Source organism: Monodelphis domestica, chromosome 3, assembly GCF_027887165.1.
Source record: "Monodelphis domestica isolate mMonDom1 chromosome 3, mMonDom1.pri, whole genome shotgun sequence".
Lineage (NCBI taxonomy): Eukaryota > Metazoa > Chordata > Mammalia > Didelphimorphia > Didelphidae > Monodelphis > Monodelphis domestica.
The window spans coordinates 522,023,754-522,167,932 of NC_077229.1; positions in this window are offsets into that span (position 1 = coordinate 522,023,754).

Consider the following 144,179-nt stretch of genomic DNA (forward strand, 5'->3'; position numbering starts at 1 on the left):
GTTCTGCTTATTTTACTCCACATCAGTTCTTATAGGACTTTCCAGTTCTTATAGAAATCAAATCAAGTAGTTCCATATTCCTTATAACACAATAGTATTCCATCATTATCATATACCACAATTTGTTTGGCCATTCCCCAACTGAGGGACATCCCCTAATTTTCTAAATTTTTCCACCAGAAAAAGTGTAACTAAATATTTTTGTTCAAACAGAACTTTCCCATTTTTTTTTATCTCTTTGCCATACACAACTAGTAGTGGTATTGCTGGATCAAAGGACTTCCATTCTTTTAAAGCCCTTTGGGCATAACTCCAAATTACCTTCCAGAATGGTTGGATCAATTCACAACTTTACCAGCAATACATTAGTGCCCCAATTTTGGCATATTCCCTCCAATATTTATTATTTCCTTTAGTGAATAATTTTGATATCTTCATCTGAAAATTGCCTATTCATATCCTTTGACCATTTGTCAATTGGTGAATGATTTGATTCCATATAAATTTGACTTTTTTGTCAGAAATAAGACTTTTGTCAGAAAATTTCATTATGAATTTTTTTTCCCACTTGGTTGTTACCTTCTAATTTTGCTTGCATTGGTTTTGTTAATTCAAATATTTTTTAAATTTAATATAGTCAAAATTATTCATTTTATGTCCTGCTTGGACTTAAATTCTTTCCTTTCCCATAGATTTGATAGGTATACTATTTCTTGTTCCAATAGTGATACTTTAGAAGAGATTATATGAACAAAAATATTCATACCAACTTTTTTTTGTAATGATGGAAATTAAAGTAATGTCCATAAGTTGGGAGGAATGGACAAACAAATTGTGATAGAATAATATTTTTCTGTAATGAATGACAAAAGGGGTGGTTTTAGAAAATACCTGGAAAGATCTATGTGATGCATAGTGAAGTGATGCAAAGTGAAGTGAGCCAAACCAGCAGACTGTACATAGTAACAGCAATATTAAAATAATGATTAACTGTGAAAGACTTAGCTACTCTAATCAACACAATGATCAAAGACAGTCCTGAAGGACACATAATGAAAAATTCTATCTACATCCAGAAATGAAAATGATGAATTATGGGTACAATCCAAAGTATAATTTTCTCACTTTATTTTTCTTGCTTTTTGTGACATGGTTAATTTGGAAATGTTTTGCATGATTTCATACACAACATTGATATTATATTGCTTGCCTTCTCAGTGAGTAGGAAGGGCTAAAGGGAAGGAGAGTATCTGGAACTGTCATTTAAAAATATAAGGTCAGAACTTCTGGGTAAACATGATGGCAGTCTAGATGCAGGACTCTTCCTCTCCTCACCACCTACCAATATAGACTACCTCAAAAAAACAACAAAACTCAAATTCATATGAACAAAGGGACTCTACAGTAGGGTTCAGCATTGAAGGTACATGGGATTTGGGAATTTCCATATCATAAGGGGGTGCAAAAGCTTCCACCAAAATGTGAGCTGATCTACCCTCCCCCACTACACCTACGGAGCCAGAGTCAGAGCCAGCGCGCACTAGAATCAGTGAGCGATTGAGGGGCACCCATAGAATGAGTGAGGCGCACCTATAGATCTGTGGCCACTGATTAAGACCACCAAAGACCTACCCCTAAGAGCAGCTAAACCTGAACCCCCAGCAGGCTGAAGAGCACAGACCATGGGCACCCATGGGGAGATAGCACAGAGAAGGGCAGCAAATAGCAGAAGCTACAGATACTGGAGGGCTGACCTCAGGCAAAATCCTTGCTCCTTAGCTCCATACACAGAGAGCCCGCAGTTCTCACTCAGATTTCTGACTGGAAAGGGAAGGAAAAACAACCATACTGATGGCAAAGTGTGCTCAGGAAAAACTTCCCAACACCAAGAAAAACAAGAAGGTATGACCCTGGATAATCTTTACAGAGGAAAAATCCAACTATAGAGGAAATAGCAGAAGAGGAAATCCAAATAAATGCACCAAAATCTTCCAAAAATTGGAAATTGGCCACAAGCTCATGATTAATTTAAATTGGAGCTTACCAAAAAGATGGAAGCTTATTGGCAAGAAAAGTGTGAAACAGTTCAAAAAGAAAATAACATTTTAAAGGAAAAGAACTCCCAATTAGAGAAACAATTGGAAGCCATGAAAAGCAAGATAGACCAAACCAAAAAGAAAAATCAAAAGATTATAGCAGAAAATCAAAAGATTAAAGCATAAAATCAAAAGATTATAGCAGAAAACCAGGTCTTAAAAACCATAATTGGGCAATTGGAAACCAATGATCTTGCAAAACAGAAAGAATTGATAAAGCAAAGTCAAAAGACTGACAAAATAAAATAAAACAAATTCAAGAGGTTTCAAGCTAAGGAGAAAATTTTACAAGAAGCCAAAAAGAGACAATTTAGATATTAAGGAGCACCAATCAGGATAACACAAGATCTTGCAGTTTCCACATTAAAGGACCTCAAGGCTTGGAATATGATATTCAGAAAGGCAAGAGAATTGGGTCTTCAACCAAGGATCACCTACCCATCAAAACTGATTCTATAATTCCAGGGGAAAGTATGGGTATTCAACAAAATAGAAGATTTCCAAGTATTTGTAAAGAAAATACCAGAAGAACTAAGTGGAAAGTTTGATATCCAAACACAAAAATCAAGGGAAATGTTAAAAGGTAAATAAGAAAGAGAGGGGAAAGGGGGAAAATGTTGTTTATTCAAACTTCTTCTTTAAGGGCTTTAATAAGATCAAATTGTTTACATCAATATATGGGGAAAATGTTATTTGTAACTCAAAATTATTTTCATTATTAGAGTAATTAGAAGAATCATTCACAGGAACAGATTGGGATAATAAGTAGTATAAAATTATTTGCAAAAAAATGAAAAAGGAAGGGGGGAATCAAAGAAAAACTTGAAGAAATAAGATAAACAGGATAATCTATACAACACAAAGAGGCACATGGGAAAAGGAGGGGAAGAATACTATTATGAGAAGGAGAGGAAGACAGTGCTAATAGTTAATACCTAAACCTTAATCTCAGTGAAACCAATTCTGAGAGGAAAGTGCATCTAGATCCTTTGGTGTATTGAATTCTATTTTACCCTACAAGGAAAGTGAGAAGGAAAAACTAAGGGGGGAGAAGGAGGACAGAGTAGGAAAAGGGAGGAAAAGAGAGGGGGGAAGGAACTTAACAGACCCTCAAAAACAATAAGAAAGGAACAAAAAAGGAGGGAACATAAAGGGAAACATATTACAGGTGGAGCTTAGGGGGACTGAATAAAAGCAAACCACTGGTTTAAAAGGATATAGCAAAAGAAGAAAGGACAGAACTAGTAGAGGATATCAAAATGCTGGAGAATATACAAGTGTCGATCATAACTTTGAATTTGAAAGGGAAGAACTCACCTGTAAAATGAAAACAAATAGTAGAGTGGATTAGAAATCAAAATCCTACCATTTGTTCTCTACAAGAAACAAACATAAGGCAAGTAGACACTCACAAAGTTAGAATTAAAGGCTGGAGTAAAATCTATTGAGTCTCAACTGATAGGAAGAAGACAGGAGTTGCAATCATGATATTTGACAATGTTAAAATAAAAATAGATTTGATTAAAAGGGATAGGGATATCATCCTGATAAAGGGCAGTATAAACAATGAGGAAACATCAGTAATAAACACCAAATAGGATAGCATCCAAGTCTCTAAAAGAGAAATTAGTGAAGTAGAAGGAGGAAATAGAGAGTAAAACTATACTAGTGGGAGATCTGAACCTACCACTATCAAATCTAGATAAATCAAATAAAAAAATAAATAAAAAAGAGGTAAGAGATGTGAATGAAGTCTTAGAAAAATTAGAGTTAATAGATATATGGAGAAAAATAAATAGGTATGAAAAGGAATACACCTTCTTTTCAGCAGTACATGATACATTCACAAAGACTGATCATGTACCAGGGCATAAATACATGGCAAACAAATGCAGAAAAGCAGAAATAATAAATGCACCCTTTTCAGATCATAATGCAATAAAAATATTAATCAGTAAGGGTACATGGAGAGTCATTTCAAAAATTAATTAGAAATTAAATAATATGATTCTCCAAAACTGGTTAAAGAACAAATCATAAAAACAATTAATAATTTCATTGAAGAAAATGACAATGAAGAGACATCCTTTCAAAATTGATGTGATACATCCAAAACAGTACTCAGGGGGAAATTTATATCCTTGAGTTCATATATTAACCAATTAGGGAGAGCAGAGGTCAATGAATCGGACATGCAAGTCAAAAAACTTGAAAGCAAACAAATTTTAAAAACCCAGGTGAAAAGTAAATTAGAGATCCTAAAAATTAAAGTAGAAATTAATAAAATCGAAAGTGAAAGAACTATTGACTTAATAAATAGGACTAGAAGATGGTATTTTGAAAAAAACAAAATGACAAAGTACTGGTCAATCTAATAAAAAAAGAAAGAAGAAAACCAAAATAACAGTATCATAGATGAGAAGGGAGACCTCATCTGTAATGAAGAGGAAATTAAGGCAATCATTAAAAACTATTTTGCCCAATTACATGCCAACAAACATGATAATCTATGTGATATGGATGAATATTTACAAAAATAGAAATTGTCTACATTAACAGAAAAAGAAATAGAATTCTTAAATAAGCACAGATCAGAAAAAGAATTTGAAGAAGCCATCAAAGAACTCACTAAGAAAAAATCCCCAGGTCCAGATGGATTCACAAGTGAATTCTTTCAAACATTTGAAGAACATCTAATCCCAAAACTATACAAACTATTTGACATAATAAGCAAAGAAGGAGTTCTACCAAATTCCTTTTATGACACAAATATTACTGAGATCTTTTCTAGCTGGAAACATTCTATTGTTCAAACATTACAAGATTATTTCTTGTTTACCAACAAACATTCTCCCCATCAAAGTATTTAATTAATTTTATTCAGTAGCAAAATTGAAATCTTAAAGATCCTCCTCCAGCTAATTTTCTTCTATACTTCTGTTTAAAATGTAATAAATCCTTGATAGAAACAGATTACTTTATTCAGTTCTCTACTGATTATCATATAGTAGGAAAATAAATGGTTATTTTTTATTAAAACCCTTACCTTCTGTCTTAGAGTCAATAGTGTGTATTAACTTCAAGACAGAAGAGTGTAAGGGCTAGGCAATGGGGGTTAAGTGACTTGCCCAAGGTCACACAGCTGGGAAGTGTCTGAGGCCAGATTTGAACCTAGCACCTCCCATCTCTAGGTCTGGCTCTAAATCCACTGAGTCACCCAGAAGCCCTCTAAATGGTTGATTTGAAACACATCATTGGAGTAATTATCTACATGTATAACATCACTTCTCATTCATTAGAAACAAAATTAGAATATGCTAGAATAGAGTAGTATAGAATAGAACACATGAATAAGAGGTCTTTTATAAGACTTAGAGAGTAAGGTCAGTAAATATCTCAACAAAGTTGGAATATTTTAGGTACATAGGCAGGGTTTGTAACTACATATTGAAAATATAGACAAAGAGGTTAGAGATAAGCATGGTAATTGCTGGGGGAAATTATAGAACTTCTAGCCCCAAGGTTCCAATTAGGATGCTGATGTGATGGAGTAGTCCTCTGCAAACTTTTGATCTAGGTCCTGATTGATAGCAAGTCCCTGAAATTTTGGGGATAAATGTATGGGAAGGAGTGAGTCAGTGTAGATCAATGATTCTGTTCATGCTCATACTTGGCTATATGTTAGTGACTATGCATCAGTAATCTCCTCTTAAAAATCACTGCATGAAAGGAGACAATTTGATTTACTATGTGCATTTGATATTCAGCTGCCAAGGCAGACTCCTAATATTAACTAAATATGGAAACATCTTTTTAAGGAATATTGATCTGTGTGACATGGGATCTGTCTACACCAAAAGAAAAAAATTATTTGAAGGAAATAAAATAGTAGATATTATTCCAGTGGCATAAACTTTATTATATGATGAAATAATTTGTCAAACTACTGTAAAAATCACTTTGTTCTGTCATGTGAAGGGTGGGGTAGGTTTTCAACAGCCAAGCTAATTGATCAGTGTTTGTTAAAAGAAAACTACTGAAACTACCTGCCTGTCTAAACAAGTTAAATGGTTGGGTGTTTGTATCTGCTTTCTCCATATTGTCCTCAATTGCTGAATTTTCCTTTTCTTCTTGGCCACCTTTTCCCTAGACCCACTGCTTCATTAGTCTCCTACCTACAATTACTATTTGATTTTAATTTCCCAAGCCATTGTTTCCTTTCTGATTGCTAAACTGATTAGTCAAGTTTCAGTAGTCCAGTCTCCCGACATGGGCACATGGGTACACACACACACACACACACACACACACACACACACACACACACACACACACTATTGTCGCCAGAATTACCAAAAGAATAGTTGGACAAATTTTTATACAAAGTAGAAAGATTGCCAATAAATGTGGTTTGTGGAAGGAGAAAGAAATTTAATAATTAGCAGGCGGTCTGTGAGGGGAAACATTCATAAGGTACATAAAAGCAGTTGCTCCCTAGAGATAGCAAGGATAAGACTAGTCAAATCAGCATGTATTCATTGAGCATCTACTATCTAAAAACTGCACTATACAAGGATGACAAACATCCTGCTGAAAAGGAGTTCAGATTCTAAGGGGAAAAACAACAGGGAAACACAATCTATGCGTGAATAAGCTATATAATAATCTCAGATGAAAGACACTAGGTTTAAGAAGGTCAAGGAGAGACTTCTTGGAGAATGTGGGGCATTAGCTGAGGTTTGAAGGAAGCCAAGAGGCAGAGATAAAGAATGAGAGAGAACTAGGCACTAGGGACAGTTAGCTGAAAATGAACTTAGTCAAGAGATGGAGTATTTTGTATGAGGAACAGGGAGGAAATGTTACTGGATCCTAAAATATATGAAAGGGAGGAGAGTGTGAAAAGATTTGAAATTTGGAAAGGAGTCGGGTTATGAAATGTTTTAAAAACCAGAGGAATTTATTCTTGAACCTCAAAGTATTGAGGAGCCACTTGGGGTTGCTAAATGGAAGACAAGAGGGATGTAGAATTGCACTTTGGGGAGACAGGCATGACAATGAGAAAATTATTTAAATAGTGGAAAGGTCAGATGAAGAGGAGAAGCAACAAAGTCGTGATAGTGCTAGAGATGAGAAAGAGGCATCTATGAGAGTTATTATGATGGTATATATGGTTGAGGTTAAAAAAAACCTGAAACATGATCTAGAGTTTTAAGCAGACTGTCTTGTCCTTGCCAATAATAATGAAGTTAGGAAGAGGGGAAAGGTTTGTTTTTGTTTGTTTATTTATGTTTCTTAGAGGGGTTATATAATTAGTTTAATTTTGGACATACTGAGTTTAAGATATTTATGTGACATCCAGCTTGAGATGTTCAATTGACAATGATAGGAGACTAGAAGTGAAGAAAGAGGTTCGGATTGAACACATAAATCAGTTAAATATCTGCACAGAGATAATTGAATCCATTGAAGCTTATAAACTTATCAAACAAAATAGAACAGAGAAAGAAAATAAAAGGGTCAATAACAAGACCTTGGGGGATATCCATAGTTAATGGCCCTGAGCTGGATGAAGATCCAGAAAAGGAGGCTGAGAAAGAGCAACAACATAGGTAGGAAGATCATCCAGAGAAAATCTTGTCACAAAAGCCTAAAGAAAGCAGAACATCAAGAATGATAGACAGTGGCAAAGGCTATAGGGAGGTCAAGAAGGATGTGGGTAGAGAAAAGGTCATTATATTGGGGAATTAAGAGATCATTGGTCACTTTGGAAGCATAATTTTCATTGAATTATCACGGCAGGAACCATAGAGTCCAAAATTAAGAAGAGTACTAGAGGAAAGAAATGGAAGCACCTTTTATAGATGAACTTCTCAAGGAAGATGTGTATATGTGTGTGTAGTTTTATGGTTCTCAGATCTCACTAGTCATGAATTCATTGGGTTGGTCTGTATTATGTTATACGAGAATACTTTTGTCACTCTTATGACAGATGTTCATGACAATAGGCCTAGGTTTTTCTGTTTTTGGCTTAAGTATTCACACAGAGAATCTGAAAAGGCACAACCTGATACATCCCCTTTGTAAGCACACGTTTCATGATAGGAAAGAGGAATATTAGTTTTATTGAAATAAAAAAATAAAACAAATTCCTTGAAACCAGAAGAAGAACCTTGAAATGAGCACTAGGTGCCTTTGAAAGTTCAAATTACTTAAAGCCCTGTTTTGGCAAATAGTGGGAGATATACAAATGCTTATCCTTTCCCCTCTTCCCCAATAAGTCTGTAGGTTATCTTTGCAGTTGTCCACAGATGGATGCTCATTTTCAGCTACTTTCTGCTTTCTGCCTTTTGCTCCCTGTGGAGAGAGGGTCTCCAAGGCCATAATTTCCTCCTTCTAAAAATGTCTGCTACATATAACATGTTTTTGAATACTAAGAGAGATGTATGTCCAAAAAACATGTGCTCACACCATATATTGTTGGGAGAAAGGCATAACTGATGGATACTCCATTGGTATACATACAACATCAAGTGAACTGATGGAAAGCATAAGGTAGGTTGGGTTTACCCCCATGAAGGATATACAAGGAGACAAGAACAACACTCATACATGATTGTGCTATGGTATTCAACTCTATTGAAGGATCCATATCAGAGAGATTACAAATACACTAAAATATTAAAGTTTATCCTGTAAAATGTGAGTAGAAATCACTTCCAAATGAGGTTTCTGTGTAGTCAGCCTATCAACTTCTTAGAAAAAAAATTTAAAAACTATATAGAATTAAAATAATTTTTGATAGAAAAAAACATTCAAGTATAGCATCTGCAATCAAATTTCAATATTTCAATAATCAACTCTCAAAGATTGGAAATAGTTTAAAAAGGAAATGATATTAGCAATATTAACACCATGCCTCAGAGAAACTTAAGCAATATAATATATAGTTACTACAAAAAGGAAGCCAAAATCATCTGAAACTTGCTTAGACATAAAATATTTAATGTTATTTCTAAATGGAGATGAGAGCTAATAGCAATAACCGGTTAGAGAAAACAAATTCATTTGATGAACACCACATTAAGGAAAATAATTTCTTGATAGTCAACAAAGATCTTTCTTCCTCTCCCTCTCAGTCTCCATCAATCTTTCTCCCTTTTATGATTTTGTTTTGTTCACTTAACACTTCAGTGTTTGACATTCCTTTTAGATTCTCTCCAAATATAGCATATCTATCCTTCAGGCAGTAGGCAAAGGTAGGCACTTTTATGCATGTAAAATGCAAATTTATGACTTTCCACTATTCTGCAAGTGGTCTCCCATACTGGATAGGCTTTTTCTCTTCATTTTTTCTTACAATTCTTAGCTCCTTTTAACATTCAGTTAATTTTCTTTCACCTTCAAGAGGCTTTTCTTGATTATCTCAGTTCTTAGTGCTCTGCTTCTCTAAAACTACTTTTATTTGTTTTTTATCTGTAATGGGTTTTGGCCAACTTAGATGTAGCAAATCCCTTTACAAATGAAAGATACAGGGAGCAGGTCTATATTTAAGATATACTCAAACATTAATATAATAAAGCCATTGTCTAGCCTGCTAATTGATTCCTTACCTTATCTTTTTTTAACCAACTTCTACAATTGAATTTATATGAATGTGAATTACTTCAGAAAATGCTTAAAATATAAAATATCTCTACTAAGTGATTATCTATAAGATTTCTACTCTTCCCATTTCCTTACTCTCCTTTCTGCATCAAACCCCAAATACAAAAGTTTATGTATAGTTTTACTGTACATATAATTTATAAACAGGAAAAGACAAGCTCACACATATATCAAAACATATTTACAAACTATATCAGCTATGAAAATAAGTTAAAGCCTCTGTATTCCTGAGAAGCAGGGGGAAAGGAGTTTTCAACAATAATTCTCTCACAAAGAGCTATAACTTCTGACTCCTCTAAAAGTACTGAACCAGGAACACAACCCAACAATTCAATTCTCTCAGGAAGAGAGTTAAAGTTTTTCATTTTCTTTAGAAATTCTCCTTATAATGACTTTGCTATAGAATGACTTCTCCTGAAAGTAGTTAGTTCAGTTTAACTCTCTTCAGAAATAAAATATAATTCAGTTCATTTAGTTTCCCCTATAGAATACTAATTAAACTTAATTCTCTCAAACTATCTTTTCAAGTACTTCCCAAGATAATAGTTAACTCTCCAAATGAATCAGACACATTATCTCATAACTCTAGTGTCTCACATACTCTTTATCCATGACCGTAAACTTTTTATGTCTCTCTAGAAAAGACATATTTTAGTTCTTTCTCAATCATCATTCAGTCTTTTAAAGTGAAAATTAACCATTATTAGATGTATATATATATGAGATGTATAACATATTAGAATATGTATTATATATAAATGTATATATTGAGATAAGATCCACCTCAGGGGGGATATATTAGATGTATAGATATTAGATGTATATAATGTGTGTATAAGGTTCCTGTTTATTTTATTTTTTGTATGTATAGTAATTGTAAGGTATATTTGAATTGATATCTTTAGGTTCTTATTTCTGTAAAGTATAATAAGAATAGGCTTATATATGTATAGTATGAATTTTATGGTTATTATTTCTATAACTATAAATATTTATACTTATATATTATTTGAGACTTGACTATTGTAAGAATTGTTTTGCTTTTTTACTTTCTCTCTATACAGATTATCCTTGTTTATAATATACAGTATAAGATAGTTTTATTTGAAAGATCCATTGAGGAGACTGATCTCCCCAATGGATCTCAGAAGGGATATGTTAAGAGAGTTTTTTATTAATTTCTCTTGTTTGTCACTCTCTGCTGTCACTCTGTACTCTGCTCTTTTTCTCCATAGAAGTTATCCAGGGTCAAAAGCTTTTTCTGTTGGATTTTATTTCTTTTGGTACTTCTGGTTTGGGGTTGCTTTGTGTTGGTAGCCATTGCTGTGCTCGTTTTTTTTTTTCCTCTGTATCACTTTGGCTTTTCAGCCAGAAATATGAATAAGGCAGGCAGCAGTTCTTGGTGTAGTGGGCTTTAAAGGGTTTTGCCCTAATATTATTTTTCCAGTCTCCTTTGCTTCTGTCTCAGCCATCATGGGTCTGTCCTGTCTATGCGCCCTCACTCTGCACTCCTAGCTCTGAGTTCCCAGCTTGGCGCTCCTTGCTTCCCATTCTCAGGTCCCAAGTCTCACTGCCAAGACCCTATGTTGCACTTAGGGATAAGTCTCTGGTGCCCTCAGCCAGCCCCAGGAATTTAGAGATTACCCTGTTCCTTGCTCTGACTCTGGAGCAGTAGATGATGCTTTGGTAGGCTTAGTTTTACCCCCTTATGATATGGAAATGCCCACAAACTGCCTACCTTCAAGGTTGTGCCCCATGGCTGAGTCCCTTCACTAGTCTGATTTTGATTTTTGTCCTTTTGTGATGCTTTGTATTGGTCAGTTGTGAGGAGAGTATGGCCCTTCCCTCTAATCTGCCATCATCTTAGCCCAGAAGTCTTCCACAGTCTCTATTAAAGGAGTTATTGAAACTTGTCCTACATTTATGTTTATTTATTATTTGAATATACCTTAAATAGAATGTAAACTGCTTGAGAGCAGGGACTGAAATAAAAACTGACCCATTAGGTATTCAGAATAGTATGGGTTAGGCTAACGAGTTATTGAAATATGATATGTCAGAAGACAAAAGAGCTAAGACTCCAACCAAGAATAACTTCAGAAAAACAGTGTATAATTCTTCATATGAAAAATATCTAATGAAATCAAGGGCTTTTAAACTTTCATGAAGATTCTAAGGTACTCATGACAAAAAAGGATATCCATCACCACAAAAGGCTCAGATAAATGCAGATTTAAATATGCCATTCTTCACATTATTTACTCTATAAATTTTTCTCTTGTGAAAGCATTAGGTGTCTTGTTTCACATAATGAATATGGAAATATATGTTATGTGATAATATATGCTCAATCTATATTATATTACCTGCCTTCTTGGGGAAGGATGAGGTATGGGAGGGAAAGGGTAAAAAGAATAGAATGTAGATTTTTGGGGGGAAAAAGCAAAATAAAATATATTTGTTACTTTTTGATAATATTTATCATAATTTATGACAAATCATATGTATCATATTTTATTTTGTATATTATATTATGTGTAAAAATAAATAGTAAAAAAAGATCCTCTAAACCTGAAAAAAGTAGGGTGGAGATATCATGACCTCAAATGAGATAGCATGACTTCAAATGAGATATCATAACAAAACAAAAGCAAAAATTCACCTAATTAAAAGAGGTAATTAGGTAAACAACCTTATGCTAAGAGCTATCAGGTATATTTATGACAATTTTTATCTATAAAAGCTTCATTTCTCAAATATTTACTGTGTTTATGGCTCAGTCAAATTTATAAAAATGAAAGCCATTCCCCACTTGATAAATGTTCAAAGGACATAAACAGTATTCAGCAGAAGAAATCAAAGTTATCTATATTCATATGAAAAAATGATTAGAGAAAAGCAAATTAAAGTACTCTGAGATATAACCTCATATCTATCAGAAATGATAAATGCCAGAGGCAATGAGGGGAAATTAGGTATACTAACAAACTGCTAGTAGCTCAGTGAATTGGTCTAACAATTCTGGAGAACAATTTGGAATTAGGACCAAAGGGCTATAATATTGTACATACCCTCTGACCCAGAAATACCACTCCTATTTCCATTTCCACAAAGACATCAAAGAAAAAAAGTAAAAGAAATATATATGAAATAATTCATAGCAATTCTTTTTGTGGTGGTAAAGAACTAGAATTTGAAGGGATGAATATGAACTTGGAAATGGGTGAACAAACTATGGTTTATGATTGTGATAGAGTATTGTTGTGCTTTAAAAAATATTGTTTTCCCAGATTACACATAGACACAATTTTAGTGATCCTTTTTCTGATAATTTTATGTCATATTCTGTCCCTTCTTCACATCTATATCACATCCCTAGATATCAAATGATCTGATATAGGTGTTTTCAAGTGATACACAGTTCCATATTATTCATTTTGCAAGATTAAAACATATCACATCTACTCTAGATAAATTCATGAACGAAATAAATCGAAGAACTGTATGCTTCATATGCCATTCAGATTGTATCAGTTCATTCTATGCTGGTAGAGAGCTTTTTTCATTACAAGTCCCTTAGAATTGCCTTAGATCCTTGCATTATGGATAATAGATAAGTTATTCACTTGTTCGTCATATATTGCTGCTATTACTCTGTACAAAATTCTCCTGCTTCAGCTCACTTGATTTTGTATCATTTCATATGTCTTTCCATATTGTTTTATGATTGTGCTGTTCTTCATTCCTTATGGCACAATATTATTCCATTTCATATACTACAATATATTCAGCCATTTTCCAATGTATGGACATTCCTTAATTTTCTAATTTGTTGCCACTGCAAAAAGAGCTGCTATAAATACCAGTAAGTCATTCCCCCCCCCATCTTTGAAGTCTTTGGGTTGCAGATCTTGTTGTGTTGTGACTGACTCAAAAGATATGCACACTTTTATAGCCTATTAGACATGGTTCTAAATTCCTCTCCTCTAAATTCCTTCAAATTTCAATTCCATTATTGTTTTACTTTATAAGTATAGCAACAGTGTATTAATATCACAGTTTTCCCATATTCCTTTTTATCATAATTAGCCTGTCTGATAGGTGTGAGATGGTATTTAAGAATTACTTTAATTTTCATTTTTCTAATGTAAATTAAAACAATTATAAGATATCATCTCACACCTATCAGACTGACCAATAGGACAGTAAAGGAAAATGATAAATTTTGGAGGGGATATGGCAAAATTGGGATACTCATGCATTTCTAGTAGAGTTGTAAACTGATTCTGGAGGATAATTTGGAATTATGCCTAAAGTATACCTTTTGACCCAGTAATACCACTACTGGGTCTGTATCCCAAAGAGATTTTAAAAAATGGAAAAGGACTTGATTATATAAAAATATAGCTGCACTTCTTGTGGTGGCAAATATTTGGAAACTAAAGGGATGTCCCTCAATTGGGGAATGACTGAACAAATGGTGCCATATGGTGATGAAGGAATACTATTGTGCTGTAAGGAATAATGAACAGGATGATTTCAGAAAAAGCTGGAAAGACCTACATGAAGTGATGCGGAGTGAAATAAGCAGAATCAGGAGATCAATATACATAGTAATTGGGAAATATGGAATAATCTAATGTGAAAGACTTTGCTACTAACAGCAATAAGAACATTCAGGACTATTCTGAGGCCTCAAGAAAAAGAATGCTGTTCACTCCAGAGAAACAACTGTAGGAGTAGATGCAGATGAAAACATGTGATTTATCACTTATTCATTTGGGTATGTGTTTGGGGGTTTTGATTTTATAAGACTATTTGCTTACAAAAATGAATAATATGGAAATATGCTTTATGCCATCAGTTCCAGGAAGGGGGAGGGAAGAAAGAAGAGAGACAGTATGGATTATATATGACTTTGGAAAACCTATGTGGAAATTTCTTATTAAATTTATAAAAATTTAAATAATTTGCCCTTCTCTAATTATTAATTATTTGTGGCATTTTTGATATCACTAAAGATACTTTTAATTTATCTTAGAACTGTCATGCCACTTATGCTAGAGGAAAAAAGAAAAGAAAGTGAAGAATGACATGCTTCAATCTGCATTCATACTCCTTCAGTTGTTTCTATGGAGGTTGACAGACCTTTCTGTTATGAGTTTCTTTGAGTTGTCCTGGATCTTCTTATTTGTGATGATAGTTTTATTAATAGTTATTTTAAATTCACAATTTGTGAACATCTTTTCCAGTTCTTTGCCACCACAAACACAACTGCTATAAAAATTTTAGAACATATAGCTTCTTTTCCTTTTTTCTTGATAATGTTTTACTTGATGAACCTAATAATGATATTGTTATTAGGTATACACAGTTTTATAATCCTTTGAGTATAATTCTGGATCAGTCCCCCAAAATGGTTGAATCAGTTAACATTTCCACCAGCTATGTATTAATGTCAACTTTTTTTCCACCTTTCTTCCAACATTTATTATTTTGCCCATTTATCATATTAGTCAGGCTGTTGGTGTGAGATATCTTGGAGTTGTTTTACAATTCTCTCATCAATAATATTTAAAGAACCAGATTGTTCTATTGGTTGTTGCTTTATGCTATAGTTTAGGACCTAGCATAGCTAATCCACCTTCCTTTATATTTTTCTCATTAATTCTCTTGATATTCTTAGTTTGTTATCCTAGTTGAATTTCATTATTTTTGTGTCTATTCAATCATTTGGGGGTAGTTTGATTTGTATGAAATTGAATAGGTAAATTTATTTGGGTATAAATGACATTTTTATTATTTTGGTTTGGCCTACCCATGAACAAATAATGTTTTTTCAATTTTTCCAATCCAAAGATCTCACTTTATTTGTGTAGAAAGTGTTTTGTAGTCTTGTTAGTTTTCAGTTCAGGTAAAGGGTCTGTAGTTATTTTTAAATGGGAATTTTTTCCTCTTGCTTTTGGACTTCATTGACAGTGAAAGGAAATTCTAATGATTTATGTGGATTTATTTTATATTTTGCATCTTTACTAAAATTGTTCCCTGTTTCGGTTAATTTTTTGGTTGATTCTCTTGGATTCTCTTAGTATGCCATAGCATTTACAAAGAGTAAAAGCATTATTTACTTATAAAGACTATTCTAATTCCTTCAATTTCTTCTCTTCTTATTGCTATAGTTAACATTTCTAGCACAACATTGACTAGTAGTAGTAGTGATAATGGATATCCTTGGCACACTCCTGTTCTTATTAGGAAGGCTTCTAGTTTATTGTCATTATAGATAATGCTTGCCACTAGATTTAGATAGATGACATTGATCATCTCAGGGAATGTTCCATTTATTATAATGTTCTCTAGCGTTTTTAGTAGGATTGGGTGTTTTATTTTGTCAGAAAGCATATTGATGATGAGAATACAGAAGAGTTGAATTATTGAAATATTTAAATAATTAGGAACTGATGAAAACATGTTAATTTTAGTTTTTATTTTTATATGAATTTTAATAAAGTAACTTGTTTTTAACTTTTAGATGCTTATTTTTATTATGCAAAACTGATAAAAATGGATGTTTATGATTGTTATGTCAAGTTTAACTACAACTACAACAACAGAAAACCCTCCCTCCCAACATAGAAAATCTCTGATGTTTGGAGAAATTATAAAGTAGATTTGTATAGATTATCCAATATTTGATTACTTTTTTGAAAAATATATTTCATTTTACTGATTCAGAGAAATAGAAAATTGTCTTGACATTTCTGATTATTTGGGTTTAGCCTCAGATAACAGCAAATTCATGAACTATATTCTATGTTTCCCATCTATTACCATAGCTATTCTTTGTTTAAATAATCTATTCTACTTGAATTATCCATTTAGAATCATTAGATAATTAAACTTTTGTTTTCCACAAATAAACTTAGGAAAGTATCTTGAACAATTGAGAAAAATTTAGTCATTGGCTATAATATATACTTTATGCTCACATAATTTTTGTTTCAATGATTTTAGTACTTACTTGTTTAAAAATAAGCATATTCTTTCAAAATTTTTTTATTCTGTAATTTAGATAAATAGTAAGGTAGAGCTAAAATAGTTTGCCTTGTAATATGGCATACTTGGAAATGTTTGCTATTAACTAGATGTTTACATTATACAACCATACTGTATTCTTGGTTTCAGAACAAGTATAAGAGTGGCTGGGACATTTTCCTCTGCCTATTCTGAAAATGAATGATTTTTCCTTATGAAAGCAAGAAGCACCACTCCAAACTTAAGGCAAAGAGGAAGAATGGATAAGAAACAGTGACAGCTGATGGACAGTTTTGGGTGATTTGAAAAAATCTGATCTAATGTTTTAAGAGAACAAAATGAGTGTTCAGTAGAAAGTGCTTGTCAGTTCTTGAACAATTAGAAATATCCACTTTGGTGGCAAATGTCTATACCACACATCAGATACAGAAAGGATGTCTGTATTTGTTGTCCCTATATCTCAACTAAAGTTGCTGACTGGGAAATTTTTAGAGCTGTAAATGATCTCTTTTTCTAAACAAGTATGTTAGCTAGAGTGGCAGTAATAATGATAGCAACTACAATAGTCTCTGAAAGTGTAAATCTCGAGCAATATTACAGGAAAAGCTTACAAACAGAAAGAACTCTAACACTTCAAAGATAATTATTACTCTGTTTCAATAGCGAAGAATTTTGGTGTTTGAATGGCTGAAAGAGAAAGCCAGGGTCCCTCTGGGAATAAAGTGATCTTCAGAAGGAGATAACAATATGACTTGGAAGGGAAGAACAAATAAAACCTGGTTATGATTTTTGGAAGAAACAGAAGGCTAATTTTCCTTACAAAATTTTTCCTGTGCAATTCTGTTGTGGTGACATGTTGCATACAAGTCCCATCCACCATTCACAATTCCAGTGTTCTTTGAATTAACTGGCACTTTTAGTCTTTGGACTATGTAGCATGATGTGTAGCAGTACAGCCTTTCTGTAAGAATATAGTTATGAGAAAACTACAAAACACTGGTGATGTAATTAAAATTGGATCTAAGTAATTGGAAAAACATTAATTGCTCATGTGTAGGATGAACTAATATAATAAAAATGACAATCCTACCCAAATTAATTTACTTATTCAGTGCCATACCTATCAAGCTACCAAAAAACCTTTATAATAGAATTAGAAAAAATTATAACAAAGTTAATCTGGAAGAACAAAAGATCAAGAATATCAAGTAAAAAAATGTGAAGGATGGGGGCCTTGTAGTCCCAGATCTCAAACTTTACTATAAAGCAGTGGTCATCAAAACAATATGGTACTGGCTCAGAGACAGAAGGGTGGATCATTGGAATAGACATGGTAAATGACCTCAGCAAGTTAGTGTTTGGTAAACCAAAAGATCCCAGCTTTTGAGAAGAGAACTCACTACTTGACAAAAACTGCTGGAAAAAAGTGAACAATGTTATGGGAAAAATCAGGTCTAGATCAACATCTCACATCCTATACCAAGATAAATTCAAAATGGGTAAATGACAAATATAAAGAGGAAAATTATAAGTAAATTAGTGGAACATAGAATAGTATAGCTGTCAGATCTGTGGGAAAGGAAGGAATTTAAGACCAAAAAAGAGATAGAGAATGTTACAAAATGTAAAATGAATTATTTTGATTACATAAAATCAAAAGTTTTGTACAAACGAAATAAATTTAACGAAAATTAGAGGGAAAGCAACAAACTGGTAAAAAAAAATATTCATAATGAAACTCTCTGACAAAGATTGAATTTCCAAAATATATGAGGAACTGTCAAATTTACAAAAAATCAAGACATTTCCTAGTCGACAAATAGTCAAGGGATACGATTAGGCAGTTGTAAAATGAAGAAATCAAAACTATGAATAAGCACATGAAAGTGTTCTAAATCCCTCCTGATTAGAGAAATACAAATACAAACAACTCTGAGGGATCACCTCACACTGAGCAGGTTGTCTAATATGACAACAAAGGAAAGTAATAAATATTGGCCAGGATGTGGCAAAATTGTGACACTAATTTACTGCTGATGCAGTTGTGAATTAATCCAAGTATTCTGAAGGGCAATTTGGAATTGTATCTAAAGGGCTTTCAAATATTGCCTGCTCTTTGATCCAGATATACCACTGTTGGGTTTGTACCCCAAAGAGATAATAAGGAAAAATACTTTTACAAAAATATTTATTGCTGTGCTCTTTGTGGTGGCAAAAAAACCTGAAAAATGAGGGGCTGTCCATGGATTGGGGAATGACTGAACAAATTGTGGTATTTGATGGTGATAGAATACTATTAAGGAATGATGAACTGAAGGAATATCATGTGAACTGGAAAGGTCTCCAGGATTTGATACAGGGTGAAAGGAACAAAACCATTGTACAAAAAGGAGAACATCGTACACAGAAACTGATACACTATGACACAATCAAATATAATAGACTTTTCTAGTAGCAAGAGTGCAATGACCCAGAACAATCCAGAGGAACTTATGAGAAAGAACACCATCCACATCCAGAGAAAGAACTGTGGGAGTAGACATGCAGAATAAAAATATGTGATTGATCACATGGTTCAATGGGGATATGATTAGGATATTGGCCTATATTCTTGCAAATATGAATAACATGGAAATAACTTTTGAACAATGATACATGTATAACGGAGTGGAATTGCTTGTCGAATCTAGGAGGGGGGAGGAAAGAGGAATGATAAAAATCATGAATCATGTCACCATGGAAAAATATTCTAAATAAATAAATAAATTATAAGAAAATTAAAATAAAAGAATATAAATGTGTTTAAGATAGAGCTGTGTTCCTGGGAGAAAGCTGGTGTAATTAAAAGTGCTGTGCAATTTCTCAAAGAAAATCAAGGTGATTCCTCTCTTCCTATTTAATTCTTTGACTACTTGCAATGTCTGTTCAAGGTGTGAGTACTAAAGCACCATCTCTAAGGTACACTAAAATGTCACAATCTGAAATTCAGAATGTTCATCCAGTTGTTTTTTCCTGTGAAGATAGTTAGGCCAAATTCTTTTGAGCAATTATGGATGCTATGTAGAGGTTCCACAATGTTGTAAGACACAACTAGCATAATATCATCTGCAAATAATTGTATCTAGACTTCTTGAACAATTACAGTCCTTCTATTTGAGCTCTGTGATGGATAATATCCTCTTTAAACAAGTGTTCATCCCTGTTTTATGACTCATTTGAAATGGGAGATGTTTCTGGAAAAGAACTGTTAAGACTGCATTTTGCTTTTCTGAATCAAATACTTTCATATAGTAAACAATAAATGAAGCGGGTTCTTGTATTCTCGGTACTTTTTAAGTTGTTTTACTATAAATATGATATAGCCTTTTATAGAATTATATTTTGCAAAATCCTGTCTGTTCTTCTATCATACCTTCTCGGTACTTTTTAAGTTGTTTTACTATAAATATGATATAGCCTTTTATAGAATTATATTTTGCAAAATCCTGTCTGTTCTTCTATCATACCTTCATCAAGGATTTCCTTAATGCATGGACATATTACGATCCTTTTTTTGCAGTTTGAAAAGTAGATATTTGGTCAATAGTTATTGATATTTTCTTGCTCTCTTTTTTGGGGGTAGTAAAGGCCATGATTTCTGTCATTTTGTATACACTTCCTTATTTCAGATATAATGAGGATTGATGCCATAACAATTTTGTCATATCCAGCACAGACTTCCTCTTTGTAGACATGATTTAATCCAGATACTCTCCCTAAATTGTTTCTTTAGGTTTATTTTGACTTCACGTAGCACATTCCTGTGATATTAGTCAAAATTTGATGACTCTTCTTACGTTGATTGAGAAAATAATTTGAAAAATAAATCCTTACAAGCTTTGTCATTTTTTTCTATGCATTTTTCTTCCATTTTCATTTATAAATGATGTCAGGATGATTTTTTGGGGGGGGTCCTTTCCTTCACATTTCCCTATGAGATTATTTTTCTTCTTTAATATTTCTAGCTATTTTATGAAATTGTTCAACATTTTACATCAAATTCTTCTGTAACATAACCAGTTTTTCCACTGGATGTCTTATTTCTATTCTTTGGCAAGGAGATCAAGGGTCTGTTGGCTAAGGTGATTTCTAGACCCTTTTGATTCTTCATTGTGATGATTCATTTAAGTGGGTTTTGATTTTTTTAAGGAAGGGAAATAAATCCTTTTTTACTTCAAAAGAGTGTATAAATACATCAATTTGGAACTGGAACAATTATTCATCTTATTTCCTTATATTTATTTTCTCATGTATAAACTTTGATCTTTAATGAACAAGGAATCTATATAAAGAAAACTGATTTACCTGTAGTTTTTCCAACAGTAATCTTTTTTAAATAGAATTTAATTTTATGATATTATAAAATGCTTTCCACATAGTGATTCTTAGAGCTTTCCATATAGTGACTCTTAATTCCTTTATCATAATGATATCCTGTGTATATATGTTTATGACTGTTTTCTGTTTCTGTGTGTGTGTGTAAACATATGTGCTCATAATACATAGAATTTAGGTTTCTGCATAGTTAGTATCTCAATCTCTTAATATACCAAATTTCCTTCATTTAATGCCTTTACTCCATCTTATGAATTAGATAGAATGATATTCTTTCAATTAGTTATGATGATATTGTGTCCTATAATTTTAGATAAGCAAATATCAAGTGTCTCAATTCCATTTTATAGATAGAACATAGAATAATAGAAGTTGATTCTATAAACTTTTAAAATTAACTTCTACACTGAGCACCTGTGAGTCATATTTTCATTAGTTGAAACTTATGTTTTCTGGTTTCATTTATACATATAATGATTATAAATGTATTTATTTATAGTTACACTGAATACAAGTATAGTCCTTAGTAGCATATCAATTTGTTGATATTTTTAAAAAGCTTTCACAGACTTTTAAATTTGTTATTTCTGGTTAAATACATATTTCTGATTATTTTTTTCTGTTTTAGTCTTTTAATTTAATTTAATTTAATTTTTAAAATCGATTAATTAAGAAAATGTTTCCATGGTTACAAGATTCATATTCTTTCCCTTCCCACCTACCCCCCTTCCCATAGCCAACACACAATTCCACTGAGTTTTACATGTGTCATTGATCAAGACCTATTTTCATATTATTGATATTTACACTAGGGTGATCATTTAGAGTCTACATCCCAAATTATATCTCCATTGATCCATGTCAACAAGCAGTTGTTTTTCTTCTCTGTTTTAACTCCCACAGTTCTTTCTCTAGATGTGGATAGCATCCTTTCTCATAAGTCCCTCTCTGATTAATTAAAATTTTTTTCTTTTTTTAAAAAAATACTTACTTTCCATCTTAGAATCAGTATTGTGTGTTGCTTCCAAAGCAGAAGAGCAGTAAGGGCTAGGCAATATGGGTTAAGTGACTTGCCCAGGGTCACACAGCTAGGAAGTGTCTGAGACCATATTTAAATCTAGGACCTCCCATCTCTAGTCCTGGTAATCAATCCACTGAGCCATTTAGCTGCCTCAAAACATTTTCTTTGTACTCTCTTCTGTCTATTCTGACACAGTCTCTATTAGTTTAGAAGCAGGGGAGTCATTTTGTAATTTTTTTGTTCTTTATTTCCTTGCTATCACCAGTTTTCCAAACTGATGGTGATTACATTTCTATTTAGATAGGAAATATTTGTAAATAGTCACTCTCTCCAAATCCACCATTGCACAATAATTATATGTCTTTCCCAAATCCTGAGTTTGGTATTTTAAACATTTCTTATATCAATATACAAATCCTGAAACTATGACTCTAATATTCTGTACATTCTATATTTTATCACTATAATTCATCCTCTTTTAAAAGAATAATACTTAAAATTCCCATAGTACCAAGTCAGCAAATTTGTTCAAATGATACCTACTCAGGCATAGTTCTTATAAGTTTTTTGTTTTCTACATATTTGATATAACTTTAATATTTTATTATCTTCGTTTAGGTAAATTTATTGTCTGTTTTCTCTGTGTGTTTCATCTAAAAATAAATAAAAATTCAGTATTAAACAATTTTTCATACACCTGTACTTTTTCAACAGAGTAAGCTTATATATAGGTATATTTGTTTTACAAAACAATATCTTCATATTTATTTGACATCTCCTCTTAAACACTCATTAAATCATATTCCAAATGATATATCTCACTGTTACACTGAGATGACCCAGAATTTTGAAGAATACAAGCTGGGATACAAGCTCTGGCTGGACTTGCCAAATTGGAAACTCTTTCAATATGAGCTCAATGGGGGATTCTAGGTTTCTTATTTGATAACAATACCAGCTAAGTTAAAGACCTTCACCATTAGTTTGACTGATCTACACTGATGAAATTACAGACTTGGAATTTGAAATGTAACTTTAAAATAGCTTTAAAAAGTTAAATATCTTGAGGATGTACACTGAGCTTTCACATGATTTCTACAAAGTGTATTAATATATATATATATATTTAAGTGTTATTTTAGACAGAGATAGAGACTGACTTCAAAAAACAATTATGTGTCACAGTGATAGAGTTTTTATTTGAATTCAAATTCCATCTCAGACTTTCACTAGCTACATGAAACAGGGCAAATCACTTAACCTCTCTGTGACTCAAATTTCTCCATTTATAAAATAGGTGGGTTATTGTGAGAATCAAATTATGTAATGTGTAAAGCACTCAACAAACCTTAAAACATAAAATAGACTAGGTATTATTATTATTATCATTATCATTATTATTATCCTCATGTAAAAGCAAGGTAGATCTCTAACAAAACAGGAACCTGTGAAAGATCTATGAACTCTTCAATCACTATTGGAAATATTCTCACAGGGCATTAATTGTCCTGTTGCTATCTGTTCAATTGTAATGGTGGGATTTCCAGAGGGGACCTCAAAGTGCTAGAAACAGGAAACCAGCAGCTAGAGGGGGCCACTTCCTCCTTCCCCACTGAGCTTAATGGAGTCTGGACCTGACCAAGAGTGAGTCAACCTCCCCCAACTTTCTTCTTTATGAATTTTGACAATCTTCCCTCCTATTACAAACTTCAGAAACAGTCTTTTGTATACTAAATGGCTAATTTGTTCTTGGGAAAGAAAGGTAAAAAGGGGAAAGGATAGGACAGAGGGACTGGGGAGACCCTACCCCTATCTTTTCTATAGCTATATTTGAGGGGAGATCAACTGTCTTTGAAGGGTAAAAATGATGATTCAGGATGATCTTCAACAACAAAGCAGAAAGCCTTCTTCAGCAACAGCCAGGTAGGAAAAGGTATATGGAAAACCAACTCTGCTCCCTAGCTCTGGTCAGAGTCTCTGGTGAGAGACTGAGTCAATCAGAGAAGTGAGAAGAGTGACCAGACTGAGTTCTGGCCAATAGTTTTTCCTCTTTTGGAATTGCATGGAATTCTTCCCCTGCTGGCGCATGACTGTTCCATCTGCTTCTCTTGGGTCCATTTTCATTGCCTTTCAGGCTTTACTCTGCTTTTTAACCATTTCTCTTGACCACACAATAAAACTGGATTTTAATTATGAGATAGCAAATAATCTACCCAAATAATGGTTTCAAAGAGATGGAGAAAATTTATCATAGAAGAATTTAAGAAATTTTCAAGATGATCTTGTTTAGAGGGTTGAACAGAATTTGGGAAGCAGCAGGACCTCTGGCTCTGCTCTCTCTATATTTGGCCCCTGTGCATGTGTATTTAGCAAAAGTATTTGCTTTTTCAAACTTATGTTTCCTTTTGTTTTTGTTTTGTTTTTCCTTTTCAATAATTATTTCTCTATTTTCTAGAAGTAATCAATAGGGATTCTATTCTAACTGGGTGAAAAAGCTAATCCTTATTCCAATAATGCTTTATCTACTTAGCCTGGGCTTTCTGGGGGCACATATGTTAAATGCACAGCTCCTCCATAATTGATTCTCAGTTTTGCAAACCTTGAAGCTCTGAGCTCTTTGTAGAGAAGCATCTCACAAATACGAAATACTATTGATAATTAAAAAATCGAATATCATTATGTTTTTATTGTTAGAGGAATCTAAAGGTGATTCATTAAAACCACATAGACCCTCATGGATCACTGAAGTAAATTAATCTTCTTTTGTTATAGAAATATTAAAATAGTAGAGATAGATTTCATTATTATCTTCTTTTACACATGGGAAACTGAGTATGAGACAACTTATATAACTTGTCCAAGATCACACCTCTAATAAGTGCCTGAGACTGGATTTGAGCTTAGATTTTCAGACTCAGCACTTTACCCATTGGACCATTCACCTGTCTCACAAACACAATTAATAGGCATAGCGTGGATAACAAAATAGCAAAGGAGAGAGAGGCGTGGATGGACAGATAGGAGAACCGTGGGGCAGAATCAGGGAAAACGAGGTGTGGGGAGATGAACTAGAAGGAGAAGGTCAAAAGATTCAAAGAATGTGAAGGAGGATGAGAACTGAGGAAAGACTGTATTAGGTCACTTGGCATCAAAAAAGCTGTTTCTATTGAATGAAGAACTCAGAAGCCACATTGCAGATGGCTTAAAGCCCGATAGAATTGAGGTGTAACCTGGAGGTGCATCTCTCTGTCCATCTTAAATCTAAAGGAGGATCAAAGGAGGACAATCATGTCAGGGTCCTATAGGGGCCATTGGATGTTTTAGGCTGGGAGTCATGAGGATGTAAGGGAGCAAAGGAATCTCCCTGATAATAGTTTGCCTGAGCTTCTGGGGGTACAGTGCCCATGTCAGTATCCTTCCGGAACCCCAGGGGTACACATCCGAACCCTATAACAGAAGGATTTCAGGAAGATTTCCAATAAGAGGTGGGATTTTAGTTGGGACTTAAAGGAAGCTAGAGAGGTAAGTAGTTGGAGTGGAGAGGGAGAAAATCCCAGGCATAAAAACAGCTGGAGAGAATTCGTGGAGCCAAGAGATGGAGTATTTTACTGGTAGGATAGTCTGTAGACCTGCGGCAATGGATCAAAGAAAACATATTGAAGAACAGTGTAAGAAGACTAAAGGTAGAAGAGGGCTAAGTTATGAAGGACATTAAATGCAAAACAGTATTTTGTATTCACAATAGGAAGCCACTGGAGTTTACTGAGTAGGGAATATGTGTCCAGAATGGGACTAGGCAAGTACTAGAAATAATGACTTTCATCTATTTCAATTTATCTCTGCGCCTTCCCTCTTCTTTTCCCTCTTCCATTTATCTACATGCAAAGACTGAGGGGATTTAATTGGAAAACTGGTAAACCCTGCTTGCAGGAGTTAGTAGGACAAATATCCCTTCACTCCTATTTCTCAGCAGAAAGAGCTAGCAAATGCTTTCAGTTGAACCCGAATTTGAAAAGCAGAAAAGGCATGCCAGGATTGCAACAGTAGACGAAATACCACACAGAACAAAATCCTAGAACAAGAACCTATTGGAAACTCTGTGTTCACCAGAACCATGTTCAGCAAAAAACATGCACTGGGTGGAAGCAATAGCTAGGGGATATCAGCACTAGTGACCCCTAGCACTGGAGATAAGAGTTTCCCCTCCTCCTGTGCACTGGAAGGAGATGTTCCCTCTATGCTTGCCTCTCCATATGTTTGCCTTACCTATCTCTACTCTTTCTATTGAGGTGCTTATGTCTGGGAGAGTGTACCCTAAGTCTATGGAGGGGATGTACTGTTACAGTTTTTGTTACAATACTATTTCTTTGAAATAACCTACTTTGGAACTAATAGAATCTACTGGCTGACTATTAAACATTAATATCAGATGGGATTCAGGTGCTATCTTTTAAGTGATTGTGTAACCACAGCGTACCTTGAATTTGAATTTGGGGTAATGTTTTTGGGGGAATCTTCTCCATGTGAAAATGGAATAAACAATACTAATTATTTGGTTGAGCTCCCTTTCTATCCAAGGACTGATGAAATCACATTGAAAACAGAGATGACCATACCAAACCCAGAAGAGGCCCCAACTCAGGCTTTTGGTGCTGGTGATGCCTAGAGCCACCCAGTGTAGCAACTCCTGGGACTCCCTGATAAAAGCTACTTCTACGAACTTGCCCAGATTCTGTAGCCCCAAGCCCGCAATGGCCCTTTCCCACTCTTTGATTCCCACCAGTTTGTTCAAATGACTCATCCCTTACTTGCTGCTATTCAGATGGTCCAATTCCCAATTGGGACTCCAGTCCCTACCTTCTGTCACTGCCCCTTTCATGGAAATACCATTTTCAAGAACCACATAAAAGGCCACTTTGAGCTCCCCTTAGAGAGCTAGTAAAGCAACAGGCTTCCTGCTCTGCTTGCCAGCTTCTTTACTCAATAAAGGATTGATGACTGATTCCTGTTGCCTGCCCCCAACCACCTTATTTTATCCTTATCACCCATTGACAGAGTTGGGTTGGGAGAAGAGAGAAAAGACGTGACAAAAGGCACTAGTAACTGAATTGAATTCTGATCCTATTTTATTTATTAGATCCAGTCTATCATTCTAACTCATGAAGACCTTTTTGGATTCAAATTTTGCCATCTCACTTATACATTGCCTCTACTAGGTTCATATCATCTTTAAATGAACATAAATTGAACATAACAGGACCAATGATTTTATCAAATGTTTTGCTGAAATAAAAATACCATAGAATGTTCTACACAGTGCAGAACAATTTATGCACTTACATAAGCAAAATGTCCAAAAAAAAAAGGAAATGAGGTTAGTTGGTATGATCTGTTCTTACCAAATGCGATATTTAATCTTGATCATTTTCAATTTTGGAGTGCTCAGAAACCATCTGTTTAGGAAGCTGTTTTATTTTTATAATTTAATTTATATTATTACTCTGATCAAATAACACAATTTCTGAGCTTATTGGTCTGTCATTATGACTCCATCTCAGCACATCTTAAAGTGATTATTTCCTAAATTCTAAATTATTCTTTTCTTGTTCTTTTAGTATTATGTGAATTTCTTTATCTGCCTATATTAGGGATCTAATTGTTGATATATAATCTTAAAATTGTCTCCAGATATTTCAATCCAGTTAATTTTTCTCTAATATCTGAACTGAATAACTGAGCAATCTATAACAAATCCTTTTGAATAGAGAGCCTACATTGAATAGGCCCTAGGTTACCTGGATGGGACATTCCAAGTTTTCACTTAGATCTACAAGTAGTCTAAGGAAAAGGAGATCCTATATGATAAAAAAAAAAGTAATGATTACAACTTACAAACTTCCTCTACAACCTTGATTTCCTTCTGAGGACTGAGCCTGTACATTTACTGAGAAGAAAATAAAATATCTCTGCTTTCATTTCAACAGCCCTTTACAATTTGCACCAAGAGTGGGAATTTTTGTTAAATTTTGGGGTTCTAGTTATCCTTTATGGAATATAAACAAAAAGAAGTAACTGAATCATTACCTAGGAGCTTGGGAAAGAGGTGATAGCCCAAGGTACCCTAGTACCTAGGAGAAACCTGATATAATAAGAAAAACTAAGAAAACAAAAAGTGTACTAAACACTTGCCTACATCCACTACTCCTATTCAGAGTATTTCAGTAAGTGCCTGATGGCTTATTGTTAGGTCTGGAACCAGGGTTTATCAGAGAAGTTTCTTGAAGGCAAGTTCCCAAGGGTTTCATAAAACAATTTTGTCACATAATAATTTCAGATTTCAGAACTTTAAAATCTCTTAATCCAAATCCATCAGTTTACAAATATAAAGATGTCAAGAAAGTTTAAATGACTTTCCTAGGTGCAAACACATTCATGAGGACCTGGATTATATCCAAGGTCCCTTCTAGCCATGTGTATACTGGTGTCAGCAGTGTTTATGGAAGCCCCAAGTTTGCCCCTGTCCCTTGGGAACTTGCCTTAAGGGAAGTCCCAGATTTACCTTGTCACAGACTGATCAATAAACCTGAAAGTACACAATCATCTCAGTTTAGAATTAGTAGATGTAATCAAATCTTAAGTACCCTTTTTTGTCCTGAGAGTTTCTCCCATGGTATCAGAGACCTCTCCCACTTAGTCCAGCCCTAGGCTAGAATCATTCTTTTCTTATATTCACCATAAAGCATCTACCTCTTCCAGGCAGTCCAGCATCTTCCTTCCCTTGTGTCTGTTGTAAAGCCAATCAATTGAACTTTCCTGTCCTTTATTCCCCAAAATACATATAAGACCCCAAGTTCTTTAGCTCATCAGAAAGTCTCCTTTGGCAGGGCTTTTTTTCTGGAGACATTGTTCCCAGTGTCAGAGCTTTGACTCTGTGAAATATCTAGCCCTTGACTTTGTAATGGCCCATCTGAGCATTGTCTTCCTTGTCCTGGCTGTTCCTCCTAACTATTTTGGTGGTTCTGTGTTTTTCAAGGCTGACACTGGTAAATATTTAGCAAGCAACTTTGGGGGCTAGAAAGGAAGTATGTATTTTTAAGATCAACATGAATGATTAGCATTTTCTTCATCTCTTTTTTAAGACTAGACAATAAAAGAAAATAATCCTGATTAATAGCACTTGCTGATTTCTCATATATAAATGTTCACACTGAAATTTTAATACTTGGCTCTAGTGAGCTGGTTTAAGCTATGATCATGATATTTTAAAAATCTCTTCCTTTTGTTATCTAATATTTTCTGACTGGTACAAACAAACAAACAAAGAATTGGTTTCTCTAAGCCTGGAGTTTACTCTAGGAAGCTCAGAGACAGAATATAGAAATTGACAATCTGTTTTTGGGAACCCCCAAATTTACCTTTGTCCCTCTGGAAGTTGCCTCCCAAACTGACCCTTTTGTCTCACACTGAACAATAAGTCATCAAGCATCCATTAAATATCCTGAATAGGAGAGATAGAGATAAATCAAATATTAAGTACCCCTTTGTCTTAAAAGTTTCTCCTATTGTATCTAGACCTCCCCAGGATAGCCCAGACCTAGGCTAGAATTCTCCTTCCCTACCCTCCCTGTAGGCCAATCAATTGTCCTTCCTTCCCTTTATTCCCCAAAGTGCATATAAAACCCTAAGTTTTTAATTCCTTGGAAATTCCAATTCTTGGTGCATTTTCCTGGAGACATTGTTCCCAGAATCCCAGAGCTTGTCTCTCTGTGAGTACACATTTATGGCTCTGTGTGGTGGCCATATGATCTCTGTCTCCCTTGTTCTGATTAAAGAATTGTTCTTTGCAACTAATCCCAATGCAATACATTTAAATGTATTACAACAAAATACAAATTTGACAATTGCATATTGTCAAATATATAAATTATTTGACAAAATAAGCAAAGAAGGAGTCTTATCAAATTATTTTTATGACACAAATATGGTATTGATTCCAAAGCCAGACAGACCAAAAACAGAAAGAAAACTACAGACCAATTTACTTAATGAACATAGATGCAAAAATCTTAAATAGAATATTAGCAAAAAGACTCCAGGAAATGATCATGAGAGTTATCCACTATTACCAGATGGGACTTATATCAGGAATGCAAGGATGGTTCAATATTAGGAAAACCATCCACATAGTTGACCATATCAATAATCAAACCAACAGAAATCACATGATTATTTCAATAGATGCAGAAAAAGGCATTTTACAAAACCCAATACCCATTCATAATGAAAACACTAGAAAGTATAGGAATAGAAGAGCTTTTCCTCAAAATAATGGACAGTATGAAGTGAGGTAAACTAAGTTATTGAACAGAAGAATCTCTTTTTCCCTGGGAAAGTAGAAATCAGAACGAGCTTTCCTATGAAGGTCAATCAGCTTAGAATAGTTAGAATCCATGAGAAAATAATTCCCTTAATGCCGGCTGCTGGGATGAGATATGTAGGGAATGAACTGCACCCCACGCCACTGACCAATATAGCTTCTACATGATAAGGCTGCTCGTTCCATTAAGGTTATGTCTCATAAGGAACATTGTTTGCTTTGTATCTTACACCCTATAAAAGCTGCATTGTAATTTCAGTCCAGTGCAACTCTCACTAGGAAGGTTGCCCTGGCCAGTTAGGTATGTATTACTAATAAATAATATCGGTTCCATTAATTGGACTTCTGGGTGTCCAGACTTGCTTTATGAAGTGCCCCACTTCAAGTATATATTTAAAAACCATCAACAAGTATCATCTGCAAAGGGAACAAGTCAGAAGCCTTCCCAATAATATCAAGAGTGAAGCAAGGATGCCCATTATCACCTCTATTCTTTAATATTGTACTAGAAATGCTAGCAGTAGGACTTAGAGAAGAAAAGGAAATTGAAGGGATTAAAGTAGGCAATGAGAAAACTAAACTATCATTCTTTATGGATGATATGATGGTTCACTTAAAGAATCCTAGAAAACCAACTAAAAGGCTAGTGGAAATAAGTAACAGCTTTAGCAAAATTGCAGGGTATAAGATAAACCCAAACAAATCATCAGCATTTCTATATATTTCCAACAAAATTCAGCAGCAAGAGTTAGAAAGAAAACTCCATTTAAAATAACTGGACAATATAAATTAGGAATCTATCTGCCAAGAGAAACTCAGGAATTGTATGAACACAAGTACAAAATACATTTTACCCAATTAAAACTAGATCTAAATAACTGGAAAAACATTAATTTATGGGTAGGATGAGTTAATAAAAATAACAACCCTACCCAAATTAATCTTAATTCAGTGTCATACCTATCAAACTACCAAAAAACTTTTTTTTATAGAATTAAAAATATATATAATTAAGTTCATCTCAAAGAACAAGAGATGAAGAGTATCAAGGGAAATAATAACAAAAAAAAATGTGAAGGATGGAGGCCTAGCAGTACCAGATCTTAAATTAAATTAAATAGTGATCATCAAAACAATATGGTATTGTTAGACAGACAATAAGGGACAAAAGTTTATTTGGAAACTTGGTGACTCATGAAGATATAATCAAACTTGGGAATTAGTTTATGATAGATGTCTAAGAGGGAAAAAAAATTAAGATAATTTAGATTGGATTTTTACATTTTTTAAAAAGTGATCATTTATCTAACATGCTTTATTTGGTAATTATGAACAAAAATGTATAAATTTTAACTACAGAATTAATTTGATATAAGAAAATTGAATAAATTCTAAATATATATGGAAGTTAGTAAAGCCAAAACAGCAGGACTTATAGCTTCATTTGCAAATGAGTTTTAATTCAATATTATCTACTTAATTGATGGTGGTCCATTGATTATTTGTATTTTAAAGATATATTTTTAAGGATTTTTTAATTCTTAAAAAAAGAAAATTCCTTTTGCCATTCAACCTATTTTCTTTCTACTTCTCTTTGTCTCCTTTCTCTAGTGTCTTTTTCTCCATTGAAGGGGCAGAAATAAATATAGTACTTGAGAAAAATCTATTCTTTGATATTTTTTTTTACTAAAATGCATAAACTTCAACTTCTTTCTTCTAGCTGCTTTGAAACCTCTTTGAGCAAGTAAACAAAGCTGATTTACATTCCACTTGCTCTCAATGGTTTATAATATGGGATAATGATATTGTGTCCACTTTCTATTATTTTTCATTATACAAAGGAGCTATTGTCTTTTCACAATAGGAAACATAATAATGGATACTTTTTTTCTTTTGAAAGCTATTGGGATATAAATTTTATCATCTTGTCATTAAAAGGATTGTCTTAAGGAATTTTCCCCCCCGCATTTTCTCTGTCAATAACAACAAAAATCAATGCTGTTGCAACCATGAAGTATAATTTCCCTTTTTACTTTGGTCACTTGTCTGTGAGAATAAAGATAGCAGTTCTGCACAGGCTTTGGTTTTGTTTTCTGATCTTGAATGCTTACAAAGGTACATCTTAATTTTCCCCACTGGTCTTTTGTGTAGCCAAACAAGCAAATATACTGCAGGCATTTAGCCTTTGGGCAAAAAACACAACACTTAAAAACAGAGATATAGGGAAGATCATTTTTATTTTTAAAAGATGCAGAATAGCTTTATGGATAGTGAACTTGGTCTCAGTACCCAGCCTTGGTTTAAGTATTCCCTCTGACACATAAAATATTTCCTGTGTGATCAGAGCCAAGCCATTCAAGATTTTGGTGCCCCAGGCAATTCTCTAAGATTCTTTAAGTTTTTGGATACCTTTTGCTTTGGTAGAGTAAGTTTCGATAAAAGGAACTCCAGACACTGATGAAATAACAATTTAGAACTAAAAAAATCACCATGCCCTTCCTAATTAGACCACAGTGTATAACATCAGAGCAGGTTCTAAAAAGACAGATTATTCTTTGTCATGGCATTCACTATCTAGAGTAGCGATTTCCAAAGAGGGAGCCAAGGATTGTCTCCTATTCTCTGAGATGTAGCTAATTGTGGGGCTTATCTCCAAAAAAAGAACATCTAAATGTGTGTCCCAACTCCCCCTCACTCTTCCCCCTTCCCTTGTGGTGAAAAATTCTCAGCTTCCCTTCCTCCTTTTCTGAGATAGATTTTGGTCTTTTAGGGAGTTGTTTCCTAAAACTGTCTGGACATCCAGAACACCTGCATACCCTCATCCAAACCATCATATTACCTCAAGAAATTATATCTTGAAGATCAAAAATCTGATTCCAGCCAGAATCTTGCTTGCCCTCTCTTCATTTTGGGCAGACTAATGAGTGGCACAGAATGAGCAGACATGATTGGTCCATGACAGATTTGTCAACTTGGAACCTAGAAATCCCAATCTTGAGATCTTAAGAACCCCAAGTTTGTAGCAGCGTGAGGTCTGAAGACCTCAAGTTTTGTTAGGGTCCGAGTTGCAGACCACCCAAGGAGCGCACAAAGACAATGCAATTCAAGCAAGGGAAAGCCTTTATTACTAGCTATCACTTAGCATGCTAGGGGAAAGCTCAGCAAAGGAGTTCCGTCCTCCCAGAGTTGGGACCCTACATATATACCTTACAATATTACTTAACCTGGATGATCGCTTAAACCTTAGAGCACTTTATGGCTAGTTATTTCGCTGAAATGTTGCAACAGTCCTGAAACACCCTACGGTCAGCTATCTGCTGAAATGTTTGACTGGGCAGCATAGCTGGAGGATGTGTTTATCAGATGGGTTGGAGGTCCTGGGCCCTTTTTCCTTTACTTCATTCCTCACTTCTTTTCAGGGACCACCATGAGGAATCATCCTCATGTGAAAGCCTCATCGCATGGGGAACCCTCTTCTGTAGCCGTGGGTAGATATCACTGTACTGAACCAAGTGGCTAAGGATACAGGGCCCAAAGGTTAAGAGGAGGAGAAGTACTAGGAGGGGGCCTACAAGTGTTGAGATCAAAGAGGTGAGCCAGGGGGATGTCTGAAAAACTTGCTGGTACCACGCCTGAGATTTGGACGGAGCCAGGTCGCAGGAACTTAGGCTCTTCTGAAGTTCTGCAAGGGACTCTCGTACTATTCCAATATGGTCTGTGTAGAAGCAACACTCCTCCCAAAGGGCAGCACAGAGACCACCTGCTGGAGGAATGGAAGATCTAGCCCTCTCCAATTAAGACCTTTGAGTCTATGGAGTCTTTAGCTACATAGGGGGTCAAACCTGAGGATGCGCACAACCATTGGGCACCTTTGGGTGGGAGAAGGTATTTACTGTTGCTAGGAGTCATGAGGATGTATGGGAGCAAAGGAATTTCCCTGACAATAGTCAGCCCGAGTTTCTTGGGGTACAGTGCTCATGTCCTCTCCCCCCTCTCCTAATATGTAAGGGAAAAGGTATGGTGGTCTCAGTCTTCTGTAACTTCTTCACAGCTGTGAATGGGTGTAGAGTATTCCCTGCCTATGTTAGGAGAGAGAGGTATTGACTGTAGGCCATGTCCAGAGCATCAGGCTGAGATGGTTGCCGAGTTTATGGTGGCATCTGGCATCTGGGTGTCTCCCATGAGTGCTTTTACCCTAGAAGCTACTAGAGAGATGACAAGGTTACAAATTCAAGGTCCACATATCCCACCACAGGGGAGTAGCCAAAACTGGAGTGGTTGCTAATCTCCTTAAGGCCTCAGGTCTTTAATATACCTTAGAGGCACTGAGACCTTGGGCTAGAAGCCTGGGGTTCTCTCCACACTGGGGGTGCTTCATACAGACCCAACATTTAGAGGGACCCACTTTGGCTACTGCTTCCCCAAGCTGAATCAGAGAATTATATGTCCAGCTGGCTGGGCGTGCATGATTTAAAAAATAAAAGACCCAAAATTTAAGGAAAGAAATAGTTATGGTCAGGTAGTTAAGAGCTAACATAAAAGGGGTTAAGATAGCAAGAAAGAAAAGGCTGTGGGCACAGGGTCTTAGGGACATGTCCTCAGTGATTGCCTGGGTCCTAGGTAGCAGGGAATCTGGGCAAACACTAGAACACCAGATAGAAACAGAGATTACACATTAGCATTTGACAGACTTCTTCAGAAATCATCTTCTGACAGGAATAGATCCCTTTAGGAAATCGGATTCCTGAGTTGTTTGCAGAGCTGGTATGTGATGTCTCTGTTAAAGAATATCCTTTTGCAAAGTACACATTAACTATAACCTCTATAAACACTGGAGTAACAACATTTTACAGATGTATTTCTTTACCTCAGATTCTGGGGGAAATTCAAGAAAGCTTTGAGCTATATCTCCAAGCTCAAGATCCAAACTTCAACTGTGGTAAAATTAAGGCTGCAAATACAAGCCATCTATGAATAAACTTCACCTATTTCTCAAAGTATGTTCCTAACAGTTTGAGAATGTTCAATTTTTAACCTAATAGGTTGTTTGGGGAAATTGAAACTTTAATTTTCCAATTTGTATTATGTGCTGATATGGAATTGTCACAAAGGAAGAAGGCCCAAAAAGGGAAAATATCTCCTTATGTCACAAAGGACACAGTGAGTGGCTTCGTGTACCAAGCAAGGCTGTCACTGCCATTATTGTTTCACTCAAGGATTAGCAGCCTAGATGGTCAGGAAAGTCCAGTACAAGGTGAGCCTTGGGCTGCCTTCTTTAACCATCCTAGGACTTTCTCCCTCCTTAGACTACTTTGTCGCCATTGGATCCCAGAAGCCTTCTTGTCCTTAAAGGACAAGTCTCACCCAGTACAGCTCAGAGAAATTCAGCTTATCAGCAGTCCAGAAACAAATTTCCATACCCTCAAACAAGCTTTTCTGACCATTTGCCTTCTCTAATGATTCTTTAAAGCCTATGAGTCTACATTATAGCAATTATTCTTGCATATTTTGGCAATAATTAATTTATCACAATTTAGTCATAAAACCTGAACAGGAATGTTGAACTCATTACCTTTATAGTAAATACAAATCAAGGCTAGATCAAATCCTGACCTTAGGCCATCTAAAGGAACTAAGACAAGATCAGTCAGTAATCTCTTTAAGGAATTTTCAGAGAAATTCCAGAATTATTTGTGATTTTACAAAACTACATACATCAATTCTAGAAATTATCCCTAAGTTAAAGATCCAATTATGAGAACAGAACATCTATCTGTTCTCTCTCACCTTCTCTCTCTTTCTCTCTCTTTTCCTTCAAACCCCTCTGCTTAAAAAGTAGTTCACAACTTTCAATCTTCCTTTACAAACCCACATACTAAAGCTTTATGGACTTTAGATCAAAGTCCCTTCCTTCCAAATTCAAATCCAACACACAATTCCACCTTCTCTGACTAACTTAAGTCAAACAAACATACTGGTGTTATCACTTCAATTGCTAATCAGTAACCCAAAGGAATTCTGACTTAAAGGATTACATCATTTAAACACTATCTTTAGCATAGTGTGCATCGATTATAAATTTCAGTTCATAGTACAAATTGGTAAACTGAGGTAACCACTGAGTATTGAACAAAATCTGTGGCACAGGCTTACAATGAGCTTTTGTTTACATCCAAACAATACTTAAAATACATATTTTAGCAGCAACTCCCAATACAATTGTAAAATGCTGAGCAAGTGTTTTTCACATATATGTCATTTTCAACATTCTACCCACACTTTGGCTACTATGTGCCACAAATATCTTTATACAGATCAAAAAAAGTAATCAAAATATCAACCAACAAATCCCCAAAACTCATGTGAGGTAATATCAATTACATATCACTCAACTCATTTTATCACTCTGGACATGGAATGTTTTCATTAATATCCCACAGCTTCAAGCAAGCATCTTGGTCAGACAGGGATGACAAAGTTTTACTTGCTGGAGCACCTTAAAACCTCCAAAATGTACAATTAAAATATACTCATCTTTAAGTTCTATCACACAGTGATTGTCAACCTTTTGAGGTCCCTATTTCAGTCCCTAAGTATCAGTGTGGAACAATTATAAGCACTTCTTTCTCCTTCCTGTGAGCAAGGAAGGAGTTAATAACTTCTGAACAATTTATCCTAAGGCTTCTTGGCTTGATTTAGATTTTATTACTTAGCAACCTTGTCCTATACTTCTTTAACCAGTGATCTCACTATAATGTAAAAGTTTGAATGTATCAAACCCCTTTCATAATAATTTACTCTCAGTGGATTTCAGTTTGAACTCCACACTTCCAAATAACTCCAATCAAGCCCTTTAGCAATGTTTCAGTGTAACCAAACTGAAGTGCAAAGCATTTACTTGTACTTCTCTCATACTTGTCCAAAGTAGAATAGAACCTCCAATTTAGTTTTCTTTTAACTCAAAATATTGCTACATTCCTGATTAAATTCCATCAATATTCTTCCAATTATATCTTTTTCATACTAGAATTCATAGTATCTGTTAGTATCTCTATTCATTGCTATTACTGAAGTGGAGCACTTCACAAAATGAATCCAGACACCCCAAAATTCAATTATTAACTTATATAGATAGGTTACAAGATATAAAGTTATTTCCTTTCACATACAAGTTCTTATTTGACAATCAAACAAACCTTATCACAGACATAGTTATGTGAGGTCAGTGATGAGTGGACAATCCTTAGGTTTTTCCTCGGGGTTGGTTACTTTCACATGTACTTAATCACTTCTCCCTAGTTAGCTATACATTACCTGGCATTCCAGCCTGACCTCTTTGATATTCCTGAAATTCCTTTTGTTTCCTGACCCTCCTAATTCTCATCCTTTGGCTAATTATAGTCAATTCTGTGGCCTGCCTAACCTGCTTGACCTCCTGGTGGGAAGGGGACTGGGTTTGTTTCCTAAGAAGAATGTAGGAAGGGATAGATCTGCTTTTATCTACTTCAATTTAATTGTCTTCTCTTATTGGGACTACTTCATTATTTCTTCTGGCTTCTCTTCTTTACCATTATTGTAAATAGAGGAAAGGCACTACACTGTATTTAATCCTCATGAAGCCCTCTTGATTTCAGGGCTGGTTAAATTTGTCTTGTTAAGGACATACAGTTTGCATATCATAAGCCCTTAACCTTTTTAGGTGGAACAAACATAGTACAAATGCACACATAATTTATATCTGAATACATGTTCATCTCTAGATCACAAATTCCTTTCTATGCATTTTGCACATTTTTAGAGCAATTCATATAACCTTAGTCAAAGAAAATACCGTTTAGCTCAGTACTAGTATTATTAAATCCTATGCACAGATTACCCACTTCAAAAACATTTTGTGTGTCATATGAGTACTTGTTGCTAGTTCTGACAGCACATAAATTAAAATAAAACTGATTTGAAAGATCTCAATTTTAAATTCTAGAATAAGTTCTTCTCAACAACATAACAGCTTCTTCTGGATGACTTTTACATCTATAGAAGAGCCAGTACAATTTCTGTCCTCATAGAATGAAACATTTCTTCTCTGTGTCAGGCTTGCTATCAATCACATTTGGACAATTCTCAAAAATTCACTGAAACCATTATGCATTGCAAGATCTAACAAAACAAACCTCTAACCATGAGTTTTTGTCCTCAATAAGATCTGGCTAACATTTCACATGTAACTGACAAACAGTAACCACAATACGTTACATTTGTACCATATCAAAATCATTAGCAATCCACTCAAGTTGAAAATTAATTTTAAATGAAAATTGCTAACAGTGGAGTAAAAAAAAAGTCTCCCTTTTCTGCTCATAATTTCTCTCTTTCGCTCCTTTGGGGGCCCATCCAAGGGAAGAAAGAGGGAAATATCATTGAACAGGTATTTGCTTTTGTCCTCTGTTGAGGATTTTTGACAGTGGAGAGTTCAAGCTTGTAACTCCCCCCTTTTTACATAGAGACAAGACTGTGACAAAGACAAAGATAAACAGTAACATACAATTCTGTGACAAGCATGCTTTGAGAGAAAAAAATAGGTGTTTATAGGATCCATTCTTAAGAAAAAAATATTTGCAGGGAGAAATTCATTAAAACAGTTTCAGCATACTTGGGGAAGCTGTGATGAGCTAAGCCATCCGATTGGCTGAGCTGAATTTCTTGTTCCCTAGCTCTCTCTAAATGGATCTATCAAAAACTGACTCTTTTTGACTGAGATTTCTTAACAAAATGCTCTTGGAATATCTGGCCAATTGAGTTGGAGGTGGGCTATTCCTGAGGCTGGCTGGGTTTCTCAAGGAAGGAACTTTTTTTTTTAAAGGGTATGCACATTTTAATAACTCTTTTTGCATGGTTTCAAATTATTCTACAGAATGGTTGGACTTACTCGCAGCTTCCGCAAGAATGCATTAAGGAAGGAACTTTTAAATCCCCTCCTATTCAGATTCTCTCTCCTACTTGGAGGCTTGCTTCCTGGAGTAGGCACAGCCCCTCCCCCATAACCTACCCTGTTGAGATGCAGGTGGTGGAAGTTGGGGAACAGCCACTACATTCCCTGCCATATCTTCATTCCCAATTTATGGGCACGGGCTTTGAAGTCCAGATAATGGCTCAGGACCAAGTACAGGGGCACTGACTGCCCCTGGCCCATGACTGGGATGGAGGAAAGGATCAAGGGCAAAAAAGAAGAGGAAGAGAGAAAGACAGAGAAGTGTTAGATGGAGTGCCAAACAGAGGATTTTTCTGTGGCTCAATAACAGAGAACAAGACAGACAAAGAGACAAAAAGACAAATGAAGAATTCTCTTTCAACTCCCCCCTTTTACTTGTCTTGTTGCCTGCAGTGCACAGCGCCCTTTTACTTAATCAGTGCCCTAGTGCATCCACTATGGGACTTACCTTACCGGGGATGCAAACCCCAGTCTCAGGGACTTGAACCAGGCCTGGACCACCAGAGACTCGAACTCTGGTGTCCCCGCTACAATGTCTGGGCAGAGGGACTCAAACCCCCTCATGTTCCAGATGAGATTTCAAGGCACCGGACAGTTCTCCCCACCTGTCTCACCGCAGTCACTTCCCACCTTTCCCAACCTGGTTCCTCTCAGAAAACAGGAAAAGCTCACCAAAGCAGTTCCGTCCTCCCAGAGTTGGGATCGTACATATATACCTCACAATATTACTTAACCTGGATGATTGTTTAAACCCTAGAGCACATTATGGCTAGTTATTTCGCTGAAATGTTGCAACACCCTACGGTCAGCTATCTGCTGAAATGTTTGCAACTGGGCAGCATAGCTGGAGGATGTATTTATCAGATGGGTTGGAGGTCCTGGGCCCTTTTTCCTTTACTTCAGTTTTTCCTTCACTTCAGTTTGTCCTTGTCACATGAGAATTTATCCTATAGGAAATCCCAGACTCAGAGTTTCAGACTAACAATGAAACTTAAAGTACTTTAGTTGGAACTGGCAGATCTAAGCCTATGCTAAATACTTCTTTAGTCTTAGAAGTGTGCCCCATTGTATCAGAGGTTCATTCCCAATAACACCAACCCCTGGGCAGTGACCTTCCTTTTAGTGTCCATTGTAAATATGGTTCCTTTCCCAAGCCTGATTATATCCTGTCAGTGTAGTTCTGACACTCCCACTTCCTTGTAGCCATGGTAATGTCAATCAATTATATTTCCCTGTCCTTCAGATCCCCAAAAGGTATATAAATTCCCCAATGTTCATGGTTCCTTCAAGCTATCATCTCATGCAGAGTAGCATTCAGCTCTGTGTGCTTTTGAGTGAGTGACTCTGTACCATTATCCCTCTCCTGATTAAAGACTTAGTTTTTCTGACTATTTAAGTTATGAGTTTTTTTTTAATTTAACAGATTATCAATATGGTTATATAATTTTCCCCAAAATATAAGCTTCTTTTTAATTCTTCTATTACTATATAACTAGTTGAAATTTACAAATTAAATACCATTTTTAACTTTTTACCTTCCCACTTATCTAATCAATTGCCAAATCTGGTGCTATAGCCACAGTATTCTTTACTTCCTTTGCCACTTAAATAACATTCCAAATTCAGGTCATTAGCTTGGACTATCATAATGCCCACCTAATTGATGTCTCTAGAGCAATTTTCCCCTGGTACTCATCTATCTTCCACGTAGTTTTTAAAGTAATTTTCCTAAACAACGTCTGATCATGACCAATAAACTCCCGAGATTCCCTTATGTCTGGAATCAACTAATATTTTAACTCTCTTTTTAAAACATCTAATATTTTCTAAAGTTTTATAAGGTATGTAATTATTAATACAATAGCACATTACACAAAAATATTTACAGCATGCTATTTGTAGTGGCAAAAAACTGGAAAATGAGAGGGTATCCATCAATTGGGGAATGGTTGAACAAATTGTGGTATCTAAAGGTGATGGAATACTATTGTACAGAAAGTAATAATGAACTGGGGGAATTATATGCAAACTGGAACAACCTCCAGGAATTAATGCAGAGTGAAAGGAGCAGAACCCCCAGGAGAACCTTGAACACAGAGACTGATACACTGTGGTATAATAAAACATAATGGACTTCTCTACTAGCAGCAATGCAATAATCCAGGACAATTCTGAGGGACTTACAATAAAGAAAGCTATCCCCATCCAGAGAAAGAACTGTGGGAACAGAAATAAATAAGAAAGACAACTGCTTGATTACATGGTTCAATGGGGACATGATTGGAGGTATAGATTCTAAATGATCATTCTAATGCAAATAAATACATATAAAAATGATAAAAGAAGTGATAGGAAAAAATTCAACTACAAGATTGAAGAGAAGGATAAAAAAGGTAAACATGAAAGAGAAATCATTAATGATTCAAAGAGGTTAAACTGTTACATTCCTATATGGGAAGATGAAATTTGAAAGTCCTAAGAACCTGATAATTATTAGAGAAGTTAGACTGATTATACATATAAAGAGAGCATGATTACAAATTCTTTGTTATGGGATGACCCAAACAAAAAAAAATAAAATTGAAATATGAGAGGAAATTTGAGTAGGGTGATAAGAGAGGCAGATTGGGAAAAAATCTCATACATAAAGAGACACAAAAGGAAGAACATTTTGGAAAGGAAGATGGGAGTGGGTAGCAGACAATGCTTGAAATCAGAATTGGCTCAGATGGAATAACAAAAATTTATTCAGATATAGATATCTATCTTACCCTAAAGGTAAGTAGATGCAATAGGGGGTAAGACAAGATGGCTATGTATGTGATAGAAAGAGGTTGAATTAAGGGACAGAGTGTCCAGAATCAAAACAGATTTTTGAGGAGACAGAATAAAAGAGAATGAAGGATAAACAAGAAGGGAAAATAAGATGGAGTGAAATACATAGTTAATAATCATAACTGTGAATATGAAATGATATGAACTTACCCCCAAAAAGAGGTGAACATATGAGTAAATTAAAAACCAGAGTTTGATAATGTATTACTTTTGTGAAATAAATCTGAACAGAGAGACACACAGAGAATAAAAATAAAGATGGAGGTAGCATTCATGATTTGAACCAAAGCAAAAACAAAAATAGATCTAATCTAAGCAGGAGGACTATATTTTTCTAAAAGTTACCATAGACAATGAAGTAATATTAGTATTAACATATATTCCTCAAACAGCATAATATCATAATCATTAAAGGAAAGTTAAATGAATTACAGGAGGAAACAGAAAATAAAATCATACTAGCTGGGGACTTCAAGTTTCCCATCTCAGTGATAAATAAATCTAATGAATCGAAAATAAATAAGAAAGAAAATAAAGATATTATACAATAAATCTATGAGCTTGTTTTATGATAAAACCTAATAAAATACATAATTTAAAAAGAAGACAGCCAAATTACCAATAGGGTGAATTCACCATCAATTAAGGGGAAATAAAATAATCTATTAGGAGCTTTTACCCAATTACATGTCAATCAAACTAGCACTATTAGAGAAATGGAGGAATCTTTATAAAAACATAAATTATTCAGAGGAACAGAAGAGGAAAAAGAATGCTTAAATAACATCATTTTAGAAAAATAAATAGAAGAAACAATAAATGAGATCCTTAAGGAAAAAAAATTCCCAGCAAAAAAATGGATTCACAAGTTAATTTTCTCAAAGATTTAATGAACCATTTAATTGCAATATTATCTTAAATGTTTAGAAAAAAAGAATCATATCACATTCTTTTTATGGCACAAATATGTTGTATGATGTCTAAACCAGGAAGAGTAAAAACAGAAAAAGAAAACTATAGGCCAATTTCCCTAAGGAATATTATGGCAAAAGTTTTATATAAAATATTAACAAGGTGATAACAGCAATATATCTCAAATATAATACATTATGACTAAATGGAATTACTAAAGAAATGTAGGGTGAGTTCACTATTATGAAAACTACCAGAATAATTTACCATACCAGTAAAGAAAATAATGAATATCATGATTATCTCAATCGATGCAGAAAAAAATATTTTGACAAAGTACACTAATTTGTAACAAAAACTTTAGAAAGCAGAGGTGAGATTTGAATCTGGACTCTGAGTTCAGAGTGAGTATTTCTCCTAGAGGCTAGCATAGGGCTTTGCATATAGAAGGTATTTAATGTTGAGTTGAATTTATTGATTCAAAATGCTGGATTGAATTTCTCTCAACCTTCTTTTCAGAGATTAGATATAAAGCCCATAAAAATAATCCTGCCTAAATTAATTTACCTATTCATTGCCATACCAAACAATACAAAAAATTATTTCTAACATCTAGAAAAAATAAAATTCATATGGGAAAAGCAAAGGTCAAGTATATCAAGGGAATTAATGAAAAAAATATGAAGGAAGTTTTGTTGCACCAGATTTCAAACTATACTATAGAGTGATAATCATCAAAATAATCTGGGACCAGCTAAGAAGTAGAATAATGGATCAATGGAATAGTTTAGGAAATCAACTCATAATAGTTATTATCAAAATATCATGAATCAACTCATAATGACCATAATGACCACAGTAACCCAAATATCCAAATAATTGGCAGAAGAATTCACTATTTGACAAAAACTTCTGGAAAATTGTAAAACAATATGGCAAAAACTAGGTATAGACCAACATCTAATACCATGTCCCAAGATAATGTAAAGATGGATACTTTATCTAGAAATAAAGAGGGATACCATAAACAAATTAGAAAAATACAGTAAAGTTTACCCCTCAAACATATGGATAAGGGAAAGATTTATCACCAACAAGACATAGAGTACAAAACAAGAAATGGAATAGTTTATCTTTATTACATCAAATTAAAAGGCTTCGGCACAAACAAAATCAATGCAACCAAGTTTAGGAAGGAAACAACAAATTGGGTTGAGAGAAGTGTAGAATACCTGGCAGTTGAAAAACCTAAACATCTACGTAGAGTAAATGCAAAGAATGAAGTAGAGGAGTATACTAAGCATGGGAAGGGATCTGGAAAAGTCTCTTGTTAGAGGAATCCTGAAGAAAGCCAGGGATTTGACAATGCAGAAGTGATAAGGGAGCATAAGTAAAAAGGTTGGATTGGTCTTTAGGGGTCTTTACATGGAACATCCTCAGAGTTGTCATTTCTTGTTTTGGGACTTGCTTTAGTCACATGTGACTGAGGGATAAAGCACTGATTCTTTGAGATGATCGAGAATCTTATTTCAGACTGAAAAACTGGAAAAGCTAATGACTCAGTGACTACACGAAATTGGGAGACCCACCCCCACCCCATGACTCAGCTGAAACCTTTTTTTCTAACTACAATTCATACCCAAAATTTTCTAGATGCTTCCAGAAATGTATGGGGTGGGGACTAAGTCATGAAGAGGTTTAAATTTCAAATGGAAAATTTTTATATTTGATTCTGAAGGTGATAGGGAGCCACTGGAGTTTATTGAGTAAGGGTACAATAGATAGAACTGTACTTTAGGAAAATCACTTTGGATATGCATCTGGCGATAAACCTAAGTATTCCAAATATGGAATGAATAGCACTTGAACTTGGGGAGAAAATTTTATAGTAATTGTCTGACAAAGTCTTCATTTCTCAAATATGTAGAGAACTAAGCCAAATTTTTAAGAATACAAAGTATTCTCCAATTGATAAATGGTCAAAGTATTAGAATAGGCATTTCTCAGAAGAAGAAATTAAAACTATAGTCATATGAAAAATACTCCAAATCACTATTAACTAGAGAAATGCAAATTAGAACAATTCTGAGATACCACCTCACACTAATCATAAGGGCTAATATGACCAAAAAGGAAAATAACAAATGTTTAAGGAGATGTGTGAAAATCTGACACTGATACATTGTTGGTCAACTGTGAAATGATACAACCAATTCAGAGAGCAATCTAGAATCATGCCTCCAAAAGGCATAAAACTATGCCTACCCTTTGATCCAATAATACCACTAATGGATCTGTATCCCAAAGAGATCAGAAGTCAGGGGAAAAGACCTACTGCACAAAAATATTTTAACAACTCTTTTTTGGTGGAAAAGAACTGGAAACTCTATTTTTACAAGCAGGTATAAAGAAATTTCAAGTATTCCAAATATGGAATGAACAGCACTTGAATATAAACATCAGAGGTGAGATTTGAATAAGGACTCTCTGAGTTCAGAGTCAGTATTTCTCCTAGAGGCTAGCATAGAGCTTTGCATAGTCAAGTCATTTAAATTTTCTGGGTGTTCCATCATCTCTATGGGGTTAGAGATTATGGCAGAGATGTGTGTTTTCATTAGCATATGAATCTCAGATGAGGATAGTGGAAATTCCTTTTAAAAATCTAGATTGTGGGGGTTGCTGGGTGACTTTATGGATTAAGAGTGAGGTGTAAAGATCGGAGTTTCTGGGTTCAAATTTGACCTCAGGACTCATGAGAAAGAATGCTATTCATATCCAGAGAAAGAACTGTGGGAGTAGAAACACAGAAGATAAATATAGGACTGATCATGTGGTTGATGGGTTTATGATTGGGGTATTGGCTTTGAAGGGTCACTCTATTACAAATATGAATAATATGAAAATAGGTTTTGAACAATGACACATGTATAGACCAGTGAAACTGCTTGTCACCTCTAGGAGTGGGGAGGAAAGAGGGTGGGAAAGATCATAAATCATGGAATCATGGAAAAATATTCTTAATTAAATAAATAAATAAATAAATAAATAAAAGTAAAATCTGACCTTAGACAGGTCATAGCTATGTGACCCTGGGTAAGTCACTTAACTCATATTGCCTAGCCCTTACTAATCTTCTGCCTTGGGAAGATATGGGTTAAGAAAAGAAAAATGAAAGTTGTTAACTTCTCTGCAATTTTTAGCTTCAGGTAGTTGCATGTCACAGCAAGAATTTTCCTGATCTGCAAGAATTTGTATGTAAGAGGCAGGAATTAAACTCTGTGCTTCCAAGCTCTAGTATCAATCATACTTTATAATCTTTATCTCTATAGTGAGACTAAAAGTATTCACAAAACCGTGAGGCTCAAATGAGCCTCACATGTGGTGATTTTTTTGTTAATCTTAAAGTACTTTAAAACTATAAAAAAAAAATCAAAAAATATATTGCCAAAGAAAAAGTGAAAGGTGAGATGTTAGGTTACATTAGGTTTTGTTGTTGTTCAGCCATCCCATTTGAGGTTTTCTTGGCAGATACTGAAGTGTTTTGCCAGTTCTTTCTCCAGCTGACATTACAGAAAAGGAAACTCAGGTGAACAGGGTTAAATGACTTTTCCAGGATCACAGGGCTCTAATCTGAGGCCAGATTTGAACATGGGAAAATGAGTCTTCCTGACTCTAGGACTAGCACTCTATTCATTCTGACTCCTAGCTGCCCTAAATGAAATTAGATTCTTGAAAAGAGGCAAAGTGTTTTATTTAGTTTTCCTTCCTTCCTTCCTTCCTTCCTTCCTTCCTTCCTTCCTTCCTTCCTTCCTTCCTTCCTTCCTTCCTTCCTTCCTTCCTTCCTTCCTTCCTTCCTTCCTTCCTTCCTTCCTTCCTTCCTTCCTTCCTTCCTTCCTTCCTTCCTTCCTTTTCTCTTTCCTTTTTTTTTGGAGTAGAGCACTGCTTATGTAAAATGGTTGGCTAGGAGTTTCAATGTACATGCTGATATTCACATAAGTACATTAAGTTCTTAATTAAGTTTAAAGAAATCTTCTGTTTCTTTAAACATCCACAGCTCTGTGATAATGAATCTGTCCTTTAATTGAATAAAATTATAGTTTTTGTGAGAATGAAGAGAATAGAATGTGAATTTTCTACCTTTCTTATTTGGAATATATTGAATGCATTGCAAAAGGACAGGTACTTTTACATAGACTTAAAATGAGTTTTTAATGGTCTTTAATATTCCAGGGGGGAAAAATAGGTAGTTAAGTTTCTGCCATTTTGTCCAACAGGCTTTCAAATATAAAAACTACATTAATGCATAGTGTTGATGAAGTTGAATATTGAATATTGTGGATATTTGTGGATGAGGAAGAACATGTTTTTTAAAAATAGGTTGTGTTTTAATATATATGTATATATAGAGAGTCAAATTAATATCTCTTTCAAAATTTCATCATTATTGATTTTTCAAATAGAATCAAATTAAGTAGGATTCCCAGTTATAATGAAGCAAAGAGTACACACAGTCTATGATTCTTATTTTTTTTAAACCCTTACCTTAAGCCTTAGAATCAATACTGTATATTGGATACAAGGGAGAAGAGTGGTCAGGGCTAGGCAATGAGGGTTAAGTGACTTGCCCAGGGTCACACAGCTAGGAAGTATCTGAAGTCAGATTTGAACTGGCTCTCAATCCACTGAGCCACCCAGCTTATATACACATACACACACACACACACACACACACACACACACACACACACACACACACATTCTATATTCTTATGATTTCTATTATAAATTTTCACAAATGTCCCAAAATATGTATTAATGACGATCAGTAACAATTAATATGACTGTGTCTTATAAACACATTTTAATCAAGTCCAAATGGAAGGTCCAATAATCTGTGTTTGTACCATTGCTGATATCCTGGTTGTCTTTTTTCTAATAATATGTTAGTTTTTTTTCTTTTTTCTTCCTTTCTTTCTTCCTTTCTTTTTCTTCCTTCCTTTCTTTTTCTTTCTTTCTTTCTTTCTTTCTTTCTTTCTTTCTTTCTTTCTTTCTTTCTTTCTTTCTCTCTTTCTTTTTCTTTCTTTCTCTCTCTTTCTTTCTTTCTTTCCTTCTTTCTTTCTTTCTTTCCTTCTTTCTTTCTTTCTTTCTTTCTTTCTTTCTTTCTTTCTTTCTTTCTTTCTTTCTTTCTTTCTTTCTTTCTTTCTTTCTTTCTTTCTTTCTTTCTTTCTTTCTTTCTTTCTTTCTTTCTTTCTTTTTTTGGTGAGGACTATCTCTGTTTTATTTGGCTGACATATAAGAATAGTCCAAAACTGGTAAAATTATTTGGTTGGAAAATTTTTCATCTTCAAAGTCTTTATCAATAAAATAGGGTTGATAGTATATTTTGGAGTTAGAACTTATATGTGAGTATATTTCTTAAAAAGGAATTTCTTCCTCTTTCATATTTTAAAGTATTCACAGATTGCTGTGTACTTCCAAATTCCCTAATCTGCTTTATGAGATAGCCTTTGGCCATTTAGAACCGAACTGTCCATAATGATTAGGACTATGACTGAAGAAAGGTCATGAAGGATATTGTACCAAAATGACGAGTCAGTTCAATGACAAAGCAACCAAATTGGTCGTTTGATTGAATTGATTTTTATTAAGTCAAAATGGTCAATTTGATGGTTTTTTACAGAAGCAGCCTAACACCAACTGTCCAGCCTGATTGAAAATCTGAATGGATTGACAGCCAATTCACTCCAAATGGAGTCCTTTATTATATGAGAGGTCACTCAAGGAAATGTCTACATGGTGTTAAAATAACCTCACTTCAAGAAACTGTATGGATTGAGGGTAAGAATTTTAAAGTATATTTAAACTGTGGTTTGATATCATATAGACACAAATTAAGTATTAATTTCAACAGTGAAATAGCTGTGTATGTGTGTATGTATATAATATATATATTTAAAAATCTGTTTTAACTGACTATTACAATCTATTTTTGTTAAAGTTCAATTAATTTAAAATAAACTGAAGATACATAAAGATAGATGAAAAGAAATAAAAGAGTCGTTACTGGAAAACTTGTGAATTGAAAATATATTCTTGCCAAAAGACATTTGAGATGGCAAATGTCTCTTTCATGCAATCATCAATTCTTAAATGTCCTGTTGTAATAGTATATTAAAGCAAACCACTAGAAAATTCTTTAAGATATCACTATCTGCCAATATAGTTTTTTCTTTGTGGAAAAGGTGTTATTGTCAAAGTCCAATTATTTTCCAAATTCCAAGGATAAAAAACATGGATTATTCAGAAGAAATATTTAAAGATGATATTTTTGTTATTAATAGGATGAGGCTTTTTAAAAGTACACAAAATGAAGCATATTTTTTAGCTTTAGGCCCTACCATAGGATATCTTGGAAAATGCCAATAAGCTACATATGTAGGAATTTCCAGGACAGGATGTTATCAAGCCAGAAACCTTTAGCAATATTAGAGAAGACATACCACAACTCCCCCAGTCTACAGATGAGGAGGAAAATGAGGCTAATAAATAGTGTCAGAGTCAATAAGTCAGTCAACAAGTATACCTGAAGTGCCTACTATGTATGACCTAGGTTTATCAAAAAAATTCTCTAGGATTTTCTTGATAAAGTAATCCTGTTTAATTTCTATTACTTCAAATTGTTTCTCATGTAACTTTCAAGAATTAATAATAGGCTATTACATAAAATGACCTTTTCCCATTACTTTGTCCATGTATAATCACAATTGGTATCATCCTCTTATTATTTATAAGCCCAGCGCTCATCAGGTTGTCATTTCCTAATGGCCTTTCACTGTCTTTTCTCCATTAGGATGCACTTTAGATAGTTTATAGCTCAATAACCTTCAACCTTTTCCAAATCTCCTTGTGGAAATTGCCCATTACTATTATTCCTGCCTTTTAACACTCAGTTCATATGGCACTTTCTCAATGGATCCTTGGGTAATATCCCTAACATATGTATGTATATAGGCTGAGAAGAACATGGAGTATAGAAGACAGAAAGCTGGTCTTTGGACCTAATGAGATAAACTAGCTGTGCTACACTGGCCAAGTCATTCAGTTCTCACTCTCCTAGGAGATACTTTCGACTGTTGTAGAGAAAGTGCCATCCTGCCTTGGTAGAGAAAGATTACTCATCTAGGAGTTCCTCATAACTAGCTGATTACAACACAGTCCCTGTATACACACACAAAAAGCAACCCCCCCCACACACACATACAGAGTGCATGTGTGTATGTAGTAATTAGATAAATATATACACGTTTGTGTTATGTATGTGTGCATATAACACAAATGCTATAAATTTGCCCCTTCTCATTTCTCTCTTACATCCAATTTATAGTGATGGTGAGGCTGCTGGTCTTTTTCCTTTCTTTCTCATTCTGTGACTAAATTAGAATAAATTCATTAGAATTATGTAAGGTAATACTTTTTGATTACACATTTCTTGACTCTAGTTTTTCTTCAAAGAATCCCTTTTATACTATTTGTGATTAGGAGTCCTCACACATAGAATAAATAGAGAATTTTGAAGTAAAAATTGGAACAAAATAACAAGGAAGATGTACTTGTTCTGTAGCAATTGCAATAGACAGTATATGTTCCCACACTGTTCTTACGATGTTTGGAGCAATTGTAGAATTTTCCAGTACATTAGGTATACTCTATGTGGAGAATTTTTAGTAGGACACAGGATAATTTAATTTTAGTTATTTTTGTTATATTAAAATTAGTATTATTTTAATTTAAAAGAGAATATAGAGTGATCACACATGCATGGACTGTGATTTATATTGCTGGGTAGACCAATACTATCAATAAGGTCACAGACATCTTTAAATATTTGTATTACCTACAAATTAGTTTCCAGAGAAGAGAGACCAGTGAGGTCAGTTGACCAGAAATCATGAAAAGAAGAATCCATTCAAAATGGAGGGGAGAACACAAAAGGGAAACACTGTTGCTCTCTTTCCATATAGATTTTGGATCTGTTCTTTGTGTGCCTAGAAGTGAGCAATAGGATCATTCATTACAAATTGAAACAAAGAACTTCATAAATATAAAGAAGCATTTCCTAAAAATAAGAGCAGTTTACAATTGAAAATAACTGTTTTGAGATGGCACATTCTTTGGTATAAGAGATTTTAGACTGGAATCTGAATGACAGCAGTCAGTGTCAGAGAAGAGAGTGTTGGGCTGGGCTAAATGACTTCTGAGTTACCTTCCTTTTCTATGATTCTCTGCCTTCCAGAAACTTATTTTTCAGTGGATGATCATAATATGATAGAATAGGCAAGTCATCTACTTTAGCAACCGAAAGCTAACTCGATTGCTAACAAACACACACTGATTTCTTATTATCTACAGATAATCAACTAACCAAACACAGGCAAAACTATATATTTATTGGATAAATATATTCCTGCCTTCACAAAACATTCCTTGATTTTTCCTTGCTTCAGTACCACTGTGCCAGGTATGATGTGAGAATCATTAAGAAAAATGTCAGTATTGATTCATCACTTCTAAGTGAAAAAAAGTAAAAAATTTAGGAAACAATTTGAGGGGCAATATGAAAAATATGTTTATTTAATATGTGCAGTAAATTTAGAAGGGTGTCTCAGAAACTGGTTTTTATTTTGTGATACAATTCTATACCTGTCTTGCCTTTGTGGAGAATTTTTAGGGATTTAAGGCAATGACAGACATGGATTTTTTTATATAGAGTCTGTGAATAAAGAATGTTTCTTTTCTCAAAGAAAAAAAATGTAGATTTTTCTAATTAGAGTCTTCATACTTCCTTAACTTTCTATCAGGAAGTTATAGGAAATAATAATCATTTTGATAGGATTTCATGGTCTCTTTAATTTAATGCTCCCACATCTTTCCATTTGTAGTAGTGTTCATAGATACAGATTGCCAATTCCAGATTCAAGGGTGTGATTATTCATTCTCAGAATGGAACTCCATTATTTCATATGACAATGCTTATGATTGGTATCCTGCCCTTTTAAATAAATTCCTCTTTCCCCTATTGAAGATTGTCTTCCTATTTTACTTTTTACTAAAAAGTAGTTCTACATGTAATCTTCATTTATTCACCAAAAAGAAGACTATCATCAGATGTTATGGCAAGTGTTATGCTACACATTTTATTTATGCTGTTGCCTTATACAGCAGTCTTAAGTGCTTTAAAGTGAACAAAGGGAGCTAATGGTTTGGTGGAGATTATTTCTAAAAATAGAAGGTTTAGCTACAGAAACATTGCCAACTGAATTTATCTGTCTGACTTTTGGCAAACTACTTTTCTCAGGAAGGGGGTTATTTTTCAAAGGGTTGGAGTTGTTTATTTAAGAGTAGTCACCAGGAATTTAATTAATTCCAGAGATTTATTTTATAATTTATTTACAAAATATAGAGAGGAAAGAAGAAGGAAATCAGAGAGAGGTTAGGGTAAGATATCAAGCCTAAGCACTAAGTAATTTATTCTTGCCCTCCCCCCTCCACCCCTAGCAGGGAGAGTTAGTTTCTGTTGACCAAGGACCCGGGCAAGTCTCTCAAGAGGATTGGTCTTTCCTGAGGCCAATCTCTTCAGAAAAAAAAAAAACAGGAGTTGAGTCAGCTTTTCACTCACCACGTGTCAGTCCAGTCAGCAGATTCTTTATCATCCTCCACTCCAGTTCAAACTCCAAGTAGATTTCCCAATAGAATTCTCTCTCTCATGAGGTTCCACTCCAAGTGAGACTTCCAAGTCTAACTGCCCTCAGGGAGTTGTCCCTCCTTTTTAAAGGCACTTTCTTTTGTGTCACGTCCCCTAATTTTTACATCTACCAATCACAGTTAATATTTTTGCTTTTAGGACTGCCCAGGGGCAGTCAGTTGAATTTGATTCATCACCCACTATTTCACATGTAAGTCACAGACCTCCCACTTAATGTGTGAAATGGGGTGTTTATACCTTGTAAATATGAGATTGCAACACAAAAGAGATTTGCAAGAAAACCAAAATACTTGGATATTATAACACCTTATGAAGCCAGGAATTTAAGATACTTGGAAATAAACAAGGAGATGGCAGAAAGGAATGACAGGATGTGATGAATAATGAGGGATTTGTAGGAGTGAAATATAAAAAATATAAAGAGAAAAGAAAATACATGGGTGGTACCTAAAAGTGTATTTATTTGGTCTGTGAGAAGTTATAATGACAAACCAAATCAAATCTTGAGTGAAAAGCAGAGACAAGTACAGGAGTTAGACCAAGAGATTAAAAACATGGTAGCACAGATACAAGCTGATATTGGAGATTCATACAGAAGGGGCATAGTAACCAGTCAAGAGAAAAGCAAAGAACAGATAAAAATTTACCTAGAAAACTTCTTTGACTGCAGATGAGGTTCAGGGATTGAAATGAAGAGTAAGAGAATTCATGAAAACTTACATAAACATAATCATAAACTATTGGAAGAAAAAGAAATACAAAATTTAAATTCCCTGCAACATAATAACCAAAGAAATGCATGGACTAAGGTTACTATAGCAGGTACATTTACAGGAACTATAAACAATGTACATAATCTCAGACACAAATAAAACCCCACTTGGACCTATTAAAACTTCAGAGAGCTATTTGGTACATCCTTCCTTAAAGAAAATATCGAACTTGAAACCAGAAGCTGAAATTTTTTACCCTATGCAAAATAACTTGGAAAATTCAAATTTAAAGGGAAATGGAGCTAAAAATATAGTTGATAGCGATAATGATATTCAAAGTATTGGAAATGTATCTGCAATTAGATTTGAAAATACAGATAGAATGCAGGGCACAACAATTGCTATGATGGCAAAGGGTTCAAGAAACTCCCGTGAAGCCAACATTCTAAATGGAGGTTGAGGTCTGACCAAGTCAACCTATATGAAGTTACAAATAGCTATGGTTTAAATTCTTATTCCACTGAAGGAGAAAACAATATACACTCAAATATAAATGAAGGTCAGTCAGGAAATGGAGTAAACCAAGAAGATTTAAATGGTCAAACCATACAAATGGCAGAGAATGAAAATGCAGTGCAAAGAAACAAATTGAAAATTAATTCAATATCCACACAAAAACCAGAAACGTATGTATGGATTAAGGTGGGGAAGAAACAATACAAAGCTCTCATGAATACTTCAAAATCCGTCCTAAAGACATTTCTAGGAGATACCAACATAGGGGCTGTAGTTTCAGTGGCTGGAGCTACAGGAGAAATACAACAAGTCCCAGAGCTCAAAAGTGCAATGGTTAAGCTACGTCTTCTTACCATTGATCATACATTCCTATTAATTCCTGGATGTCCAGATAACCTTTTAGGACATGATTTTTTATGTAAGATCGGGGTAACCCTACAATGTGAACATTCGGGGAATATATACCTGCATTTACCCAAGCATTCTTTAAAACATTGCCCATTGCTATATTGGTAGCATTTGGAAGAAAAGCCTGAAGAAATTCAAACGTAATGTTGTTGTATGAAATACCAGACACCGTTCAAAAAGGATTTTTGCTAAACATCAGAATGATGTGGGTAGAATAAAAGCAGTTGCACCAGTAAAGATAGAAGTCAGGGATGATGTACCTCCTAAGATACCTCAATACAAATTGAGCAAAGAAGCTTTAGAAGGCATAACACCAATTATCAACAGCTTACTAGAACAAGGCATTTTAAGACCTACAGGGTCTGAATTTAATAGTCCAATTTTGGCTATTAAGAAAAACAAATTGAATGCAGATGAGATACAATGCTGAAGATACAGGATCTTAGGGTAATGAACAACTTTATGAAAAAGACATACACTGTGATACCTTCTCCAAATGATATTATCACACAGATACCACCAGATGCCCAGTGGTACACAGTGATAGATCTGAGCAATGCATATTTCACCATACCATTGCACTCAAAACATTTTTGCTTTCCAATGGGGACAAAATCACTTATGTTACATGAGGCTAGTCCAAGGATGTTGTGTCAGCCTCTATATTCTGTCAACTACTTCAAAGAAATCTAGCTAATATCAGTTTCAAGCACAGCAAGTTGGTGCACTATGTTTGAATGATTTACTGTTACCATCACCCAATGCAAAAATGTGCTTGGAAGATTCAAAAAATCTACAGATAGAGCTTTATAAGAGAGAACATAAGGTCTCTAAGAAGAAGATTCAGTGGATATTCCAAAAGTCGAATATCTTGGATTTATCCTGGAAGATGACACCAGGAAAATTTCAAGTAAAAGGATAGCAGATATACAGAAGCTAGGCATCCCTAGTACCAAGAAACAACTTAGGGCATTTCTAAGGGTTGCTGGTTTCTCAAGACAGTATATCGTAGGATATTCCCATTTTTCAAAGTGTTTGACTGACTTGACTAAGAATGAGGTTAAAGAACTCTTGCAACTAACAAAGGAACATCTACATGCTTTGTCAAAGTTGAAAAAAGCCATTTTAACAGCTCCAGCTTTAGGGATACCACAAAATTTCACTTATATGTACATGAAGCTAAAGGCATTGCTGCAGGGATGTTGGCACAATATTTTGGGTTGAATTTAAAACCTGTTTCATTTTACAATTCTATCCTAGACCCAGATGCACAAGGAATGGTACCCTGCCTGAAAAGCATTGTTGCAACTGCTCTCATGGTGAAGAAAACATATGATATTGTACTGGGATGCAACTTACATGTGTATTTTGCACATCAAATTGAAAAACTATTACGATAACAGAATATGCATGCTTTCACAATTGCAAGAATATCTCAGTATGAAATAATTTTGCTGGGAAATGACAACATAACCATTCAAAAGTGTGCACCATTAAATCCAGAGACTCTGATTCCAGATTTGTCATTAGTTGGAGGACCATTGCATGACTGTAACCAAATGGTGGAAATGATGTATAAGCCTAGAGAAGATCTTAAAGACACACCTCTTAGTGATCCTGATATGGAGTTATTCACTGATGGTTCCTCATCCATCTCCAGAGGACACAGAGTCACAGGGGCAGCTGTAGTAAATAATGACAAAACGCTTTGGTATGCATCATTACCAAGTCATATTAGTGCCCAGGGTTCCAAGTTAAAAAGTTAATGGCAAAAGGTAAAAGAGTGAATATATACACTGATTCCTCTTATCTTTTCTCTGTCATACATGCCACCAGTTTTATTTGAAAGAATATATGGCAAACTTATTGACAGTCTTATAAAATTTCCAAAAGAGTTGGCCATGACCCATTGCAAGGCACATACTCATGGAAAAGACAGGATATCCCTTGGGAACAAAAGAGCAGATATAACAGTGAAATATGCAGTGAGATTTGGTCCCTAACATGTACTGAGTCTTTCTCTAGTGGAAAAGCATGATCTTACCAAATCTTACCATAAAGATGAGATTCAGTCATGGAAAGAACAACTTGGGTCTAAGATAATTAAAGGTGTTTGGGTAGCTCTCGTGGTGGAAAACCAATTCTCTCCACAAAATTATACCAACATCTATGCAATGTGATTCATTCCAAAGGTCATTATGGATTGCAAGCTATTCTAGATGTGGTACAACAATTTGGGACAACCCCAGGGATTACAACAAATGCCATTAGAATTTGTCAGGCATGTGATACATGTAGGAAATTCAATCAAGGACATTTCAAGAACATAGCATTGGGAGGCAGACCTCTAAGTTATATGCCTTTCCAATGTCTACAAATAAACTACATAAGCATGCCTAAAGACAAAGGATTTAAATATGCATTGGTTATTGTGGATAGACTGACAAGATGGGTTGAAGCATATCCAGGTAAGAAAAATGACACAGCCACAGTAGTGAGATTTTTACTGAAAGACATAATTCCTAGGTATGGCATTCCTGATACCATAGCCTCAGATAGGGCATCTCATTTCATTTCTCAAATTCTGCAAGAAATATATAAGAACCTGGCTATTAAAAGCAGTTTCCATGATGTGTATAGGCCACAGAGTTCAGAACAAGTTGAAAGAATAAATAAAGAATTAAAAACATTAATAGGAAAACTCTGTTCAGAAACACGCTTGAAATGGACACATGTTAGTCCACTAGCATTGTTTCAACTAAGAACAAGACTTGCATGTATCCCCATTGCTGTTAATATTATGTGCATAATGTAGTTTTACATGTGAAGCATGATACCATGGATCTTTCCCAGATACTTTTACTGGTGTGGGAGTAACCATAATCACATCTAGAGGACCTATCCATTTTGGTTCTGAAGATGTTTCTCTGTTAAAATTGTTCATGTATACTTTATCTCCCTGTTTTATTTTGTGCAAAGAGAAATCTATTGGTACCCTCTGTACTAACAATCCTAGCTTCCTTAACTGCAAAACCTCCATATTTATCTATACTAAAAGATGAATCTTTACTTCATGAATACCTAGTTGAAATACAAAACAGGCTGGAAGAACTAAGGCACAATTTTAACAGAGAAAAATCTTCAGAACCAAGATGTATAGGTCCTCTAGATATGATTATGGTTACGCCCACACCAGTAAAAGTATCTGGGAGAGATCCATGGTATCATGCTTCACATGTAAATCTACATTATGCACATAATATTAACAGCGATATAGAAGAACAAGAAATAATAACTTAAAGAAAATGCATAAGAAAATATCTGAAGTATTGTCAAGAGCCCTAGCAATATCTTAACAATTGTACCTATAAATGGAAAGCTATACAAGAGAGTAGAAGAAGAATAAAATTGAAAGCACTGCACATTACAACACAAAAACAATAATAACATAAATGAAAGACATGAGAGTACAAGTTATAATAGAAATAAGCACTGCAAAAGCAATGATGAAATAGCCCCACATATGAAGGTTATATCTCCAATAAGAAATGATCTCTGTTAACAACAACAACAACGACGACGACGAGAATGAAACAAAGTTGCTTAACTAAGAAAATACATCTCTGCAAAACACATTATATTAGGTACAATTCTATCTATACCAACAAGAACATAAGAAAAGTTAAGATATTTGATAATGTTAGGAATGGTTATTGTTTATAAAAACCTTTTTCTTAGAACAGGCTATAGTCATTAGGAAATAAGAAGTTGCATTGTTGTTAACAATATTGTTTAATTTTTTTTGTATTGGTTATAATTGTTTTTGAAACCATATTTCTGTATTGCATTTCTGTGACTTACACACTTTCCTTGATCCCAAACCTTAGAATAGGGTTAGATAGTTTAGAATGTGAAGACATACTAGGATTTTTATTTGTGGGTGGTGTTGGAATATTTTAAAATAGTAGAGTACCATAGTTTATATAGTTAAGTATTATTAATAATAGGAAAAGTAAGTATGAAATGACTGATGCGGAATTACTGGGTACAAATTCTGCTAAAGAAGAAAGTGGGGATTTGTAAAGATGAGATTGCAACACAAAAGAGATTTGTAAGAAAAAGCAAGGGAGTTGGAAGTTTGGTGAATCATCAATCAACCAGATGGAGACAAGGTTCCATTGGGATTTTGAAGAGGGCAGTTGGGAAGCCCAGCAGCTTGAACTCACTTCCTTTTCTGACTGGGGAAAGGAGGGTTGGAAAAACAAACTCTCTTTGGGCATTGCCTATACAGGAGACAGTGCTGCTGTGAAGACCTTGGTTTCAATTCCGGAGAAATCTTGTCAGCCTCTTGCAATCAACATTTCTCTTTAGGAAAACTGAGTTTCTTAAATTCAAATTTCTATCTGAATCGTCTAATCAACAGGGATAATTTATAAGATTAGGGAAACCTATTTTCCTCTTACCTCCTCCCATCTCCCTACTTCCTCTACCTTAAAGAATAAAACCCTTTTAGTTAAAAGATCTAAATTGTGGGATTAGTTATTGGGAAAATCCTTTAAGCTTACCATTCCTGAGAAGAACCTTTAGATCAGTTGAGAAAGGGACAGAAAGTGGTGTGGGGGGAGGGGTGTAAGATCCAGCCTTTCCTCTAGTTGGCTTCCTGGTGTCCCTATCCTTTTACCGTAAATCTCTGAATATTGTCATCTATTACAACCTTTAGTGATTAAATCTAAAAGATGAGCAGATCTCCTACTCAACTTTTAAGTAGGGCATTTATACTTTTGGTGATTAAAAGCTAAAAATAGGCAGGGGTTACAATTTAATCTTCACAATCAGGGGAGAGTGAATTAATTTCGTTGTCATACTCAGAGGAGAGTTAAATTTAATTTTCAAACTAGTAACACATTTGGCAAAACTTAATAGACTCCTCTTAAAGAGTATATCTGTTTTTACTGGAAAGATATCTAAGATTTTTTTCTAAGATGTATTTTCTTCCTTTACTATGAAGCATAGTGTAGGGTTGCAGTGTCAAACCCTAGTAGAAATGGAAGCCACTAACCCAGACATAAAGATTTCTGTGAGCTTAGGAAATCATATATTAATACTACTTATATTTTGTGTAATTCTATTTATTTTAAACCTATTTTTGAGTTAAATTTTTATTTGCTTTGATTGCATTCAAGAGTGCTTTGGGCTACATTACAACTATATTTGACATGTTCAAGGTAGAGGACAAAAATTTTGGTTCAAGTCTTACCTCAAATACTAACTGTGTGTTTTTGTGGAGGCCATTTAACTGCTCCCTGCTTTAGTTTCCTTGTGAGGTGGTTGGACGCAATGATCTCCAATATTGCTTTCACCTCTAAAATTGTACCATTTAATAAGAATCCCTTTGTTCCCCAGTAAGGGCTGATATTGAGTGGAATTCATGATGACTCAATCCTCCTCATTCTGATGAACAGGGGCAGCTAAGAGTGTGGAAAGGAAAACTGAATCAAGCTGCTGTTTAACTAAAGGTCAGGAACATCACATCAATGAAGCAGGCTCAAGAATTAGTCAGACAAGCAGAGGTAGTGGCATTTAATGTGGGAAGTAATTTCTGTAGTGGAAACAAGGTTAAAAATCAGGAATCACAAGAAGATCCAACAAGGAACTTGTTAGGTGAGAGTGAATGTTCAAATTTCCAATGCTCAAGGAAGGGCAAAAAAGCAGAGATGAAGTCCATACCAAAGCAATCTCAAGTTGTCTCATGGGTCATGGGATGATACAAGTTCTAAGCCCTGTCTTATATAATCAGAACATGCCTTCCAATCTCACTTGAATTTCCTTTAGCTGAAGAGATGTTAATTAGCCATATTGAATTATATAATTTATGCAACTATAGGGAAGCTACATGGTGCAGTGGATAAAGTACCAGACCTGGAGTCAGGAAGATCTGAGTTCAAATTCAACCTCATACACATTTACTTCCATTTCCTTATTTATAAAATGAGCTGAAGAAGTAAGTGGCAAACCATTCCAGTATTTTTGCCAATGAAACACAAATGGTGTCACAAAGAGTCGGACATAACTGAAAACTGAATGACAAACATGTAGCTACAATTAAGTTGATTCCACCTAACTGGCTCAGGGAATAATGGGCCGGGTACTATAAATGAATCTCTTTTTAAAAAAAAAAATATTTTTATTTTTATTGTTCTATATAGATATATAGGGATATTGAGTGAGAGAGATTTTATGTAACAGACTTTTGATGTTTATTCTGTTTGGTTTTAATTTAATTTTATATTTCATGAAATCAATAAAAAAAAGTAAAATTACTTTGATACTTCTAATAAAGATGCATGGATTTAATCTTATTTATTTTGTCTGTTACAAGGGAATCACTTTAAAAGACTGATATATATTAATTTAAGGTCGCCAAGGAATCAGCTATGTAATTCCTAAATGAAAAACTCAAGTCAGCCGTCAGCCTTTTTTGGAGTTTAATTACAATAGGAGCAAGAAAGGAATTAGATATATATATAGAGAGAGAAAGGGGAGAGAAGGGAATAGGGCTTAAATACCCCTTCTGTTTAGGCTGGGCCAAAAGGCCCAAGCCCTTAGATAGCTGGGGCAAAGAAAAGAGATCAGTCCCTATTACTCATGTGTCCAAAATGGAGAAACAGTCTCAGAGGCCCCCACCTTCAGCTTCCTTCAGAGCAAGCTTCCTCAGAGCCCAGGAACCACACCGACCAAAAACTCAACCACCTCCCGTCTCCAGACCCTCCTATCTTTAAGGACACCATCCAAGTTGCCTCCCCTCAGTCCTCACATCTACCAATCACTCTTCATCAATTTCCCTGTCAATGGAGGCTCTCACTTAACCCAGGACCGCCCAGAGGTTTCTGGCTTTTGCACATGTCTGTTGAAGGTCATATTTTCAAATGATTAAATCTTTACTCCTTTGCTACAGCCCTTTCTAAATCCTGTTAACTTGAGTATGGTAGAGATTGGAATAATTAAATTTTGATCTAGGCTGCAGCCCTTACTCAATCCTATTAGGACTGAATAGGGTGGAGTATCTCCATTGTATCAATTCTAAAATCAATCAAGACTCAAAGAAATTCCTGTTCTATGCTTAAGCATAGGTCAAAGTCCTTTCCATTGTTCAGCAAAGGGTTTCTGTCCTAAAGTAATCTTAAGAAGGGAAGAGAAAGAACCTCCCATGCCAATGGAGTTCCCATTCCAATAGACTATCAGTAAGAAATTTTCCAAGTATGAAATATCCCAATGGTGAAATTTTCAACAATTATAAGTCTAAGGAATTTTGAGGTTTACATGTCCCAGATCTGTAATTTCTACTTTTATTGAAAAAATTCTACCAATGCAAACTAACACTGCTCAGCAATTTATAGTCTTGGAGAGTTTCATAGGACACTGAGATATTAAATGACTGTCCAAGGGTCACACAGCCCATATGAATGTAGGGTTTTATAACAAAAGAGATTGTTGGGACTAGAGTATGAGTGAAAGGAATCTTGCCTCTCCACCACACTAAACTGTGTCTCATATATGTCTAAATATGTTGCTAAAATATTTCTAACTTCAATTTGACATTAAGAGAACCATTTTGAAAGGCAAAGGCAAATTTTAGAGAGAAAGAATTGCATCCCTGTTGAACGAATTGTCTCCACCTCTTCCTTTTCCCAAACAATATCTGGAAAATTAAAATATTTCTTTGATTTTTGAACAATTCCCATTAGCATTAATGACACTATAATTACTCATGTGGGTAGTCAAGCTGATAGAATAACTCTATATCAGTAAGTATTTTATTTCTAGGCCATTTTTGAAAAAGTGTTTCCATCTTAAAAGAACAAAAACCACATTAGGGTAAATTTCTGACAGAAATGGTTCAAGTATTCCTGAGCTCAGATGTTTTTTAGGATATTTCCAGAGTCCAGTATTAGTGCTTCTGATGACAGGCTTATGCCAAATAAAAGAGATTATAATTATTTACACATGGTCATCTGGGAAAGATTTCTACTTGGAGTTCCTACTTAAAGGAACAAATACACATCAAAGTTTCTTCTCAAAGGGAAAATAATTGTAAATTTTTTGCAAAGTATTCCCCACCCTATTCTTCTTTTAGCAGAAAAATAAAACTTCAAACATTGACATGTGAGTATGAAAAATAAGATGCTTAATTCAGTGCCTGATATGTAAGGATTATTGCTTAAAACATAAAACGGGCTCCTTCCTAAAGGAAGTATAAGCAGATTTCCTTCTGTTACTTGGAAGGGCCACTGTGGTCTACTTCACTCTACTTGCAAGCTGTGGGACAATTCTTCCACTCTCACCACTCTCAGATCACATGTATGTAGATAGAATCCTTCTCTTTTTTGTTTGAGTTTTATTTTTAATTCTACATACTTATTTTTATATACAACAATATATAATAGAACAAAAACAGATATATTATGTTTTAATATGTAATCAATTATAATAAATATTCATGCCTAGGAGAAACAGATCTTGACATTAGTTATGTTAAAAATGTCTCATTCTTTTTCCCCATCCTTTATTCCCTTCACCCTTCTACAAGAAGGCAGATAATAAGATATAAGTGGCACATAGACAATACAAATTTCCATGTTCATCATGTTATGAAACTAGACATATTCCTTATACTAAAGAAAAATCATGGAGAAAAAAAATAAAGGATTGTATGTTTTAATCTGCATTTTGACTGTTCCTTTTTTTGGGGGAGGATACCCTTTTTCATTGAGTCACTTGGAGTTTCCTAGATTCTTGCCTTGTTGATAATAATTAAGTCATTCACAGTTGATCATTGTACATTATTGTTGTTACTGTGTACAATGTTATACTGGTTCTGCTCACTTCACATTGTATCACTTGATGTGTCTTTCCAGGTTTTTTGATTCTCTTGTTTATCACTGCTTATGTCATAATATTATTCCATTAAAATCATGATACAATTTGTCCAGCTATTCCCTAATTAATGGACATCCCTTTAGTTTTCAATTCTTTGTCACCACAAATTGAGTTGCTAATAAATATTTTAGAACATATAGTTTCTTTTCCTATTTCCTCGATCAATAAGGAAATAAACTTGAGTAGTATTATTGGGTAAAAATATATTCACATTTTTGTAACTCTTTGAGTATCATTCCAGATTGCTTTCCAAAATACTATTAATGACTTTCTTTTTCCACATCCTCTCCAAAATCTGTCAGTTTGCCTTTACACCATTTTAGCCAGTCTGATAAGTTTGAGATGATATCTCAGAGTTGTTTCAATTGACATTTCTCTAATCAATAATTATTTAGAATTTTTCTATACAGCTATATATGGCTTAAATTTCTTCATTCAAAAACTGTCCATTGATGTCTTTTGACAATTTATCAATTGAGGAATGGCCCTTTTATTATATATTTGAGAAAGATCTACATATACTTTAGGTATGAATTCTCTATCTGAATAACTATTTAAAAATTTGTTTTTCTACTTATTGGTTTCCTTGTAATCTTGACTATATTAATTTTGTTTGTAAAAAGTTTTTGAATTTAATGAATTTAGATTTTTAATTTTATATTTCGCAATATTTTATATCTCTTATTTGTTCAGCAATTCTTCTCTTATCCATAAATCTGATAACTAATATGTTCTTTCTACTCATTTCTTTATAATATCTCCCTTTATATGTATTAATTATCCTGCTTAATTTGGTAAATGGTGAAAGATATTGGTCTATATATAGGTTCTAACAAACTGCTTTCAACTTTTCCAATCTTTTTTTAAAACATAGTGAATCTAATTCTAAAAACTTGGAAATTTACCTTTGTCAAATACAAGGTTATGTAATCGAAATAGATGATCTGTGTGACACTATTTCTTGTTGTTGCCAACTGGAATGTACTCTGGCTTACTAGAGAGAACTAGTATGAGGACACCCCTAATGGCTTCCTAGTTACAATGGGGATAGGTGTACTTTGAGAAATACTGTGAGATAGATGCTAGAGAGAGATGCTGCTACAGATTGAGGGATGCTGCCACAGGGGAATGCACTGGGGTTTGCCTACTGATCTCTACTGATGACTAATGGATCAATACTTTTCCTAACCTCCTCCTACCATCTTCCTCCCTCACTCCCTCCCTTAACCACCCACTTCTTGAAACCTTTGGCTTTCTCCCTCCCCCCTGAGTGAGCTATGAAGATACTCTTGTATTCTTTCTCAGGTAAGGGGTTTATTTGGAAACAATAGGATGGGAAACTGAGGAAAGAGGGACACGGGTTTCCCTAATCTATAATAAGAATTTGAGGGTTTGGGAAATCAGTCCAGTAACAACTGTAATAGAGGGACAGTTAGAGAGATGGAGGACAACTGTTTAAAATCTTCTTTCTTCTTCACAAAGCCACCAAGGTCTCAGTCTAATTTCAGATGCCCCCCTCAAGGGTCCTTCAGCCAGCTTCAACTGCCTCTCCTCCTGGGAACATTCCATTTAGAATCTTCTCTTTGATTTTGCAGACAGGTCCCCGGCCTTCGCTCTTGCATCTTGGCTTGTCCTGCAAAACCTCTCTCTCTTCATGTCTCTACCACAGTTATTATAATATTTTTTATGCCTGTTTGTTACATGTCTATGCTGTTCCACTAATCTGCTTTTTTATTTTTTTAGCCAGTACCAGAAAGGTTTGATAATTACTACTTTATGATATAATTTGAAATCTGGTACTGCTAGACCTCCTTCCTTAACATTTTTTCATTATTTCCTTTCATATTGTGAATCAATTTTTCTCCAAAATAAATTTTGTTATTTTTTTCTAGTTCAATAAAATGATTAGTTTGTAATCTAATTGGGATGGCATTATATTAATAGATTAATCGAAGTAAAATTATAATTTTAATTATAGTCTTCCAAACCACCCGTGAACAATTAGTATTTTTTATTATTTAAATCTGACTTTATTTGTATGACAATTTTTTATAATTATGTTCCTGTGGTTTCTGTATTTGTTTTGGAAGATCTATTCCTAGGTATTTTATTCTATCTATGGCTAATTTAAATGGGTTATCACTTACTATCTCTACTATTGTTAGTGATAAATAGAAGTACTAATGATTTATGTAGGCTTATTTTATATCCTGCTACTTTTCTAAGATTTTTGATAGTTAAAAATTAATTTTAGTTGAATCTCTAGGATTTTGTATATACATATAAATACATGTATCATAGTATCATCTGTGAAAAGAGTTTTGTTACTTCTTTGCCATTTAAGATACTTTCATTTAATTTTCTTCTTTTGTTGCCATTGCTAGCATTTCTAGTACAGTATTACTTAATATTGGTGATAATGGGCATCCTTGTTTTATTCCTGATCCTTATACAGAATGCTTCTAACTTATTCCCATTGGAGAAAATATATGCTGGTGGTTTTATTAATCTAAGGAAAAATCTATTCATACTTGGGCTTTTGAATGTTTTTAAGAGGAATGAATGTTGTATTTTCTAAAAAGGTTTTTCTTTATATATTGATATAATTCTATGATTTTTATTCATTTTTTGTTTATGTAACCAAATCTGTTAATAGTTTTCATCGCATTAAAGCATCCCTGCATGCTTGGTACTGATCCAGTTTTAGTACAATATGTGATCTTTGAGATATATTATTGTAGTTTCCTGGGTAATGTTTATTTAGAATTTTTGCATTTATATCCATTAATTAAATATGGCCTATAATTTTCTTTGTTTTTTTTAAATTTCTTAATTAGGTATCAGCACTATATTTGTTTTATAAAAGGAGTTTGGTAGGACTACTTCTTTGCTGGTTATTCTGAATGATTTTTTAAAATGAGAATTAATTCACTTGTAAACCCATATGATTATTTTTTCTTTAATAGTTCATTCAGTTTCTTTTTTTTTCAAAATAAGTTTATATTCTTTTTCATCTTCTCTCATTCTAGGGAATATTTAGTTTTTGTATGTAGTCAGTCATTCATTTAAATTATAAAATTGTTGGCATATTATTGAATGAAATAACTCCTAAAATTAATTTCATTTCAACTTCATTAACAGGTAAATTCACTTTTTTTCATTTTTGATCCTAGTAATTCAGTTTTATTTTCTTTTAAAATCATATTAACCAATGATTTATTTATGTTTTCTTCACAAAAAAACAACTATTAGTTTTATTAATTAATTCTATCTCAGCATGATTCTCTACAGATATCTATCACATCAAGCTAATCTGAAATTTTATTTATTTACTTTTCCTTTTTCTCATTTTTTTAATTTAGATTTTTTCCAATTTTGAGAAGGGAAGTTTTAAACCATACATTATTATAGTTTTGTTATCTATTTACCCTTATAACTCCTTTAGCTTTTCTTTTTAAATTTTTAATGTTATAATTTTTGGTACAGATAGGTTTAGTATTGATAATGCCTCAAGATCTGTTATCTTGTAACATAATGTAGCATTTCTATTTATCACTTTTAATTAGATCTATTTCAGCTTTAATCTTGTCTGAGATCATTATTGCTATCTCTTCTTTTTGTTGTTGTTAGCTGAGGCATAATATATTCTACGTAATTTCTCTACTTTTACTGCTTGATTTTGTGTCTCTTATTTTTAAATGTGTTTCTTGTAAAGCACATATTGTTTGGTTTGGTTTTGTAATCCATTCTGCTATCCACTTCTTTTTTATAGGTTAATACATTCCATTCACCTAAGCAGTTATAAATATTGGTTTTATATTTTCCTCCATTCTATTTTTCTTTAATGTTTTTCTTCCTTGGTCTCTATCTTTTTTTTTTTTAATCCTTACCTTCTCTCTTAGAATCAATATCACCTCCAAGGCAGAAGAGTGTTAAGGGCTAGGCAATTGGGATTAAGTGACTTGCCCAGAGGGCACCTAGCTAGGAAGTGTCAGAGACCAGATTTGAATTTAGGACCTCCCATCAATGCACTGAGCTATTCAGCTACCCCCATCTCTCATTATTTTATTCCTCCTCAAAAGTCTAATTTTCCTCTAACCACTCCCATCTTAATCTTCACCCCTTTTCAGTTTCATCTTTATTTTCCTTTTCTCCCTTCTATATTTCTTGGTCTGTTCTCCTTCTTTTTACCCTCCAGGTCTTTAATCTATTTACCCTTGTAAGGACTCCTTCCTTATTCCTTTCTTACTCTCTTATTTATTAATATAAATTACTTCTATACTTCCCTCTCTTGTATTCTCCCTTTGCCCTCTATTTTCTCTTAATCTCTCTGCTCTTTAAAAGTTCTATCTTTTAATTTTCCCCCCTCACTCTCATCTTCTAATTAGTTAAGAAAAAATTGCCTTTCCATATGTATGTATTATTCTCTCTTTTACCTAGATACAATGAGAATAAGGTACTAGCACTACCACTTCTCTACCCTCTCCTTACCTTCATTGTAACATCTTTCATTCATGCCTCTTTTATAGAATATGATTATTCTAATTCATCCCTCACCATTCAATTTTATTTTATTTTCACCTCATTCTATTATGTTCAATTAGATCTTTGAAATTTCTATCTATAAATCCTCCATCAAGCAACCCAATTGACGATGCATTTCTTAATGTTTAAATATACAATTTTCCCATTTACTCAGTCTTTCATGTTATCTCCTTATTTTCAATTTTTTCCATTCACTTCTGGTCTTTTTTTCCAAGAATATTTGAGTGTTTTATTTTTTTTTAACAAAACATTTCCTTTCTTGTATGATGATACTCATTTTTGCCGTGTGGGTTATTCTTTGTTGGAAACCTATCTCCTTTGCTCTGTGAAATGTTGTATTTCATGCCCTTTGTTGTTTTAAGGTAGAAGCTGATAAATCTTGTATCTTTATAGTACCTCCACAGTATTTAAACTGTCTTTCTAGTTGCTTGTATTATTTCCCCTTAACCTGGGAGTTCCAAAATTTCGCTATGAGATTCTTGTGAGTTTTCCTTTTGGGATCTCTTTCTTTCAACTTCTAGATATAGATCTTCTGGTGCCAAAACTTCAGGGCAATGTTCTTTAATAATTTGTAGACGGATAAATCTTTTATCATAAATTTCAGGTAGTCCAAGAATTCTTATACTGTCTCTTCTCAATCTTTTTGTACTGTTTTCTATCAATGTTTCCTATTTTATCTCACTTTTAAAAATAATATTATCAATAGATTGCCTTCATTAATACTGTCCCTGTATCCCTAATCAGTCTCATCTCTCATGGTCTTCCATGTGTGGAATACACTCCTTCCTCATCTCTAACTCTTGGGATCTTTGATTTCTTTCAAGACTCATCCCAAGAGACATATGAATCCTTCCTGATTACCTTGGCTGCTAGAGCCATCTCTCTCTAAATTACCTTAATTCATTTTGTAAATACTTAGTTATGTACAAAATGCCTGCTCAAAGTATGAGTTTATAGAAGATGGGAACTATTTCATTTTTGTCTTTTCTTGCCTACTAGTTAAAACAGTGAACTGCATAGAGTAATTATTAATTAAATTGTTTATTGATCAATTTATTGATATGTGGTGACATGAGTTTTGAAAACATGTCATTGAGGCAACATTATACAATGAAAGAACTATGAACTGGAAAGGAATGAAGGAAGAATGGAAGAAAAGAAAGAAAAATAGGAAGAAAGAAAGGAGAGGAGAAAAAGAAGGGAAAGAAGGAGGAAGAAAAGGAAAGAAAGAAGAAAGCAATAGAGGAAAGGAAGGAAAGAATGAGATATATTTGTTAAGCACCTACAATGTACCAGATAATGCACTTTACAAATATTATGTCATTTGATCCTCACAACAACCCTGCAAAATAGGCACTGCTATTATTCTCATTTTACAGTTGAGGTAACCGACAGGCAGATGTTTAATTACTTCCCTAAAGTAATGCAGGTAATACCAAGGTCAGATTTGACCCCAGTGTGATGATTTGACTCTATTGGGTTATTTTCCTGAAGAACCTTTCAGAAATCATTTAACTACATCTATCAATGAAAGAAAATAGTTAGCCAATATTTTTCACAGAATTGATATGGGAGTTAAGCTATATCATATATATATGTGTGTGTGTGTGTGTGTGTGTGTGTGTGTGTGCAGTGTTTTGAATTTTTTTTAAAAGGCTTATACAAGTGTAAGAATGCCAGCAACAATTAATCATTATCTTTATCATCACCATCGTATCACAATCATGATCATCATGAACTCTGAATTGATTATGAATTGATTATGGATTTAAAAACTGATTTGATACTCTGTTTGCTGTAATTACAAAGTATCTTCAGTTTATACGATTGAAGCGAAGCTCAAAAGTGAACTTCTCTTCAGTACCAGGTGCAAGAATGCTAAGGAGACTATTGTTATATAAAAATAAACTATTTATTGAGAATATAAGGATAAAAAAACTATTTCTAACTCTAAGGGATTCTAACTCCACCCAAATAAAACTCCCTGTTTCTGCAAAGAACCACTTCTCCTGTTTCTTCAGGCTGCACTGATCCTTCCTGATCTGACTAACCCAAATTTTCACCATTGTACAATAAACTAAATAATATTATCCTCATACGAAGTATATAATTCTTAACTTTGTCTCCAAAATATAAAAATAACAAAGGCTAGCTGGCTAAGCCTCAGCAAGAACCAAGTTAGAACTCTGAGCCTTAACAGACTCAGAGTCCTAACCAAAGAACAGGTTTTTCTTTGGTCTTCTTAGATATAAAAACAATTCATAAAACAGCAATAGACAGTCACTAGTGTTTTCCAAGTTGGAAAAGGAAAATCACCTAGATCCTTCATTTTTTTTTCCTCCTTTCCTTCTATCTCAGACAGTAAGAAGAGAGAGAAAAGAAGATGTCACCTCCTCCCACCACTCCAAGAGAATGTCTGACATTGCCAGAGACCAACTACACAGAAAAACCATTGAATTGTCAACATTTGAAACTGACATTCTGTCTCAAATATGCTTTAAACTCCAATTCCTTCTCAAGCCAGCTTCTCTACTTCTTATCTCTAAACTAATATAACAAAACTTAATTTCTAATATCATCCTTATACTTTATCTTCATCATATAACAATCATCATCATCAACCATCCATGGAGAGCTCTGACTCCCATGAATTACTTCAAGGACACCACAACATTAAGTTAAGCAGGATTTTCACTGTCATACACTTTGGAAAGCTAATCAAACTTTTGAAGATTTCTTCAGACAACATTTTTAAATATCACAAAATCAGGGCACTGACTTGTAGTCCAGTGGGATTGAGAAAAGGTGCTTGAAAACTCAAGGAGTTATGAATTAGAAGAAGTGGGTTTGATACATAAATATTGTCAGCATTGTCACTAGCATTTTATTTCATAAGGCTATATAAGGTCAGTATGGTCTTTATTTTTCTTACAGTTATTCGTCCTTTGTTTTAGAAGAGGACAAATGACATCATTGATGATATTTTTCCTTGTGCATAAAATTAATTTAAATGAAGCAAGATTGCACAAAGTTGTCAGCCTTGTTCTCTTTTCCAGTCATCCAAGTCCAGTGATAAGACAAAAGTCAAGATACTAATGATAGCCCAGAATGCAGTGGCATCTTTGTCTGACCAGGCTCTAAATGCTCTCAACAAGACCTGTTTCAGCCACCTTCATGGCTCTTGCAACAAATTGTTCTCATATGTCCATCCTCCTCTTGGAAGCCTTCACAGGCTTGGGCTAGTAATTTTCTAACTCACCAAGTGGTTTGAGATTTGTTGGCTATCTTCAACCTGGTTTAGTTCCTCTACCAAGACAGTTTTACTGGCATTTGGCTGCTGAGCATGCCAAAGCTGCCCTTTGCTCCAGATATGCTATTCCTCCCTGAACCCCAATGTATATCTTTACTATCTTAAAAGTAAATATAAAGGAGAATTTTTTGGCTTTGAATCCCAGCTGACTTCAGAGTATACTCATGAAAGAAGTCTACAGATTCCTTATTTTATGAATATGTAGTCATGAATTAAATGGAAAGCAGTTTATTTAATATATATATATACATATATATATATATATATATGTATATATATATAATTGGTTCTTTGACCTCCTTGGAAGGCAATGGATTTCACCTCTTCATTTGAAACTGTTTGGTAGCTTGTAATAGAAGTCAAAGTGTGTGTGTGTGTGTGTGTGTGTGTGTGTGTGTGTGTGTGTTGGGCTACATGGCTGCTAAGGTCCCATTTAAATCTGAAATATTATGACGTCTGTGATTTAGCTAAAAGAGCAAAAAGTTTAGAGTTGAAACAGTTAGAATCTTAGTTATTTCCCATGCGAGAGCCAGGAAAGTATGATGAAAAGAACATTGCACTTGAAGACAGATCAGTTGCTCAATTTCATTCATTCTCAATATCGCTTTCTATAAAATCGAGATAATAGGTAATAAATACAGTACTTATAGCATGGGGTTGTTGAGAGCATGAGATAATGTATATAAAATGGTAACTTTAGATAAGCCACTTATTCTCTTTGACCCTGAGTTTCATTTCTGATAAGATGAATATGAAAGAGGAAAAAAAATTTCTAGATGGCTAGATAGATGGCTATTTGGAGTTGCAGAATATAGTTTTGCTAGTATATTTCTAACTCATGAGAAAGTTTAACATTTTTAAAGAAACAGTTGTTACAGAAGAAAAAGTCTTTCTTTTATACTGTATCTGAAACTCTCTAAGTCTGACTATCTTTATAGTAACATTTTGCTCATTTCTATTGTGCCATGTCAAGAAAAAAATATAAATTATAAATATATTTATATATATCAATTCCATACTAAGGTGCAATGTAATACATTCCTTAGGGACTTTAATTTACCCTTTGAACTTCATATAGCATTGCAACTACTTGATCTAGTCATCTTGAAGTCTGATTTGTCCTCATTAGGTTTTTAGCCAATTATCTTTTTAGATGGAGTAAAGAAATAAATCATCTCCCTTTTTACATGAAGTGTTGACACATTGATTGATCAAAAAATATTTCAGGAAAATAACTTCAAAATACAATATTAAATGGATAGAAATTAATAAATGCACATCTAGAATGAGGTATTATTAAGTAAATCATTAGAAGAATTCTATAAATAATTGTTTTCCTAAGCTGGCTAACATATAATTTTATATTTTAATAGTAGAAATTGTGATTAAAATATATCTATGTAGCAGACCGCTTCCTGGATATGGGCAAGGGGAAAACAGTATGTGCAGATTGCTCAGTCTTGGGCATGCTCAGTAGTGCTCATGGCTGGGAAGGCCTATGACCCTTGACCCCAGCTTCTCCCAGGTTAGGCGGGAAAACAGGTTTCTTTGTTCTCACCTGGTTAAGAGAAACCACACCTGCGCCTTGTCATTAACCAATGAGAATCATCCCTATGTACTGTGTATATTTGCATATCAAAAACTATATCTAGCCCAGCAGGCTCCGCCTTCTCTCTCTCTGCTCTCTGCTCTCTGCGCTCCTTCTCTTTCAGGCTACCTGATGGCTGTCCTTGCAGGAGCTTGGCCTCTGGCCAAGCTCCATCTTTAATCTTTCTCTATTCACCTCTCTGACCTGCGTGGTATGGATCTCAGGACTGGAATAGCCTACTGAATTGGTCCTTTGATCAGAGCTTAGCTGTGGCTCATTGATAATTAATAAAGACTCATCCTGAACACCTCATATCTCTATCAGGACTCCGTCACTTCCCTCGTGGTATCAAAACTTCTATCCTGTCTCTATCTTCCTTCCTTGTGGCTTCTCTCACCTCAGAGAGAGCTACAATCTATATTTGTGTTGATATATCCCTTTATAACATGAAATAATCTTTCTATTTGTGTGGAATCATGATAATATAACTATTATTTGGAAGTAAAATTATTTCCTTTTAGTCTCTGATCAGCCAATGTACTTTCTGAATTCACTGAACTCCAAGTCCTTCAAAAAGAATTGTCTAAGGAAAGGTTGTACTTTAAATAATTTAGGAAGGGAAAAATAGATAAACTATCATGGGTGTAATAAATGATTAACATTCAGACACTTCTCCATTAATATTTAATAAGACAATGTGTCATATATTACATACAATGTAAACTTTATTGAATATTTAAAAACAGAGCACAAATCATTCAGATTTTCTTTCCATATAAATCTTCAACGGAGTTACAGGAATAGGGAAATGATACTTCTTTACAAATAATGCAGTTATCTTTTTTTTTCTTTTTACCATTTATGACTTTTATGAGCCTTACTTTGCTGTTTTAAAGATGTTTTTTCTGGCAATTTATCTATTTTTTTGCCATTTCTAATTTTTTTTTAAATGGGAATTAGATTCATCAATTTTTTAAAATGTTAAGGTTCTCAGGAAATGACAGCTATAGATTGTAAGGAAGGGACAAAGGAAAGATTTATTAAATGATTTTGTATTAGGCACCGTGCTAGTTGCTTTACATATATTTCATTTCAAAGTCACAAATCTGAGAGGTGGGTGGCATTTAAAATTCCACAGATGAGGAAATTGAGGCTTATTTGACAAGAGGTTGAGTGTCAACACAATTAATATGCTTCTGAAATTGGATTTGAGCTCAGTTTTTCTTGACTCCAGACCTCTATTGTATAGATAGTTACATAGAAGGAAAAGAGAAGTCTATATGTTTTATGAATATGTAAATCTGTATACATATACATAATGAATGTTTGATGGTACACTAATTAATTATCCTATCACAATAGTAGACTTTGGATAAATTTTATATGAACTGAGTTTTATTTTAAAAAGTGTTCACTAAATAAAAATATGCTTGTTCACACCCTCTCAAAAATCTGTCTTATATGCTAAAAACACAAGTCTGTCTAGAAGAGTATGGGGGAAGCTTTTTGGAATGTAGAACCCTCCTAACACTTTTTTAAACATTTTATCAGTGATCTTCACACATCTCTGATAAGGCCTGTAAAAGCAAATACCATTCTTTGTTCATCTTTGTATCTCCATAACTGTATAGTCAAATCAGATACACCATATATGCAATAAATGTTTGATGAAATATTTAATCGAATTGTTGAGTTTCAATAATTCAAGAGAAGCATGTATTATTTTTAGCAAAGACTTTTATTTTTCGAGGGGATATTATTTAGATTATTATTTTGAGAATATTATTTCTAGTTTCTGTATAGTCCTCATATTTTAGGGGAGTGATATTACAATAGATAAACATTTCTAACCACATATTTTAGTACTAAACAATTTCATGATATATGTATATGTTACACACAAAAAATGGAAAATGCTTCAGAAATCAAACAATATAAAAATTGACCCTAAACAACTTCCTAGCCAGATAGTTAGGTTGTCAAGGAAATTGTAGCACCATAATTCTTGCCTTTCATAGCTTCCTAAATAGCTAAGGTTGGAAAGGGGAAGATGGATTTAAGTTCCAAGCTGAAAGATCATGAAGGCTGTAGCACAGAGAGAGAAAAATATTTTGGATCAAAATTTCGCCTCAGCATAACAAACATTGTGTTTGAAAAAAAAATCAGCTTCACTTTGAGACTACAAAATTCCTCATATCAAGTCTGTAGGAAGATCATTGGACAAAACATCAGTATGATAACAGTTAATTGCATCTGACTGTCTTAATGAATGAAACAACTTGTCTATGTATAGTCATTTAGGTTATTAACATTGCTGAATCTGATAAGTTAATAATCTCTTACAAAGAAATGCTTTTGGGAACAATGAATTCTCTCTAAAAATGTCAATTATTAGCCTTCATTATGAAAGGCCAACATTTATATACTTCATATATTTTTCAAATTTCCATGTATAATAATTATTTAAGCATGAACCCGACTATTTTCATACAAACAAATCCTCACACAAACTCTGTTCATTCTGATGTTTCATCATGGCATAGAAGCTACCCAGGATTTTCTTTCTTTCTTTTTTTTTTAACCTTTACCTTCTGTCTTAGAATCAATACTGTGCATTGGTCCTAAAGCACAAGAGCAGTAAGGGCTAGGCAATGGGGGTCAAGTGACTTGACCAGGGTCATGCAGCTGGAAAGTGTCTGAGGCCAGTTTTAGACCCAGGACCTCCCATCTCTGGACCTGACTGTCAATCTACTGAGCCACCTATCTATCCCCACAAGATTTTCATAAAGTTTACCAGTGGAACGTGGGATCTGGCAAACTGGAGCCACCTTGAAATACTCTTTCAATGGTCCTGGTGATACACTATAAACTATCTAAGTTCAAAGGATTAGTATAACTAATTCATAGAAAGTTCCTAACTGTTTAGCTATAAGAATTATTTTTTTTTCACTTGATTCAGTTTGATTCTGGGCAAGACACTAAACCTAAGTCAGTTTGAAGCAACCATGGTTAAGTGACTTGTCAAGGGCCACATAGTTAGTAAGTGGTTGAAGCCAGATTGGATGGTTAAATCTAACTTTTTTGAGTGGTTATCCTAGTTAATAACAACACTTTAATGTTTATAAAATTCTTTATAATTATCTTTTTTATTCTTACCACAACTGAGCCACTCCATGTTTTTTGATTGATATGAATTTCCTGTCCTAGTTGTCTATTATTTTAACTCCTGTGTCGAAGCTGAGTAGAAAGGTTAGAGATCCTGGAGTCAATGAAGGAATAAAGAAATCAATGAAAAAAGACTATGAAATTCTTACTATGTGCTAGGCACAGTGTTCTTCTGGAGATACAAAGATAAACAAACAAGGTATTCAAATAGGAGGAAAATGCTATATATAGAAAGTCTGAGTTGAGGAATATAACAAGATAAGTCGAAAACTCATCAATCAGAGGCTGGACTTGGGATTTGTTTTTCAAGGAGAAGAAAAATAGTCTGGAGGACAAATGACAGTATGTTGAAAGCTAAAAAAAGTCATAGGTTGCTACAGTCCAGAAACTGGAATCCTATTTCCAGAAAGAGGAAGAAGAGAAAGAGAAGTCTGGAGTTCAGGAGGCATGGCAAGTAGATAACTGGAAATATCAAGCAGAATAAAATAGTGATAATATGGTTCAACAAGTTATTAATTTTAAATAATAGGTATCCAATGCTACCCACACCCATAAACATAGATGTGATTGCTTATTATCTCTGAGAGGGGGAGAGAAGGGAAGGGGGGAGACAAATTGATTCTTATAATTTCAGAAAATGTTGTTGAAAATTGTTATTAATTGTAATTGGAGAAACAAAATCTCTTAGAATAAAGAAAAAAGAATAATGATTTTGAAATTAGAGGAATGATTTTCAAATCCTGCTTTTTGACACTTATTAGCTGCATGTCTTTGGGGATCACTTAATGGTTCTAAACCAGTTTTCTCATATGAAAAAAAAATAGACTAGAAGACCTCTGAAGTTATTTCCATCTATAAACCTATGATACATAAGCATATTCTGAGAAGAAACTTTCCTTAACACTAACATATTTCTGAAAGTGTTCCAGGAATAACAAGCAATGAATGCCAAGTGCTTTCCATGTAAACATACTTGGTAATGATGCCTTTCTACTCATAGAGCATAAACTTCCTTATTGGTTTTGGAATGATACTATACATTGTGTTATCTAAAAACAAAACATTCATTGTTTTCAAGGAGGAGTACTTGTAAAAAATTATTTGTAAATACTCAAGAGAAATCATTAGTAGTAAAAATTCAACTTATAACAATTCCACATTTTAGCATTGATAGGCTGTCTAAAATTGACATGCTTAATTATCATTGGAGCCCATCTCTGGCCATACCTACATGGAAGAGATCTCCCGGGCTTTTAAAATTAATTAATTAATTATTACATATTTTGTAACTACCACCACCAAAAAAAAAACATTTAATTAAACAAATGCATAAAAAAGATTATGTGCAAAACCACAAACTACACATTGTTTACAATTTGTTTAAAGTATGTAAATTATATATGTATGCTAACTAATACAAAACATTCTCTGCTTTTAGGTTCCCTTTGGATTTGTTTTATTTGGATACTTTTTTCTCTTGATTTTGTGACTCATTTTTTTAGGTAATCATGGCATATATTATTTGTATTCTCTTTTCATGTCTTCATATATTCCCCTTATTTTCTTTATATTTCTAATATTTGTCATTTAAGTAACATGATAAAATTCATTACTTTAAAGTGTCATAATCTATTCAGCCATTTCTCCAATTCATTGCACTTGAGTTATTTCCAGGTGTTTTCTGATTACAAAGCTTCCATGAATATTTTCATACACAAAAAGCTCTTTATGCACTCAATTATGTCCTTAGGGACTAAATCTAGTCATGGTATATGTAGGTCAATGAGCATAGACAGCTTTACACCTCTTAATGTAATGCAGTTGTGGCAAGAACTTACACTACCAAGTTTCACACCATTCTCACCTTGGATTGGAGGAGTTGAAGGGACTTGTTGGTAAGAGGCGTAAGAAGTGAGGCTCCAGATTAGTGGTAATTGACTTGTTTGTTTTGCTCACCAACACTATCTGGTAGACTATGCTAAAAGCCCAATTTTGAAAAGTTTTTGGCTTTCTCAATGGGACAGACAATTTACGCATTTGTGATCCAAGTGCTATTTGAGACTCAATGAAACAGAGAAAAGAATATAGCGTTCTGAGTTCTGATTTCTACACAGGTTTTGCTATGGACACCAAAATACAAGGCTACATTCATATATAATAAGCATATATAGTATGATACCATAAAAGTGTGATATAAAATGATTCTGTCAGGTGATCATTAGATAATTCTATTTTGACTTCAATTTTCTAATGTGTAAAATCAAGAGTTTAGAGCCAACTCTGCATGTCATTCAGTTCCTTTGACTGTCATTTACAAAGTCCTTATTGTGTAAGGATCATTCATTGCAGTATGTGTTCAGGAGATAAAAATCAAGAAAATATTCCCTTACCTCATGGAGATGCTAGGCTCATGGGGGGGGATTGGAGGAACCACAAATATATTTGCATAATAAGTGTATTAGAGAAATTCAAATCAATGCACCATGGCTAATACAAGAAGAAAAAATATTACTTATGCAGTGGAGGGGTATATTTAGTTTTCATTTACTTTCTCTAATTGTCATTAATTTAAAACCATTTTACCTTTTAATAATCTTATTTTGAATTCATGCTCAATAATGTATTTGAGCAATCTTTAAAAGAAAAAGAATATAAAGAAATGAAGTTTCAATATTGCAGCATCTTTAACCACACAGTAAATTTTGTAAGCATCACATCATAAGAAAACATTTTAATACATGATAAATGGAAGAAAATGTTTCCTGCTACTGATGTTTGAGAGAAACTTAGTTATTGGTTATTTAATTCAAACAACATTGCCTATTCCTTGGTCAAGGATAGTGAAAGATTTAGTTTGATGTTCTGATCCTTTTCTTAGATGTTGAAAATTTCTCCTCTCTGATGCATGTCATACCTTGATCCTTTATCAATTTAGGAACATGTAAACAAAGTCTAAGGAAGTAAGGCACATTACCTCTTTTAGGGTATCAAGAGAGGTTTTATTCTGTTTCACTGTTTTCCTATCTCATTAGAGACCCAGTTCTAAATAGTATGGTTTAGTCAGTGGCTTGTCATATGATTAGAACTGATATGAATTATTATATATCTAATTTATCCTGCATAAGGACTACATACTTTTCTCTTTTGTAAGTCACAGGGTTCTGCAGAGAATAGAAGAATTCATTTTGGCTTTTTTTTATAAGGGTTACATGTATTTTAAGGTCTCCAAGAAATATAATTTAAAAAGTAAGAAGATTCTGTAAAGAATCTATACCTGACTCTTCTCAGCATCATTATAACTCCTGTGTTCATTGAATATTTTTAGGATGATTGATAATAGTGTTGTGGGGGTGAAGAGGTGCACCCCTAGGGTTCGGGAAGGATACCTTTATGCAAGACTCCAAAACTTAACTTAAAAATAAAAAGAGAAATTTATTAATTTAGAGAGTAATGTTGGTAATGGCCAGGAGGAGGGGACAGGTGGAACGGCGAGATGGAAGGCTGCTCCTTGGGAGGACAGCATGGATGGAAAAGCTACTGCCCGCCCCCCCCCCCCATCAGTTCTGGGGATTTTATACTCTTTACAACAGATGCTGTGTCATGGTGTGGACAGGACTCTAGAGTGGTAAACCCTCAGGTATTCAGTCAGGGGTTGCTTATCTGACTGGGGTCTGCTTGGAGACATAGAGAATCATAAAAGATTCTTTAGTTTTAGGGAACAGACAGATGTCTGAGATACAGCCTGATAGAATTGAGGTGTATCCTGGAGGTGCATCTCTTTGTCCATCTTAAATCTAAAGGAGGACCAAAGGAGGACAATCGTGTCAGGGTCCTATAGGGGTCATTGGATGTTTTAGGCTGGGAGTCATGAGGATGTAAGGGAGCAAAGGAATCTCCCTGATAATAGTTTGCCCTAGTTTCTGGGGGTACAGTGCCCATGTCAGTAGAGACTCAAGACAGAAAAAACATTTGATGAATGCATTACATCTCTCATGTACTTTGTCCTACTTCGATTTAAATCAGGATATAACTGAGCGAAATTGTACTTTCAGGAAAAAAAAAGATGTTCTTTCTGAAAATGGTACATGGAGAACTCTAATTTGAATTTCTGCCAATGGAAGGAACTGAGACAGGAAGAAAGGAGTGGAAATGCTGTGAGAAATGTAGACTTGTTTTCTAAGACAACCAGAACAGAGTGCTTGTGACTTGTCAAAATTCTCCTAATTTCTTGCCCAAAGCTAATTAATGGAACTTGAACCAAACTTTCTCTTCCCTTAGATCTTTGTAAGGTGTGGTTTTTCCTAGTGAAATGAAGGAATCTGGTAGTCCAGAGCACTACTAGAGTGCTAAGCATGAAGGTACAGGTATTTTCCCCTTTCCATTACCATAAAAATCTGCAGAGAAATACTCTCTTGAGTCTGTTTTGCAGGCTAGGAGTTGAAGAAACTTGACAAATAATGTTTCATTTAAATTGCACGGCCTTTCTCGATTAGGTTTATGTAAGACCCAGAAATATCGTAATTTTTAATAAGTGAGAAAACTGAGCCTCAAAAAGTTGCTATAACTTCTTTTTAACGTGTAGAAGTTCAGGGAATGTCTATCTCTGCTTATCTGAAAGCATGGATGCCTTGTTTGTTTATTTTTAGGTGTAGAATATTTTGGGCATCAATATATAAACATGAATTGGGAAGAGAAAGTGCCATATCTGGAGAGCATTATTTAATTTTGCTTAAGAAAATAATATTGGGCCCTTACATACTCCTTGTGTATTTGAAATGAGGCCCATAATTTCCCAAAGGTATGAAATGGGAAATGGATAATTTTATGAAATGTGTCGGTGTGTTTCTCCTTTAATGAAAAAATGTGGGAATGACAGGGAGGAGTGGGTACTGTTATTCATAGCACCTTCAAGGAACTTGGGAAAAAATCCAAGCAGAAAGCAAACAAATACAACATTAAAAATTCAGCACCTTCATTTCTCTAGCCTCTTCCTGCCCAAATGACACAGAAATATACATAACTGAGTTCTTGAAAGACTTTGGCCAAGTTTCTCCCCTCTATCTCCCTTCTGCCTTTTGTTCCGTAAGTAATAGGAAATGTATTAAGAGCTAAGATTGAGGAAATGAAGCCAAAGGAACTCTGTACACATGTTTCCAACAGTGAGTACCACCCATTTATGTATTTATTTTTTCATTTATTTATTTATCTAGTTGACGAGTTTTACAAGACAGACACACTGTATTGACTAAGAATTTTTCCTTATGTAGCTTCATCACCTTCTGCTGTAAGAAACATTTTAAGGAAAAATGAATAATTCATCAATAACTGATTAGGAAGGATAGAAAGCAAAGGAAGGCTATTTGGGAATCTTACTGAAGTCTGGCAGATTGTACTCCATTGCAGTTCCAATGCCATCGAATTATTGATTTAATCTTAGATTTCTATCTCATTGGTACCATAGCTGTTTTTTCAACACCTTCATTTTATCGGGAGATTCTACTTTTCTTCATCGAAGGAATATAATATACAATTATATTCTAGTAGTTATAAAATAATAATTCAGTGTTATGAAGACAAGTCACTTAATTTGATGATGTACTTATTTATTGTATTTATTTTTGAATTATTTATTGATTGAATTTTATACTGCAGGAAGGTGGGGTCTGCTGCTTATTAAAATTAATGAGAAATGTACATAACTCGAAAGAGAGAAGTGATTCTTTAAAGGATTCTAATTTGAAACTAATTCTTTTTCTCTTTCAAATATGTTTGATATAATTCAGGATCATAACAAACATGTTAAGCAAGTCATTCAGTTTACTGACTTTTGGTACCTTTTTGAGTAACAGAACTGGTGTGAAGGACAAGCAAAGGGAGGATGGCAAAGCAAACTTCAGCAAGGTGAAGATCTGGTGAAAGATTAGTGAAATTAACATCTGCCTTGCAGATGAGGAGCATACCAGAGTCTTCACAGTAATGAGCCAAATAGCGGCTGTTTTGAAAAACTCAAAGAGGGTTGGGTAGTGGTTAAAGATCAAACAGAATCCTCACATGTCTACTTAATTCTAAAAACGAAAAAGGAGTGGTGCAGGACAGTAAAGATGCTAAATTTAGAAATTGTGTTGTGTGAAATCAGAGATGATTCTGCAAACACCTTGAATGGAATAGGACACTGCTAGAGGCAAGAGTTGCTGTTCGATTTAACAGAGTGGAGCAGACTCCACTGTGCATGTATTGAGTCCCTCACCACATGTGTTTAGCACTGAAGGCTTTGCACTTTGGAATGATGAAGTAATTTCCTTATTGGTCTTTTGATTCCTGAATATGTACCCTTCCCCCTTTTCTTCTATGACTAGCCTCTGTGTCAAAGAGGAGAGGACACTAAGCTAGGAAGAAGGAGTCATTCAGCAGACCTTCAAAGAGTGACTTTGCCCTCTGGCACTTTCCCTTCCCATCTGCTGAATTTGTAAAGGAGCTCTCAGGCTTCCCTAGGAAGGGGGTGGTTAGTGGGAGCAAAGGAATCCCTCCTAGCAATTACTTGAATGTATATATTAGATATGTTGTTGCCCAGATAAGTCCAATCTTTGACCTTGTGCCTCTAGCTGTGTCTTTTGTTTTGTTTGTGTATGTCTTTCCCTCTGAATAGAGGCACCCAAACACTGATCCTAAAGGAGATATTCCTCACTGATGAAGAGATTGTTAAGAGTTTAAGAGGTCACTATAAGAGTTCTGTTTAAGAGGAAGTGTTTTATGTATCCTTCTTAGGGAAGAAGACCAAGGCTAGAATTCCTCCAAGCTAGAGCCTGGCTATCCATTAGGAACGGAATGCAATTATTTGTGCTATTCAAAGTTAAGATGAAATGTTTCATATTTTGACATAATAAATATCAAATCTCAGGAGAGTAGAATTCATGCATAGTTTGCAGACAAAATGACTTTGTTGTCATATCTATATATACATTTTTTGTGTTTTATTCTTTTATGCAAAGTAAATAATCTTCTTGTTAGAAAATCTACATTATATATGGAATATCTCTCTACTTCCTTGACTTGAGCCACATCAAGTTTATCTCTATAAGGAAGTTCTACCAAACTAACTCTCCCTCTCTCCCTCTGTCCCTCTCCCTCTCTCTCTTTCCCTCTGTCCCTCTCCCTCTCTCTCTCCCCACCTCTCTCTCTGTCTCTCTCCTCCCTCCTTCTCTCTCTCTTTTTCTCTCTGTCTCTCTCTGTCTCTCTTTCTCTGTCCCTCTCTCTCTGTCTCTCCCCCTCTCCCTCTTCCTCTCTCTCTCCCCCACCTCTCTCTCTCTCCTCCCTCCTTCTCTCTCTCTTTCTCTCTGTCTCTCTTTCTCTGTCTCTCTCTGTCTCTGTCTCTCCCCCTCTCCATCTTCCTCTCTCTCTCCCCCACCTCTCTCTCTCTCCTCTCTCCTCTCTCTCTTTCTCTCTCTCTGTCTTTTTCTCTCTGTCTCTCTCTGTATCTCTCTGTCTCTGTTTCTCCCCCTCTCCCCGTTTCTCTGTCCCTCTCTCTCTCTCCCCTCTCTCTTCCTCTCCCTCTCTCTCCCCCTCTTTCCCTTCCCCCGCCTCCCCCTGTCTCTCTCTCTCTCTCTCTCTCTCTCTCTCTCTCTCTCTCTCTCTCTCTCTCTCTCTCTCTCTCTCTCTCTCTCTCTCTCTCTCTCTCTTGCTCTCTCACTGTCTCTGTCTCTGTCTCTCTCTCCCCCCCCCCTGTGTCTCTGTCTCTCTGTGTCTCTCTGTCTCTCTCACTGTCTCTGTCTCTCTCTGTCTCTCTCCTCCCCCCTCCTCCACCCCCCAGGACAGAAGCTGTTTTGTATCTAAGCCTAGAATTCCTTAGTTGGAGAATGTGTGACTGTGCACCAGTCCCTCTGGTCCACAACTGCACAATTGTCACAATTAAATAGTTAAAATTTTACCTCTAACTGGAACTTGGTGAATACTAAGTTGACTGAATGTGAGAATCATTTTTTTAGTTAAAGAAAATCAATCATTCATAGAGTACATTTTACCTTTAACTTGGATTGTGATTGTCCTATACAACATGCAAACTTGGAAATGTGGGAGACTGCACACACTAGAGGGACTTGCACAATTAGCTTGAGTAGTACACTAAGTAGTAATGACTAAAGTCACTTTTCCATCTTACTGTATCTCATTTCTGAAAGTAAATAAAAGCCTTTTTGTTTTTCTGCCTCACTTCATCCTAAGACTATGATAAGACTCGCCGCATAATAACCGTGATCTGAGTTTAATTCCAGTGGTTCAGGAAGTCCGGAAGTTACTACTTCTGCCAAGGCTCCTCCACTCCTCGGAAATGGGCTAAAGGGGCTGTCTGTTAACTCCTACTAAGTTTATGGTGACTTTGCAGCTCCGGCCAAGAGGTCTGATGGTCTCTGAGGCACCAACCCCTGGCGTGGCTACTTTTTTGTTTTTAAGACAAGTTTGACATGTCGTTAACATTCATTACTTATTAATTGGAAGATCTTGAATGAATCTGCTGGGCGGCCTTTCCAACTAGATATACGTAAAGATCTCTCCTGACCTGCGTTTGCACGTCTCCGACTCTAATGAATATCTCCAACTAGGTGTCTTATAGACAAATTGAAGTGGGGCACTTCGTAAAGCGAGTCCGGACCCCCAGAAGTCCAGTGAATGGAGCCAATGTGATTTATTGGTAATAGGTACGTCACTGGCCAGGGCAGCCTTACTAGTGAAAGCTGCACGGGACGGAAGCTACCCTGCAGCTTTTACCAGGTGCGAGATACAGAGCAAACCATGTTCATTAGGAGACAGAACCTGACGGAGGGAGCAGCCCAGAAGCTATCCTGGTCAGTGGCTGGGGCACAGGGCATTCCTTGTATCTTATCCCAGCCGCCGGCACGAAGGCAGTCATTTTCTCATGGATTCTGAGCTGACTGACCTTCCCAGGAGAGCTCAGTTCCGAGTTCCACTTTCCAGGGGAAAAACGGATTCTTCTGGTCGTTGACTTAGTTTACCTCACTTCAATTCCTCCTTTTCTTTCGTGCGTGAGTCAAACCCTTGATTCACCTCGGCGGGCACGGGAGGGTGGTGAGATCCCCAGGCCAAAAGTTTGACTGCCTCGAGGTGCCAATGGACCTTGGACGGGAGGCAGTTCATGCAGCAGGGACCAACACCAGGCCTCTGGGGGTCAGTGGGAGATCGCGAGGGGCAGAGACTCTACGCTGGCTATACAGCCCCCATTCTGGGCCCAGCAGTTTGTCCTGTAAAACGAGCTTTATTGGGATGCCCTGGTTTCCCGGCTATCATTCCCTGACCTCATGAGCCAGGGAGAAGTCTAGGAGGGAAGCCCCGGGGCCCCCCTTCTCTACAGCATGACCTCGGGGTTATCTGGCTCCACAGGGCTGGGGTCTCCCACCCCCAGGCTGTACAGTGAAAGTTACCAGGCACATTGCAGGGAGTGGGTCCTGCCCATAGACAGGCATAGACTTGATCTTTAACCAACCTCAGTTCCCCATATAGGTCACCGACCAGCCCCATCAGAGCCTGCAGGATCCTCTAGCCCATTCCCAGGAGGCTTCATTGTCCCATCTCAATTCCCCTCTACTAGTAATGGAGTCAAACCTTTGGCTCTGTGTCAGGTAAGGGTATATGATGGGAGCAAAGGAATGTTCCTGCCTATAGTTTGCCTGAAAAACTCCTACACTCTGGGGGTACAACGTCCCAGGCCATCCTGCCCCCTCCAAACATCTCAGGGAACAGGGGCAATGGTTCCAGTTTTCTGTAGTTTCTTCATAGCTGATAAGGGGGTGAAGGGATTCCTGGGAGGAGGAGGGAGGGACTGTGGGCACAGGGTCTCCAGGGGCATGTCCACAAAGAGTGCTTGGGTCCTGAAGGCTTGGAGACCTGAAGGATGTGTCCAGTGACTGGTACCCTTGATGGGCAGACAGCTCACAAGCAGGAGGATTCAGTCCCTAAAGCTGACTTATAGAAACCAGGATCTGGACAAAACTAGAACAACAGATATGGACAGAGAATTAGTACAATAGAAATTGATATTAAACTTTAACATTTGGGTATTATAGCCAACAGACTTCATGTCCAGAAATTATCCTCTGACAAGAGCTGATTCCTAAGTTTCATTTGCAGAATTGATGTGTGATGTTTCTGTTAAGGAATATTCCTTTGCAAAGCCCACATTTACATAGCAGCATTAACCAACCGAGTGACAAGAGTTCAAAGATGTGCTTCTTTTCCCCTAGATCCTGAGGAAAATCCAGAAATTTTTTGGCTATTTCTTTTCCAAGCACAAAATCCAAACCTTAATTGTGGTAAATCAAGGCTACACATACAAGCCATTAATTAATAACTCTACCTAGTTCTCAAAATATGTGCAATTTGGGGAAATGGAAAGTTTTATTTCTACAATTTGCATTATGTGTTGATTATGGGAACTTGTCACAAAAGAGCAGGCAGACAGGGAAAACATGACCTCATATCCCAAGGGACACATAATGACAAGCCAAAGCTGTCACTGGCTCATGCCATTGTTGTGTCACTGAAGGATTAATGGCCTAGGTGGTCAGAAAAGATCCAGTCCAAAGTAAGCCTTGAATTGCCTTCATAACCATCCCAGGACATTCTCTGTCCTTTGTGTACTTTGTCATTATTAGATCCCAGAAGCCTTCTTTTTCCTTAAAAGACAAGTCTTACCCATTACAGCTTAGAGAAATTCTGCTCATCAGCAGTCCAGAAACAAATTTCCATACCCTCAAACAAAGGCTGATCACTCAGTTATTCTTACATATTTTGGCAATAAGGACCAGGAGTACTGAATTGAATAGAAAAATAATAAATATAAATAGTAAATATAAATCAAGGCTGTATCATCTCCTAGACCTAGACCAGCTCTTCAGACAAAGATAAAGTGATAAAGGAATCTCTTTAGCGTAACTTTCCAGAGAAATTCCAAAATTATTTGTGATTTACCAACACCGCATACATTAGTTTTAGAAATTATCCCTAGGTCAAGGATCCAATTATAAGAGCAGAACATCTTTCTGTTTGTTTTCACACTTTCACCTTCCCCTCTCTCTTTTCTACTCCCCCTCTCTCTCTCCAAATCTGCATATTCAAGCTTTATGGATTCCAAAGCAAAGTCCCTCTTCCCTATTCAACATGCCTCTACACCTTCTCTGAGTTACTTTTTACCATCATAAAAATAACATTCCATTTGGTATCCCTGCAAGTACTAATCAAAAACTCTAAAGAATCCTTATATAAAGGATTATATTATTGAAATACTGTGTCTTTACCATGGTGCTCATCAGTTATAAATTTTAGGTCATATTAGCATTAATTTACAGCAGAAACCTAAAATTGTGAGTAAGCACATATACCATTTTCAAAATTCTGCCTATCCCTTGGCTACTGTACAGGTCAATAATTAATCAAAACATCTACTAACATCTGGGGGTCTCTCAAGTTATATATATACTCATCAATTACATATTACTTAACTTATTATTTGGGACCTGGAATGCTTGCATTAAGATTCTATCTCTTCAAGCAAGTCATTTGGTAGAACATGATGGTCACTTTTAGTCTTTTGAACATCTTAAAACTGCTGAAGTACATAATTAAAATATACTCATCTTTAAATCCTATCACACAGTAGTTGTCAACTCCTTGAGGTCATACACATTTATTGTTTTGCTATTTTAGTCCCCAAGTATCAATTTGAAACAACTATAAGTATTTCTTTCTCCCTTCTGTGCTGGAAGAAGGGGTTAATAGCTTGTAAGCAATTCATCCTAAGGTTTCTTGGTATGATTTAGGTTTTTATTACGTAACAACCTTGTCACTTATCTCTCATTAACAAGTGGGCTTAACACAATTTAAAATTTTGAATGTACCAAACTCTTCATAATAATTTATTCTCAATGGAGTTTAGTTTGAATGCCACACTTCCAAATAACTGATTAAGTCCTTTAGCAATCTTTCATTATTTATTTATTTATTTAAAATTTTATTTAGTCAATTTCTGAGAACATTATTCCTTGGTTACAAGAATCATATTCTTTCCCTCCTGTCCACCCACCCCTTCCCATGGCCAACACACAAATCCCCTGGGTTTTACATGTGTCTTTGATCAAAACCTATATCCATGTTGTTGGTGTTTGCACTCAGGTGATTCTTTAGAGTTGACATCCCCAATCATATTCCCCTCGACCCATGTAATCAAGCAGTTGTTTTTCTTCGGTGTTTCTGCTCCCACCGTTCTTCCTCTGAATGAAGTTGTTCAGGATCACTGCATTGCCACTAATGGAGAAGTCCATTACATTCGATTGTACCACAATGTATCAGTCTCTATGTACAATGTTCTCCTGGTTCTGCTCCTTTCACTCTGCATCACTTCCTGGAGGTTGTTCCAGTCTCCATGGAATTCCTCCACTTTATTATTCCTTTGAGCACAATAGTATTCCATCACCAACATATACCACAATTTGTTCAGCCATTCCCCAATTGAAGGGCATCCCTTCATTTTCCAATTTTTGGCCACCACAAAGAGTGTAGCTATGAATATTCTTGTACAAGCCTTTTTCCTTATTATCTCTTTGGGGTACAAGCCCAGCAGTGCTATGCCTGGATAAAAGGGCAGACAGTCTTTTATCACCCTTTGGGCATAGTTCCAAATTGCCCTCCAGAATGGTTGGATCAATTCACAACTCCACCAGCAATGCATTAATGTCCCGACTCTGCCACATCCCCTCCAGCATTCATTACTTTCCTTTGCTGTCATGTTAGCCAATCTGCTAGGTGTGAGATGATAACTCAGAGTTGTTTTCGTTTGCATTTCTCTGATTATAAGACATTTAGAACTTTTTTATGTGCTTAATAATAGTTTTGATTTCTTTATCTGAAAATTGCCTATTCATGTCCCTTGCCCATCTATCAGTTGGAGAATGGCTTAATTTTTTTTGTACAATTGATTTAGTTCCTTGTAAATTCGAGTACTTAGACCTTTGTCAGAGTTTTTTGTTATGAAGATTGTTTCCCAGTTTGTTATTTCCTTTCTGATTTTGGTTACATTGGTTTTGTTTGTACAAAAACTTTTTAATTTGATGTAATCAAAATTATTTATTTTACATTTTGTGACTTTTTTCTAACTCTTGCTTGGACTTGAAATCTTTCCCTTCCCAAAGGTCTGACATGTATACTATTTTGTATTCTCCCAATTTACTTATATTTTCCTTCTTTATATTCAAGTCATTCTGAGTTTATCTTGGTGTAGGGTGTGAGATGTTGATCCAAACCTAATCTCTCCTATACTGTCTTCCAATTTTCCCAGCAATTTTATCAAATAGTGGGTTTTGGTCCCCAAAACTGGGATCTTTGGGCTTATCATAGACTGTCTTGCTGAGGTCATTTACCCCAAGTCAATTCCACTGATGCTCCTTTCTGTCTCTTAGCCAGTACCATATTGTTTTGGACTGCAAGGCCACCCTCCTTCGCATTTTTTTCATTATTTCCCTAATCTTTCATTATTTAAACAAACTTAATTCCAAAGCATTTCACCTGACTCCTTTCAACCCTCTTTTGAAAGTAGAATAAAATTTCCTGTTCAGTTTCCTTTTACCTCAAAACATTACAACATACCTGATTAAATTCCATCAACATTATTCTGATTTATAATTTGTGATGTCTAAATCACACTAGAATTCACCCCCAGTATTTATTTTATTTTTAATTACTCTTATTTCTTCTGCCTTCTCCTCTATACTGTTATTGAAAGTAGAGAAAAGGTACCATACTTAAAAAAAAGAAAACTTCTTGATTTCAGGGCTGGTCAATTTTTTCTTGTTAGGGGCGTACAGTTTGCATATCATATATCCTTAGCTTATTCAGGTGGAAAACTTAAATCACTTTAGTGTACAAATGCATACATAATTTGTATTTTCTCATCATTACTTCCTGGAAATTTGTGTCTGAATACATGCCAATCTCTAGATCACGAATTCCTTTAGATATTCTTAATCAAATACAACTTTAAAAAAATCCCTTCTTTTGTCATATACCAAATTCTTAGTGCCTTTATAAAATCCTATGCACAGATTAACCACTTTAAAAATTTCTTATGTGTCATATGATCATTTGTTTCTTGTTCTGACAGTACATACATTAAAAGAGCATCTTGGGGGCAGCTGGGTAGCTCAGTAGATTGAGAGCCAGGCCTAGAGATGGGAGGTCCTAGGTTCAAATCTGACCTCATACACTTCCCAACTGTGTGACCCTGGGCAAGTCACTTAACCCCCATTGCCTAGCCCTCACCACTCTTCTCCCTTGGAACCAACACACAGTATTGATTCCAAGATGGAAGGTAAGGGTTTTTATTAAAAAAAAAATAACACCTCATTTGAAAAATCCCAAGTTTAATTCTAGTGTAAGTTCTCAATGTTACAACTTTTTCTGAATGACTTTTATATCTACAAGGTAGCCAATACATTCCCTCTCTATATCAGGTTGGCTATTAATCACATTTATATAATTCTCAAATTGGCTGAAACTATTATGCATTGTAAGGTTTAACAAAACAAACCTCTTACCATGAGTTTTTGTGCTCAATAAAATCTGACTAACATTTCACATTTATCTGAAAAATAGTTAACACAATAAATGAAATTGTACTGCACCATATCAAAATCATTGGCGAATTGCTTACATCAACCCTTAATTAAAAAACATTTTAAAGTGAAAAATTACCTCAAATTGTGGAGTAAAATCTCCCTTTTCTGCTCTGAATTTTTCTCCCTTTGCTCCCTTGGGGGCCCATCCAAAGAATAAAGAGGAAAAAAATCATCAAACAGGTATTTGCTTGGAAGCTTGCTGCTGGAGTAGGTACAGCTTCTCCCATGTAGCCTGCTGTGCTGGAGTTTGAAAGATTTGGAATGTAGGTGGAAGAAGTGGGGAACAGCAAACTTTGAAGAAATTCTCCTTGTGAAACGGCATCTTAAACTCTTTTTGCCCCTTCCTTATAATCTTTCAGTAGGCAGACAAAAACAACAAAGGATTCTGATATTTCCAATTCTAATGGCTGTAAATCCTCACCCATCCAGATCCTGCCTGACATAAGGGAGTTTGGAAGTCATGGCTGTTTTTCCTTCAGCCTGACCCTAAATCCTGAGTATAATGATAAGGGATGCCTTGCTGAGTATGAGATGGTCTAGTTGTGGGGAGGGGGGTATAGAGGGCTTGGTGGGGGTGCCAATGGTAAAGGCAGAGGGTCTGGAGAAGGGAATGAGGAGGATGGGAAGTGTGCGGGGTTATGGGTTTCCTACTGACATAGTGGGGTGGCTCCTCAGGATCTTCTTGAACCATAGGAGGGGGAAGCTGGCTCTTTTCTTCTCAGGGAGGCCTCATCTTATCTTCTTGGGATGGGTTTGCATTTTTCTCCTCAGAGAGTAAGGTGGCTAACAGAGCATTCTCTGTTTTAACAGAGTAATTTGGCTCCAAATGGCAACTTTTCAATTTCTTTGGGATGTCAGTAAGCAAATCAATCCAAATATCTATGCAGGGGATCTGATCAGGGTGGCCTGGTGTTCCATACACCTTTCTCTGGTCCACATAGGCCACAGAGAGTTTTGTAGTTACTTCTGGAGGCCATTTAACCCTAATGTGGGCCACTCCAACTCACACAAGGTGTGGAGGGTAACAGGGGAAACTCAAATTCTATAATTAGCTGCTAACTACTTAAACAGCTGAAAGTTCTTAAGAAAGCATGTTAATGGGGTCTGAGAGTCCAATGATGAGGATTGACCCATTATAACAAACTACACAAAGACCAAGACCCCATTGAAATGTCCAGAACAGACAATCAATCACACACTCATACACCTGTGCACTAAATTGAAGAATAATAGAATAGAGTCTTGAATTGAGGGATATGGCTAATAGGTTGAGGATTTTTAGTCACTTTGTCCAGTAGGGAGAAATCAGTAAGAGAAGGATCTTCTCAGTCCTTACTCCTTCCTGTCTCAAGAGCAAGATACCACTCCTCACAGTTTGGCTGTTCCATTCAACAGTCTCCCCTCAGTCACCATTCCATTCCAGAATGCTTCTTGATTGACAACTTTTGTAAATCTTATTACTTCGGCTCTGTTGCAGGTTTTCTTCAACTTTCTCATTCATAGTACCAAAACCTGGGGAGCAAAAGCAGCACTCTCAGATACCCTTAGAGCAATACCAGAACTCCATGTTAACTGAACCTTAAAGCAAATGAGACCATAGTTCCAGAGCATTATAATTTATCAGAACAGATGGTTCCAAACCCTATCAAAATTTGTCCAGAATCTCAAATACCAAAACCAGGGACGGGCCCTGGAGAAGGTACCATTTGCTTCCTTGGATTTCTGATCCAATCCCTCACAGGAGTTGGAAAATGCATACTCTCTAAGTCAGCACTCAGAAACACCCCTGAAGGGGATAAAGGTTCGAGACTCCTTCACAGGCTCCAGCTTAGCAAAAACTGCCCTCATATGATTTGGATTACAACTCCAGCCTTTTAGCCATATGCCGGGAGCCTAGAGATCTCTCACCCACTCAAGCGCGCACACACACACACACACACACACAACTTTCACAGCAGCCCTCTCTAAGATCCTTTCCTCCCAGTTCTGGGCCTCAAGATCTCGCTTGGGCCTCCATCTGAAGTGGGGCACTTCATAAAGTGAGTCTGGACACCCAGAAGTTCAATTAGTGGAACCAATATGATTTATTAATAATCATACATACCTACCTTGCCAAGGCAACTTTCCTAGTGAAAGTTGCACTGGACTGAAGTTACAATGCAGCTTTTATAGGGTGCGAGATAAAAAGCAAACAATGTTCATTATGAGACATAACCTTGATGAAGTAAGCAGCCCCTTATCGTCTAGAAGCTAAATTAGTCAATGGTGTAGGGTACAAGACATTCCTTGTATCTTATCCCAACTGCCAGCACTAAGGGAGTTATTTTCTCATGGATTCTAACTTTTCTGAGCTGACTGACCTTCACAGGAAAGCTCATTTCTGAATTCTACTTTCCCAGGGAAAAACAGATTTTCTGGTTAATGACTTAGTTTACCTCACTTCAAGATTACAAACTCTTTGAGAAGAGGGACTTCCTTTTGCTATTCTTTGTATCCCCATAACTTAACCCAGTGCTTGGCACATTATAGGAACATAATAAATATTAACTAACTGATAGACTGTATCTGATTTATCTTAGAATGAAGCAAGCTGTGACAAAAGTCCACTTCAAGAAATTTTCTTCCAATAAAATATTAGTCTGCCATTATGTGACAACATGATATAGCATGCATTTTGTTGGACATGAAACAACCCTTTTGAGCTTCAGTTTCATATGTCAAATGAAGGTTTTGGGTATCCTCTCATCTATCCCTTTCCATGTTTATGTTTTTTTGAGAAGGGAGAATGAAAAACAAATCATCAAGTTTTATCAGCTTACATATTTATAAAATGCATCCTGATTTACACAAAGCTCAACAATTATAGTCTAATTCAGTATAAAATCTAGCTTTATTATTATTATTATTAAAATTTAAGTTTTTCAGTTGCTAAATGAATTATTGCCACCTTTTACAGTTATCTCAGCATGTAGCCTAGTTTCTCAAATGCTGGTTTTGTATAGGGTATATGTGTTTGTTATCCTATGAACTATGCAGATTAAAATAGTTTTGGCTTGTACTTCCTTTTATTGTTGTGGAGATAAAAGAGATATATGTATTTATTGAACACATACCATCTCTGTTACATTCACTAATTAATCAGCTTCAGAAAGTAAAGCTATCACTCTTCAAGTTTGGGGAAGGGATGATGGGAATCTTAGAGGAGAAGATTGAAATTCATAAAGATTGTGATAGATGAGAACAATTTATATCTGATAGATGAGTACAATTTAGAAATACATTAATACTCATTCAAAAAAGTAGGAATAAGCTAAATTAATAGAAAGTATGAAAGTGCTGAATATAGCCACATATCTTTAAAAATGTTTAAAATTTAAGTGTATATTATCCACATATAAAGTAATTTAAAAAATAAAACTCTAAGCAAAAATAATGTGAATTGAAGAATCTTTGACTTATAGTCAGCTATGAGTCATATATGTCATATGCTGCAGTCTAATAGATGCTCTCATAACTTGAAAAAAGTAAAAGGAGGACTTACTAAAAATCCATAATTAAAGAGATAAAGAAAGGGACCACTAATAAAAATTGACATTTCCTTGTCAAGTATCATGATTCAAGTCTCAGAATCTCCTAAGTAAATAGAGGGGTTTACAGAAATATGGAGAGAGTAATAAAGGATAGTTTTGATATTTGCAGTATATTTTAGCTCAAAGAGAATTCAGTTTATTTCAGAGTAAGGGTTTCTTACTCAGGACTGTGGCTGAGATGGGAGCTTTTGCTTCAAATAGGAAAGGGCAAGGTTATGATCAAAGCATTCACAAAACTTTATCTAAGTTAGTTTTAAGGGCTGAAGGGTTTCTTCTTGATATTTACATCCTTTTTAAAGAAGGATGAAGATGACAGTATATTAATGGCTTGAGATTTGAAGATGGTTTTATTTTCTATTAAGTAAAAATTAGCCTAGACTGTTTGGGGGTAAATTTGCATTCATGGCACAATAGCTCTTGGTGTCACAGGTATAAAGATCTTCTAGAGGATCTTCCCGGTTACATAGGTGTCACCAGGAGAAGAAATTTAGATATTTATCTTATTAGAAGAGTCTTTTCAAGGAAAAGACTATTTTCTTGGGAACTGAGTAGATAGTTTTTTCCCTCCTAGCAGTAAGACATCTCTCAATAATTTCACTACTTCATCCTAAAAGTCCTCCCAAAGAAAGAGTTGTCTTTTCACTACTAGGCATTGTATTTGTAGCAGTACCTTAAAGGTTCCTTATTAGAATCCAGCTAAGGACTACTCCAATATGGTTTGTATAATTGCTCACACTACTGTCACTGAGCCCTGATAGTGTTGAGAGCCCACAAAATAGATCTCAGGATTGCTATTTGTTTGCCTCTGCTCAGAGAAGCACAGAGGGCTCAGCTCTCCCAACCACCTTTAAGCAGCTATTTAAAGCTGAGGGCATTAGCAGAAACTCACTTTGTTTGGATCCATCACCCAGTCTATCACTTCACTGGAAGCCTCAGTGAAAAAGAGATTTATAATCCATAGAGGAGAAGCTGTCTCCTCTTCTAACTGAGATACTTTCCCTACCTTTCCTCTCTCCCCAGTCACATCCTGAAATACTGAGCTACTATACTGGAAGAATTTTTTCATCTCCCTAATTATGAAAATGTCTCTAAGGTTTGTAATGGTGGAAATTTAGGGGAGATGGGAGAGGGTTATAATATTGTAATGGCTAAAATGTGGCTACAGGATTTATGTAATATTAAACAATGGCCGCCAAGGAATTTACTTATGAAATTCCTAAAAATGAAACACTCAAGTCAGAATGAAGTTTATGGAGGTTTAATCACACTGGGAGTAGGGAAAAGGATAGGGAGAGAAGGAGAGAAGAGAAAAAGGGAAAGGGGCTACTCAACCTCTGACCAAGGCAGAGGGAGTTTTAGGCCCAAAGGCCCAGGTGGAAAGAGTCAGTCCTTAACTCACGTGACCAATCTGAAGGAAAGCTGTCTGCGGGCGTCCTCCCTCTCCAAGCTCCTAACACCAACTCCTCCTAACACCAACTGGCGTCTCCCTCTCCCCACAGGAAGTGAGCGAATTCTAGAGGCTGTTCCCTACCTCTCTTCCTGTGTCTCACAAAATCCAATGGTTGGCTCTAGCTTGGCTTAGGACAGCCCAGGTGGGCAGTTAGTTATTTCTGATTTGTCATTGACTAGCACATGCCCGTGTACTGTGGGTGTGCACAATTTTTGGGTGCTAGACCAAGATGGAGACTTTTAAAATTCACAATCCCCCCTGATGATGATTGGGAGACTAGTCTCCCCAATTGATCACTAAACATAAGCATACTGCACCCCAAAAATTTCTAACTGTAAGTATATACAAAATTTTTTTCCACTAAGAGGAAAATTATAATAGTTGTAAATATGGGAAATAGAGGAGAGAGAAAGACAGCAAACCAATGTTTTGCTGGGCGCATTGACAAAAGCCAATTAGGGGGCAGTCCCCTTTGGCATAAGAGTGTACATTCAAAAAATGTTCAATCAACCACACCCCAAGGTTCATTCTGGATCTTCCTGTAGTGAAAAGGTTTAGATATCTTTCTGCAAACAGTTCATTCTCTGGATTCAGTTAGTTAGCAAGCTTCTTCTCTGAAGATTTATCTCGAACAAAATTTAAATCTTGGATTTGATGAAATACAATCCCCCCTGAAGAAAGTGTTGAAAAAAACACTGAGTCCAGCTGAGGATTCAAGTTTTAGTTGTGGGGGTGTGTGAGTTAATTCAAAAGAAAAACAAAACAATATGAAAATAAAATCAAAAATCAAAATCAAAAGAAGAAAAAGGGAAAAAAATAAGGGAAAAATATAAACCCTTTATATATACATATCTATATTAAAGAAGAATTCAAAATTAGTATCAAAAAGCAAAAAAAATCTATGTATACAAAATTTTAGAAAGCAAGAATAAAATAAAAAAAAAATTTTCTTATTTTTACAGGCCCCTGTATTAGGGTCCAGTTAAGTAATTTCTAATCCCACAAGTCTGTAGGACAGAATGTAGCATAATTTTACTTCCCCATTTGCAGCCAAGGCTACAGGAAGTTGCCATACTATAGGAGAGAAAAAAAAGAGGACCAGATTTTTATTTTATATCTAGGGAAGTGTTATTCCCTCGTCTGATTTTACCTTCGTTCTCAGGGATGGATGGAGCCAGGATGGTAGCCAACCTTAGGTACTTGTCTGTAGGTATTTTCACGAAGAGTGTGGATACAGGGAAGGCCTACATCTTAACGTCTGTCAAGTGTCGCAACCCCGAGTCTCACACTAGGTTCAAGTCCTTAGTATTGGCTTAGAAATGCATTAAGTCTTCCTGGATTGGTCTTTGATTTTTAGACCTGTGAGCTCTTTTGGCATTATCCAGGTTATCTCTGTGCTCCTTTTTTGATCTCGTTCCAAGAATCAGACACAAACACTAATCATAGTCCCACAACAATTATCAATAAATGGCAGGTTCCCATAGTCTAAAGCTGTTTGGGTGCGTATTAGTAATAACAGCAAGTATATATATTTAAACTAATATTATTGTAGAATAAAAATTAATATTGATCATATGTACCTAAAGTACATAGAAATGAGAAAAAGGGAAAAAAATAAAATAATGTAAAAATAATAATAATAATAAAATAAGGAAAAGAGAAAAAAAGGAAAAAAGGGAAAAAAATTAAATTTAGAAATTCAATGTGTCAAAAGCAGAATAAAACAGTTCCACTTGTCAATGGGTAGTTATCTCCAATGCATGTATAGGATAGAGTCAATCAGTCTCAACAGAAGATGCTCTCTTTACATGAGAACAGTGAATCCAAGAGTCCTTTTCTCCAACCTTTATAGATGTTGGAGTAGTTAACAATATTTGGAATGGTCCTTCCCAGGAAGGCTGGGTTGCTCCTGTACGCTGGAAGTTCTTTATATACACGTTGTCTCCTGGGTTCAGGTTGTGAAGTGAGAAGTCTAGTGGTCCAGCTTGTACTGCAGCTCCGGATTCATGTAGCTCACGCAGTTTGTGCTGTAATTCCTGTATATAGGAAGCAATAGTAGTATCTCCCCCTAATAGCGATGTATAAGCCGGGGAGAAAGGCTTAGCCTGTATAGGCGGATGTCCAAAAAGCATCTCAAATGGTGAAATATGTAAGTCTCCTCTAGGCCTGCTTCTAAGATAAAATAGGGCCAGAGGGAGAATTTCAGGCCATTTTAAATGGGTCTCAGTGCATAATTTTCCAATCATAGTTTTAAGTTCTTTGTTCATCCTCTCCACTTGGCCTGAACTCTGGGGATGATATGGAACATGGAATTTGGGAGTTATCCCCAAGCAAGAATATATCTGGTTTAGAACAGAATCAGTAAAATGACTCCCCCTATCGGAGTCAATACGTGCTGGTAGGCCAAAGCGAGGAATAATTTCTTTTAAAAGCACCTTAGCAACAAAAGCTGCTGTGGCTCGGGCTGTAGGAAATGCTTCCGGCCATCTGGTCAGTTGGTCTACTATGACCAAACAAAATTTATATTGTCCAGCCTTTGGCATCGTTATAAAATCTATCTGCAGGTGCTCAAAAGGTGTGTAAGCCAGAGGACGTCCACCAAAGGCTTTACCACGAAAGGCATGTTGGTTATATGCCTGGCAGGTAGGGCAGGATGAACACACTTTAGAGGCTATGGTAGTTATACCAGGGGCTATCCATACTCTCTTAACAGAGTCCACGATGCCCTGGGTACCAAAGTGGCCATTATTATGAACAGATTGGCAAATTTGGTGATAGAAACTTCTAGGGAGCAGGGGTTTTCCTTCAGATGACACCCAGACTCCATTGATCTGTTTTGCTTTGAATTTCTGTTTCCATTTTTCCACTTCCTTCTCATCATAGGAAAGTGATAAATTTGAGTCATCAGTAGTTGTTAATGTTAAAAGTAATTCAGGCCCTTCTATGGCTGCTAGCTTTGCAGCAGCATCTGCTCGGTCATTTCCCCTAGAGACAGGGTCGGTGCCACCTGTATGGGCTGAGCAATGAACTACAGCTAGGGCTTCAGGCAGCTGAAGAGCAGAAAGGACTTCATTAATAATTTCAGCATTAGCTATGGATTTTCCAGCTGAGGTTAAAAATCCTCTCTGGAGCCATAGCATCCCAACTGAGTGACAAATGCCAAAAGCATATCTAGAATCCGTATAAATTGTTGCCTTTTTATCCTTGGCAATTATACAGGCATGTTTCAGAGCTATGAGCTCAGCTCCTTGAGCGCTAATGTTAGAAGGTAATGAGGCTGACCACTCAGTGGCAAATTCTGAGACTACGGCAGCTCCACTGTAGCGTATGCCATCCCTCATAAAAGAGGAACCATCGGTAAATAAAATCAGATCTGCATTGTCTAAGGGAGTGTCCAAGAGATTATCTCGAGGCTTTTCTGCCATGGACACTAGTGTTTCACAACTGTGTAATGGTTCTCCTGAAGTTGGCAAGTCTGGAAGCAAGGTGGCAGGATTAAGGGTTGAACAGCGTTTCAAAGTAATATTTTCATTATTTAGCAAGGTTATTTCATACCTTGTAATTCGCTGATCAGAAAATGCCTGTGTTCTCTGTCTTAGCAATAATGCTTCTACCTCATGTGGACACATAATTGTCAATGGGCATCCTAATACTAGATCAACGGTTTTTGTCACTAGTAAAGCAGTAGCAGCCACTCCTCTAAGGCATGGTGGTGCTCCTGAAGCTATTGGGTCCAACTGGGCTGAATAATAAGCAACTGGACGCTGAGAAGGCCCCAGAGTCTGAGTTAAAACGCCTGAGGCTACTCCTCTTCGCTCATGTACATACAAAGTGAATGGCTTGTTGTAATTTGGGATGCCTAGAGCAGGGGCAGATAAGATAGCCTTTTTTAGCTCTGATAGAGCTGACATGTGTTCAGGCTCTAATTTGAGGGGTTCAGGGACTGCATCCCTTGTTAGTGCTATAAGAGGTTTAGTAATTTCCCCATAGCAAGGAATCCATTGTCTGCAAAACCCTGTTGCTCCCAGAATTGCTCTTAACTGTTTTTTAGTGGTAGGAGCACTCAATTTTTGAATATTCTCAATTCGCTTGGGAGAAATAGAGCGTGCACCAGCTGTCAGAATGAACCCCAAATATTCTACTTTGGGGAGACACCACTGAACTTTATCCTTTGAGATCTTATGACCTCTTTTGTGCAGTTCCAAAAGAAGGTGTTTACTATCTTCCTGACATGTTTCTGCATCCACGGAAGCCAAGAGTAGGTCATCTACATATTTTATTAATTTGCTGTTTTTAAATTTTATATTATCTGTATCTTGTCCCAAAATTTGTGCAAATAAGGTCGGACTTTCTACATAACCCTGGGGCAGCCGACTCCAGGAATATTGTATGCCATTCCAGGTGAAAGCAAAAATATGCCTCGAGTTCTCATGTATGGGTATAGAGAAGAAGGCTGAGCACAAGTCTACTACTGTAAAGTATGTAGCTGTGCTAGGAATAGAAGAAATAATAGTATTGATATTGGGAACTATGGAGTGTCTCTTTATAACGTGATTGTTCACAGCCCTCAAATCCTGTACGAATCTATAGAGGTGTTTTCCATCGGGTCCCCTTTTTGGTTTTTTAACGGGGAGGATGGGCGTGTTGTATTCAGATTTACAAGGGAAAATTATTCCTTGGTCAATTAAAGAATTTATTATTGGGGTAATGCCCTCCATTGCCTCCTTGGAAAGAGGATACTGAGGAATGCAAGGAGGTGGGCTGGATTTAGTTTTTATTTGCACGGGAGTAGCTGATTTAAGTAAGCCTACATCAGTAGAAGATGTGGCCCAAAGAGACTCTGGTATATCTGTAGGTATTTCAAAGGTGGGAGGCTCCTTTGCCTCCTGGCTCTCTGAGAGAAATACAGGGAGTAAATTTAAGGTTTCCTCGGGCACTTCTAAAGAAAGGGAGCCATCTGGGGCACACATTATTGTGGCTTGTAATTTGCATAGTAAATCTCTCCCCAGCAAATTTGTGGGAGATCCAGGCATTAAAAGAAAAGAGTGCTCAACAGTTAGGGGTCCCACGCGTACCATGCGAGGAGAAAGTTTTGGGACCTTTAACGGTTTTCCTGAAACACCTACTACATTTAAAGAGCCAATAGAATCACATTTCTCATCTGGTTTGCTTACTAGAACTGACCTAGATGCTCCAGTGTCTAAAAGACAGTCATAGTATGAATTTCCTACCCTTAAAGTGACATGAGGTTCCTTACTGTTCGGGGGGGAATATATAGGGATTACTGGCATTAAAATATCAGGGTCTGGAAAATCAAAGGTCTCATTCTTTGATTCCAGGGCCCTCACCCCCCCTTCACACCTTCATAAAGATGCTTGGGCAGTTTTTTGGGACCCTCCACGCTGTTGGGGTTGTTCACCCTGAGTGTAGCGTGGTCGAGCTCCATTTCTTATATATTGTTGTTGGGCATTTCTTTTGGTAGTATCATTTTCTGTATTTTGAGCATCGTCATTTTGATTGGCATTGTGGTTCCTATATTTATTATTCCTAAAGGTGTTATTATTTCTTGTTTCCCGTAGTCTGCTCCTACAGACTATCATTGCATGGCCTCTCTTCCCACAGAAGAGGCATATTAAGGGGTTTGTTAATGATCTATCTGTGGATTCCTGCAAAGGGGCCATGGTCTCTCCCTTACTTTTCAATTGTTCCTTTAAAATTTCAATTTCTTTTTCTAAGTCTGATACTGATTTATTGTGTGTCTCAGGTTTTTTTGTACGATTCTTATAGGCATATGTTGCTACTTTCCTCAGTTCTTCGAGGTCCATAGACTCCCAGTTGGGACAGTTGGTTTCAAAGTAGTCTTTTACTGCTGAACAACAATTCCTAACGAATTGTCTGCGTATATGTTTAATGTCTTTTTCTCTGGACAAATCAAGGTCCATATATGTACTTCCTACGTCAATAAGTCTGTCCATAAAGTGGGAGGGGGTCTCATTAATTTCCTGCCGGGATTGTTCAAATTTTTCCCATGCATCAGGGCTATCAGAGCAGTCTCTCATGGCTTTTAATAATGCTTCTCTGGCCAGGGCTAGTTTTGTGTGATCCTGTACAATATTAGGGTTCCAGTGTGGATCTACAGTTGGCCAGTGATGAGCTCCTCTACCACTTTTCTTATTAGCTAGAGAGATGACATTATTTTTCTCTCTCTTTGTCAGAAATGTATCTAACAAATTCTCCACATCCAACCAAGAAGGGTCAAAGTTTCTGAATATATTTTCTAATTTTTCTATAACCAACATTGGTTCTGCCTCAAATGATTGAACATTGTGCTTGAATTTTTCTAAATCATCAGGTTTAAAAGGTGTATAGTGTCTCACAGGCACCAATTTCCCTTCTTTATTAAAGGTGGGTACTTCCATCAATGGAAATAAACTTCTGTCTAAACTATCTGGTGTTACTGTTTCTAGGCTACTTGCTCCATTTTCAATGTTAGGATTATTAGCTGTTGGAGCATGGGGGTTGGAGATTAGAGCAAGAGTGGAGGGGAGGGTAGGGGGAAGGGCTGGGGCAGGAACAGGGGGTGGGGCTGGAGCATGAGCATGGGTGGGGGGAAGAGCAGGGGGAGGATCCGGGGCTGAGGAGGCAGGGTAAGAGGCATGAATGGAAGGAGGAACCAGGGTGGGAGGGGCAAGAATGGCAGGGGGAGGGGCTGGGTGGTCAGGATGGGGAGGAGCTGGTTGGTGTGAAGGGGCTTCTATTTGAGCCAAATCGTTTTGGGCAGGGTTGGTCAGGGAGTCTGATAATGATGGGGGATGGAGAGTTAAATCACTCCTATTGTGGGATGTTTTTAACTCCCTATCAATGTTTTGCAGGAAGGTTCTTATCTCTCCCCATTTGTCCTGTTTAATTTCATCCAGGGAAGTTTTTATCTCTCCCCATCGTCCCTGATTAAGTTCAGCCAGGGAAGTTTTTATCTCTCGCCATGTTTCCTCCCTAACTTCATCCCGTTCCATCAGTTGTTGATAAATAAGAGTAATTTCTTTTTTAATTTGTTCAATACAAGCATTTTGGTTCCGAATTCTTTGATCAGTGATAGTAATCAATTCTTTATGTTGCTGATCAATAAATGTGTGCAATTCTGTAATTCTCTGATCAGTTATAATATTCTGTTCCCTAACTTTTTGAGTAAAAATATTATTCTGTTCCTGAAGTTGCTCCCCAATAAAAGTGTGGAGTTCCCTAATACGTTGATCAGTGATATTATATTGCTCCGTGATTTGGTTTTCCATAAAAGTGTGTAATTCCTTAATTTGTTTAGTAATAGAAGGAACAAGGGAGTGTTCTCTCTTAGAGGTTAGGTATATCATTGTAAGCACAACAATTACAATCCCAAGGAAGATGAATATAATGGTCACGATGAGGTTTATAGTTTCTGAAAAATACCATCCTAGAGGAACACCTACTAAAAATCCAATGCACTTGGTCATTGAACTTATAAGCCAATTTCGAAGTAAAGCAGACATTGGTTGTAGCCACATTTTTTCTTTCTTTGAGTCAATTGCTAGGTTGCCTGTAGCTTTTTTTTTTTTCTACAGTAGGTGGCCCCCTAGTCTACAACCCTATACAGGTTAAGGGCCTATTGTGTTGTAAATTCTCCTTATCAAGCTTCTGGGAGGGGTTACAAAAACCCTCATACAGGAAGGTAGAAGCTATGAAAGGGCTGATTAGGAGTGAATAGACCGTAAACAAAAGGCCAAACTAAACCTCCTTCTTTTACAAAGTGGGTATGGGTGGGTCCCAGCAATCTTCTTTAGTCCTCAGGCTAAAACCGCTAGGACCATGTGCTATCTTCCTTGAGCAAAGCCCACTTAAATTTTTAAGACTAGAAAGGCCAGGAAACAGAAAAAAAATGGGTTTTAAATTAGCTCCCTAGCTGTATTCAGCTGGTTTTTTGTTTTTTTTTTGCTTTTTGCGGACTAGGAGCTCCTAAGAGCTCCTTCTGAGATTCCTCGTTGCTATCTGCCTCTCAATCTACTAAGCCACCTCCTTAAAGTAAAAGGAAGCGGAAATGAGAGACAAAAAGGGGAGAAGAAAAAAAAAATCCTGTTGACCCCAATTTAACTTAAGGGGTAAAGGGAAAAGAGAAAAGGTGTTTTATACTCACCTGTTCTGGCAGCTGTGTCTTTAAGCTAAGGTATTTGGTAAAAGGACTGACGGAGCAATAAGTGGGTTGAAAAGGCAAGAAAATTCAGGAAATTTATTGAGGTTCTAGAAACCTTCCAAGCACTAAGGCAGGGCCAAGAGCCAGAGGGGGTAGCCGGGGTGGGATTTCTCCCAGGTGATAGTAAGGAGATCAGAAGACTGATAAGGTTCTTTTTCCCGTAGTGGTTACGCCAATACTGTAATGGTGGAAATTTAGGGGAGATGGGAGAGGGTTATAATATTGTAATGGCTAAAATGTGGCTACAGGATTTATGTAATATTAAACAATGGCCGCCAAGGAATTTACTTATGAAATTCCTAAAAATGAAACACTCAAGTCAGAATGAAGTTTATGGAGGTTTAATCACACTGGGAGTAGGGAAAAGGATAGGGAGAGAAGGAGAGAAGAGAAAAAGGGAAAGGGGCTACTCAACCTCTGACCAAGGCAGAGGGAGTTTTAGGCCCAAAGGCCCAGGTGGAAAGAGTCAGTCCTTAACTCACGTGACCAATCTGAAGGAAAGCTGTCTGCGGGCGTCCTCCCTCTCCAAGCTCCTAACACCAACTCCTCCTAACACCAACTGGCGTCTCCCTCTCCCCACAGGAAGTGAGCGAATTCTAGAGGCTGTTCCCTACCTCACTTCCTGTGTCTCACAAAATCCAATGGTTGGCTCTAGCTTGGCTTAGGACAGCCCAGGTGGGCAGTTAGTTATTTCTGATTTGTCATTGACTAGCACATGCCCGTGTAGTGTGGGTGTGCACAATTTTTGGGTGCTAGACCAAGATGGAGACTTTTAAAATTCACAGGTTCCAGGTGAGGGAGGCCTGGACCCTAACACAGGAAGACTCCAGGACTACCTTTTTAAGTGCCGTCCTGAAAAGAGTCTTAAGACAGTTCATTTAAAATAATTCTCAATGGCTCACCAAATGTCATATTAAAAAGTCCCAGGCAAATTAGCACTCTTATGAGAGGATTCTAACCTGCTATGGCTAATGGGTTTTATAATTATCCTAATAATAGGGATAGTTTTTCTTTACATCAAGAATGTCAAAATTAATTTGATTTGGTTCCAACAATAGATCTACCCTTCAGTCATGGGACAAAGACTGAGAGGTTTGATGGTCTAATAACAATGTTATTTGGGGTATTTTCTGCTCCCTTTTCTACAACTCTCAGTCATTGTTGTGTTGGACTGAGGGAAATCTTTTATTTTTCTTTATTTCATGGGTTGCTACAGAAAAAAAATGATTTCTTCCCTGGGAGTACAGCCTTATGGTATTGAACCTCTCCAAGAAGAGCTAGAATGGCTAACAAAAATAAACGTGGAACATTCCCGGAGGCTGATTTGAAGGCTTTTTAGAGAGGTAAGCAGCCAAATCATGCCCTCTAATTGACCTAACCTTCAAGATCCAAAGGTCACATCCACATCAGTGATCTGTGAGACAAAAGAATAGGAATTTGGAAAGACCAAGATTAATTACTACTGCAAAACAATCAACACATTTTTAGACTAGAATAGCTTTCTCTTGGTCAGCCTCTGTTCAAGTTTCATGACTCACTAATGACCAGTGGAAAGTTTTTCACTTGAAAAATTCTATGACAAACTTCATAACATCAAAAGTCAAAGTGTATATAGTAAACGATTGTAAAATGCAGAAGGTCCTTTGAAAGTGAAATCATTTGGTGATCACTTCTTCTGCACTGTGTCCTCATTCTGTGATGAGGCACATGCCATTCTTCTGACAGATTAATCTTCCTCTTGTTGCATTCAAACTCAACCTGCTTAGTCAATGTTTTCATGTGATAAAAGAACTACTTCAGACATCCTGTCTATACTTGTCTCTTTTCCATTAATCATATATTAATGGAGGGGAATTTTAAATGTTATTGACATATATTCTCAGAACTAATGTCAGAATCAGCCCAATAAGACAAAAATTAATGGAATATAATTGATGATGGGTTTTTAATAAAGTTATAATGTCCAATACAGATGCATTTTTCAACTTTGAAGATAGAAGTCACTGTCAACTTTTCAATACAGGGATAAGAAAGATGATTGAGAAATGTTGCAAAAAACCCCCAAAAAACAAACAAAAAAACCTAAACCCCAATCCCCAAACCAAAAGATCTTTCTATTGTTTGCAATCCTCAAGTGGTTTCGAAAGAGCTGAAAAGGCAAGGACATTATCCCAAATAATATGTAGATATAGAACAAGAAAGAATCTGAAAGTATCCTATTATCTGTCTGTTTCATCATATATGGCAACATCAAATTCAAGCTTGCAATTTAACATCACAGAATTCCATCTATCCCTAGATATATGCATATTGTTAAGATAGTTTTTCTTAATTTCTATCTTTTTCTATTAAAGAGGCAAAGGAGTAATAAGATTTCTTAGTAAAAGACCCCCTGACCCTCTGCTGTGCCGCTTGGCAGTTGGTGACAGTTAGAAGGGTGTGAGTGAGTGTAGTTTGCTGAGTTGAAGACCATTGGAAAGAGCTTTTTGTCTCTGGGTCACCTGAAGAGAGGGATATGTGGCTTGCTCTCTTTGGGACTCTGAGGAGACTGAGAAACTGATTTAAGTTCTTAATGCCTTATTGATTATTAATAATTTGAGTAGATAGGTAGATAGATAGTGGTTATATTATTAGATAGTATAAAAAAATAGACTAGAATACAGGACTACAATCCCCACAAGCCCTTGCTCCACTTCCCCAAAATGCTTTGTAATCTCATGGGAATTCTGGGGTGGGCCGAGATCGAGAAAGGATTTAACCTGATGGCAAAGGCTTTTGTGGCTCTTTTGGACTTCCGTTTTGGAGCAGACGTGGCTCTTTCCATAATGTAGGTGAGGTCCTAGGCATGTGTTTTTTCTTACTTGTATATTCTTAAATCCTTAATCCTTAATAAACCTCTAAAAATATAATACTCCTTGCAGAGAGAAACTAATTTCTACCTGCCTCAGTCTCCCCTAATTTTTAATCTTTAAAGTTGGCAACCTAATGGGAAAAAAAACCTTTCAATCTTCTGATTTAATCTTTAATATCTAGTACCTAAAAAAAATTTTTTTTTGAGCCACATCTCTCTGGTCAAGGTGATTTTTTTACCCTCGCAAAGCTGCTGGTCTTTCCATAATACCTGTTGCATTTGCCGCCCACCCCACCCAGCTCAGCTGCTTTTGCCTGTGGGCGTTCAGCCCTGATCCAGACCTGATTCAACCAAGATTGCAATCACCTGGTGCCCACTCTCTCAGCCCTGCCTGCTTGTTTCTGCGCCCCAGACCCACAGGCGTGACCCCAGCCGGCTCATCACGTAGATCCTTGGAGCAGATCGCTCAGGACTCATTTCTACTAGCTGGTAACTATTGGCCATGTGGGCTGATGGTAGCAGGGGAGAGAGAGAAAAATGGAGAGAGAAGAAACAGACTTTTCAAACAGACTTTTAAGCAATGGGCTGTTTAAAAGGATACCTTTTGACTGTTCTGGTGATTTCATTGATTTCACCTGCGTGCCAGAAGAAAGATTCAGCCCAAAGATTCAACTTTGGGGAGGCAAATGGGTGGCTCAGAAAACTGATAGCCAGGCCTACAGACATGTGGTCCTTGGTTAAAATCTGGCCTCAGATACTTCCCAGCTATGGGGCCCTGAGCAGATCCCTTAAACCCCATTGCCTAGCCCCTACCACTCTGCCTTCTGACAATAGACATTTAAATGGATAAGAACCAAGGAAGACTGGAGGTTCTAAGGCATTTCAGACTCCAATGGTTTATAAAAAATAATCTCTGTATTGCACTTTGATATTTGCTTTGTTTAAGGTTTAACTTTGTGATGTTAAATTCATATATTACTGGATTGAATATTATTCTGTTACACTGAAGTTTGATTGAATTTATTTTGAATATACTGAGTTTTGAAATTCTGTTGTTTTTCCCCTATAACTGTGCTGAAAAAATATTAGTGATTAAGCCCATATATGAAAAAACAGCCTTTCTATTTTTGCCTTTGTAGATTGACATAGAGGATGGATGGACTTCAGAACTGTTTACAATTGTATAAAACCTTTGGAAAATTTAGTGTGCTAAATATCTCAAATGATTTTAAGGGGTTTTTAAATAGGATTTTTGGAATTATTTTTTTAACAATCTCTGGTTATTTTTGCCTGCCCCTACCACGAGGTAAGGCCCATTCTAGTAGCTGAAGTGAAATACATTTTATAACCCCCAACCTTCCCACATTTCTAAATATGTGAATGGAAGTTGGGCAGTTAATCTCAGGGCATTTGTACCCCGAAAAACCTCCAAAAAAGGAGCATCCCTTTATTTATACTCTTCAGCTCACTATTTTACTTGCACCAGAATGATATATCGATTTCTTGATTATGTTCTTAACCCAAGATGAGTTTTACTTTGTTTAAAAATATATGTTTAAATGCCAAGGTTGAAAGATTTGCTATGATTGTAAAAATTGTGACAAATATCCATCAATTCATAGGTTTTAAAAATGTCATATAGCAACTTATGTGAAATATGATAGGGTGTTTGTTTGCTATTGTAATTAATTGGGCTATTGAGAATTTTGGGGATTTCGATATCTACATATTTGTACTACTGTTCAATTCATTTGCCTTCTACTCACAGTGGAGCATGGCCAGATATTAAGAGGAAATGGATCTCATTTTTGGTGAGAAAGCCTTGCATTTTATATTTTCTTAGCTGACACAGAGTGTCAATGATTATAAGATACATTTTTTAATTTTTAAAGGTCTTTTATTATTATATTTTTATTGCATGTGCAATATTCTGTTTCAGTAATTTTTTATTTGTCTCTCCTTTTTATATTTGAAGCACATGTCACCAGTATTAAGATTTTTTTAAACTTCTGATTTTTCAGTAATATAAGTTTAAAATACATTTGCCAATGCATGCCCAAAAAGCTTGTGACTATAAAAACGATGCCACTAATTATTTAAATAAATTATGGGACTTTGCTTAATGATTCTGTCTTATTCCAGGACAAGAGATACACACAAGAGCCATTTCATAGGGCCAAAGAAAAGCTGATCCAGGATGGATTGATGCACTTCTAGGCCAATCCAAAGTTCTTGAACCTAGTGTGAAGACTCGAGGTTACTGTGTTTAACATTGTTAGACATAGGCTTTCCTTGTGTCCACACTCACCCTGAAGATACTCACAGACCAGTATCCCCGAAACCTTGGCTCCTATAATCTGGTCCCCTTTTCTGCCTTCCATAGTGTGCTACTTTTCTGTAGTCCTGGCTACTGACTGGGTAAATGCATCATTGCTTAGATCATTTTGATTGGGCCCTGATTCAAGGACCTGTTATAGATTTATTTTTCTTTTTACTTGGAATTTTTACACATAAGACTTTGATAGTCTATATTTTCATCCAGAAATTTTTTCTTTTTTATTTGGATTTTTCTGATATCTTTTTAATATCTTTTGCCAATTGATTCATATACTTCATACCTCAGCCATGCATCCCTAAGTGATCTTGTTTTTTTTTAATCACTTTCTTAACGGGGGGAATGTAAAAAATATCATTATTTAAATTGCAAAGTTTAAATTTCTTTTGAGAAGAATTTTAGGTAAAGAAGATGCTCCCTCTCTGAACCCAGAAACTGAACTGTTGGAGAAGCCACCATGAAGAAGCCTCCAGACCACAAGCTGCACAAAAATGAACTTTGGGTGTAGTTGATTGAACATTTATTTGTATGTATACTTTCATGCCAAAGGGGACTGCCTGTCCCCTAACTGGCTTTTTGTCAATGCGTTCAGCAATTATTGGTTTTATTCGTTTTTTTTCTTTCTCTTATCCTCAAATTATTGTAATGTTTAAGTTGATTATGTTCTCATGATCCTTTTTGGGGAAACTTTGCTCCCCAACAATGATCAAACAGAGACTCGAATACAGGACTACAATCCCCACAAGCCCTTGCTCCACTTCCCCAAAATGCTTTATAATCTCATGGGAATTCTGGGGTGGGCCGAGATCGAGAAAGGGTTTAACCTGATGGCAAAGGTTTTTGTGGCTCTTTTGGACTTCCGTTTTGGAGCAGACGTGGCTCTTTCCATAATGTAGGTGAGGTCTTATCTAGGCCACTCTGGCTTAGGCACGTGTTTTTTCTTACTTGTATATTCTTAAATCCTTAATCCTTAATAAATATCTATAAATATAATACTCCTTGCAGAGAGAAACTAATTTCTACCTGCCTCAGTCTCCCCTAATTTTTAATCTTTACAATAGAAAGAGTAGGAGAGTAGGCGAGGACTTCAGCCTAGAGAAAGATACTGCCCTCTGAGACAGATAGATGTAGGGTTTTTGAAAGAAAAGTTTAGTTAGGTTTGGGATCTTGGGTATAGTTATAATAATCTATTATAAAATTACTTTCACTTTCCTCCTTTCTATTTCCTATCCATATTTCCTAATAACAAACTAAGTGTTTTTGCATTTAATAAATTGCGCACTGGCTTTTGATCAAACTCCTGCCCTCCTTCACAGTATGTAGTTATGTAGGTATATACATACAGAAATATATGTTTGTATGTATATTTGCCTAGAAATGTCTAGAATACTCAAAGTGGCATATTACTGCAAACCATTCCAAAGGCTCTTCTGTAAATGTACACAACTGGGGAAAGAAGTGAATTAATGAGAACTTCTGATTTCAGTGTAAGAGGAAAAAGTAAGAATTCAAGAAATGTTTAGGGTTTTGAATTCTGATTGAAATTGACTACATCTTGATTTTCAGAGGTTAGTTCAGAAATAACAACTTTTTATTTAAATTGCTGGGTTTTTATTTACTTTGTTTCTGAAGGCCATCCAGATTTGGATGTAGATATTCTTACTCTCTGTCCTTTATTTTCTTCACTATCATCTTAACTTATACTTCATTCATTCTTTTTTCATAATGCAAAATTTTAGAGAGGTCTTAAAATTATTTTTCCATGGAAAATTTGAGTTGACATTTTTTTTAATTACAAAAAGACCACTTTCAACATATCTTATTGTTCAGCCTTTTTTCAGTTGTATCATTCTTCTTGAGCTTATCTGGGTCCAGATTTGAATGCAGGAAGATGAGTCTTCTTGACTCTAGGTGGGGAAATATAAACTATTGTGCCACCTTGCAGAGCCACTCTGCTCCCCAATATATATTTAGTTTTAATCTTCAATCAGTACCTTTTTCTCTTCCTTTATCCACAAACTTATTTCTGCAGAAGGAAAAGAAAAAAAATAGAAAATAGTATCCTGAAATTTAAATATATATAAAAGACAAATGACAAATCAAAACAGTTTATAACTACGGGTTTAAAAAAATGTTAGATGTAAAATAGAGTAATAATGTCTCTTCAGAACAGAATTTTATATCTGTATCAAAGAAAATGTTTGAAAAGCCTGTTGACTGAAAACAATAAATATCATAAAGACATTTTGATAAGTCACTTTATCCTTTATTCAGTGAAGAGGATTGATAATGGGTTTATTTGTGATAGCAGAAAAAGACAGCAATATAGGATGAAAGTCCAATAACTCACAGAAGATCTTATGTTTTGATAGACATTTATACAGGGCTTAAACATTTGTGTCTTTGTTTTGCTTTATTTCAAGCTAACTTTAATATGTCACAAGTACAAAAATATTGAGATAAACGATGTCCTTGTAATTTCCTCCATAAAACATACACTTAAGCATGGTATTACATGGCAGTGCAAAGAAATGTTATAGAACTTTGCTAGGAAACATTTAAATCAGAAATTAATAAGGATTAAATGAGTGTGAGGAGCTTTTCAATGCAAGTTAGTTGTTTGGAGCTTCTCTTCAGATGATGTGTGATGGATATGATGTTAACAAGGCTGTGATTTCATTTGGATAGCATTACATTATAGGACATGCTTTGGTGGTAACTCTTCCTGGCCCTTCAGATTCTAGGAAAGAAAGGGAAGGCATAAAATATACTATAATGGAAAGAACACTAATTCAGATATCAGAAAAACCTAATTCATGTTCCACCTCTGTTAACTTGGGGAAGCTGCTGAACCTTTTTGAATTTCAGTCCATGTGGATTGGATTATCTCTGAAATTCTTTCCAGGGGAGAAATTTCAACAAAAATGGAATTATTTTGATTTTTTATTTAAAATATGATAAAAAAAGATAAACTATTTCTTATTTTAAAAATAATTTATCTGTTCAAAAATTTTAGTAAAGGTTCTGTCTTCACTGATGGCTTTTAAACTTTTTTTTTGTAGAATTGGAAGTAGTCTTTCTCTACTCAATTAGTTCTTATTGGGGATCAACTATTGGTCTTCTACTGTTGTAGTCACTGGGGATAGAAAGAAAAAAGTGAAAGAAAGAGCCCCTGCATTCACCATGTTTATATTCTACTGATGAGCACAGAGAAATATATAAAAAATGTACATAGTAAATAGTAAATTTGTAGTGCAGAGGAAGGGCAGGCACTTGCAATTAGGGTTATCAAGAAGAGTCTCCTGTATGATGGGACCACTGAATTGTGCTAACAAAGATCAGAGAGATTCTATGAACCAGAGGTAGGGAGAGAAAGCATTTACAGGATTATCTTTACTGAATACCTTTCAAGAAGGCCACTTCAGATGCAGTATAGAATGTGTGAGAAGAAATGACTGTGATAACTATGGAAAGATAAATTGTCACAAAATTTTGAGGGATTTTCAATGTCAGAGGAGTTTTTCCCATGTCTCAGTTATATATAAGAACACTCTTAAAAGGCACCTATTGTCTACTCAAATATCCCCTATAGGGGGGAGCTCAATATAGATTATGGAGACAGGTCATTCCATTTTTAGAGAGCTCCAGTTAGAAAGTTCTATTGGTTTGACATTTGCCTTACTGAAACTTCTAACCATACATTTGTAATACTATAGCATAGTCTGGCTGACGGTTTTTCAACTATTAGAAGACACTTATCACTTACTCCCATGAGGCTTCTCTTTTGAAGACTTGCAAACTCTTGTTGCTTCATCTTCAACGGCTTCTTCTTTTCCTAAGATCATTGTCGATTTCAAGTATATTTTTTTCAACAAGCAAGTTAAAACTTCACTTGTTAAACATTGAAAAATCCTTTAAATTTGAGTTCATCAGGTAATTCTTATTTTAGCCATAGTCAGGTTCAATACTGTGTGAAACAGATTTCTATTATGACTATATATATATATATATATAGTCATATATATATATATATATATATATGACTAGAGACCTAGTGACTAGAGTTTTAATGCCACTGAATGAATGGAAGTATTAGTGCTAAAAGTGTGTCTTTTGCAAATTTTGGAGAAAACCATGTCATACTTGACCCAAGCCTATGGGTTGTTTAGAAAATAATGATCCTATTTTGTGACCAAAATACTCTGTTGTCTGGAGCCGTAGGGGAGATGCCTTCTAGTTAGCTTTTTTTTTTTTTATTAGCTTCTAGGTCTATCTCTCTATGGCTCTAGCTTCTATTGCTGAGAAGTAATCTCAGTGTAGGAAGTAAGATTACCTCTGTTTTAGTTTAGGCTTTCCCCCTACCTCCACCTCTCTTGACCAGAATAGGGCTTTCTGAACTTTGGAATGGAGGACGATTGGAATTTTTCCTTTGGATTTCCATCTACATCCCTGGATAAGCAATGGCCAGTGGCAGTGCCTCTATCAGGAATCAAAACCAGACTGAATTTGAAAAGGAAAGGCAGATTCAACACTCTCTAAGACTTTCCATGAAGAAAAATTGCATGCAGTTTGCCTAAAAGGACCACCCTGAGGACTTCATGAAAGGGAAGAAGTGGCTTACAACTTTGTTTTACCCTATTTTACCCCACTTTACTCAACAGAGCTACACAGCCTACTTCCCCTGGACTCTGAAAGTACATGGGTGGGAGTATGCCAGGGATTTATGGAGCTATTTTATAATACCTACATCACCAAAGAAAGTGTCCCATTTCTAAAAGTTAAGTTTGTCTGATAAATTATATTAGTCAATATTCATGAGAGAAAGCATAAAAGTAGTGAATACTTTGAGCTCTATTTTATACATACACGAACATCTCTCTCTCTCTCTCTCTCTCTCTCTCTCTCTCTCTCTCTCCCTCTCTCAATCTCTCTCCTCTCTCCCTCTCTCTCTCTCTCTCTCTCTCTCTCTCTCTCTCTCTCTCTCTCTCTCTCTCTCTCTCCCTCTCTCAATCTCTCTCCTCTCTCCCTCTCTCTCTGTCTCTCTGTCTCTCTCTCTCTCTCTGTCTTTGTCTGTCTGTCTCTCTTTATCTCTATCCCCTCAGGAATGCCCTTAGAAATTACACTTGGCATCACCCTTTATTAAAAAAAATAATAACAATAACTCAATCACAGAACAGTTCAGACAACTCAATTAATTGTACTTTGCATGAACCAATTTCTAGAAGGTTGTAAGGATAAAATTATTATCCATTTCTTCATGACTCTTTGACTTGAATAAGGCAGGGGACAACCTAAATCACAGACTGTAAAAAGTCAAAAAGAGAAATACATACTCAAAAAATAATATAAATCACTAAATTACCTAACTTACATGTATTAGCAGAGAACTATAATGGAGGAGTTTCTTGGGGGTAAAGAGAAAATAGGATTCAAGAGAGATAGCTGATGGTTTAAGGTTGGCTCAGAGAGAGAAGGGGAGGGGTTGAATAATTTTCCCTTCAGCCTTCCCTCCTCAGGTCCTCCTCCACTATTAGAGCCTAAGGTTTATTCTCAGGAAGATCTCTCCCCCCCTCAAACTGTCACACTCACACTTGAGTTAATTTGGGAAAGGACAACAACTTTAATATAACTTAAGTCAACTAGAGTAACACAAAGAAAAATGACTGGCAGGAAAAGAATGGGGGAGGAAAGTGGGGAAGGTATTCCTTCTCTAATTACCCCTTTTCCCTCCCTCCTTGAGTTTTGGGGGAACTTGGACCTTGACACCAAGAACTGTGAGGTAAAGTTTACAAAGGTTCAAATGTCTTCTTCAGCTGTTCCTTCAGTTGGGAATTGGTGGAGGGAGAATGTCCAGTCCCCAGGAGAGGAAAGGTGAATAAATCCCCAGGAGAAAGCTTTGACCAGACCCTCTCAAGGTTGAGAGAGAGAGAGAGAGAGAGAGATCCAACTGAAATCCTAGCCAGAATCTTCTGGTTTCTCTCAACATTCCAGACCTCCTGGGACCCCTCCCCCATGGAAGTGATCAGATCCATAAACTCTTCAACCTGACACTCTTCCTATGTGCAAACCCTCTGTTGCAAAACCCACACATCTTCTATTGTAGAGAAAATATGATTTTTCTAAAGGATAAGATAGAAAAGAATTTCATTTCCACATTTTCATTTCATTCACATTTCAACCATGGGCATTGGTAGCTCTAGGATAAAGCTGACAAGTACCCGGAAAAATAATGAGGCAGTTGAATGTGATAAATTCCATGGGTCAGTAAATAAGCTGTAAAGTTGTAGCGGAATCAGGTAAGTCAGCAAGGAGCAGCTAGAAAGAGCTGAAGTTTTAAGAGCAAATCAAGTTATTCAGAGATAGTAAAACTAGTAAACAAAATGAGGCTTGAATTCTAATGCTAACAGGGACTTGTGTGCCCACCAGAAGCAACAATTATTAGTTGTGGAACCAGAAAACATCTTTGGAATGGCGTAACACAAGTCTATTTTTGCATTGGTGTTGGGCCACTGGTTATACCCAGAAGGTATTTTAATGGGCTTTGAGGTGATTGAAAAATGTGGAAACCTTTTGTCCCTCAGCACTTTTCAGTAACCATGTACTGAATCATAGTGCCCAGAGCCACTGATTGACTAATGAGTGAGAATTTTTTCTAGTATGGGTTGGAGAACATTGCTGCTGAGATCTTTTCTAATTAAATTTTGTTAATTATGTGATAGTCACCTTAGGAATTCAAACTACAAAAATAAAATTTATCATACATTCTATACTGTTAGCTGCATGACTTATTTAGTCTAATAATTTTTCCCTACTGGTAATAACAGTAAGAGCTATATCACCTCTCCAATCCTGCCTTTCTTTTTAAGCCCTCCTGATTGTGTAGGGTTCTCCTTATCACTTTCCTGACCTATGGCAGCAGGCAACTTTCAGATATTCTCACAAATAATCCTCTATACACTAGACCAGAGTCATTTTTATTATTCATTTATCGAATCATTTGCCTCTCAACTCCAAAAACTGTAACTGGTTACCTATCCAATAAAGCTGAAACTCCACAAAGTTCTCTACAATGTGACGATATTCCATATTTCTTATGGAGTATGTTCTTATGGAGAATGACTCTTTCCATTTGACTAGAATGAATTTGGGATTTTTTTTAGTTTAAGATAAAAATCACATTGCCTTATTATTTTGAGGCAATGTCATTGATTCCAAGCTCTGGAGAAGCTCAACAACTCTGCTTCACAAATGTATAATATATCTCATGCTTTTGTGCATTTTCTCAAGCTCATCCCTCATTCTAGAAAACCTTCCAACATTCTCTTTAACTTTGGAATTCCAACACATATTTTAAATTTCAAATAGTACAACTTGTAGTTCAGGAGTCATAGAAGATGAGATAAATTCCCACTTATGATACTGTTTTTCTGTATGAACTTCTAGAAGTCATTTCTCTTATTATATGTGAGATAGGAGTCTTTTATATGTTTGCTAATATTTTGCAAATTTTATTTTGGAGCTATTTACTCATATTTGACTATTAAGTTATATATTTTTGTCTTATAGTAATTATCTAAATTTCTAAAATTGAAAATATTTCATGAAAGTTGTTTAATGCAAAATATTTTTCCCACTTGAATTTGATTTCTTTATCATTGTTTCTTTAATTATTCTTGTGCAATAACTTTTAATTTTATAGTCTTTTGTGATTTCTTTCATTTCTCAATAAAGATTTCTTATACTAGTCATAATTCTAAAAGTTAAATCAGTTAATTTCTTCTAAAATTTAAAACTATAATTTTAAAACTTTTTCCTTTTGCTACTTGTCTATTCAGAACATATTTTGTAATTTTGGCATATGGAACAAAAGGGTGGTTTTATATATATATATATATATATACATATATATATATTATTATTATTATTAAACTGCTTTAGAGTTTTCTTAAAAGTTCTTTGGAAAAGAAATTCCTTCCCCAAGTAATTTGTGGATTTCAATGCCCCTCTTGGAGACAAGGGGAGGGATTGCCCCTTTTTGTTCTTTGTTCTTGAATGTTGTTCTTTTCATCTAATGTGATCGTGTAGGGTCCTCTATTATCTTACTTGCTATAAATATAGACCAGACTTTAGATGAAATCTATCTATGCATCTGCAAATTGTGTCTACATATTTACAACGTAGTCTAGCTGTATTGCTGAGCTATATTACAATCCTGATGATTTTTGTGGATTTGTTTTATATACTGCTATTTAAAACAAAACAAAACATCAATTATATCATTTAGATTCTTTACTGATCCTTTGGGATTTCCTAAGAAAAATCATTATTTTATCTGCAGATAGGTATAATTTGATCATTTTCTTGATATTTTTGCTGTATTTTCTTTCTTATATTCTATTACTATCACTAGACTCCCCAGAATTGTATTAGACACTATGTTATCCTTAAATTTGTTAGGAAAACTTTTGTTTTCTCAATTGTTAAAAAAAATCTTTAAAAATATATCCATAGATATATACACATCTATGTATATGTATCTCTAATGTATATATATATATACCTACACACCTATATTAAAATATCTTTTCAATTCCTAAAATATGTAGGGCTTCTTTTTTTACAGATAGAAATGTTATATTTTTACAATTAACCAATTTTTGTAAAATCAGATATATGTGTCACTGAAGAAACATATTGTCTTAGAAAACCATATATGAACATTATTGTTAGTCTTTTCTGTGGTGTCCAACTCTTTATGACCCCGTCTGGTGTTTTCTTGACAGAGATAAGAGTAGTGGTTTGCTATTTCTTTCTTCAGATCATTTAAAGATGTGTAACTGAGGCAAATAGAATTACCTGATTTGCTCAGGTTCCCAGATGTAGAGAGCTAGTAAGCGTCCAGGCTAGGTTCTCTATCCACTCTTCTTCTCTATATGTAGTCAAAGCCACTTGAAGAGAATTGAAAACCTATATGAAAAAGGGCATTCCCTTATTACAATTAATACACTGAAAATCAATGTTGTACTTATTATTTCCTTGACTAATGAATGAAATGTAAGAAGAAAAGAAGCACCTAGGCATTTACCATCACATTGGAAATATTTGAAAATTGAAATATATAGTTCTGTATAGAATTTAACACAGTGGCTAATATATAGCAGATGCTTAATTAATTTTAGTTGACTGAATTTAATTTGATCTGTTCTTTAATAGTTGAAAACAATTTTTAATAATAATAACAACAATAACAGCTATACAAAATTAATTATTTTTATGGGCTTTCAGAAGCATGCTACATTTGCATGCAACATTTAGTACCCAGTTGATAAATCTAATATCATGGTGAAGTGGTGAATGCTCTGAAATTTTTTTTTTCAGCAGACTTCAAACCCAACATGAGGATAAGATACAGAGTTGTTGTTGTTGTTGTTTTTAAATACACCTGGCTTTTAAATGGCATCTTGCCTCCATAAACACTTCACATTCATTTTGTGATTAGTTGATGTTGGTTGCACATTGGCCTTCTCTGCCATAACATCATACGTAGGTCATAATCATTCTTGAGAGGATCATCATACCTGAAAGAAAGGGGAAAGGGAAGAAAGAAGAGAGAAAAGAAGAAAGAAGGAAGGAAGGGAAAAAGGAAAGAAAGAAGGAATAGAAAGGCAGAAGGAGAGAAGGAATAGGAGAGAGTAAGCAAGGGAGGGGTGAGATTAGAAGTAGAAGAGATCATGAAAGAGAGAAGGAAGGAAGGAAGGAAGGATAGAAGGAGGGGATATATTAGCTACTTTGGAAACTATTGAATGTTTTTTTGGAGTCCCTGTGAGCCTTCCTGAGAGTATTTAAATACTGTGTATTACAAATGTAATTTGTAATTTATTAGAAGAAATGTTGAAAAAAAAAGAAAAGTAAAGTTAATACTAGGCTCAACTCATGCATCTGAACTTCTTTTTTTTTTTCAATCAATTCACTAACCCTTAGGTACTTGTGTACTAGTTTTGCTCACTTGCCTCTGCACCAACTCATGTTGGTGAAAGAAATCCTCCTTATCTTTATTTCTTAAAGCATACTCATATTACATCACACATATATGCCACAATTTGTTTAGCCAAGCTACAATTGATGGATATCCCTCTCATTTCCATTCTTTGCCATCACAAAGAGTTGCTATAAATATTTTGTACAAATAATTTCTGAGCCACTGTTTATTAAATCTCTTTGAGATATGGACATAGTAGTGTTATTACTAGATCAAAGTATAGACACAGAGTTGTTTTCATTTTCATTTCTCTAATCAATAGTGATTTAGAATATTTTTCACATAACTATAAAGAGCTGGGGTTTCTTTAATTAAAAATTGTCTATTCATATCATTTGATCATTTGTCAATTGAAGAATGACTTCTGTTCTTAAATTTAATGCAGTTCTCTATGTGTTTGAGAAATTAAACCATTGCCAAAGAAACTTGCTATAATTTTTTGTTGTTCTTTTTCTCCTAATCTTAGTTGCATTGGCTTTGTTTGTACAAAAATTTTTGTTTAATATAACCAAAATTATTCATTTTACAACTTGTAATATTCTCTCTAATTTGGTCATAATTTTTTCTCTTATCCATAAATCTGACAGATAAATTATTCCATGCTCCCTTAAATTGTTTATCATCCTTAATGTCTAATCAAATATCCATTTTGAGGTTATTATAATGATAAATTTTTTCTTGGAGAGTGTATATTAAATAATAATTATTTATTTGTAAAAGTTAGAGAGAGAGAGAGAGAGAGAGAGAGAGAGAGAGAGAGAGAGAGAGAGAGAGAGAGAGAGAGAGAGAATCCTTAACTAAAAATCTCTAAGCTCTCCAAGTTCCCAGCTGCGCATTGCCCCAAATCCTGTTGGCCATTGCAAGTCAGGTATTCAGCCTAGATAAGGTAAGGCAAGTGCAGAGAAGAGAGGGAAAAGGTATGTTTCAAGGAGAAAAAAAAAAGACCTCTTTGGCTACTCTACTCTGACTCATAAAGCTAGTCTCTTCCCTCCTTCTTGAAGTCTCTAATTGGCCAGACTTTACTTCTGTCCCTGTCCTGGAGCCAAATCATCTGCAGAGACTTTTTCTTCTCAACACCTGAATTGCCACATGGCAATTTATTCACATGACTCAATGGTGCCCTACCTAATGAGGTGAGTCTGCTGGAATGAGGGGTACACTTTAATTGAATTTCACACAGGATCTTGGTATAGAGTTTAAAATATTGGTCTATGTCTAGTTTCTTCAATAAACATTTTCTAGTTTTTCCAACAAGTTTTTATCAGATAATGAGTTCTTATTCTAAAAGCTGGAATCTTTGGGTATGTCAAAGGCTAGTTTGCTTTGGTCATTTACATCTATATATTGTGAACCTAATCTATTCCTTTGGGACACAATTCTATTTCTTATCCGCTAACATATTGTTTTAATAATTACTCCTTTATGATATAGTTTGAGATCTGTTATGGCTAGGTCACTTTCCTTCAAAAATTTTCCCATTAATTTCCTTGATGTGATTGACTTTTTATTTTTCCTGGTGAAATTTATTATATTTTCTAACTCTATAAAATATTTTTGGTAGCTTGGCATGGCATTAAATAATTTAAGTAGTTTAAGTAGAGTTGTCATTTTTATTATATTGAATAGGACAACTCCTGAACAATGAACATTTTTCAAATTGTTTTGGTGTAGTTTTATTTGTGTGAAAAGTGTTTTGTAATAGTGTTTGTATAGTTCTTTTGTTTGTCTTGGCAAGCAGACTATTAGCTATTAATATTACCTAGATGTAATTTCTCTTTCTATCTCTTGCTGCTTGATTTTGCAATATATAGAAATACTGATAATTTATGAGGATTTAATTTTAATCTTGCAACATGAAAGTTATTAACTATTTCAACAAGCTTTTTAGTTGATTCTCTAGGATTTCTTTTATTGCTTTTTAAAAAATCTTTTATTGCTATAGTTACCACGTCTAGTACAATATTGAAATAATAGTGGTGATATTGGGCATCTTTACTCTACCCTTGATCTTATTAGGAAGGCTTCTATCTTGAAACCATTATAGATTATACTTGCCGATGGTTTTCAATAGATCTTTTTTAAATATTTTAAGGAATATTCCCTTTATTGTGTTTTTTTTAGTAAGAATGGTATTTTGTCAATTGCTTTTTCTGCATCTTTTGAGATAATGAGATAGTTTCTATTTTCTTACTTATATTATCAATTATGTTGATAGATTCCCTAATATTGAGGCATCCCTCCATTCCTGGTATAAATCCCACCTGATCATAATGAATTTTTTTTCATATGTTGTTGTAATGTCCTCATTAGTATTTTATTCAAAAAAATTTAATTTCTTAAGGAAATCAATTTGTGACTTTCTTTCTCTATATTTGCTCTTCCTGTCTTAGATACCTAAGCATCATATTTGTGTCATAAAAGGAGTTTGGTAAGACAACTCCTTTTTTGCCCACTTTCCCAAATACTTTATATTATATTAGGATTAATGTTTTTCTTTTTTCTTTATATTGTATTAGGATTAATTTTTTTTCTTAAATATTGGTACAATTCACTTTTGAAACCATATCTGGCCTTCAGGGTTATTTCTCAGGGAGTTCAATGATGATATGGTTAAATTTTCCCCTGAGATGAGGCAATTTAAGGATTTTATTTCCTCTTCTGTTAATCTGGGCAATTTAAATTTTTCTTAATTATTCATCTGTTTCAATTAGATGGTTAGATTTATTGTTATAGAATTAGGCAAAATAACTTCTAATGATTACCATAATTTCCTCTTAACTGGTAGTGAACTCACCCTTTTCATTTTTGATATTGTTAATTTGATTATCTTCTTTCCTTTTAAAAAATCAAATTAAACAATGGTTTATTTTAATCATTTATTTCATAAAACCAACTCCTTATTTGTTGGTTCAATGATTTTCTAACTAAAATTTTATTAAATTATCCTTTAATTTTCTGAATTCCCAATTTGGTTTTTAAGTTTAGGTTTTTATTCATCCTGTTTCTAGTTTTTCCTAATGTTGCATGCTCGATTCATTTATTTTTTTTTCTTTGTTTAATTGACTTACATATTTAGAAAGCTAAATTTTACCCTAAGTACTGCTTTGGCTATGTCTCCTAAATTTCAAATATGGATGTCTTGTTGTTATTCTATTTCATTGACTGTTTCTATGATTTGTTCTTTAAGCCACCCATTCATTAGAATTTTTGTTTTTGGAATTTTATGGTGGTTTATTTATTTATGGTGGTTTATAGAAGAAATAAATTAAGAATGAGGGAAAAGGGAAAAGATCTACTCCAGAGTTCAGCTTCCATTTACAAGATGAGGGGCCTCCTTGGAGGCTGGTGCCTTCAGAAGGATCAAGGGAAAGGGAAGTCAGCCTTAACACTAACCACATGGTCTCCCAAGGGAAGCAGTCTCAAGACCCACTCTTCAGAGCTCCGTCAAGTTCCACTGCCAAAGTCCACCAAAGCCACAGAGGTACCCCTCACGAAGGGACACAAAATATAAAGGCAGTTCTTTACATCACTTCCTGTGTCTCATATGTGCCAATGGTCGCTTAAACTTGGCTTAGGACAGTCCAGGGGGTCAGTCAGTTGTTTCTGATTTGTCACTGGCTAGCACACGCATAATCATCTTCTACCTCTAAATCTACTAACCACAGGTGCATACAAAATATCACCTAAGAGGAAACTACAGTAGTTAAAGATAAGAGGGGAATAGAAAGACAGCAAAACCAATGTTTGCTGAGCACATTGACAAAAACCAATGGGGGCAGTCCCCTTTTGGCATAAGAGTATACAATCAAATAAATGTCCAATCAACCTTCAGTTCAACCAACCACACCCAAAGTTCATTCTGGATCTTCTTGATGTAGTGTAGGTTTTTCTGGCATCTTTCTGCAAACAGTTCATTCTCTGGATTTTAGGAGTTAGCAAGCTTCTTTCCTTGAAGATCTTTCTCGAACAAAAAAAAAATTTAAATCTTGGATTTTTATGAAAATACAATCCCCCCCTGAAGAGGGTGTTGAGAACCACCCTATTCAGCTCAGGATGGATGCAAGGCTGAGTTATGGTGGTATATGAGTCAATTATCAAAAGAAGAGAAAAAAACCCTCAAAAACACAAAGAAAAAAATGGGTTTTGGGAGAAAAAATCAAAATCAGAATCAAAATATCAAAATCTAAGTATATAAAATTTTGAGTAAACAAGAATAAATTCATAATAGACCCTTGTATTAGGGTCCAAGTAATTTCCATGCCACAAGTCTGTATGAAAGAATGCAGTAATATTTCACTTACCCATTTGCAGCCAAGACTACAGGAAGTTGCCATACTATAAGAGAGAAAAAGGACCAGATTTTTGTATGTGATAGGGGAGTGTCATTCCCTGGTCTGATTTTTTGTCATTCTCAGGCATAGGGGGAGCCAGGATGATAGCCAAACTTTTGGTATTTGTCTGTATTTCACAAAGAGTGTGGATACAAGGAAGTCCTACATCTTGTCAAGCGTCACAACCTCGAGTCTCACACTAGATTCAAGTCCTTTTGTAATGGCTTAGAAGTACATCAATCCTATCTGGATTGGTTTTTCTTTTGAACTGTGTGTTCTTTTTGGCACTATTCAGGTTAAGTCTATGCTCCTTTTTTGATCCCATTTTCTAGAATCAGATACCAACATTAATCACAGTCCCATAACATTTATCAATAAATGGCAGGTTCCTACAGTCTAAAGCTATTTGGGTTTGCATTAATAATATTGCAAGCATATATATTTTAACTTATATTACTGCAGAATAAAAAATGATATTGATTGTATGTACCTAAGTACAAGAAACGAGAAAAGGGAAAAAATCAAATATTCTAATCAAAATAAAAGAAAAGCAATAATAAAATCCAAAAATCCAATGTGTTCCCAAAAACAGTATCCACTTGTCTATGGATTATTGTCTCCAATGCATGTGGTAGGATACAGTCAGTCTCAATACTGTTGACATGTGCTTCAAATGCAAAAAATGAGAGAAAAAAATCAAATACTGTATGGCACAAGTAAAGTGCAACAATAGTACAGATCAATAGGGAAGAAAAACAAAAATATTAAAAATGTGTATAATATAATCACAGGGGTACTGTATTCAAAAATACATTTCTTCTATTTTCCTTCTTCCTTCTTTGCTATTATTTGGAGGAGAGACAAAACTGAAAAGGGTTAATATCTACAAAAAAAAAAAATAGAATCTAAAGGACACCACCTTATGCCCCACATGGAGGGGCAGTAGCACCCTTACTATTTTTTGGACTAGCTCCACTTAAGATATACTGTTGTGGGGTCATTTGGTTTGAGTTATCATTTCCCCCAATTTCTATTCCTATTATCATTCCTAAAGTTGTGGTTTCTATTATCATTATTAGTTATTTCTATAATTATTATTTCTATAGTTATTAAATTGCATATTATTTCTGATTAGCTTTAATAAATTTCTACACTCCCTTATTTTGTGGCCCTCCTCATTTGGCAGATAATGGATAATTAGATTCTTGGAGAGGGGCACATGCCATTGGTTGAGTATCATGCCCTTTTTCCTGTTTATCAATCTTATCTCAAATATTTCAATTCTTTCCAATTGTCTCCATGAAATCATTGTATCCATGAAAACAACTCCCAAGGCTGTATCCTGGGGCACCTAGAGGGAAGGTGCCAAAACCAATTCTCAAAAAGCATAGCCTGTGAGCCCCTCATCATGGTCACACAGTCATCCCTCAGCTAATCACACAGGTCTAGATAATGCTTCTGGTTAGCAATGACTTTCCAAAATGGTAGGCCCCCAACATGAGTCTCCAGATGTGGGCTGACCAGCACCTAGTACAAAGGGGTGTCCATGTATCCTTCCTAGAAGCTGTCTCTCAACACAACCCAAATTTTCTCGGACTTGTTGGTCAACACATTACAATGTTGACTCACAGTAAGATTGTGCTCTCTAACATCTCTTAAGAGCTTCCAACAAATCCTCATTCTAGCTTCTCCTTAAAGATGTCCATAGAAAGAGAAACCCCTTAAGCCCTGAGGCTGGGGACTCTATCTTTAGGCAGCACTCATTCTTAAGACATCCTTACTTTCATCCACCTAAAATCTTTCTTTGTAACATCTACTCTTTGTTCTCAGTTGTGTCTTCTCAGTCCAAGCAAGAGATGACAGTGGTTGAAGAGTGTTTCTTTTACCCCCCCACACACACCCCACAAAAGTCCTCATATCTTCAAGATAATCATGTCCACTTCCTTTAGCTTCCCCCAATGTCATGAACTCCAGCATCTTCCCCAGCTCAATTGACTGTTGGATAATTCCAAGTTGATCATTTTCCTTCATAAAACATGATGCCCAAAACTGAACACAATAATCCACGTCTGGTTGGGCCACAGTATAACAGGGACATCATCTCTTGAATTCTGAACATTCTGTATATCTTAACACAGTCAAAGCTCATGAGCTTTCTCAGTTGCCAGAGGTGTATGGGATAATGCAGAGGGAATTAGAACCTCTAGTGAAAGGACTTGATCCCTTAACAGGGCTGCTCATCCACTTTTGGTGTCTACCTGTCTACCCAGCTCTCATCTGTGGCTCCAAGATACTGCAGCATGCTCAGAGGCCACATCCCTGTAAAACTGTAACTGGCAGACAGGCTAAACCAGGTTGAGGGTAACCAATAGGCCTCAGACCCATTAATGTTTTCCTCAAACATGTGAAGACTTCCCCCCCATGAAATGAGAAGATAACAATTTGTTCCAATGTCCATGTAGGTGGCTGAAGCATGCTCTTTAATCAGATATGGAAGATGTCAGGCATCCACTGTATCCCAGGCCATCACTCATTCTAACTTTTGTTTTGCCACTGGATTTGAATATCTCTTGGAGAGTGAGGCTGAAGACTTTATGGAACTCCCTCATTTAAATCCAACTCAATAACAAATCAAGATTTCACCTCATGGTGCCATTTGTCCTCTTTAAAAATTAAGGATCAATGACAACATTAAACTATTGCCACAACTATGTCTGCAGCCAACTAAGTTAGCTAAGTGGCAAAGGGGGTGGCATATTGGGTCTGGAGTAAGGAAATTATGAACCCAGATCCAACTTCAGGCACTAACTAACTAGATAACCCCAGACAAGTCGCTTAATTTTTGTCTCTCAGTTTCTTTATCTATGGGTGTGGATAATAATAACACCTATCTCCAGGGGTCATTGTACAAATAAAATGAGACCCAATTTGTAAAGCCTTTTGCAGGGAATTTGGTCAAATCTATAAGGAAAGCCATTCCCCAATTGACAAGCAAAGGATAAAAATAGTGTAGCTATCAACATCCATATTTTAAAATCTCTAATAATTAGAGCAATGCTGAAGACTACCTCATGCACAAAATATTAGCAAAGATGACAAAAATGAAAAAGGCCAAATGCTAGAAGGAAAAACAGGTACACTAATATACTTCTGGTAGAGCTTCAACTAGTTTCCAAAAGCTATTAAATGGTGAATATCCTTTGATCCAGCAATACCACTACTAAGTCTACACCACAAAGATATCAAAAGAAAAGGACTAGTCTATATACAAAAATATTAATAGTAACTTTTGTGGTAGCAAATAATTAGAAATTGAGGGGATGCTCATCAATTGGAGAATGGCTAAAGAAATTGTCGAATACTGTTGAGCTATAAAACAATTAAGGGAAAGTTTTCAGAAAAACCTAGGAAGATCTATATGAACTGATACAAAGTGATGTGAGAAGAATCAGGAGAACAATCTACCCAATAACAGCAATATCATGAAGATAAGAGTTAGTAACTGATCAACATGACTAAACATGATTCTAAAAGAGTCATAATGAAATGTTATTCATATTCAGATTGAAAACTGATAGACTCAAAGTACAGATTAAAACATTTTCTTCTTTCTTTGTCTTGCTAATGGGGAAATATGTTTGTATGACTATATATTTGTAATGGGTTTTGTACTTTTTTGCCCTCTCAGTGATTGGAGGAAGAGAGGAAGGACAATTTGAACTAAAAACAAAAGAGAATTAAGAAGTATTTATACTTTAAAATAAAATAAAATCCAGGAAAACCCTATCTCTAGAAATTTTCTGATCTAGCAACTCTGACAAAAGGGTTAATTTAGGAGTGACTGGCTCTTGACAAGACTATCCTGGATCTGTTTCCCTTTCTAAATCTTCATTAACTATCCTTATAATAATATTCTCTAAATTTTTGCCAAGAATCTAAGACACATTCAACTGTTTATATGTGTAGACTTCGTGCCCTTCTCTTTTTCTGAAAACCAGGACACCTGATTTGCCTCCAGTTGGGTGGTACCAATTTTATTCTCCAGTCTTTCAAAGCTCAAAGCTTCAGAGCTCAGCAGTAAATCCATGCCTCGTTATTTGAATTAATCAATGGCAGGCAGATGTTCCCTTAATCTCCTAAGTATCAATTCCCTATTAATCTTTTTTATCCAAAATCATGCTTTTGGGGGGCAGAAAACAGAGTTGAGTAAGTTTCCATTTTTTTGCATTGTCTATTCTCATTCCACCACCCATAGGCTCCAGAGTTATTATCTTCCATTGAGCTTTGCCCTAATTTATAAAAAAGCTTCTTCTTCAGTGTCAATTCATTCTGATTTATGTCATGCTTTCCTATTCTTTCAAATATCAAATATGTACAGATTGTCTCTCCCATTAAAATATAAACCCCTTGAGGGCAAGTACTAGTTTTGCTTTTGCTTTTTATCCTCATCCCCTAAAATTGAACTGAATAAATGCTTGATTAATTGATTCATTGGTCAAGAAACTTCATGTAAATTCCAAAAATCACTTGGCCACATCTGTTAAACTATCTTTGTGGACAAGATGGAGGAATATGGACCAAGTGACCATACAGAAAGAGATTCAAAAATGGTACCAGAAGAATGGGGAGAAGGAAAAGAATTTGAAACTAGGGGGATCCAAGAAGAAGGAAGTTGGAAAAGGAGGTGAATATGCTTGTCAAGTGACAATAAGGAGATGGAGGAAATCCTCAATTACTTCAGAATTCAGGATCTTCCCAGGAAATTGGCCATAAGAGCTACTAACAAGAATGGCAATCTAATCCTGTCCAATAACATACATCCAGGAATTCTGCTAAGGCTGACACTGACTAAGGATCCTACTTGCATAACATTTAGTAAGCAGAGGAAATTTGCTCTCAATGTTTGTCTTTCTACCCTAATCAATAAAAATGGTTATCTGTGTTCAAAGGAGAGGTTGGCCATGAAAAGGTAAACATGTTCTAGGAATGTCTCTTTACTCAAGGTTGTCAAAGAAAACAAAGCTGCCCTTTCAAAAATGGAAGCAAGACTGGGGGGAGGGGGGAGAGAATGTGGATCTGAGAGAGGGGAGTCATGTACTAATGGTATCACATGGCTGGAGGGTGGAAGAATGGAACATAGAGGAAGAAAGGCAGAAGGGCCACTGGTAGTCTTTATTAGAGCTGAGAAGCAGATATAAGGCTCTTGAAAGGGGAGCTGGAATCACCAAAAAGCAAACAATTGCTTCTTCTCCAAGGAATGATGAGATGGACTTCTAGGGGCCAACAGTGAGGAATAAGGAGTGGTGGTTGGTGAAACCCCACCACATGGGGTAATAAAGCAGCTATTTGTCAGTCTGATAACAAGAGAGGGGACTGTTGTGTTCCTGGGGCACACATCCAACTGACAGTGAACATCCCAACACTTGTCAAACCTGATAACTATTACCCACTTCTGGGGATTTACAGGAGCACAAATGATACTGCCTGAAGGAAACTAAGAAGGAGTGCTAATTCTTATGAAATCTTTGGCAAGACAATTCATGTCTTTGGGGATCCAGGTGGTGTTTCTGTCATTGCTGCCAATCAAAGGCAAAGCCACTTAAAAAAGAAAGGCAAGGGGGCAGCTGGGTAGCTCAGTGGATAGAGAGCTAGGCCTGGAGAGAGGAGGTCCTGGGTTCCAATCTGGACTCAGACACTTCCCAGCTATGTGACCCTGGGCAAGTCACTTGACCCCAATTGCCTAGCCCTTACCACTCTTCTGCCTTGGAGCCAATACACAGTATTGGCTCCAAGACAGAAGGTAAGGGTTTAAAAAAAAAGAAAGAAAGGCAAGATGGAAAAGTGAAAGCCTCTTAAGGGGGTCTCCAAAACCACAGCCTAAAATAGAGGAATGTCAGATAGCTGAGGTCCTTTGTAACCCTGATTCTGTGACATTAAGATCTTTTCCATTTGGACACATTCCACTTTGATTAAATATCTGGTGATGTCTGCTATCATCCAGCCAATAATTCAACAAGCATATTTAAGCATCTATGGTGTGCCAGGACTATGGTCTTAGATACTGGAAAAGACAAAAATGAAACAGCTTCTTCCCTCAAGGAACTGGCATTCTATTGGAGGGAAGTAACGAGTTCACAGATAAGCTGATACAAAATATATGAAAAAGTTAATACAAAGTAATTGGGATTGGGGATTAATAGGGGACACCAGTAGACCAATTTCAATATCAGCATCATTATAATAGTTACTCCTTGTAACTAACCTATAGATGAGTACTTCTCACCTGACCTGGGTTGGTTCTTGGATATGTTAAATTTATGGTTGGACTTAATATTTAATTGATTTAATTTCTAAATCCCAAAAATGAATGACTAAAGTCAAATGGAATTTATGGAAATTTTACAATAAAGGGAAGATATTAAGGAAGAGAGAAAAGGGGTGGGGAGAGACAGAGACAGAAAGACAAAGAGAAAGAGCAAGCAAGTGAGCTCCGGCTTCCTCTGACCCAGGTAGCAATTCTAAGGTCCCAGCCAAGGGAAAGGAGTCTCAAGATGATGGGCCTTTCCTGGAGGCTCATGTCTCCAGAAAGGGCAAGGAAGGATGTCAGTCTTTATACTCACCACAGTGACAGTCTGAGGTCTCCTGCATGAGCTCCCCCAGGATTCCACAGCCAAGTGTGTCTTTCAAACTCCCACAGGAACCAACTACCTCCAACTCCCAGAAGACCAGCCCCATTCATTAGAATTTGATTATTTATTCTGCAATTAATTTTTAAGTTTTATTTACTTTGGCCTTATTGAATATAATTTTATTGTATTATGACTTGAACAGGATGCATTTATTATTTCTTCTTCTCTGTATTTGGTTGTTAGACTTTTATGTTCTAGTATATGGTCAATTTTTGTATAGGTGCTATGTGCCATTGAGAAGGCATATTCTGTTCAAATCTTATTCAGTTTTTCCCAGTCATCTATGAAATCCAACTTTTCTAAATTTCCACAATTATAATTAACTTCTTTCTTGTTTAATTTTTGATTGGATTCATCTACTTCTTTAGTACAATTTACTATCTATTTCCTCTTGTAGCTCATTTTACTTCTATAAAAATGTTTAGGCTATACAACTTGGTGCATTTATTTAGTATTCATATCATTTCATTGTCCATGGTACATTTTATCAAAATGTAATTTCATTCCTTATCTCTTTTAATTAGATCTATTTTTGCTTTAGCTTTGTGTGAGATTATGTTTGCTATCCCTGGGTTTTTTTTTTTGCTTCAAATAAAACACAATAATTTTGCTCCCACCCCTTATCTTTATTCTTTATCTTTTTACTTCAGATGTGTTTCTTGTAAATAGCAAAGTTTAGACTTCTATTTTTAATCTACTTTACTATTATTTTCAGTTTTCTGAGTAAATTAATTCCATTCTCATTCACAGTTTTGATGACTGTGTATTTCTCTCCATGTTATTTCCTCCCTTTTTAATTCAATCTTCTCTTATTTCACCTTGTCTCTCTTCACAAGTGTTTTGCTTCTAACCATTGCATCCCCCAATTCACTCTCTTCTATTAGTTCCTCTTTTTTAACCCTTTCCTCCATATGATGATAAATTTCTATATCCAACTGAGTATACATGTTATTACCTCTCTGAGGCAATTCTGATGAGAATAAGCTTTAAGTTTTGCCCATCACCTTCTTCCTACCTTGATCTTCCTTGCCCTTATAATAATTTTCCATGGTTATTGGAGCCTTTGGGTTGCTCATTTTCCCAGCTATTTTCTTGACTTTTAATTTTATCTTAAAGACCTTCTCTGTCCCCAGATTATAGAAGCTACTCTTAAATTTCAATATTCTTTTTTCTTGCTGCTACCTTCAGATTTCATTCTGGGTGACTGCAAACTTCAATTCTTCCCAGATGATATGTTAGCCTATGATCTGAGAGCCCTGGGATCCACCTCCCACTACTCATTCATTCTCCCCCAAGAACTCCTCTTGGTTTACAGAGTAAGGTGCACTTTCAGCTGCCTGGCACCTCATCCTGATAGCAATATGCTCTATTGTCCCCCTGGAGTAGGTTATGAATACAGCTGCTCCCTCACCATCCAATAATAACCCAGATCCATATTCAAAGTAGATTGTGAGGAATGGACTCAAGGAGTTGGAAAAGCATAGTGGAGGAGTACAATAAATTCTCTGATGCCAGGAAAATAAGGAAAGGTGCCATGACAGTAGTGAAAGTAGATAATCAACCTGTTCTGACCTTGCCAGAAACTTATTCCAGGGATCAGAACCTTGATGTGTAGGGTGAGGGTGTTCTGTTCTTGCCTTAGACAGTGACTTGGTATCTCATTTTCACTCTGAGTATAGCATGGACAAGCCTGAATTTGGATATATTGTTGTTGAGTATTTTGGTATGAGTTATTTTTTTTTGCCTCATTTGGAGTATTATTTCTAACTGTTTTTCTACTGTTGTTATTTCTATACTTGTTATTATTTTTAAAGTTTTTATTGCTGGAGTTTTCATTATTTCTAAAATTTATGTTATTGAATACTTGGTTTCAATTTCTACAATTTAACATTACATGACCCCTTTTTCCACAGAAGTAACACATTGGTGTTTGATTTGCATATTCTTGCAAAAAGGCTATGACCACTGTTTGATTTCCTTATTCTCTGTCAATTTCCTCCTTTAAACTTTTAATTTCTCTCCTTAATGCCTCTATTAAGTCACTGTTCTCATCTTTCTTTTCCTGACCATTAAATACATAAACTGCTATTCTTCTCAAATCTTCAGGGTCCATACCAGCCCAATTTGTACAATTGATCTTAAAATGATCTTTTACCACTTTACAACAGTTTTTCACAAACTGTCTCCTTATTTTTCTGACATCTCTTTCTCTGGCAAGATCCAGGTCTATATATCTACCTCCCAGCTCAATAAGTCTATCCATAAATTAGGACGGATTTTCATTGTTTTTTTGTTTTAAAGTTTCAAATTTTGTCCATGTGCCAGGCCTATCAGAGCAAGCTCTCATTGTGGTTAATAATGCCTCTCTAGCTTGGTATAATCATGTATAATCTTGCTCTTTGTTGGCCATCCATTTTGGGTCTTGTGGAGGCCAATGAACTGCTCTCCTTCCCTGAGACTGATTGACAAGAGAGACAATTTTATTTTTCTCTTTTTCTAACAAAAAAGCTTGGAGTAAATTTTCAATATCAATCCATCTGGGATCTTATGTGTGAAAAATGTTCCCTAGATTTCTAATAATCACAATTGGATTATCTTCAAAAGAAGGGACATTTTGTTTGAATCTCTCAATATCTTGGGAGAGGGTAAAGTGTGTATGATGCCTTAGTGAAATTACACCTCCACTCTTATTAAAGTTGTTTACTTCTTTTAAAGGGAATAGGCCTGTAACTGAATTATTTTTGGTTTATGCCTCTTAGCTTTGTGTTTGAGTTGCCACAGAGCAGATAATGGGTGTAGATGGGGAAATAGGTCAAGTGGGAGGAGATTGGGTATATTTAGAGATAGAACAAGACAAGGAGTTGAGGTGGTTTGAGTATGAGCAGAAATACATGGAGCAGGACTGGACAGAAACTGAGTTGACTCTAATGATGAGGGATTGTTGAGAGAAATATATTTCTCCTTATTCTGGGGATTTCTCAAGCATTTCTCAATAATTTTTATATAAGCCTTGAGATCCTCCAGATTTTCTTCCGTCTTCTTTTCAAGGTCAATCGAGTTATTTTCTAGTTTTTTCTTCAAGATGAGCTTTTAGGTAACAAAAACTCTCATTTTGTTTCTTCCTGAGGAGGAATAGGTAGAGTGCCAGGCCTCCCATCAGTATAAGTACATATAGAAACAATGCTATATAGAGCCACTGTGAAATATTCTGTTGGATAATGAGCCATTTTATATAGATAAAAAACATCTCAATCTGAACTAGACTACTAAATATCATCTTTAATCTAATTGTTAATTTTGCTTGCAGTTCTACTTTCTGTCAGAAGATGGTGCTGTTTAATATAAAGAATTAAAAACTATAAGAATTAACTGCTAGGAACTTGCCTTAGGGATAGTTTCAGTAAAAAGTAAGGGAAATGATCAGAAGATTGTAGGTTTGATTCCTAGCTGGCTTGCCACTTAAATGTAAGAGTTAAATTAGGAGTTTTAACAAAATAGGAGAGCAGCTTATAATAACTCAAGTTTTAATGAGAATATAGTAGAGTTATGAATTAATATTATCCCTTTAATTCATAAAAAAGAAAACTTCCAGCAGCTTTTAACAATTAACAGTTTAGTTTTATTAAAATAGAGATAGTAAAAAGAATATAGTAAAATGAATATAGTAAATTAGGGAAACATAGGAAAGAGGTAGAGAAAGAAATTTTCTAATGTCTATACTAGTTATCCTATATATAACTGCCTATATTTACCTATAACTACCTCTAATAACAACCACTCCACAAAGTTCCAATCTAATCCACCCAATCAAAACCAACCCAATCAGTGTTTAATCCAAACCCAATTAGGTTTGTCAATGAAGGTCAACTACCTCCCCAAAAGTTCAAGAAATGAAAAAATGTAACAACTCAAACCAAAAGCCCCAAACCCCTCTCTGTAAGATCAGGCTCACTTTTTATATTCAAGCAACTAAACGCAAACCACCAACCCAACACACTCCCAGCAGCCAACTTCCCCACAAATGCCAGCACCTAACTGTGAGCAACTGACAGACTGACTAATTGACTCTAGCCCTTTAAATAACACTCTTCTACCTCACTTCCTGTCACTCTGGTTTCTCATTTCTGTCTCTATGGTTTCTACTTCCTGTCACTATGTGTGGTTAATCCCTACACAAATAAAAGGGAGGGAAGGAGGGAGGGAGCATTGAGGATTGAGGATGCCCTAATCACTAATTCTCTCACTTCTCACTTCCTGTTAAGTCCACCACCAGATGGAGTCTTTGAGATCTTGATGCTATCTGACAGCTCCCTGCTTCTGGCTAATAATCCGACAAGCCCTTTCTGTTCTTTCTGACACTATAAATCCTCCCTGGTTGGTTTATCATGATGTGACAGGTTTCAGAATTCATCCTATCTGGGCTGGGTCTGAGGTTGACCCTTAGCCCTTTTACCAACAACTGTCTCTGGACCATGATGTTCTTTGTCAGAGCTGAGAGTCTAAAGGATTTTCTTCAGTATATTTTTTTTTCTGGTGAGGAAAGGTACTCCCAAAGAAATCAAAAGATTTCCCTTCTCTCGGTTACAGGCTTAGTGAAACAGGATCAGAGCACAGTTGGCAGTTGTTCCTTCAAAAACTCTCCTCCTGCATTCTGGAATCTCCTGTCTTAGAATTACTAGCATGCAGTCATGCTAGCCTCTGCAAACCAACTTTTAACTATACCTAAATTCATTGATATTTCTGTAATTTTCACCATAACACATCCAATAGACTCTATGTGTGAAAAGCTCACCAGAGTAGCAGTAGAAGTCTTTAAGCATCAAAAGAGACTGTATGTGTTTTATAGGAAAAGTGGTATAGTTATGTTGGTAGGGGAGATCTCTTGAGTCTTACAGAGTTTGGTTGTGAGTCCTTTTGATGTTCTTTAATTTGTAAATCATATAATTATATAACTTTTATATTTTGTTCCTTGTGAAATGAAAGCAGGCAAGGGAATCTGGTGGCCATCCTTAGGGAAAGGTTAGATATAGATTAATATATACTTTTAAAGTCAGTGACTATTATCCCAAATGTATAATCCCCAAGCTTACAAGGCAAACAAACATGTACTTATGCATGCTTCTTTCATTGAATCCATAAGTCTTTGAGGGTAAATATGGCCCCATTTATTTTCCACCTCACCTGTCTTTTGGTACTGACCCAAGTTCTGTTACTCTGTTAAGACTCTCTGAATTAAGAAGTCTTCATCAGCTAAGGGATACTCTATTTTGAGAATAGGAGGGAGAATTTCTTAAGACTAACTTAGAGGGCAAAGAAAGTTGTATTATATGAGTGAAGATAGTATGAGAGGGTGGTTGGAAAAACCCCATCAGTCATTCTCACACTTAGTTACAATCTATAGTCATGAAATTCTACTTAAAGGTTGTATTTACATTTGTTTAATAAACTTCTTTTCCCTCCAAATAGTGGTTACAAATGAAAATCAAGATGAACAAAGAAAAAACACAACTTTTTTTCCCCCCTTTCTTCCTCCCTCCCTTCTTTTTTCCTTTTTTTTTTAATTTTGGTTTTTAATATTTGATGTCTAAATTAAATTATTTTGAAGATTTTGCATCATAATATCAAACATTTTAAGCTCTGATTAAAATTAATTTCTACTGCTTTCTTATGTAAATCTCTTATTTTCTTTTTGAAGTAATGCTTTTCCCCCTCAGGCATATTGATCTTCCATAAATCTGTGTGGTATCTCCTTTACCCCCATGAGAGTATGAAAGAATGTATGGAACTGTAAATACTAACCTGTGTGCTTACATCAGTTGCTTTAAAAGAATCATGTCATGTGGAAATTTTGCTAGATTCAAAGGACATTATTTTCCCTCAAAATATTAAGTGTTCTGGTGTTGAAAAATGTCATAAATTTTTTTCTATACAGAATTCCATGATTCCCATCTCCTTAAAATCCAAGACCCACACTTTTAAAATATTTCCTTTTGTTGTGGGAGATTTTTGAGGTGAAACCACAAGTTTGGGGCAGGTTGCCCTTTTCAAGAATGCAAAACTCCAAAACTTAGCTTGAAAATAAAAAAAAGAAATTTATTAATTTGGAAGCAAAGTTGAATGGCTAGGAATCAGGTGCAAGGGTAGATACTGCCTCTCTGAAAAGATGGGGTATAGATATTATGCCCGTCTGACTGCAGAGGTTACAGGGCAAGAAAAGAGGGATAGGGTGAATTAGGAATGAGGTAATTTGTTAAATTTTGGGGTCAGTTAAGGGATAATCTATGGAATTTGATGGATGATAAGATTAGATACCACCTAATGTTAATAAGAGTGAAACTGGGAGGTGCAAATCTGTGTTAATTAAAGATCTAGGGAAAAGTTCAAGGGGGGATGTTGAAGTAGAGGGGTTCAGTCTTTCAGAATAGAGAGACATAAGAATGGAGACCTCCCTTCTCAAAGTGGGGTTCAGGGGAGACATCTGATATTTAGGGTTGGCTCAGAGAGAGGAGAGGGGGTTTAAAGATTTTCCCCCTTCTGCCTTCCCTCCTTAGCTATGACTGCTCTCCCAGATTTGCTCTTGTCCTTCTTGTCAGCCTCTCCACTACTAAAGACCAAAGTGTCTCCCCTTGATCTGTTCACTCACACTTGATTGGGGTAATGCAAAGGAATAATGGATAGGGAAAGAATGGGAAAGGAAAGTAGGGAAAAGGGGTTAGGGAAAGGAAAGTAGGGAAAAGGCAGCCTGAGCCCCCTGAGAGAAAGTCAGGTTGACTGATTCTGAGTTTGGCCCCTTGGCCACAGTTCAGACCCAGGGCAACAGTAGCTGAAGTAAAGACTGACAGAGATTAAAATGCCTTTCTCATATTTTTCTTCAATAGTCTTTTTCAATTGGGAAATGTTGGGGGGAAGGGTTTCCAGTTACAAGCAGGAAAAGTTTGGTAACCCTCAGGAGAAAGTCTTATTCAACCTTCTCTCTTTGGCTTCTCCCAACTGAGACCAACTCCACTCTCAGCCAGAATCTTCTGCACTTCCAAGATTCCAAATTCTTGGGCCCCCTCCCCCATCATGGTGATCAGTTCTACACCCTCTTCAGCCTGGCACTTTTTCTTTAGTGCCAGCCTCTCTCACAATGTTCCTCTCAGGTAGCAGAAAGGAATTTATTATGCCCTCTATGACCTGGAACGCTTCTGGAGTTTGGTGTGTCCAGAAGGAAACCCTGGGTCCCATGTCATAATTTTATACTAAAATTATCTGCTATTCAATTTAGAAATATTATTTTTCTTCACCTTTATTCAAACTGATCTTGTTATTTAAGTAAACATGGTATAGAGCATCTATAAATATGTGTATAAATATATAAATTATATATAAACATATATATACATATGTGTATGTATTGTACATGATTTAAGTTTTTTAGAATGCTCTCACCTCTGAGCCTTTTCTCATGCTATTTTTCCTGATGAAAATATCATCCTCCTTTATCAAGTCATATCTGTATATATTCTTCTTTTTGATGTTCAATCATAATTGTTCTTCCTCTGTGAAACTTTCCTTGTCTTACGTATCTCTTGATGAATAATTCTTCTATTTTTCCTTAGCACTTAATCATACCACTCATTTGCCTCAGTTATTTTGTATGTGTATATGCCCCATTTACCCATTTAGATTATTATCCACTCCAGCACTTAGCATAAAACACTACAAGGAATACATATTTAATAAATATCTGCTGATAGTATTTGTCTTTTACTTTGATACCAGATACAGACTCAATCCCAGTGTGTGCTCACACATCTACATGTAGAGATAGATGATCTGTTTAGGTTTATTTGTATAACTCAGATTTGACATTTAAGGTGTCTGTCTTTCCCTCCAACATTATATCTATCTCATGGTTCGAAATGCTGATTAGGAAGCACTTGGTTTAATTCCAGGCAATCATTTTCAGGCAATTAGTTTTGGTATCAATCACTTGAGCTAAATATTTGCAAGTAATTTGCAGGTTGGGTACTAAAAAAAGTCTAAGTAATTGCTATGTGAATGTCTTTTGGTAGGAAGAATTTACCTGTACTTCAGGCTTGATTTAAACATACTCTAAAATTACATAATTTTTGAAGGAAACAAAACACTGAAAATTTTAGAATCATTACGAAGTAAATGGAATATATAAGCTATTTAAATTAGGGGAGGGAAAATGAGTTCTCTCAGACCTTATGAGTTCAAAGTTTTTAATTGGGGCTTCAAATGTCTCCTTGGTGGTTGTGTACATATAACTGGTTCTGTCTACACAGCATAAATTGTCCCAGAGAGTTATTGGAGAGGAGTTTATTTAATTGACTGACTAAATAAATGCTTCAGGGAACTCCTATTTATCTTTTCACATCCCAAAGGACCAGTTGTTGAAAATTACCATGAAATTGTTTTCAATTGTTTTGCCTTTCACCTATTCCCCCCAGGAACAAAATGACATTTCCCCAAATATTGGCATGCCTAGGTTACTTCACATTATAAAAATAGGACAAAATATATTTGGATGGAATAAAAATGAGTTTTTTATGCATCCATAATTAATTCTCTAGCAGAGAGTCATATATTTAGTTTAGCTCACTTATGTGTATAGTTGTGTGTGTTTAAAGTAGTAGTAGCAGCAACAGGAATAGAAATGTGGAATCCTTAGTTCATATTAATTGGGGGGGGGGTTTACCTCTTTTAGAATCAGGATAAATTGTTGATATTGAAGAAATGGAATCTTTCACAACACTATCCTCAATAGGTTTTCCAAATTATTAATATAGACACTGATGAGCTTATTTTATGGAACACTCAAATTTACCTTTGTCCCTTAGAAACTTGCCTTTAGGGAACTGTCAGACAGACCCTAGCCTTCGTCTGAACAATAAACCTTTTTGTACCAATAATTTCAGCCTAGATAAAATTAATAGATATAAACAAATCTTAAGTACCTTTTTGTCTTAGAAGTTTCCCCAATTGTATCTAGACCTCTCCCAGGTATCCCCTGGCTGGATTCCTTCTTCCCTAGTCTCCATTTAAGCCAATCAATTCTGCTTCCTTTACTTTATTCCTCAAAGAGGATATAAGAACCCAAATTCTTAATGGGAAAATCCCCTTTGGAGGTGCATTTTCCCAGAGACAGTGTGCCCAGAGTCCCAGAGCTTATCTCGGTGTGGTGTTTTGTGCATGACTTGATGTGGTGGTCCTTAGAGCATTGTTTTCTTTGTTCTGAATAAAGACTTATTCTTTCCAAGTACTTTGGTGGTTTTGTGTTTTTCAAGGTTAACAACAATTTTTATGGTTTGTGTTTTAATTTTGTATTAGATATTTTTTCTTTAATGAAGGCGCAAAGTTATGTCTTTAAATATCCTTTGGTTATCTTTCATTTTTTTATTCTTAACATTTTCTTTGAAAAATTTGTCTGACTAATACTAATAACAATAGCTTTTAAGCAGTTTAACAAAGTACTTTTTATTTGTCGACTCATTTGATCCTCAGAGCCATCCTATGAAGTCTTTGTTATTATTATCCTCACTTGACTTATAAAATATCTGAGGCACAGAGGGGTTAAATCATTTACCTAAAGTCACAGAGCTAGTAAATGTATGAAGCAAGATTCAAACTCAGTCTAAGTTCCATATTCTACCCATGGGATCATCTAACATTTCTTAATCTAGATGATGATGGTCATGATGATGGTCATAATGACAATATCTTGATGTTGGATTTCATTAGTTTATGGAATTGTTGAATCTCGCAATTGACAAAGACAACTACTCTTCATTTGTTTTACATTGTTCCCTGGGCCATGAAGAGATTACATAATTTGTCCAAAGTCATGCTTTCATTATGTGATGGCCTTTAAGTCAACATATATGAGGCTGTCCTTGGATTTGGGTCTATGTAAAGGGAACCCCTTCCTCCCAGGGTCATGAAATTTCTTCCTGTCCAATCCATCTCATTAGTGTGGCTGGAACGCTCTAAACAGAGGTTCACAGGTTAAGAGCCCTGGGAACATGACCCAGAACTAAAGGTTACAGGCTGGGTCAGAGAGACTTTGATTTGTTCCTGGGATGTGATAAACCAGCTCAGAGAGACAGGAAGTGATGTGGAGAAAAGGGCTATAAAAAATGAGGAAATTGAGGCTTTTGGTGTGAGTTTGCTGGGATTGATTCTTCTAATGATTGATTCTAATCATTCTGCATCAGTGGCTTGGGAGGAAGACACCTTCATGGGCTGGTAAGACTCTTGCTCTGTGGAGACTACCAGACTTCCATGTGGACATTGGAACCTTGTTGGGGAACAAGTTGAAATTCTATGGATCATACTTTAGGGTGGTAGGCTAGGAAATAATTTTCTAATTCCTTCTTTATTTCTTTCTTATACTATATTTATATTAAATTAAATTGTTTAAAGCTATTATCATTCTTGTGACTTAAGAGTTAATTTTATAAACAGTGACCACAACACATTTTTTACTAATATTATTTAACAAAACCAATTTCTAAATATTACATGTAGCATTTTAATTATTACATAATTACATTTATTTTCGTTATTACAGGTCTCCCTGCCTCTAAGACCAACTCTATCCTAACTACAATGTAACTCTTTTGTTATTTCTGTTTATTGTTTCATAACATTTATTAATGTATTTGTCCTTTAATTCTTACAGACAAGTTTTTATAAATGGTTTGCTATAGAAGTGTCATATCATAAATATTTCAAAAGCAACGTTTTGAGAAAATATCTAGACTATTCCGTATATAGCTAGACTTTTATAAAAAGACAACAACAAAAAGAACCAGGAACAATATCAAAAACATCCTTTAAGAGAGTTGTTTTTTTTTTTATCTTTTCTTGACACTACAAATAAGAATATACATTTTAATACAAATTCTGCATTATATTTGGGAATTCTAATCTTGTAATCTAGGTCCTAATGTTACCGCACACTGAGGTAGTCTGGCTGTATCCCACAGCTCTCTAATAATTGTAATCTGCTCTGCCCCCTGTGCAAGAGATATAATTATGTTAATAGCTTTTCTACTCAGATACCATGCACTACCATTAGGAAGCCAACTTCATTTATTTAGCATCATATAGTAAATTAGCAGTAATAAGGACTACTGGGTACCTGAGCTTCTTCACTTTTTCACCATTTGCTTAATCCTCAATCAATGTTAAGATTACTGCTTACAGAATTAACAAAACAAAATCACCTGATCCTCCTCAGTTATTGTGATCATCATTTGCATGAATTTGGAATGGACAGCTACGTTCAGATGCCCAGGAGTCAGGATAACTGAAATCCCATCACTTTCTTAGTTAGAACTCAGAATGTAGAATGACAGTTCTATGTGATTGCACTTTCTTTTCTTAAAAAAAAAAAAGATGATTAAAAAAAAACAAAAACAAAGATAAAAGGAGTAGCATTCACTACATAGCTTTTTTTAGGACACAATAATTCTTTGTAAGACTTCTTCCCAGCATTTAGTGAAAAGATATATTCATTTTCATTCACTACTTTATATAAAATATGAAATTAAATTGTATCTTATTATGTTTTGAATTATTGTGTTTATAGTGTTTTGTGAAGTTGACTTACATTTTCTGTATTACTTCCATCATTAATCAACTTATTTTAGCATCACCTTTAGATTGGCATATTTGTAGAAATGTTATTACCATGTATGAAACATTGATACTAATATAAACCCTGAGCATATGTAAAACCTTGGACAAATGTTTCTTCTATAAATATTGACTGAGCAGAAGAGGACCTCTGAGTGCTGTGGATGGTTTGGATTCAAATACCACCTCACTTCTTAACGTTTCATTAGAATCATATTCTCTAATGATAACTGTGGATGTGAAATACCCTCCCAATGATATATATTCTTATATATATTCTTATATATATTCATTATATATCATATGATATATATCACATATATCATATATATTCTTTACTTAAGTATTTTTGCAAGTCAGTCATCTTGTAACCTTCTTTAATACGCATTCAATTATTTCTGCAAAATAATCACCAAAGTTTTTCCTGTAAATATCTTGCCCAAAAGGACTGTCCCACCATGTTTTGTGCATGCACAATTTTTCTTCACTTCACATCTGTAACTTTTCTCACTTCTCCTCTATCCTGTACTTTTTCTTCTTTTAGTTTGGGTATTAGGTAAGAACTGAGGTTAAAATGTCTCTGAAGATGATTGTAGCTTTAGCACAAGTTTGGATTACATAAGGAGGCAGCTTACCAGGCTCAAGATCGTTGGCTGCCAACAGGAGCCTGGCTTTACTGTGAGCCCAGTCCTCACTCAACAAACCTATTTCTTTTTGGGCTTGGAGATGTTTTATTTTTTTTGGTATCTCTGCAAATTAATTTTCATCACATGACTAACAGAGTATATCACACTTGATTGGTACAGATTAGTATTTGGATCTTGAGTTCTAAGAAAATGGATATTTATTCATTTTCTCAGCATAATTTCATGTTTTTGTATTTCCAGTTCACTTTTTTGTCATTTCCACCCCTCTGTTCATCTCTGGTCTATAGCTCTGAATAAATGCCAATATATTTTCAGTTCTTCCTTACTTTTATCTACCCCTTATCCTTACCTCTTTTCTTTTCCTTCAAGCTACTGGGCAGAATCAGTATCGGGGTGGATGAAGTGGATAACATATTGCCTCTCTCACCAATGGGTTGAAAGAAGTTAGCCCTTTCAGACCACATGTCAGTTAGGAATTTAAGGCCTGTACTTAAAAGCCATTAGTTGTTATTACATAATATATAGGCCTAGAATGAGAATAGAAGTATTACCATAGAATGAGACTGTTTTTTAGAGAGTGACATATGTTTCATACGGTAAGTCGGGCTATGAAATAACACTCCAACAAATTCATCAAAGGTACTAAGGTTTTGTAAGCTCTACATATGTATTTATGTTTGCATGTATATCTATGTATTGGGAATAAATACTAAGACTTTCTCTTAGTCATAAAGCCACTATGTGGAAAAGGGCCCCCAGAAAGAATTAATCTTAAATATATCAAAAATATCTGAAACTCAGTTGCGAAAAAAATCTATCAAGAATTCAATTTTATTTTACAAACTTCTGAGTGGTTGTTATGGTAAAGGACTTTACTAGTACTACAGAAAAAAAATTCGAGACTAGATTTTGATCTGGAAGGGACTAATTTAGCTAATCATGTTTTAAAAGATGAGGATTCCGAGGTCTAAGCAGGGTCTGCAACTTGCCAAAGCTCACACAGGCAATAACTGGTCAAGCAGGAGTTTTAACACAGGTCCTCTAACTTTTTGCTTCAGATTCATATTGCTTCCTCACATGGAAGTTTCCTTCCCACAAGACTGAGTCAGTACTAGCACTTGGCCAAAAGGACCTTTGCTACAGGACTTTGGCATAGGGTAGGTGACTGTATAAGAAGAAAGACCTTTGTCCCAGTGAAGACAATTTTTAAAAAGATTTTGGAGAAGAGAAAATATTCTAAAGAGAAAGGGAAGGAAGTGTGTGTTGTTGGAAGATCATAAGCTTGGGCTTGGAGCAAGGGTGAAATGGAAGTTTGTGAAAGGATGAAAAAGAGTATATATATAACACAATGTCCTGAGGGAGCAGCTTGACTATCACCAAGGATTGTTGAGTGGAGTTTGGTGGCTCCCTAGCTTCCTTACAGTCTTGGGTGGAGGAGGAAGAGCCAATCATT